Source organism: Oncorhynchus masou, chromosome 28 (assembly GCF_036934945.1).
Source record: "Oncorhynchus masou masou isolate Uvic2021 chromosome 28, UVic_Omas_1.1, whole genome shotgun sequence".
NCBI classification, from domain to species: domain Eukaryota; kingdom Metazoa; phylum Chordata; class Actinopteri; order Salmoniformes; family Salmonidae; genus Oncorhynchus; species Oncorhynchus masou.
This window is the reverse complement of record NC_088239.1, coordinates 65,340,136-65,484,314: the sequence shown is the minus strand read 5'-3', so window position 1 is coordinate 65,484,314 and position 144,179 is coordinate 65,340,136. Positions and strand designations below refer to the sequence as shown.

Below are 144,179 nucleotides of genomic sequence, written 5' to 3'. Positions count from 1 at the left end.
CTCGATGGTGCAGCTGTAGAACTTTTTGAGGATCTGAGGACCCATGCCAAATCTTTTCAGTCTCCTGAGGGAGAAAGGCATTGTCGTGCCCTCTTCACAACTTTCTTGGTGTGTTTGGACTTGGTGTGTTTGGAGGTGACTCCGGGATGCGGCCTTCTAGGCAGAGTTGACAAGAAAAAGCCTCATCTCAGACTGGCCAATAAAAAGAAAAGATTAAGATGGCCAAAAGAACACAGACACTGGACAGAGGAACTCTGCATAGAAGGCCAGCATCCCAGAGTCGCCTCTACACTGTTGACGTTGAGCCAGGTGTTTTGCATGGTACTATTTAATGAAGCTGCCAGTTGAGGACTTGTGAGGCGTCTGTTTCTGAAACTAGACTCTAATGTACTTCAAATCTTGCTCAGTTGTGCACCAGGGCCTGCCACTCTTTCTATTCTGGTTTGAGCCAGTTTGCACTACTCTGTGAAGGGAGTAGTACACAGCATTGTATGAGAAATTCAGTTTCTTGGCAATTTCTCACATGGAATAGCCTTCATTTCTCAGAACAGGAATAGACTGACGAGTTTCAGAAGAAAGTTCTTTGTTTCTGGACATTTTTAGCTTGCAATCAAACCCACAAATGCTGATGCCTCAGATACTCAACTAGTCTAAAGGACAGTTTTATTGCTTCTATAAAATCAGCACAACAGTTTTCAGCTGTGCTAACATAATTGCAAAAGGGTTTTCTAATGATCAGATAAATGATAAGCTTGGATTAGCTAACACAACGTACCATTGGAGCACAGGAGTGATGGTTGCTGATAATGGGCACACCTACCTAATTAGACATTCAAATTTTTTTTTTTTTTTTTAAATCAGTAGTTTCCAGCTACAACAGTCATTTACAACATTAACAGTGTCTACACTGTATTTCTGATCAATTTGATGTTATTTTAATGGACTTTATTTTTGCTTTTCTTTCAAATACAAGGACATTTCTAAGTGACCCCAACCTTTTGAACAGTAAAGTATTTACCATATCATATGGAGACCAAAACATAAACCTTTTACCTTATCATAAGTAGATATAATTGCAAATGGTTAAATCCTTCCAATTGGAATTTAAAAAAGGACTTAGTTACGAATTGAACTTGACATTTTTCAACCCTTGTATTGGTCAGCCTGTTGCGTGCTTTGGTATGTGTCTTCAAGGAGCGAACAAGGAGTACAGGAGGGCATGCACCCCCGAGGGGCCCCCATGTTGAGGATAGGCATGGCATGTGTTTTTACCAGGATCCAGTTGCAGAAGGAGGTGTTTAGTCCCAGGGTCCTTAGCTTAGTGATGAGCTTTGTGGGCACTATTGTGTTGAATGTTGAGCTGGAGCTGATATGAAAGATAAAGGCCTAATGCTTCCAAAACCGTACTGCAAGCGATGTATGTTAATGTTCAGACAGAGCATACAGTAGACGCCTTCATCCAATGGCATGTGTAATTAATGGAACAGAGTCATGATCAAGGGCTAGGGTAGGTCTAGGTACTATGGAAAAGCTAGCCGAGTTATCACCATAATGTCTGGTGGGCTTTATTCAACAGAATGTTGAATAAACTGTCATTTGAATTTACCTGACGCATGCGCGAACACCACGTACGCAATACGCATGCTTCAGGTGTGAACAAACCGCGAGAGCCACGCACAGACCGAATTTTGCTGTAGGTATTATCTCAAATTACCAACGGCATAAGGACAAACTAGGATGAAACCAGTATGTTAAGTTCCAATGAGAGTTTGCTCCTTCATTCATACGGTACGCTAGCGTTAGCTATCTGCTAACGTTAGCTGTGAATGGTCTTACCGATTCGTTTGTTTTCTTCGCTTGGACGAACGCCCTCGTTTCTCTCCGCCAAGAATATCAACCTGAAAGTTGAACATAAACATCTTGTAACCACCATCCATTGCTGACACACCCGACTACATGTTTTGTTGATAATAAAGAAAGTTACAATTGGTACAGTTGATGTGTTTACAATCCACCTCGACCGTGGCCGCCATTTTTTCAACCAACGTCATTCTATCATCCACGGTACAAGATGCCACAGCTGGCTGAGAGCGCCACTCGTGGTTTGGAGTTTGAATAGGTCGAGTGTTTGGAAATAACTCTATCTCTGGTTAAATAAAAAAAATGCATGTATCGCAGAGGTTTGTGTTCTCAAAAATATGTGATGGTATCGATTATCAGTCAAAACATGTTATGCTGTAGAAATGTAAATACTGTAGAAATGTAAATACTACTGCACTCAATTTACTGTCAATAAATACTTCCACATACAGACCAGCAGGGGTCATGACGAGTATGGCTGTAGAGATTGTGAGCAAAATGTTTGCAGTTATTGTGTGTTGTTTGGAAACTCTGCCAAGCATTGCTTTCCAGCTTTTGACTGTTTCGAAATCCAAACATTAGGAAATTCATTTTTTAAGTGTTGTCTCCAAAGTAACAACTTCAACAAATCACACAAATGTACACAATGTGTGTGTATATAAATGAACACCAAGTGGGCCTACAGTTGAGAAACTCCATCAAAAGTGACACACTTATTTTTCTTAACTCATGTGAAGAACATGTTCCCTCCTAATCAAAGTATCAGCAGCAGTAACATCATGCCTGGCCCCTAATGAAGAGTCATAAGCCCTATCCACAGCCTACTTGTGTTACTAGAATGTTGGTTATGTAATTGTTACCCCAGCATGTCTGTTTTTCCAGAGGATGGTCTGTTGGTATTAGTTTTAACAAACTGCCTCCTGTTATATATTTTTCTCATATAAAATGTACCATTATCCCTGGAGGCTGTTCTAAGTGTGAAGATATTTCAACTTGTCTAGGCATAGCCTTATATTGGCTTTCAGTTTGGAGAAAGTCAAAATAATATAAATAATACCCATGAACTAATTAACTGATGTATTTGGTACAATATTATCCTCTTAATGTTTTAAAAGAGAAATAAGCAAGGGGAAAGATAATATGACAAAACATATCATTCATCTGTAGGCCAAGTGCATTAGCACTTTGTTTTAAGCATCAATTTGTTCCCATGTTCTTACCAAACTGTGAGCAGCACCTGTTAAATACTGTTATACCCCTTAAAACACAGGGATGAACATTTGCACAGGATAAGTATTATCAGAGGACCTTGAAGTCAGCAGAAAAACAGTAGGTTATTCTGGCTGGAATTATTACTCTCCCACCATGTGAAAATTACTGACATGGCAGATTCGCACAGAACTAAAATGAAGGATGTGGTGTTTTGTGCTCATGCACCCAACTTCCCCCAGTAAAACTAATCCCACCAGAATAGGGCTTCACACACACACTAATGAATGTGACTTCCTGTTACTCCATGAGAGGAAGAAGTCAGCCGCCTTCTAATTTAATGGAAATACAGGCTTAATTAGTTGACTCATGATACAGGTGGAGATAATGTAGGAAGCATAGAGAGCTGGGGAGAACACACACACACACACACACACACACACACACACACACACACACACACACACACACACACACACACACACACACACACACACACACACACACACACACACACACACACACACACACACACACACACGCACACACACTGGAAGTGTGATGATGAATGATTAATGTCATGCACAAACCTTTAGATTTAATGCACTCCAACTCCCTTAATTGGTATTTTCATTCCAGGCGTAGTGAAGACCTTATTGTATTGCTGCTGAACGTTCAAGGGGCTTCAAGATACGTACAGTCAGGTACCTACCACATGGGCTATCTGTCTCTCTCTATCTCTCTCACACACATAGACACACATGTGCATACTCATCCATCCCTCCCTATCTCCTTCCACCCCTGTGTCCTTTGGCTCTTTCGCTCCCTCCATACTTCCATCTTTCCCTCAATCCCTTCCTGTCCTCCACACTATGGGGTGTTAATCCCTCTGTTTTCTGCCCAGACAGCACAAGTGTGTAGATTATGGGTGTTACTCCGTAAACAGCTTTTAGTTTCCCTAAATCAGGATTCTGCATGCTGTTTCCTAGTCAAATTAATTCACCACACTTCAGTGGTCCAGATACACTTGGCACTGTGTAGAACTGCATCACTGCATCGCCGTGCTTCTACACCTGCATTGCTTGCTGTTTGGGGTTTTTGGCTGGGTTTCTGTACAGCACTTTGAGATATCAGCTGATGTAAGAAGGGCTATATAAATACATTTGATTTGATTGGGATGTTACATGTTGTGCAGTCATTTTTCTGACATTAAAATCATTTTATAATCATTATATATATATACAGTGCCTTCAGAAAGTAGTCATACCCCTTGATTTATTCCACATTTTGTTTCAGTTCAAAATTTATTAAATATATATATATATATATTAATAATATATATTTTTCTCATCTGTCTACACGCAATAGCCCATAATGACAGTGAAAACATGTTTTTAGAAATGTTTCCACATTTATTGAAAATGAAATACAGAAATATCTCATTTACATAAGTATTCATACCCCTGAGTCAATTTTTTTGTCAATGATCTACACAATATACTCTAATGTCAAAGTGGAAGAAAAACTTTTTCCACATTTATGGAAAATAAAACACTGATATCTTGATTAAATAAGTATTCAACCCTTTGAGTCTTCGGGTGAAATACAGCTGTGAGTTTTTCTGTGTAAGTCTCTTAAGAGCTTTGCACACCTGGATTGTACAATATTAGCACATTATTCTTTTAAAAATTCGCCAAGCTCTGTTAAGCTGGTTGTTGATCAGTGCTAGACAACCATTTTCAAAAGTCTTGCCATAGATTTTCATAAAATCTATGGCATAAAATGTATGTTCATAAAATGTACATTCAGGTACATTCAGGAACATTCAATCCCGTCTTGGTATGCAACTCCAGTGTATATTTGGCCTTGTGTTTTAGGTTTTTGTCCTGCTGAAATTTGAAGTTGTCTCCCAGTGTCTGCTGGAAAGCAGACTGAGCCAGGTTTTGCTCTAGGATTTTGCCTGTGCTTAGCTCTATTATGTTTATTTTTATCCTTAAAAACTCCCCAATATTTGCAGATGACAGGCATACCCATAGCATGATGCAGCCAAAATATGTGAAGGCTGGTACTCAGTGATGTGTTGGATTTGCCCCAAACATAACGCTTTGCATTCAGGATATAAAGTACATTTCTTTGCCACATTTTGTGCAGTTGTACTTTAGTGCCTTATTGCAAACAGGATGCATGTTTTGGAATATTGTCAGTCTATCCTTGTTCTGAGAAATGATCTCATATAAAGCTGTGTACTACTCCCTTCACAGAACAGCGCAAACTGATCTAACCAGACTAGAAAGAGGAGTGGGAGGCCCCGGTGCACAACTGAGCAAGAGGACAAGTACAATGGAGTGTCTAGTTTTGAGAAACAGACGCCTCACAAGTCCTCAACTGGCAGCTTCATTAAATAGTACCCGCAAAACACCTGTCTCAACGTCAACAGTGAAAGGCGAACCTGGAATGCTGGCCTTCTAGGCAGAGGTCCTCTGTCCAGTGTCTGTGTTCTTTTACCCATTCTAATCTTTTCTTTTTATTGGCCAGTCTGACATATGGCTTTTCTTTGCAACTCTACTTAGAAGGCCAGCATCCTGGAGTCACCTCTTCACTGTTGACGTTGAGACTGGTGTTTTGCAGGTACTATTTCATGAAGCTGCCAGTTGAGGACTTGCGAGGCGTCTAATGTACTTGTCCTCTTGCTCAGTTGTGCACCGGGGCCTCCCACTCCTCTTTATATTCTGGTTAGAGCCAGATTGCGCTGTTCTGTGAAGGGAGTAGTACAAAGCGTTGTACAAGATCTTCAATTTCTTGGCAATTTGAACAATAAAAAAATCAAAGACAGTCATGGAAAATTGAAAATTCCAAAACAAGGAATTTAGAAGTATTGACTTTGTTATTATTTTTGAGCAAAATAACACAGTATTAAATATGGTAAAAGGCACAGAATTTAAGTTCGTTAGCTTTAAAATGGCAAAAATGTAGCTCAGCTCCATGGCAAAATGTGTAGAATTGCAGGACATTTGCTTTAAAACGGCAAAAATGTATCTTAACTCCATAAGGAAATGTGTAGAATATCACAAAATTGGCTTTAAAAAAATCTCTACAGCCGGGCCAACCACCCTGCCACGTCCACCACCTAAGCCCCTTTTTGATCCAGATAAAACCCTGTTAAGGGATGTGTGTGCATGCATGCGTGTGTGTTTGGTTGTATTTCACATCAACATTTTAGATATTAAGGCCCTGATACCCTGGCCCATAGAGGGAAGTGGAATAAGGGAGAATAGTGGGAGGTAGTGGACGAAAGGAAAGGAGGAGTGCTGACAGACAGGATACAAGGGTACGTCAAAGGGGTGGGGGCTGGGGGGCTGAGGGGCTGGGGGGCTGGGGGGCTGAGGGAGGGCTGGAAGATCCGAGCTGATACTTTTAACTGAATCGCCCAGAATAGCTGTGTTTAGGGGATTAGGGAGGGGAGAAGCAGGTGTCTGCGTGTGGATGACGTCCTCTGTGCGTAGGACAACTTCTCCCGATGAAAACCAGTGCTACACAATGTGAAAATGCTGGATGGTATCATAACGTTTGTATTTCTGTGTAAAATTGGAAACATTCTCCTTTCAAATTTTTGTGAGGGAAAGGAGATAAGCATCATTGATAGAGAAGCGATAGGTAAGGTCCCTGCATATCGACATGGATGGGGAGATTATTGAACTGGTTTTCTGCACAATGGTTTGTGTCTGATAAGCCAGGCTTTTGGCATGTCATTACAGATAGTGTTTGGGATGTATGGTGGGCTTGGAAGTGATAACATCTGAGTGTTATGAAACCTCCAGGTGGTGGAATTGGACACCACCAATGGAAACAAGATGACTGTCCCCCTAACACACCATGTTTTTATCTACATAAACAAGTTTTGTGTGGGCTGCCTATGTGTTTTTTGGGGGCCACCTATGTCCAAACCATAAAATGTAAAAATAATAATAATATTAAGTGTGTGTGTGTGTGTATATATATATATATATATATATATATATATATATATATATATATATATATATATATATATATATATATATATATATACAGTACCAGTCAAAAGTTTGGACACACCTACTCATTCCAGGATTTTTCTTTATTTTGACTATTTTCTGCATTGTAGAATAATAATGAAGACATCAAAACTACTAAATAACATACATGGAATTATGTAGTAACCAAAAAAGTGTTAAACAAATCCAAATACATTTTATATTTGAGATTCTTCAAAGTAGCCACCCTTTGCCTTTATGACAGATTTGCCCAATCTTGGCATTCTTTCAACCAGCTTCATGAGGTAGTCACCTGGAATGCATTTAACTTAACAGGTGTGCCTTGTTAAAGTTAATTTCTGGAATTTTTTTCCTTTTAATGTGTTTGAGCCAATCAGTTGTGTTGTGACAAGGAAGGGGTGATATACAGAAGACAGCCCTATTTGGTAAAATACCAAGTCCATATTATGGCAAGAACAGCTCAAATAAGCAAAGCAAAACAACAGTCCATCATTACTTTAAGACATGAAAGTGAATAAATTCTGAAAATTTCAAGAACTTTGAAAATTTCTTCAAGGGCAGTCGCAACAACCATCAATGAAACTGGCTCTCATGAGGACCGACACAGGAAAGGGAGACTCATAGTTACCTCTGCTGCAGAGGAAATTCTACAAATTAATTTAGCAAAATCTGGACCCCTACAAATCAACTGAGCTAGACAATCTGGACCCTCTCTTTCTAAAATGATCTGCTGAAATTGTTGCAACCCCTATTACTAGCCTGTTCAACCTTTCTTTTGTATCGTCTGAGATTCCCAAAGATTGGAAAGCTGCCGCGGCCATCCCCCTCTTCAAAGGGGGAGACACTCTGGGACCCAAACTTTTATAAACCTATATCCATCCTGCCCTGCCTTTCTAAGCTCTTCGAAGCCAAGTTAACAAACAGATCACCGACCATTTCGAATCCCACCGTACCTTCACCACTATGCAATCTGGTTCCGAGCTGGTCATGGGTGCACCTCAGCCACGCTCAAGGTCCTAAATGATATCATAACCGCCAGCGATAAAAAACAGTACTGTGCAGCCGTCTTCATCGACCTGGCCAAGGCTTTTGACTCTGTCAATCACCACATTCTTATCGGCAGACTCAATAGCCTTGGCTTCTCAAATGACTGCCTTGCCTGGTTCACCAACTACTTCTCAGATAGAGTTCAGTGTGTCAAATCTTGGACCTGTTGTCAGGACCTCTGGCAGTCTCTATGGGGGTGCCACAGGGTTCAATTCCGGATATTTTTTTCTCATTTTGTCTGTCATAGTTGAAGTGATGAAAATTACAGGCCTTTCTCATCTTTTTAAGTGGGAGAACTTGAACAATTGGTGGCTGACTAAATACTTTTTTGCCCCACTGTATATATCAATGATGTCGCTCTTGCTGCTGATCCACCTCTACACAGACCACACCATTTTGTATACATCTGTCCCTTCTTTGGACAGTGCTAACAAACCTCCAAACGAGCTCCACCATGCAACACTCCTTCCGTGTCCTCCAACTGCTTTTAAATGCTTTTAAATGCTCTTCAACCGATTGCTGCCCGCACCCTCCCGCCCGACTAGCATCACTACTCTGGACGGTTCTGACCTAGAATATGTGGACAACTACAAATACCTAGGTGTCTGGTTAGACTGTAAACTCTCCGTCTAGACTCACATTAAGCATCTCCAATGCAAAATTAAATCTAGAATTCCTATTTCACAACAAAGCCCCCTCCTTCACTCATGCTGCCAAACATACCCTCGTAAAACTGACTAACCTACCGATCCTTGACTTCGGCGATGCCATTTACAAAATAGCCCCCAACACTCTACTCAGCAAACTGGATGTAGTCTATCACTGTGCCATCTGTCACCAAAAACCCACCACTGCGACCTGTATGCTCTCCCAAATACAGCTTGTAGGATCATACCAAAGAAGACTCGTGGCTGTAATCTCTACCAAAGGTGCTTCAACAAAGTACTGATCAAATGGTCTGAATACTAATGTAAATATATTTCAGTTTTTTATTTTTAATACATTTGCACAAATTTCTAAAACCCTGTTTTTGCTTTGTCATTATGGGGTATTGTGTGTTGATTGATAAGAGAGAAAAAAATATTGAATCCATTTTAGAATAAGGCTGTAATATAACAAAATGTGGAACAAGTCAAGTGGTCTGAATACTTTCCGAATGCACTGTATACACACACACACACACACACACACACACACACACACACACACACACACACACACACACACACACACACACACACACACACACACACACACACACACACACACACACACTGGTGACAGCAGCTCCCTGATGGGAAGCCATGTTACCAACCGCCCTGGGTGGGGCATCCAGTGGGCTTGGGCTGTATTCTGATGAAGGGCACTGAGCTGGAGTCAAATCAATCTACTCTGTCTGTCAGGAGACTTTGACACACGGCTGTCATCTTTATTGACACTGGGCTGTGGGAGGTGTGTGTTTAGTGTGTGTGTGACCCAATTGGGACATGTGAGACTTGTGTTCCTGTCTAGCACGATGCTCTCCAGAGTCCAAACGCCTGAGGCAGTTCATCTTGGTAGGTGTCAGCTTCTCTGAATAAGCTGTAAGCTGTCAGTTGTATAATGAATATCAACATAATGAATGGGATTGGTTTTTAATACCAGGCGTCATGCATAGTCACTTTAACTTTACCAACATGTACATATTACCTCAATTACCTCAACGAACCTGTGCCCCTGCACATTGACTGTACCGGTACCCCCTCTATATAGCCTCGCTACTTTTATTTTGATTGTTGGGTTAACAGCTTGTAAGTAAGCATTTCACTGTAAGGTCTACACCTGTTGTATTTGGCGCATGTGACAAACAACATTTGATTTGAATCTTCAAACTCAGTACAATTTACTATCCACAGATAAGGCTGAGTAGCAGTTTACTCCGCGCACAAGGTTTTGTTTACGAACATGAAGAAAAGACTGGTCTACTTCTAGCTCATCAACTCAAGTGCCTTACAGCTGATCCCTCAAATTCACAACACCTCTGGTGTCTGAACAGTTAGTCCTACTGAAATCAATAATACCTTAAAAAAATCTGACCTTTACACGTCAGAATCACCTGAAGACAATTAATTACTGAATGATTTTCTTGAAACTCCTACCATTAGTACAGAGAAGAGAGGGGAAATTGATCAACCTTTGCAGTTAGAGGAGATTTATTAATTCAATTACAGCAATGCAAAGTGGGAAATCCCCTGGCCCAGATGGCTACACAATCGAATTCTACAATGAGTTTTCTGCCAAACTGGTGCCCCACCTGCTTGAAATGTTTGAAAATGCCCTGGACCAACCCTGACAGAGGCGTTGATCACAGTTGTGATAAAACCCGGCAAAAATGTATCTGAGTGTGGTTCATACAGACCGATCTAACTTTCAAAAGCAGATGTAAAAATATTAGCGAAATTGCTTGCCTCTCAAATAGAATCCACTATGACAGACATATCAACGGCTCAGACAGCGTTTATTAAGGGTCGCCACTCCTTTTCTAACATTTGACGTCTGCTTAATGTCATACATTCTCCTGCACCTTTGGATGTTCCCGAAGTGGTTTTCTCTTTAGATGCGGAGAAATGATTTTGACATGGTAGAATGGGAATATTTATTCTCTGTACTGGGAAAAATTGGCTTTGGTGCAAACTTAATTTCCTGGGTCCAACTGTTGTACTCATCACCCAAGGAATCAGTACTTACAAACAAACTTTGTTCACAGTATTTCCCATTATCAAGGGCCACATGCCAGAGATGTCCAATGTCCCCTCTGTCATTTGTCCTGGCAATAGAACCCCTTTCTATTAGGCTAAAGGCCACACCCTCAATACATGATATCTACAGATGGGGACTGGAACACAAAGTTTCCTTGTATGCAGATGACTTGCTTTTATATATCTTAGACCCTGAAGTGTGTGTCCCTGAGGTAGTGGACCTACTGTGTAGTTATAAATATAAATATAATTTCTCAAAAAGTGAATATTTTCCAATTAATGAATTAGCATTACAAATCCCACAGGATTTCCATTTCGTATGCCCAAAGTCTAGCTTTAAATTCTTAGGGATCAATATCACCCATACCTTGTCTTCCCTCCATGATGAGATATTTACTCCCCTGATTAGCACACTTAAACTGGACTTTCAGAGATGGAGTATTCTCCATTTTACTTTAGCTGGTAAAGTGAATTGTATTAAGATGAATGTATTGCCCAGATTTCTGTTCTTGTTACCATGTCTCCCTCTTTTTTTACCAAAGTATTTTTTCACTTCAGTGGATAAGCGTAGCTTCTTTTTATTGGGCGGTGGGAATCCAAACATACATAAAGCATTCCTCCCGAGAGATAGAACCCACGGAGGACTAGCCCTTCCTAACTTTATGTATTATTACTGGGCAGAGAATATACACAGTAATATTCGCACCCCGGAAACTGACTAGTGTCAAACAGAAGTTTCTCCTCCTCTTTGTCAGCCTTAGACACCTCCAATCTCCCTCTTTCAGCTTCACACTACACATCCAATCCAATTGTTGTCAATACTCTTAAAATTTGGACTCAATTCCATCAACATTTTAAATCCTGTGATTTCTCTATTCAAGGTCCTATAAGTAATAATCAACTCTTCCTTCCAGACAAACTGGATTCAGCTTTCAGGCTGTGGCAGAGGAATGGCCTTACTAAGTTTATTTACCTATATATTCATGGCACCTTTGACAATTCCGAAGACCTCGCTATCAAATTTAATCTACCCCATTCAAGTTAATTTACAGTAGCTATTTCCAAATCTGCCAGTTTATTCACACTCAAAGCCCATCTTTTCCAATTCTATCACCCGGATCGGGTCTGGTTGCCCTTTTGAAAACACCTTTTTAGCTAAAGGTGTCAGGATTTGGCCAGGGTTGTTCCGGGTTTTGGTCACTAGATGCCCCCATTGTGCTTTTTGACCTTATGTTTTTTCCCTTGTTCCCCATTATTATTTGCACCTGTGCCTCGTTTCCCCTGATTGTATTTAAACCCTTAGTTTCCCTCAGTTCTGTGCTCTGTGTTTGTATGTTAGCACGCAGCCCTAGTGTTCTGTGTGCTCTTGTCGATTCCGGTGGACGCTCTTGTGGAATTCTGTTTTTTGTTTTTGAGTATCTTTTGAGGCTTTTTTGTGCTATACCTACCACCTTGTGGATTTGCCTTTTTGTATTGAAGGACTTCTCTTTTTTACTTAAATACACCGTCTTAAGTACTGCTGTGTCTGCCTCATCTTCTGGGTTCTGCTGACTATTCGTGGCTCAGTTGGTTAAGTGACTGTTTCTCACTCCGGAGACCCAGGTTCGTAACCGGGTCCTGACAAAAGGGACTCATCTCGTATTTTTGAGATAATCATGCCACTTGATAACCTGTCACTCAATAAAATCCGATCTGAGTGGGAAAGGGAACTTGGTGGAGGGATCATTGATGAAGTCTGGAATGTTGCCTACTTAGGGTAAACGGAAGCTCATCTTGTGTCAGGCTCAGCCTTATACAGTTTAAGATACTTCACCATATCCATTTCGGTAAGGCCAGATTGTCAGAAATTCTACCCAAATATTGATGGTACATGTGACAGGTGTAAAGGCCCCTTGGCGGACTTGACCCAGATGTTCTGGTCCACTATAAATTATTGGTCCACTATATTTAAACCAAACCGAACAACAATCGTTCTCTGACCAATACACAGCTGGGTGCCATTGCCTTTGCCTCCCTGTTGTCCTGCAGAAGGATCTTATTTGATTGGAAATCTATCAATCCTCTCTTAGCCTCTCTTTGGCTCAAAGATCTGATGCTGTTCCTAAAATTAGAACAAATGTATTATACCGTTCGAGGGTCAACCAACTACTTTTACTCCACCTGGGACCCGATGATATCCTATTTTGAACAGCTCCAAACACTTCCTCCAGATTAGTACTCTTTGCCCCATTTCCTTCCTTGAGATTACTGCTATAGGCCTATTGGATCAAATCAAATCAAATCAAATTTATTTATATAGCCCTTCGTACATCAGCTGATATCTCAAAGTGCTGTACAGAAACCCAGCCTAAAACCCCAAACAGCAAGCAATGCAGGTGTAGAAGCACGGTGGCTAGGAAAAACTCCCTAGAAAAGCCAAAACCTAGGAAGAAACCTAGAGAGGAACCAGGCTATGTGGGGTGGCCAGTCCTCTTCTGGCTGTGCCGGGTAGAGATTATAACAGAACATGGCCAAGATGTTCAAATGTTCATAAATGACCAGCATGGTCGAATAATAATAAGGCAGAACAGTTGAAACTGGAGCAGCAGCACGGCCAGGTGGACTGGGGACAGCAAGGAGTCATCATGTCAAGTAGTCCTGGGGCATGGTCCTAGGGCTCAGGTCAGTTGAAACTGGAGCAGCAGCACGGCCAGGTGGACTGGGGACAGCAAGGAGTCATCACCTAATCACTTGAAATTGTTAGGCTATTACATTTTTGCTTGTATTGAAGTAACATTGTTGAATACTTTTGATTTGTTTTCTGATATGTAACTCAATTACTTTGCCTTTCTTTTTAAATTAGTATGGAGACATTCTAGGGGGGGGGACAAAAAGGGGAAAAATGTACAATGTCTTTATATTTTATCTTTAATTCATTGTGAAAATAAATATTACATGAAAAAATATATAATAATAATAATAATAATAATAATAATAATAGCTGTAAAAGTAAAGATCAGTGGAGGCCCCTCAGTGAAGGTTTTTAGATTGAACTATACTAAATATATTCATGTCACCAAATCATTGTTTAAAACATACTGTTTCGTAATGAAGTTCTACAGTAGCCTCAACATCACGGAGGACAGCTAGTTTCCGTCCTTCTCTGGGTACATTGACTTCAATACAAAACCTAGGAGGCTTGTGGTTCTCATCTCCTTCCGTAGTCTTACACAGTAATTATGACAATTTTTGGAGGACCAACCTATCAGACCTCTTACAGCAGGAACCAACATGTCCACCCAATCAAAGGATCAGAGTATGAATCTAGTACTGAAAGCATAAGCTACAGCTAGCTAGCATTGCAGTGCATAAAATGTGGTGAGTGGTTGACTCAAAGAGAAAGAAAGACAATAGTTGAACAGTTTTGAACACGTTCATTTCTTCAAAAATGAAGGAGAAGCATGAAAGAGAAAGCTAGCTATATTTTGTTATATTTTATTTTTCACTTTCACTCACTAGTGAATGCAGCTAGCTAGTTTAGCCTACGCAAACACCCAACTCAAACGGAGAGGGATGCTATGTTTGCTAGCTGGTTATGGCTATCCAACACTGGAACTCATCCAAGTCAAGGTAAGCTTTTGGTTTCATTAATTTATTGCCACCCAGGCCGATCGATGTAACTACTAAACTGCTTGCTGCTGACTGTACTGCATGATTGTAGCAGGTTTACTAACACGTTAGTTCTAGTAGCTATGTTGACTATGACGTTAATATGGTTACAAAAATGTAGGTTGTGTGTAGAGGTTAGCGTTTATGATATGAAAGTTTTGCTTGGAAAGGTTTTTTTCGCCTGGTCACAGACAGCTGATATGCTGTGCACTGAAGTCCATAAGCGAAGGGTTAAGGTGAAAGGAGGAGAGCTCGTAGATGCGAGAAGGAATTATACAATGATCAAAGGGATCATGTTGTTTGTATGTTGCTATGAAAGAGAACTGTGTTTGTATGTGATCAGAAGAGTACTCATTCCGTCAATTCTGTTGAAAAACATTTCTTAAACGGATGCACACGGAAACAAAAAGGGGATAAACATACCATGATTTGTCCAATAGAAACTCTCATTTGCAACTCAAATCAAATCAAATTTTATTGGTCGCATACACATGGTTAGCAGATGTTAATGCGAGTGTGGCGAAATGCTTGTGCTTCTAGTTCCGACCATGCAGTTATATCTAACAAGTAATCTAACAATGTCATAACAACTGCCTTACACACAAGTGTAAAGGAATGAATAAGAATATGTACATATAAATATATGGATGAGTGATGGCCGAACGCTATAGGCAGGATGCAGTAGCTGGTATTGAGTACAGTATATACATATGAGATGAGTAATGTAGGGTATGTAAACATTATATAAAGTTGCATTGTTTAAAGTGACTAGTGATACATTTATTACATCCATTTTTTTATTATTAAAGTGGCTAGAGATTTGAGTCAGTATGTTGGCAGCAGCCACTCAATGTTAGTGATGGCTGTTTAACAGTCTGATGGCCTTGAGATAGAAGCTGTTTTTCAGTCTCTCGGCCCCTGCTTTGATGCACCTGTACTGACCTCGCCTTCTGGATGATAGCGGGGTGAACAGGCAGTGGCTCGGGTGGTTGTTGTCCTTGATTATCTTTTTGGCCTTCCTAAATCAAATCAAATCAAATCAAATTGTATTTGTCACATACACATGGTTAGCAGATGTTAATGCGAGTGTAGCGAAATGCTTGTGCTTCTAGTTCCGACAATGCAGTAATAACCAACAAGTAATCTAACTAACAATTCCTAAACTACTGTCTTATACACAGTGTAAGGGGATAAAGAATATGTACATAAGGATATATGAATGAGTAATGGTACAGAGCAGCATAGGCAAGATACAGTAGATGGTATCGAGTACAGTATATACATATGAGATGAGTATGTAAACAAAGTGGCATAGTTAATGTGGCTAGTGATACATGTATTACATAAGGATGCAGTCGATTATATAGAGTACAGTATATACGTATGCATATGAGATGAATAATGTAGGGTAAGTAACATTATATAAGGTAGCATTGTTTAAAGTGGCTAGTGATATATTTACATCATTTCCCATCAATTCCCATTATTAAAGTGGCTGGAGTTGAGTCAGTGTCAGTGTGTTGGCAGCAGCCACTCAATGTTAGTGGTGGCTGTTTAACAGTCTGATGGCCTTGAGATAGAAGCTGTTTTTCAGTCTCTCGGTCCCAGCTTTGATGCAGCTGTACTGACCTCGCCTTCTGGATGATAGCGGGGTGAACAGGCAGTGGCTCGGGTGGTTGATGTCCTTGATGATCTTTATGTCCTTCCTGTAACATTGGGTGGTGTAGGTGTCCTGGAGGGCAGGTAGTTTGCCCCCGGTGATGCGTTGTGCAGACCTCACTACCCTCTGGAGAGCCTTACGGTTGAGGGCGGAGCAGTTGCCGTACCAGGCGGTGATACAGCCCGCCAGGATGCTCTCGATTGTGCATCTGTAGAAGTTTGTGAGTGCTTTTGGTGACAAGCCGAATTTCTTCAGCCTCCTGAGGTTGAAGAGGCGCTGCTGCGCCTTCTTCACGATGCTGTCTGTGTGAGTGGACCAATTCAATTTGTCTGTGATGTGTATGCCGAGGAACTTAAAACTTGCTACTCTCTCCACTACTGTTCCATCGATGTGGATAGGGGTGTTCCCTCTGCTGTTTCCTGAAGTCCACAATCATCTCCTTAGTTTTGTTGACGTTGAGTGTGAGGTTATTTTCCTGACACCACACTCCGAGGGCCCTCACCTCCTCCCTGTAGGCCGTCTCGTCGTTGTTGGTAATCAAGCCTACCACTGTTGTGTCGTCCGCAAACTTGATGATTGAGTTGGAGGCGTGCGTGGCCACGCAGTCGTGGGTGAACAGGGAGTACAGGAGAGGGCTCAGAACCCACCCTTGTGGGGGCCCAGTGTTGAGGATCAGCGGGGAGGAGATGTTGTTACCTACCCTCACCACCTGGGGGCGGCCCGTCAGGAAGTCCAGTACCCAGTTGCACAGGGCAGGGTCGAGACCCAGGGTCTCGAGCTTGATGACGAGCTTGGAGGGTACTATGGTGTTGAATGCCGAGCTGAAGTCGATGAACAGCATTCTCACATAGGTATTCCTCTTGTCCAGATGGGTTAGGGCAGTGTGCAGTGTGGTTGAGATTGCATCGTCTGTGGACCTATTTGGGCGATGTACTGTGACATCGGATAGTGTAGGTGTCTTGGAGGGCAGGTAGTTTGCCCCCGGTGATGCGTTGTGCAGACCTCACTACCCTCTGGAGAGACTTACGGTTGTGGGCGGAGCAGTTGCCGTACCGGGCGGTGATACAGCCCGACAGGATGCTCTCGATTGTGCATCTGTAAAAGTTTGTGAGTGTTTTCGGTGACAAGCCAAATTTCTTCAGCCTCCTGAGGTTGAAGAGGCACTGTTGCGCCTTCTTCACCACGCAGTTTGTGTGGGTGGACCATTTCAGTTTGTCCGTGATGTGTACACCGAGGAACTTAACTTTCCACCTTCTCCACTACTGTCCCATCAATGTGGCTAGGGGGGTGTTCTCTCTGCTGTTTCCTGAAGTCCACGATCATCTCCTTTGTTTAATTTATGTTGAGTGTGAGGTTGTTTTCCTTATGGTGGACTAATGATTACACCCTAGATCAGCTAGATGCAGGCAAGAGAGTGCAAGGTGGTATTGAATGTGTCAATATCTGTCACCTTGATTACTCAAATTTCTCTTGATCTGTGCACCATGTTGTAAACATTCATTCATTGGCTAGGTTGTAGGAACCTCATGATTGGTATAGGGAAAAATGTTGTATAATTTAGTAGCCTAAACCTATCGATGTTACATTGAGCTCGATGAATGGAATATGAATGACAGTCATCCGATATGCTGTAATTGAAATAATGCACTGTAAAAGATATACAGTGCCTTCGGGAATTATTCAGACCCCTTGACTTTTTCCACATTTTGTTACGTTACAGTTTTATTCTAAAATGGATTAAATAAAAAAAATCCTCAGCACATTACCCCATAATGACAAAGCAAAAACAGGTTTTGACATTTTTACAAATGTATTAAAAACAGAAATATCTTTCATTTTTTTATTATATATTTTTTACATTACCCATTTTTCTCCCCAACTGGTCTTGTCCCATCACTGCAACTCCCGTACGGATTTGGGAGAGGCTAAGGTCGAGAGCCCTGCGTCCTCTGAAACACGACCAAGCCAAGCCGCACTACTTCTTCTTCTTGATACAATCCCCGCTTAACCCAGAAGCCAGCCACATCAATGTGTCGGAGGAAACACTGTACACCTGGCGACTGTGTCAGCGTGCATGTGCTTGGCCCGCCACAGGAGTAGCTAGAGCGCGATGGGACAAGGACATCCTGGCCGACCAAGCCCTCCCCTAACCCGGACGACGCTGGGCCAGTTGTACACTGCCTGGTCACAGCTGGCTGCAACAGAGCCTGGACTCAAACCAGTATATCTAGTGGCACAGCTAGCACTGCGATGCAGTGCCTTAGACCACTGTGCCACTCTGGAGGCCCAGAAATACCTTTTTTACATAAGTGTTCAAGACCCTTTGCTATAAGACTCAAAACTGAGCTCAGTGCAACTGTGGTAAATTGAATTGATTGGACATGATTTGGAAAGGCCCCCACGTGTCTATATAAGGTCTCACAGTTGACAATGCATGTCAGTACAAAAACCAAGCCATGAGGTTGAAGGAATTGTCTGTAGAGCCCAGAGACAGGATTGTGTCAAGGCACAGATCTGGGGAAGGGTACCAAAACATTTCTGCAGCACTGTAGGTCATCAAGAACACAGTGGCGTTGACGATTCTTAAATGGAAGAAGTTTGAATCCACCTAGACTCTTCCTAGAGCTGGCCACCCGGCTAAACTGAGCAATTGGGGGAGAAGGGCCTTGGTCTGGGAGGTGACCAAGAACCCAATGGTCACTCTAACAGAGCTCTAGAGTTCCTTTGTGGAGATGGGAGAAACTTCCGAAAGGACAACCATCTCTGCAGCACTCCACCAATCAGGCCAGGCGGAAGCCACTCCTCATGAGAAACAAGTTTCTCTAGTCCGGTGGAACCAAGATTGAACTCTTTGGCCTGAATGCCAAGTGTCACATATGGAAGAAACCTGGCACCATCCCTACGGTGAAGCATGTTGGTGGCAGAATTATGCTGTGGGAATGTCTTGCAGCGGCAGGGACTGGGAGACTAGTCAGGATCGAGGCAAAGATGAACGGACCAAAGTACAGAGAGATCCTTGATGAAAAGCTGCTCCAGAGCTCTCAGGACCTCAGACCGGTGCGAAGGTTCACCTTCCAACAGGACAATGACCCTAACCACACAACCAAGACAACGCAGGAGTGGCTTCGGGACAAGTCTCTGAATGTCCTTGAGTGGCCCAGCCAGAGCCCGTACTTAAACCAGATCATATATTGCTGGAGAGACATGCAAATAACTGAGCAGCAATGCTCCCCATCCAACCTCACAGAGCTTGAGAAGATCTGCAGATAAGAATGGGAGAAATTCCCCAAATACAGGTGTTCCAAGCTTGTAGCGTCATACCCGAGAAGACTTGAGTACTGAATACTTACAGTTGAAGTCAGAAGTTTACATATATTTAGGTTGGAGTCATTAAAACTTGTTTTTCAACCACTCCACCAATTTCTTGTTAACAAACTATAGTTTTGGCAAGTCGGTTAGGACATCTACTTTGTGCATGACACAAGTCATTTTTCCAACAATTGTTTACAGGCAGATTATTTCACTTATAATTCACTGTATCACAATTCCAGTGGGTCAGTAGTTTACATACACTAAGTTGACTGTGCCTTTAAACAGCTTGGATTCATTCCAGAAAATGATGTCATGGCTTTAGAAGCTTCTGATAGGCTAATTGACATCATTTGAGTCAATTGGAGGTATACTTGTGGATGTATTTCAAGGCCTACCTTCAAACTCAGTGCCTCTTTGCTTAACATCATGGGAAAATCAAAAGAAATCAGCCAAGACCTCAGAAAACAAATTGTAGCTCTCCACAAGTCTGGTTCATATTTGGGAGAAATTTCCAAACACCTGAACGTACCACATTCATCTATACAAACTATAGTACGCAAGTGTAAACGCAGCCGTCATACCACTCAGGAAGGAGACGCGTTCTGTCTCCTAGAGATGAACGTATTTTGGTGTGAAAAGTGCAAATCAATCCCAGAACAACAGCAAAGGACCTTGTCAAGATGCTGGAGGAAACAGGTACAAAAGTACTATATCCACAGTAAAACGAGTCATATATCACATTACCTGAAAGGCCGCTCAGCAGGGAAGAAGCCATTGCTCCAAAACCGTCATAAAAAAGCCAGACTACTGTTTGCAACTGCACATGGGGACAAAGATTGTACTTTTTGGAGAAATGTCCTCTGGTTTGATCAAACAAAAATAGAACTGTTTGGCCATAATGACCATCTTTATGTTTGGAGGATAATGGGGTATGCTTGCAAGCCGAAGAACACCATCCCAACCGTGAAGCACGGGGGTGGCAGCATCATGTTGTGGGAGTGGTTTGCTGCAGGAGGGACGACTGCACTTCACAAAATAGATGGCATCATGAGGTAGTAAAATTATGTGGAAATATTGAAGCAACATTTAAAGACATCATTCAGGAAGTTAAAGCTTGGTTGCAAATGGGTCTTCCAAATGGACAATGACCCAAAGCATACTTCCAAAGTTGTAGCAAAATGGCTTAAGGACAACAAAGTCAAGGTATTGGAGAGGTCATCACAAAGCCCTGACCTTAATCACATTGAAAATTTGTGGGCAGAACTGAAAAAGCGTGCAAGCAAGGAGGCCTACAAACCTGACTCAGTTACACCAGCTCTGTCAGGAGGAATGGGCCAAAATTCACCCAACTTATTGTGGGAAGCTTGTGGAAGGCTACATGAAATGCTTGGCCCAAGTTAAACAATTTCAAAGCGATGCTACCAAATACTAATTGAGTGAATGTGAACTTCTGACCCACTGGGAATGTGATGAAAGAAATAAAAGCTGAAATGAATAATTATCTCTGACATTTCACATTCTTAAAATAAAGTGCTGATCCTAACTGACCTCAGACAAGGACTTTTTACTAGGATTAAACGTCGGGAATTGTGAAAACCAAATACATTTAAACTCAGTTTAAGGTGCATGTAAACTTCCGACTTCAACAATGGATGTATGTAAATGTATGTAAATGTAATATTTCAGTTTTTTAAATGTTTAATAAATTAACAAACATTTCGACAACTGTTTTTGCTTTGTCATTATGGTTATTGTGTGTAGAGTGATGAAGAAAAAAAAAAGATTTAATACATTTTAGAATAAGGCTGTAACCTAACCACATGTGGAGTCTGAATACTTTCCGACGGCACTGTACGCTGTTGGATTCTGACTTTTAAACTTGAAAATATGAAATATCCTTATTCATGTCACCAAAGGAGAGAGGGGGATGTAGAATGTTTACATTTGACCAGGATATGTTATTTATTTATTTAACCTTCATTTAACTAGGCAAGTCAGTTAAGAATAAATTCTTATTTTCAATGACGGCCTAGGAACAGTGGGATAACTGCCTGTTCAGATTTGTACTTTGTCAGCTTAGGGGGTTTGAACTTGCAACCTTTTGGTTACTAGTCCATTGTTTAACCACTAGGCTACCCTGCCACCCCATTGTAAGACATCAGAGATCCAATTGGACGAGAAGTTGGGGAGGAGTGAGCAATTTGGAGCAGAGGTCAGGTTCGATGAAGTGAGGAAGAACTAACCTTCTGGTTAGCACCAGAGGTGTATTGCCTGTTCAGATGTGTAAGGCGGAGCTCAGCATAGGAGAAAGGGTTAAATACCAGTATGCAGCTGTATGACCCAATGGGGTGGATAAACTTGGTTTATGCTTTACTAATCGTCCGTGACTTTTACTAGGTTAATTTAGAACCTAACAATGTACTGTAGATGTATTGGATTTCCATCACTTTTATCCTCAGTTACCCACCTTGTTCTGAACCTCGTGTTCTTTTGTTCTCTGTGTCATGCTCTCAAACATAGGAGTTCACAAAACATCACTTATTGTTGGTGCTAATGTTCTGACGAAGGTGGAAAGGATGAAACATCAGCACAGTAAATAAGTGATACTTTGTGTGGACAGTGTGTGGGAGGGAGTTTATTGTCGTTTGAACTATTTTCTTCAACACACCTGCAGAGCGACTACCATACGTGTATTTCACAATGTTGTAATAATGTGAGCCTCTCCTACAGTGTCCTACAGTAACCTAGAAGGAGTCATCCAGAGCCACAGGGACATGAGGGTGTTTGCAACAGATTGCTTATGATCAATTACTAGACCTGTCCATCAGAGCAGGAAGGTCTATACACACATGGACACATGCACACGGACACACATTCAGCCCATCCCCCTGTGTAAGGGACATCTTTCAAGTAACGTCTTCCTGTTTTTGCACTCCATTTAGTTAATTAATAGATATCAAGCCCCGATTATCACTCACTAACACAACTTAAATCTTAAATAACATATAGTTTTTGTTTGTGCTGTGTGTGTGAGGGGCCATGTCCAAAACTCATTTAACACATTCGTGTTGATGTTCATCAATCACATCTTAATAGAGAGCGCTATGATCATAGTTTAACTGTGCATGGTGTGAGTGTGTGTGTGTCTGTTGTCCCCTGCAGTGTTCCAGAACTCTATGACGTCAGAGTATCATCTGTGTTCGGGGAGATTAGGGGCGAGGTGTGAAGTTTTATTGGGCCATCGTGTGCATGTGTGTGTCAGTAGGGGCAAGTGAAAAGTTGAACTGTTCTTGTTTAAATGTGATGTGTCAGATTACAGTGTATCAGTAAGCAGCCATAGGAGTTGATAAAGGGAGAGGTGTGGATGTGTAACGTACCTGACAGTGGACCACATCTTTTATCTGCCCTGCAGGATAAGGCACGAACACTGGCTGGGCATCTTTCAACCACAACGTCCAACATCGACATGGGCGGATGTAAGCTTGAGTTATCTTGTTTTTATGGCCAATATTTTCTTGACATTTTCTTGACATTCAACAGAATACAACAAATACAAAGTAATAGGACCCAACAAATACCAATGAACTCACTACCTGTAAAAGAAAAGGCAAAAAAGCCTCAAATAAAATCACTGGTTAATCAAATTACACTGTCAGAGGGAACAGGATAAATACATCACCAAGATTCTAGAACACAGGAAGAGGGTTAGGTTTAACGTTATGGCTTAAATGTAACACTCTATTTTCACTGAGGTCTCATGAACCATTAGATATTTACCCCAATTCAAATACTATTTCTCCACATCGTTGATAAATGAGAAAGAAATTTTCTCATATGCTGGTACAGTACCTAGTAGGGAGAACCACACATTTTCCACACCCAGTTTGCATCAGAAGCAGGGAGATCATACTATACTGGCCATTTCGTAGACACTTTTATCCAAAGCAACTTAGTTATTTGTACATACAGATGTATGGGTAGCCCCAGCAGGTCTCGAACCCACAACCCTTTGTGTTGCACCATATTCTACTGACTGAGCCACACAGGAGCATCGTACAAGGTCAGGACTCACCCAGATTATACTGTCTGGGAGAAAATTGAATATCGTCACTAATAATAAATGTTATGTTTTCATGACCAGTTGCCCGGAAGTCTTGCACTTTTAAGCACAACCATGAAAGGTGAACCAGAGTGCCATCACTCTCCCTGCATCTCCAAGACTCTGGAATATCCCTCCGCTTAACTCTAAACAACCTTGAATGAGTCCAGTAGAACCTATTAATGAACTGCATCAATCTTGTTTTCAGTTCTCTGGACATTTCCTTTGAGTTCCTCAATATATTCCAAATATATCAAGTAGAGTGAGAGTGTCCAAGCCAGAGGCTTTGGAGGAGTTCACTTTTCTAATGAATTGAACTCTGGGGGTTGTCTTTTCCAGAACCAATACAAGGTAGCTTGGTGATGTGTGTTTGAAATATGCAGAAATGTACATGTAGGGGAAAACAGCAGACTTTGTTTGTGTTGATAATTAAAATTGAGGTGATGAGTAATTATATATCTAACATGATAATGTTAATCACAACTTGTCACTGTAGAGAGATGGCTAAAGGTTATATAATATTGAACTATAGTCATACAGTATGTCCTGATTGCTCCTAAACACACTTCCAGCATGAAATCTATGCTGTTTGTCTCGTAATACTGTGACAAAGGGAACACATTGGTTATACTTATCCTGACCTGAGCTTCGTTCAATGTCACAATACTACAAATTGTCAAAATACCCATCTCTGCTAATTTATCCAGATCTATATGCCCTGATAAGATCTGCTATTGTTACGACGCAAACACGCACTCTGTGTGTGGGTCTCTCTCCATCGAAGACTGAGCAGCTCGCCTCCCCTGCTCTCGCCTCCCCCTGCTCTCGCCTCCCCCTGCTCTCGCCTCCCCCTGCTCTCGCCTCCCCCTGCTCTCGCCTCCCTCTGCTCTCGCCTCTTGTTGAAACCCTATCGTTTCGGTGAGGTGGACAAGGGAAAGAGACACATGAAATAACTGAACTGTGTTTTTGACCTCCATGCTTTCCTCCTACTCCTTCATCGTATGAGACAGGATACAATATCATGAGATAGATAGTATATTATAGGAGAGAGTAGACAGTGAGGGCGGATAGTCTTCTGGATCATGGTGTGTGGACTCATAGTGGATGTGTTGTACTGTCTTGGTAGATTTTGCAGGACGTGATTGTTGCATTTCTCTTCCAATTGCCTTGGTTTGAAGATAACTATATAGTGTTGTTTAGAGCAGGGATGGGCAACTTTGATGGGGGTGGGGGCCACAAATAATCCTAACTCATCATGAGGGGCCACAGTTGCTCGTGGGTCTGTGTACCCACATCCATACACACAGTGCATTCGGGAGGTATTCAGACCCCTTGACTTTTTCCACATTTTGTTACATTATTTGAAAATGTATTAAATAGTTTTTTTTCCCATCAATCTACACACAATACTCAATAATGACAAAGCAAAAACAGGTTTTTAAAAATGTTTGCTAATTTATATATATATAAAAAAATGATATCACATTTACATAACTATAAAGACCCACACAGTACTTTGTTGAAGCACCTTCAGTAGCGGCTACAGCCTCAAGTCTTGGGTATGACGCTACAAGCTTGGCACACCTGTATTTGGGGAGTTTCTCCCATTCTTCTCTGCAGATCCTCTCAAGCTATGTCAGATTGGATCGGAAGCGTTGCTGCACAGCTATTTTTAGGTCTCTCCAGAGATTTTTGATTGGGTTCAGGTCCGGGCTCTGACTGGACATCAAGGACATCCAGAGACTTGTACTGAAGCCATTCCTGCTGCAGAGATGGTTGGGAAAGTTCTCCTATCTCAACAGAGCTCTGTCAGAGTGACCATCGGGATCTTGGTATCCTCCCTGACCAAGGCCCTTCTCCCCCGATTGCTTAGTTTGGCCAGGCGGCCAGCTCTAGGAAGAGTCTTGGTGGTTCTAAACTTCTTCCATTTAAGAATGATGGAGGCCACTGTGTTCTTTGCGACCTTCAATGCTGCAAACATGTTTTGGTACCCTTCCCATATCTGTGCCTCGACAGAATCCTGTCTCGGAGCTCTATGGACAATTCCTTGAACTTCATAGCTTGGTTTTTGCTCTGACATGCACTGTCAACTGTGGGACCTTATATAGATACATGTGTGTCAGGTCCAATCAATTGAATTTACCACAGGTGGACTCCAATCAAGTTGTAGGAACAGCTCAAGGATGATCAATGGAAAAAGGATGCACCTTAGCTCAATTTGTAGTCTCATAGCAAAGGGTCTGAATACTTATGTAAATAAGGTATTTTCAGTTTTTTTTAAAAATGTGGCACCCCTCATGACAGCAGAAATAAAAACAAATAATTTCAGAGTTATTTTCATGCAATTCAACACATTTTGCCACTGGGTGTAGAAAAAATGTTTCAATTTTCCCATGGGAGGAGAGAAGATTTTGCTAATTTATAACTAATTGCATGCAATTCTACTCCTTTTGCCATGGGGGGAAGAGGAAAATTATCTGTTTTACAGCTAATCTCCTGCAATTCTACACATTTTGTCATTAGTTGGAGAGAAATGTTTGTGTTTTTAATATGATATCTGAGTGAGACTGACTAACAAAATCAAGTTTAGATAGCTGGCCGCTAAACTAACTTCAATAAATAAAACAATTACACAAATATAAATATAAACACAACGTGCAATAATTTCAAAGATTGAGTTACAGTTCATATAAGGAAATCAGTCAATTGTTAATTAGGCCTTAATCTATGGATTTCACATAACTGGGAATACAGATATGCATCTGTTGGTCATAGATGCAGTTCCTTAAAAAAGGTAGGAACATGGATCAGCAAAATTGTCTGTATCTGGTGCCCACCATTTGTCATGTAGCGCAGCACATTTCCTTTGCATAGAGTGGATCTGTGGAATGTTGTCTCCTCTGCAATAGATGTGCGAAGTTGCTGAATATTAGCGGGGCCTGGAACACGCTGTCGTACACGTTGATCCAGAGCATGCTCAATGGGTGACATGTCTGGTGAGTTTGCAGGCCATGGAAGGACATTTTCAGCTTCCAGGATTTGTGTACAGATTTATGTACACATGATGCGATGGCGGTGGATGAATGGCACGACAATGGGCCTCAGGATCTCGTCACGGTATCTCTGTGCACCATGGGGCACTCTGTTCATAACATTGAAAGCAGCAAACTGCACACACAACTCCATACACACTGTCTGCCATCTGCCCAGTACTGTTGAAACCCGGGATTCATCCGTGAAGATCACAATTCTCCAGAGTGCCAGTGGCCATCGAAGGTGAGCATTTGCCCGATGAAGTCAGTTACGACGCCAAACTGCAGTCAGGTGAAGACCCTGTTGAGGACTACGAGCATGCAGCTTCCCTGGGACGGTTCCTGACAGTTTGTGCAGAAATTCTTTGGTTGTGCAAACCCACAGTTTCTTCAGCTGTCCGGGTGGCTGGTCTCAGTCGATCCTGAAGGTGAAGAAGCTGGATGTGGAGGTCCTGGGCTGGTGTGGTCTGCAGTTGTGAGGCTGGTTGGATGTACAGCCAAATACTCTAAAACGACATTGGAGGAGGCTTATGGTATAGAAACAAACATAAACATTTCTTGCAACAGCTCTGGTGGACATTCCTGCAGTCAGCATGCCAATTGCACATTCCCTAATTTAGGATTAAACCAATAGTCTCAGGTTGTTCTAATGGAAACTCTGTCTAGGAAAATGAGGACTATTCTGTATTTGTGCAGAGCTACTCAACCAGAGTTTGCCCACTGGACCAAAGTGCAGAGCTGCTATTGCCATTTCATTTCCTGGTGGTGACTGTATTACAGCTGCTCATCCAGATTACATTTGGTCTCTTACTTAATAAAGTGCACATACTGGAATCTGGTCTCACATTTTACCGTAGCCTTGCCTATTTGCCGCTTGCGAAAGTTGGACAAATGTCAAGAATTAAAGTGAGTTTGTGAGATCAGAACTCACCCCACTGCTACCTTCTCAGACGAATAGGGAGACAAAAGAGACTCATCCTCTCTGGAGAAAACAAGTGAATCTCTCCCGTAATAAACCAGTGACATCATAATCACTAAGATAATGGCAGCCATTTTAATATCAGAGCTCCATTCAGGACATCATCGGAAGTTATGTCTGACCTAAGTGGACAATGAAACGCCTACCCACTTCCATGTCTTTAGCCTGGCTCCTCTCAAGAAATGGGACAAATTATCAGCATAGATGAGTGATTTACTCCAAATGCTCCAAATTACTCCAAAGAGGAGGATAGCTGGATCTGAATGTAGCTCATTTGAGAAGGTCAAGAGTGTTCAAATCAGTTCAGTCAGCTTTCAAACACAATAGGCCTAGTACTCAATGGAAGAGGGTCAATTTTCCTTTTGACCCTTAATGCTTCATATTTTAATACAGTAAATATTCGAATGTCTACTGCATAGAATACAGGTTATACAAAATCAGATGTATTTTAAGGAGCTGTGTATGTACCCTATCGAACACATGACCTTGCAAGCAATTACAGTACCTAACCTCTCAGTAAACATGCTCGGCAGACAGAGAGGAAGCATCATCAGCAATTATGGCTAATAGATGCTAACAACATAATTGACCTTGAAATGGCCATTCAGAGTCTATGAAAAACAACTGTTTACTCTACTATCAGCTCCCCTCAGGGCCCTCTTGGCATTTGTCAATGAAAGTCCACCAAGGACCCTTATTTTTATGTTGTGTGGGACACAGCCAGAGTACCATGTTTTTATAAAGACAGAGAGAGGCGGTGGACTCAGTGTTTTTACATGGGGCCAGATTTAATCAACTCGATTTTTATTTCATTTCAACATTGGGATACAAACCCCTCTTGGGATTAATCATTTTGCTTCCAAGTAAGTCCACTTACGCTCATACCAATTCAAAGCCAACCAAACTAAACTGAGCCTGACAAACCCAACAAGACATAACAATCTTTCCACTGTCAAAGCTCCATAAGGAATGCATTTACGTTTGGACCGAGGCTCACCTGGGTTTACAGAGCATCCCAATCCAGTACTCTGCCTGGCACTCCCTCCGTACGGCAGAGGGAGAGGAGATCACAGGGAATGGAGTGATTTATGGTAAGACAACAACGAGGACCCGCCAAGTGCGTCAGCACTCCAGAAAATCAGCTTTAATAACAATGGAGAGAAGGATTAAACAAGCCAAACACCAGTTAGAATGATTTACCACGGCAACGGTGTGTTGGATCCCAGTGAGGCTCCCCAAGCCTCTCTAAATCACTTGTTAAATTTGGGTCACATTCTGCTAGAGCTGGGGAGGATCTCAGGCAGGCACACAACATGTCTTCTGGACTGGGTGTCTATAGGCTGTTGTTAGGGTGTTGAGGCCCCTGGTCCTCTGTAATGTGAGATGTGGTGTAACGCTCAGTGTGATCATCATGACCCTTCCATAAACTCATGGCACAATACATAGCCTCTGACCGTGTTATACAATACATCCCATGTGTAGCATATCCAGCTATAGCATGTAACCATGCCAACCCTACCAGGACTGCACACTTTCTCAGTATTGCTAAACAGCTCAGCTTCAACGGTTCAATGGAAACAGTCACCATGAGTCTCAGAAAAGTACAGTGATGTCACGGTGCAAGGATAAGCTAGCTGACGTTGGCTAGGACTCCAGCCATTGTTTAACCCCCTGGCAGTGTTTTGATTTAGAGAGGAAAAGGACAGAAGGACAGGAGGGACAGGTACAGGAAAGACTAAATGCCACGCTGGGATGGAGCTGACCTTTCTAAATGCCTGGGACGCCAAGTGGCTTGGAGGGATGGGCATGGGAGGGAGTGAGGAGACCGGTAGGGAAAAATGGAAATCTGTTGAGAAGATAACGAGTCAGTGACATGCATGGTGTGATCGGTGGAGGTCAAACTCGGATGGCCTGGCTAAACTGACACAGCTCACGTTACTTGTAGAATGGCTAGACTGGTTAAACTGTGTTAGTTTAACTACAACTAATAATAATATACAATCGCAAGCTGATCTGAGATGTTTCTACAACTTGATTGGAGTCCACCTGTGGCAAATTCAATTGATTGGACATCATTTGGAAAGGCACACGCACATCTATAAAAGGTCTCACAGTTGACAGTGCAAGTCAGAGCAAAAACCAAGCCATGAGGCCGAAGGAATTGTTCGTACTTTGCTCTGGCTGGGCCACTCAAGGACATTCAAGGACTTGTCCCGTAACCACTTCTGCTTTGTCTTGGCTGTGTGCTTAGGGTTGTTGTCCTGTTGGGAGGTGAACCTTCACCACAATCTGAGGTCCTGAGCACTCTGGAGCAGGTTTTCATCAAGGATATCTCTGTACTTTGCTCTGTATACCATCTTTCCCTCAATCCTGACTGGTCTCCCAGTCCCTGCCGTTGAAAAACATCACCACAGCATGATGCTGCCACCACCATGCTTCACCGTAGGGATGGGTGCCAGGTTGCCTCCAGACGTGACGCTTGGCATTCAGGCCAAAGAGTTCAATCTTGGTTTCATCAGATCAGAGAATCTTGTTTCTCATAGTCTGAGAGTCTTTAGGTGCCTTTTGCCTTTCGGCAACTCCAAGTAGGCTGTCATGTTTTTCAACACAGGAGTGGCTTTGGGACAAGTGTCTGAATGTCCTTGAGTTACCCAGCCAGAGCCCAAACTTTAACCAGATTTAACATTTCTGGAGAAACCTGAAAAAAGCTGCGCTGCGATGCTCCCCATCCAACCTGACGGAGCTTGATAGGATCTGCAGAGAAAAACGGGAGAAACTCCCCAAATACAGGTGTGCCAAGCTTGTAGTGTCATACCAAAAAAGACTTGAGGCTGTAATTGCTGCCAAAGGTGCTTCAACAAAGTACTGAATAAAGGTTCTGAATACTTATGTAGATGTGATATTTCAGTTTATTTTTAGTTTTTGCAAAAACAACTGTTTCTGCTTTGTCATTATGGGGTATTGTATGTAGATTGATGAGGGGAAAAAAAATCAATTTTAGAATAAGGCTGCAATGTAATAAAACGTGGAAAAAGTCAAGGGGTCTGAATGCTTTCCGAATGAACTGTATGTGCTTATCACAGTCCTAAGCGCTCAGGCATCTGTCAAAGTTCTCTCTCTCTCTCTCTCTCTCTCTCTCTCTCTGCTCTCTCTGCTCTCTCTCTCTCTCTCTCTCTCTCTCTCTCTCTGCTCTCTCTCTCTCTCTCTGCTCTCTCTCTCTCTCTCTTTCCCTCTCTCTCTCTCTCTCTCTGCTCTCTCTCTCTCTCTCTCTCTCTCTGCTCTCTCTCTGCTCTCTCTCTCTGCTCTCTCTCTGCTCTCTCTCTCTCTCTCTCTCTCTCTCTCTCTCTCTCTGCTCTCTCTCTCTCTCTCTCTCTCTCTCTCTCTCTGCTCTCTCGCTCTCTGCTCTCTCTCTCTCTCTCTGCTCTCTCTCTCTCTCTCTCTCTCTCTCTCTCTCTCTCTCTCTCTCTCTGCTCTCTCTCTCTCTCTGCTCTCTCTCACTCTGCTCTCTCTCTGCTCTCTCTCTCTCTCTCTCTCTCTCTCTCTCTCTCTCTCTCTCTCTCTCTCTCTCTCTCTCTCTCTCTCTCTCTCTGCTCTCTCTCTCTCTGCTCTCTCTCTCTCTCTCTCTTTCTGCTCTCTCTCTGCTCTCTCTCTCTCTCTCTCTGCTCTCTCTCTCTGCTCTCTCTCTCTCTCTGCTCTCTCTCTCTGCTCTCTCTCTCTGCTCTCTCTCTCTGCTCTCTCTCTGCTCTCTCTCTGCTCTCTGCTCTCTCTCTCTCTGCTCTCTCTCTGCTCTCTCTCTCTCTGCTCTCTCTCTCTGCTCTCTCTCTCTGCTCTCTCTCTCTGCTCTCTCTCTCTCTGCTCTCTCTCTGCTCTCTCTCTCTCTCTCTCTCTCTCTCTCTGCTCTCTCTCTGCTCTCTCTCTCTCTCTCTCTCTCTCTGCTCTCTCTCTCTCTCTGCTCTCTCTCTCTCTCTCGCTCTCTCTGTCTCTCTCTCTCTCTCTGCTCTCTCTCTCTCTCTCTCTCTCTCTCTCTCTCTCTCTCTCTCCCTCTCTCTCTCTCTCTCTGCTCTCTCTCTCTCTCGCCCTCTCTCTGCTCTCTCTCTGCTCTCTCTCTCTCTGCTCATCTGACAGTCACAGAGTCACAGGCGCACTGTGATGCCTATTGATTCCTCCTTTGCCCTCGTCACAAACACGCTATCTGGGTCACTGTGTATCAATTGATCTTTACGGAGTGCGTTTTTATTGAGAAGCCTGCGGTGCGTCGGCCTATAAAAAGGAGTGTGGCTTGGAGCACCGGACCAGTCTTTCCCCAGTTCTGTTCTTGAGGTGCGAGGGAGACTCCAGAGACAGATACTGAGCAATATGGGGGGGACTTTCCGAGAGCAGCTGTTCTTTGTTATGTTATGTCTGTCAGTTCTCAAGGGAGACGCCAGGTACATGGAGGTAAGCCTCTGGAGGCACTTGGCACTTTTTACTGACCTGTTTTGTTCCCACGTGTTTAATCTACTAGACTTTGTAATAAAAGCTCAATTAATGCCATGTGTTCTGTGTAAGAAAAGCTGTTGCAACCTTTTGTACTCACTAAAGTAGGCCTAATGTTCACATTGCGCACTTCTATGCATATATACATATTGGCTTGATTTATGCATTTGTAGCTACTAACATTTACTTAATCCCTTGTGATATCTTGATTGATGGTATATTGCTGTCACTTGGCCATATTAGATCTTAACTTTATTTTCTAAATATTATCTAAATGTTTTTCTTTCTTTTTTTTTGCAGGAAAATGAGATCACTCCAGAAGGATTATTTTCACTTCTTAATTCAGAACTCAAAAGAGAAATACCAGAGGAATTAATTTACAGCCGACCTCTCCGTAAGTAACTGACTGAAGTAAATTCCTAAGAAAAGTTATTCACCATAGTCATATTTTACATTTACATTTGCCTTTTCATTTACATGGTTGATTTGTGAAACAATATTTTTCTGTTGACATCTTCTAAAATGCAAATTCTCTGAATTTGTAATTATCAATTGTGTATGGAATTCTGAGAATAACTATTAATCTAAAATAATATGTGGGATTTTAATTTACATAATTATAATCTGTCTATGGCTTTCATGACCAAATGTGCAGATTGATGAATACGACTTGATTATTTAGAAATGCATATTAATTGATTGAATTTTTGTCAGAAATACTTCATAATGTAAAATGTAAACCGCCACTGTGCACAGAATGTAATGTAAACCCTGTCTCCATTTCTCTCTCCCTTGTCATCTCTCTTTCTGTCTCTGTATATCCCACTCTCTTTTCCTCCTCTCTCTGTTACCCCCACACCCATCTCTCTCCTTCTCGCCCTCTTCTCTATCTCTTCCCTCTATCGCTCCTCTTTCCCTCTATCCTTCTCTAACCCCTTCCTTCTCTTCTTCCTACGTTCCTCCTTCTCTCCCTCTCTCAGGGTGTCTGGACATGGTGGCAGCAGAGGGTCAGTTCACCTTCACAGCAGACCGGCCTCATCTCAGCTGTGCTGCTTTCTTCATCGCTGAGCCCAACCAGGTCATCAATGTGGAGTATGACAGCGTTGACATCGACTGCAGAGGTGGAGACTTCATCAAGGTAACCACACACACACACACACACACACACACACACACACACACACACACACACACACACACACACACACACACACACACACACACACACACACACACACACACACACACACACACACACACACACACACACACACACACACCAGCTCTTTCACACCCACATACTGTACGTCCCAAATACTCCACTCCCGCCATCACCTTATCTGACATCAGCACCACCAGGTCCAGGGATAGAGGGGCATTTCTGGAACATTGACAGAATGAAACTTCTGGCAGATTCTGTTGTTGTAATTTGTGCCCAGGTCTGAGTAGTCCTCTTCCCTAGCCGAGAGAACCCAAAGCCAGGCATAATCCCTCTGCCTCACACCCCCAGCCTGGGGACACTCGTTCTTAGTAGTATATGATTACAGACTTGTAAATAGCCTAGCACTAAAATATATAGCCACTTAGCAGATTCCGTCACCAGGGGGAAAATAGAGTATTTTCCTGTGTTATTTTCTTACTTTACTCTGTAAATCCGTGCTATGGTTACAGTTAAATCCCACCCTGGATTTAAACACAGACTGACATAACAGAGAGTCTCTTCCTGATTAAGACACCGGCTTAAACGGAAATCGCCTTTAAAAGTTAATCAGTGCACAGGTCGTTCATCTGCATTTATTGAAATCCTGTCCGTTTTGCTTACAGAGATAACTGGGTTTGATTTGAATGGTTTTGATTAAGTCCACATCTCTCTCCTCTCTCCTCTCTCCCCTCTCTCTTCTCCCCTCTTCTCTCTCCCTCTCCTCTTCCAGGTGTTTGATGGCTGGGTGATGAAGGGAGAGAAGTTCCCTAGTTCCCAGGATCACGCCCTGCCGCTGATGGAACGCTACGTAGACTACTGCGACTCCGGGACTGTCAGGAGAACCGTACGGTCATCTCAGAACGTTGCAATGGTGTTCTTCCGTGTTCACACCGTCGGCAGCTCCTTCACGCTGACTGTCAGGAAACCCATCAACCCTTTCCGTGAGTAGAAACCTGCAGCAGCCTGATGGCCATTCTTACTGTTCATGGCCTTGAGGATATGACTTATATACTTAGTGTCCGAATATAGTGTCCGACAATAGTGACTCGATGTATAGATAAACATGCTGAGTTAAATGTGTGTGCTGGAGTACTTTAACAGCTATCATTGATGATAGAACCTAATGATGATAGAACCTAATGCAGAGTGCCTCGTCCATTAAGTGTGCTAACATTGGGCAGGATGCCAATGTACTGTTTTAATGCTTTATCACACGCTATAATGGGGGTAGTGTGTTAATGCTGTAGTAATACTGTAGGTTGTACAAAAGTCTTATAATGCGAGGTTAGTGATGCATGCCAATAATGTCTGTAATAATATTATTGTCGCTGGATCATGTTAGTGAGAGATTTCAGAGTAAGTTGTGGCTAAGCATGTGTATCTCAACTAAGTATTAAGATCAAAGGTGCACAGCAGGGATGTATTACTACATTTTAGTCATTTAGCAGATGCTCTCATCCAGAGCAACTTACAGGAGTAATAAAGGTTAAGTGCCTTGCTCAAGGACACATCGGCAGAAATTTCACTGAGTCGGCCCAGGGATTCAAACCAGCGACCTTTTGGTTACTGGCTACACACGCTGAATAGATAGGGTACCTGTTATGGTACAGAGAGTGAAGGAATTTCAAGCACCTAGCAGTGTGTGTTCTCTAGCTGGCATACCTACCAAGCACAAAGCTGCCTACTTCTAAGTCGTGTGTGTTTGTGTGTGTGTTTTGCATTTGTTTACTAAGCAAGTACTGTAAATTGATAAATGCTGTGCTATATGAAGATCAACATGAATGAAAAGTCTACAGACACTCATAAACCCCCCCCCCCCCACCCACGTCTCCTGCAGCCTGTAACATCATCTCCCAGACACCAGAGGGCAGCTTCACCATGGTGATACCCCAGCAGCATAGGAACTGCAGCTTCTCCATCATCTACCCCGTGGAGATCAAGATCGCTGAGCTCAGCCTAGGACACCTCAACGACTTCCCCATCAAGGTGAGCCCTGAGCAGGGACATCACCACATAGGACAGAGCTACTCACATCTGAGTCAGGAGGTCTGCAGCACTGTTATTTGGTTGATTAATGCCACTCACTGATTGGCCAGAGATTCCACTCACCATGCATCACAGGTCTCAATCAAACAGTTCCTGATTAGAGGGTAAGAATAAAGAAAAGAGCAGTGCTTCTGGCTTCAAGGTCCAGATTTGAGTAAAGGGGGCTTAGATGTTTAGGCAGTTGTAGGGGATGTGGTTTAGTGAACTACCCTGCCAAAGAACGAAAGACTTGTGTTAGCTCCCAGTGATGATGAGGGGATGCGTTGAGCCATCAGAGAAGAGTGTGGAAAAGAAGGATATGAAGGGAAGTAAAAATGCTTGTTAAACCATTAAGCTGGTCTCTTTCTCTCTAGAAGTCCATGCCAGGCTGTGCTGGAGCAGGGGACTTTGTGGAGCTGCTGGGAGGGAACGGGATGGACCCGTCTAAGATGTTCCCAGTAGCTGACCTCTGCTACAACTTCAATGGCCCCGGTGAGCAGCACCCACATCCACACCATCACTAACACCATTATCCACACCATCAGCATCATCACCACCATCACCATGCTGACTAGAGTAGAGCTTTACTACCCACACCATCACCATGCTGACTAGAGTAGATCTTTACTACCACCACCATCCCCATGCTGACTAGAGTAGAGCTTTACTACCCACACCATCACCATGCTGACTAGAGTAGAGCTTTACTACCCACACCATCACCATGCTGACTAGAGTAGATCTTTACTACCACCACCATCACCATGCTGACTAGAGTAGAGCTTTACTACCACCACCATCACCATGCTGACTAGAGTAGAGCTTTACTACCCACACCATCACCATGCTGACTAGAGTAGATCTTTACTACCACCACCATCACCATGCTGACTAGAGTAGAGCTTTACTACCCACACCATCAGCATCACCACCACCATCACCATGCTGACTAGAGTAGATCTTTACTACCACCACCATCACCATGCTGACTAGAGTAGAGCTTTACTACCCACACCATCACCATGCTGACTAGAGTAGATCTTTACTACCACCACCATCACCATGCTGACTAGAGTAGAGCTTTACTACCCACACCATCACCATGCTGACTAGAGTAGAGCTTTTACTACTCACACCATCACCATGCTGACTAGAGTAGATCTTTACTACCACCACCATCACCATGCTGACTAGAGTAGAGCTTTACTACCACCACCATCACCATGCTGACTAGAGTAGAGCTTTACTACCCACACCATCACCATGCTGACTAGAGTAGATCTTTACTACCCACACCATCACCATGCTGACTAGAGTAGATCTTTACTACCACCACCATCACCATGCTGACTAGAGTAGAGCTTTACTACCCACACCATCACCATGCTGACTAGAGTAGATATTTACTGCCCACACCATCACCATGCTGACTAGATTAGAGCTTTACTACCCACACCATCACCATACTGACTAGAGTAGATCTTTACTACCCACACCATCAGCATCACCACACCATCACCATGCTGACTAGAGTAGAGCTTTACTACCCACACCATCACCATGCTGACTAGAGTAGAGCTTTACTACCCACACCATCACCATGCTGACTAGAGTAGATCTTTACTACCCACACCATCACCATGCTGACTAGAGTAGTGCTTTACTACCCACACCATCACCATGCTGACTGGAGTAGAGCTTTACTACCACCACCATCACCATGCTGACTATAGTAGAGCTTTACTACCACCACCATCACCATGCTGACTAGAGTAGATCTTTACTACCACCACCATCACCATGCTGACTAGAGTAGAGCTTTACTACCACCACCATCACCATGCTGACTAGAGTAGAGCTTTACTACCACCACCATCACCATGCTGACTAGAGTAGAGCTTTACTACCCACACCATCACCATGCTGACTAGAGTAGAGCTTTACTCCCACCACCATCACCATGCTGACTAGAGTAGAGCTTTACTACCCACACCATCACCATGCTGACTAGAGTAGAGCTTTACTACTCACACCATCACCATGCTGACTAGAGTAGAGCTTTACTCCCACCACCATCACCATGCTGACTAGAGTAGAGCTTTACTACCCACACCATCACCATGCTGACTAGAGTAGAGCTTTACTACCCACACCATCACCATGCTGACTAGAGTAGAGCTTTACTACCCACACCATCACCATGCTGACTAGAGTAGAGCTTTACTACCCACACCATCACCATGCTGACTAGAGTAGAGCTTTACTACCCACACCATCAACATCCTAATACTGTATATCTAAGCCTACATAGGCAGCTCAAATCTAATATTTTCTCCCCACTAATTGGTCTTTTGACCAATCACATCAGATCTTTTCACATCAGATCTTTTTCAGAGCTGATCTAATTGGTCAAAAGAAAACTGAAAAACTGAACTGAAAAACTATCAGAATAGGGTTGATGTCTAAACGCAGCCTAAGAGTAAATCTTTATGATCCATTGTTGAATGGAAAGTCTTATTTTTGCTGACCCACTCTCCAACCTGTTATTCATGTCTGCCTTTCTCCTTTCCTTATCCTTCAGCCCAGATGAAGATAGGTTGTGACAACACTGTGGTGAGAATGGTGTCCAGCGGTAGGTTTGTCAACCGGGTGGCGTTCCAATACCGGCTGCTGGACCGGCAGGAGCTGCAGAGGATCAAGGTGAACAGTGTGGAGGATTTCTGCTTCACTGGCTGAGCTCTCCCTATCTATCTCTCCACCTCCTATATATACCACCTAGCTAATGGGGACCACCCATCACTGGCGGCCAAATCTACCATGAGACTGATTACAGAAAACAATCCCGATGATCGCCATAACGTTCTGTTCTGTACTCCTTTTTGAATTTAAAGAGATTGATTTATTTTTTACCTCATTTGTTTTTTTCCTTCACTATATATTAAATGAATTGTGGCTGGCGCTCAAGCTTAATAAAGTGTTATTTTGTGTTTGTGGTCAGTTCTGCTATTGGTTTGATTCCGTATTTATGTTGTCTAAGTTGTGTGGTTATATGAATGCCAGTGAAAACAGACCAGTGAGGGTGTTAGCAGGGTGTTTTGGTTCACGCTCTTTACAAGGAAGGGTGTTGAAAAACGGAATGTTTCTTTCTATTTATTTTGTGAGACGATGTGTGTCGTTTTGGGACTGTGGCCGGAGGCAAGTGTTCAATAGAGTATGTTAAATACATGTTCATTGCTGTTATCTATATTTATTTGTATCAAACTATTTTTTTGTAATAAAACTGAGCTGCATGATTAAGCACTCACTGGAGCTGATAATTCATTTAATTTTCTAATCAGGTCAATTATACAGAACTAAACAGGGTTTGTTTGTCAGGGAGAATGCTAGGAGGACGGTGGGGGGGGGGGGGGGGGGACATAATGAAGAGAAGTGGAAGATATCGGCATCAGTCATGTCTCAACCTAACGAGAAAAGCCACTCCAGTTCACCATTACACTGAAATATCCATACATTGATATTGACGTTAATTTGATTTTAATAAGATTTGAGACTTGAGTTCCAACAAATAGCACAAATAGAAAAATAGTACAAATAGAAAAATACCTCCAGTTCATGCTTACATTTAGATTAGAATGTATTAATACTTTACATTATTCGTACATTGATTTGGAGTATTAAACCACATCGCACATCAAACAAACCAATAACACATTAACTTGATGAGACATTTTTAGAAGCAGGCTACTTTCAAGGGTCCAAGGTTAAAAGCTTTATGGTTAATTTAGGGTCGTGTGTGTGTCTGCATACACATTTATCAGTTAAACTGGGATGTCTGCATACACATTTATCAGTTAAACTGGGATGTCTGCATACACATTTATCAGTTAAACTGGGATGTCTGCATACACATTTATCAGTTAAACTGGGATGTCTGCATACACATTTATCAGTTAAACTGGGATATCTGCATACACATTTATCAGTTAAACTGGGATGTCTGCATACACATTTATCAGTTAAGCTGGGATGTCTGCATACACATTTATCAGTTAAGCTGGGATGTCTGCATACACATTTATCAGTTAAGCTGGGATGTCTGCATACACATGTATCAGTTAAGCTGGGATGTCTGCATACACATTTATCAGTTAAGCTGGAATGTCTGCATACACATTTATCAGTTAAACTGGGATGTCTGCATACACATTTATCAGTTAAACTGGGATGTCTGCATACACATTTATCAGTTAAACTGGGATGTCTGCATACACATTTATCAGTTAAGCTGGGATGTCTGCATACACATTTATCAGTTAAACTGGGATGTCTGCATACACATTTATCAGTTAAACTGGGATGTCTGCATACACATTTATCAGTTAAGCTGGGATGTCTGCATACACATTTATCAGTTAAACTGGGATGTCTGCATACACATTTATCAGTTAAGCTGGGATGTCTGCATACACATTTATCAGTTAAACTGGGATGTCTGCATACACATTTATCAGTTAAACTGGGATGTCTGCATACACATTTATCAGTTAAGCTGGGATGTCTGCATACACATTTATCAGTTAAACTGGGATGTCTGCATACACATTTATCAGTTAAACTGGGATGTCTGCATACACATTTATCAGTTAAGCTGGGATGTCTGCATACACATTTATCAGTTAAGCTGGGATGTCTGCATACACATTTATCAGTTAAACTGGGATGTCTGCATACACATTTATCAGTTAAACTGGGATGTCTGCATACACATTTATCAGTTAAACTGGGATGCCTGCATACACATTTATCAGTTAAGCTGGGATGTCTGCATACACATTTATCAGTTAAACTGGGATGTCTGCATACACATTTATCAGTTAAACTGGGATGTCTGCATACACATTTATCAGTTAAGCTGGGATGTCTGCATACACATTTATCAGTTAAACTGGGATGTCTGCATACACATTTATCAGTTAAACTGGGATGTCTGCATACACATTTATCAGTTAAACTGGGATGTCTGCATACACATTTATCAGTTAAGCTGGGATGTCTGCATACACATTTATCAGTTAAGCTGGGATGTCTGCATACACATTTATCAGTTAAACTGGGATGTCTGCATACACATTTATCAGTTAAACTGGGATACTTTGACTGCTGTTGGACATATAGTTGAGATGAGCTGCAAAACAACCCTATGTTATGGTCTACATATCACTGTCATAACGGTGACTTAACAAACATAATAAACAGTTCTAACCTCTCATACCATTATTATGGAAGAGAAGAAGGACAAGGGAGGTGAAGAGAAGAAGGACAAGGGAGGTGAAGAGAAGGACAAGGGAGGTGAAGAGAAGAAGGACAAGGGAGGTGAGGAGGAGAAGGACAAGGGAGGTGAAGAGAAGAAGGACAAGGGAGGTGAAGAGAAGAAGGCAAAGAGAGCAGAACAGAGGAAAGATGGAGAGCAGGAAGAGAAGAGAGAAGAGGGAAGGAAGTAAAGCAGAGGAGAGAAGGAGGGGAAGTGAGGAGAGGAGGAGGGGAAGTGAGGAGAGGAGAAGGGGAAGTGAGGAGAGGAGGAGGGGAAGTTAGGAGAGGAGAGAAGGAGGGGAAGTGAGGAGAGGAGAGAAGGAGGGGAAGTGAGGAGAGGAGAGGAGGAGGGGAAGTGAGGAGAGGAGGAGGGGAAGTGAGGAGAGGAGGAGGGGAAGTGAGGAGAGAAGGATAAGAGAGAAAGAGGGGAAGTGAGGAGAGGAGGATAAGAGAGAAAGAGGGGAAGTGAGGAGAGGAGGAGGGGAAGTGAGGAGAGGAGGGGAAGTGTGGAGAGGAGGAGGGGAAGTGAGGAGAGGAGGATAAGAGAGAAAGAGGGGAAGTGAGGAGAGGAGGATAAGAGAGAAAGAGGGGAAGTGAGGAGAGGAGGATAAGAGAGAAAGAGAAAAGGAGGAAGGAAGAGGGGATATAGTTACTTTCAGCTGTTCTGGCGGATAAGCTGCAATTACCAGCTTAGTCATACATCACAGTTTAACCTTGTGTGTGTGTGTGTGTGTGTGTGTGCATAAAGGGGGGACAGTGGAACATGGTGTTGCTGACAAGTGCTGGCTTGATTAAAAGTCAGAGTGTGTATTATCACGGTGAGACACCTGCTGCACCCCCACTGCACCGCCCCCACTACACCGCTTCCACCACACCACGGCAAACAGCTCCCACCACAGGGGACCTCTCCCACCACATCGCCCCACACAGCATCGCTTCCACAACACCGCCCCCACTACTCTTCTCCCACCACACCGCCCCCACTACACCTCTCCCACCACACTGCCCCCACGACATCGCTCCCACCACACCCCACCACACTGCCCCCAGTACACCGCTCCCACCACACCCCACCACACCCCACCACACCCCACAACACCGCTCCCACCACACCCCAACACACCGCCCCTACAACATCGCTCCCACCACACCGCCCCCAGTACACCGCTCCCACCACACCCCACCACACCCCACCACACTGCTCCCACTACACCGCCCCCACAACATCGCTCCCACCACACCGCCCCCACTACACCCCTCCCACCACACCCCACCACACCGCCCCCACTACATCGCTCCCACCACACCACACCACACCGCCCCCACTACATCGCTCCCACCACACCGCCCCACACAGCACTGCCCCCACCACACCGCTCCCACCACACTGCTCCCACCACACCGCCCCAACTACACCTCTCCCACCACACCGCCCCAACTACACCTCTCCCACCACACCGCCCCCACTACACCTCTCCCACCACACCGCCCCACCACACCGCCCCACTACACCTCTCCCACCACACCGCCCCCACTACACCTCTCCCACCACACCGCCCCACAAAGCATCGCTTCCACTACACCTCTCCCACCACACCGCCCCACTACACCTCTCCCACCACACCGCCCCACTACACCTCTCCCACCACACCGCCCAACTACACCTCTCCCACCACACCGCCCCCACTACACCTCTCCCACCACACCGCCCCACAAAGCATCGCTTCCACTACACCTCTCCCACCACACCGCCCCCACCACACCTCTCCCACCACACCGCCCCCACCACACCGCCCCCAAAACACCTCTCCCACCACACCGCCCCCACCACACCGCTCCCACCACACCGCCCCCACCACACCTCTCCCACCACACCGCCCCCACCACACCGCCCCCAAAACACCTCTCCCACCACACCGCCCCACCACACCGCTCCCACCACACCGCCCCCACCACACCGCCCCCAAAACACCTCTCCCACCACACCGCCCCCACCACACCGCTCCCACCACACCGCCCCCACCACACCGCCCCCAAAACACCTCTCCCACAACACCGCCCCCACCACACCTCTCCCACCACACCGCACCACACTGCATCGCTCCCACCACACCTCTCCCACAACACCGATCCCACCACACCGCCCCCACACTGCATCGCTCCCACCACACCGCCCCACTACACCTCTCCCACCACACCGCCCCAACTACACCTCTTCCACCACACCGCCCCAACTACACCTCTTCCACCACAACGCCCCCACTACACCCCTCCCACCACACCCCACCACACCGCCCCCACTACATCGCTCCCACCACACCCCACCACACCGCTCCCACCACACCGCTCCCACCACACCGCCCCAACTACACCTCTCCCACCACACCGCCCCAACTACACCTCTCCCACCACACCGCCCCCACTACACCTCTCCCACCACACCGCCCCCACTACACCTCTCCCACCACACCGCCCCACTACACCTCTCCCACCACAGCGCCCCACACAGCATCGCTTCCACAACACCGCCCCCACCACACCTCTCCCACCACACCGCCCCCACTACACCTCTCCCACAACACCGCTCCCACCACACCGCCCCACACAGCATCGCTTAAACAACACCCCCCCACTACACCTCTCCCACAACATCGCTCCCACCACACCGCCCCACACTGCATCGCTCCCACCACACCTCTCCCACCACACCGCCCCACACTGCATCGCTCCCACCACACCTCTCCCACCACACCGCCCCACACTGCATTGCTCCCACCACACCGCCCCACACTGCATCGCTCCCACCACACCTCTCCCACCACACCGCCCCACACTGCATCGCTCCCACCACACCTCTCCCACCACACCGCCCCACACTGCATCGCCCCCACCACACCTCTCCCACCACATCGCCCCACACAGCATCGCTTAAACAACCCCCCCACTACACCTCTCCCACCACACCGCCCCCACTACATCGCTCCCACCACACCGCCCCACACTGCATCGCTCCCACCACACCTCTCCCACCACACCGCCCCACACTGCATCGCTCCCACCACACCTCTCCCACCACACCGCCCCACACTGCATCGCTCCCACCACACCTCTCCCACCACACCGCCCCACACTGCATCGCCCCCACCACACCTCTCCCACCACATCGCCCCACACAGCATCGCTTAAACAACCCCCCCACTACACCTCTCCCACCACACCGCCCCCACTACATCGCTCCCACCACACCGCCCCCACTACACCTCTCCCACCACACCCCACCACACCGCCCCCACTACATCGCTCCCACCACACCCCACCACACCGCCCCCACTACATCGCTCCCACCACACCCCACCACACCGCCCCCACTACATCGCTCCCACCACACCCCACCACACCGCCCCCACTACATCGCTCCCACCACACCCCACCACACCACCCCCACCACACCACACCGCACCCACTACACCCCACCACACCTACACCGCTCCCACCACACCCCACCACACCGCCCCCACTACACCTCTCCCACCACAACGCCCCACACAGCATCGCTTCCACCACACAGCCCCCACTACACCTCTCCCACCATACCGCCCCACACAGCATCGCTTCCACTACACCTCTCCCACCACACCGCCCCCACCACACCTCTCCCACCACACCGCCCCCACCACACCGCCCCCAAAACACCTCTCCCACCACACCGCCCCCACCACACCGCTCCCACCACACCGCCCCCACCACACCTCTCCCACCACACCTACACCGCTCCCACCACACCCCACCACACCGCCCCCACTACACCTCTCCCACCACAACGCCCCACACAGCATCACTTCCACCACACAGCCCCCACTACACCTCTCCCACCATACCGCCCCACAAAGCATCGCTTCCACTACACCTCTCCCACCACACCGCCCCCACCACACCTCTCCCACCACACCGCCCCCACCACACCGCCCCCAAAACACCTCTCCACCACACCGCCCCCACCACACCGCTCCCACCACACCGCCCCCACCACACCTCTCCCACCACACCGCCCCCACCACACCGCCCCCAAAACACCTCTCCCACCACACCGCCCCCACCACACCGCTCCCACCACACCGCCCCCCACACCGCCCCCAAAACACCTCTCCCACCACACCGCCCCCACCACACCGCTCCCACCACACCGCCCCCACCACACCGCCCCCAAAACACCTCTCCCACAACACCGCCCCCACCACACCTCTCCCACCACACCGCACCACACTGCATCGCTCCCACCACACCTCTCCCACAACACCGATCCCACCACACCGCCCCACACTGCATCGCTCCCACCACACCGCCCCACTACACCTCTCCCACCACACCGCCCCAACTACACCTCTTCCACCACACCGCCCCAACTACACCTCTTCCACCACAACGCCCCCACTACACCCCTCCCACCACACCCCACCACACCGCCCCCACTACATCGCTCCTCCCACCACACCCCACCACACCGCTCCCACCACACCGCTCCCACCACACCGCCCCAACTACACCTCTCCCACCACACCGCCCCAACTACACCTCTCCCACCACACCGCCCCACTACACCTCTCCCACCACACCGCCCCCACTACACCTCTCCCACCACACCGCCCCCACTACACCTCTCCCACCACAGCGCCCCACACAGCATCGCTTCCACAACACCGCCCCCACCACACCTCTCCCACCACACCGCCCCCACTACACCTCTCCCACAACACCGCTCCCACCACACCGCCCCCACACAGCATCGCTTAAACAACACCCCCCACTACACCTCTCCCACAACATCGCTCCCACCACACCGCCCCCACACTGCATCGCTCCCACCACACCTCTCCCACCACACCGCCCCACACTGCATCGCTCCCACCACACCTCTCCCACCACACCGCCCCACACTGCATTGCTCCCACCACACCGCCCCACACTGCATCGCTCCCACCACACCTCTCCCACCACACCGCCCCACACTGCATCGCTCCCACCACACCTCTCCCACCACACCGCCCCACACTGCATCGCCCCCACCACACCTCTCCCACCACATCGCCCCACACAGCATCGCTTAAACAACCCCCCCACTACACCTCTCCCACCACACCGCCCCCACTACATCGCTCCCACCACACCGCCCCACACTGCATCGCTCCCACCACACCTCTCCCACCACACCACCCCACACTGCATCGCTCCCACCACACCTCTCCCACCACACCGCCCCCACACTGCATCGCTCCCACCACACCTCTCCCACCACACCGCCCCACACTGCATCGCCCCCACCACACCTCTCCCACCACATCGCCCCACACAGCATCGCTTAAACAACCCCCCCCACTACACCTCTCCCACCACACCGCCCCCACTACATCGCTCCCACCACACCGCCCCCACTACACCTCTCCCTCCACACCCCACCACACCGCCCCCACTACATCGCTCCCACCACACCCCACCACACCGCCCCCACTACATCGCTCCCACCACACCCCACCACACCGCCCCCCACTACATCGCTCCCACCACACCCCACCACACCGCCCCCACTACATCGCTCCCACCACACCCCACCACACCACCCCCACCACACCACACCGCACCCACTACACCCCACCACACCTACACCGCTCCCACCACACCCCACCACACCGCCCCCACTACACCTCTCCCACCACAACGCCCCACACAGCATCGCTTCCACCACACAGCCCCCACTACACCTCTCCCACCATACCGCCCCACACAGCATCGCTTCCACCACACAGCCCCCACTACACCTCTCCAACCATAGCGCCCAACACAGCATCGCTTCCACCACACAGTCCCCACTACACCTCTCCCACCATAGCGCCCCACATAGCATCGCTTCCACCACACCGCCCCCACTACACCCCTCCCACCACACAGCCCCCACGACATTGCTCACACCACAACCCACCACACCGCCCCCACTACACCCCTCCCACCACACCGCTCCCACCACACCTCACCACACAGCCCCCACTACACCGCTCCCACCACACACCACCACACCGCCACCACGACATCGCTCCCACCACACCCCACCACACAGCCCCCACTACACCGCTCCCACCACACACCACCACACCGCCACCACGACATCGCTCCCACAACACCCCACCACACAGCCCCCACTAAACCGCTCCCACCACACGCCAACACAACGCCCCCACAACATCGCTCCCACCACACCACACCACAACGCCCCCACGACATCGCTCCCACCACACCCCACCACACCGCCCCCACTACATCGCTCCCACCACACCCCACCACACCACCCCCACGGCATCGCTCCCACCACACCCCACCACACCGTCCCCACTACACCTCTCCCACCACACCGCCCCCACTACATCGCTCCCACCACACTCCACCACAATGCCCCCACTACATCGCTCCCACCACACCCCACCACACCGCCCCCACTACATCGCTCCCACCCCACCCCACCACACCGCCCCCACCACACCACCCCACTACACCCCACCACACCGCCCCACCACACCGCCCCCACCACACCACCCCACCACACCCCACCACACCGCCCCCACCACACCGCCTCCACTACATCGCTCCCACCACACCCCACCACACCGCCCCCCACACCGCTCCAACCACACCCCACCACACCCCACCACACCGCCCCACCACACCGCCCCACCACACCGCCCCCACTACACCACAGCGCCCCCACTACACCTCTCCCACCACACCGCTTCCACCACACCGCACCACACAGCACCGATCCCACCACACCCCACCACACCGCCCCCACCACACCGATCCCACCACACCCCACCACACCGCCCCCACTACATCGCTCCCACCACACCCCACCACACCACCCCACCACACCACACCGCTCCCACCACACCCCACCACACCGCCCCCACCACACCGCCAACACTACACCACACCACACCGCCCCCACTACACCTCTCCCACCACACCGCCCCACACAGCATCGCTTCCACAACACTGCCCCCCCACTACACCTGTCCCACCACACCGCCCCACACAGCATCGCTTCCACCACACCGCCCCCACTACATCGCTCCCACCACACAGCATCGCTTCCACAAAACCGCCCCCACTACACCTCTCCCACCACACCCCACCACTCAGCCCCCACTACATCGCTCCCACCACACCCCAACACACAGCATCGCTTCCACAAAACCGCCCCCCACTACACCTCTCCCACCACACCCCACCATACAGCCCCCACTACATCACTCCCACCACACCGCCCCACACAGCATCGCTTCCACCACACTGCCCCCACTACACCTCTCCCACCACACTGCCCCCACTACACCGCTCCCACCACACCCCACCACACCGCCCCCACTACACCTCTCCCACCACACTGCCCCCACTACACCGCTCCCACCACACCCCACCACACCGCCCCCACTACACCTCTCCCACCATACCGCCCCACACAGCATCGCTTCCACCACACCCCACCACTACATCGCTCCCACCACACTGCCCCACACCGCCTCCACTACATCGCTCCCACCACACCCAACCACACCGCCCCCACTACATCGCTCCCACCACACCCCACCACACCGCCCCACCACACCGCCCCCACTACACCCCACCACATCGCCCCACTACATCGCTCCCACCACACCCCACCACACCGCCCCCACCACACCTCTCCCACCACCCCCCACCACACCGCCCCCACTACACCCCACCACACCTCCCCCACTCCATCGCTCCCACCACACCACCCCACACAGCATCGCATCCACAACACCGCCCCCACTACACCTCTCCTACCACACCGCCCCACACAGCATCGCTTCCACAACACCGCCCCCACTACATCGCTCCCACCAAACCCCACCACACCGCCCCACTCAGCACTGCCCCCACTACACCTCACCACACCGCCCCCACTACATCGCTCCCACCACACCGCCCCACACAGCACTGCTCCCACCACACCACTCCCACCACACCGCCCCACTACACTGCTCCCACCACACCGCCCCACACAGCACTGCTCCCACCACACTGCCTCACACAGCACCGCTCCCACCACACTGCCCCACACAGCACTGCTCCCACCACACTGCCTCACACAGCACTGCTCCCACCACACTGCCTCACACAGCACCGCTCCCACCACACTGCCTCACACAGCACTGCTCCCACCACACCGCCCCACACAGCACTGCCCCCACTACACTGCGCCCACCACACCCCACCACACAGCACTGCCCCCACTACACTGCCCCACACAGCACTGCCCCCACTACACTGCCCCACACAGCACTGCTCCCACCACACCGCTCCCACCACACCGGCCCACACAGCACTGCTCCCACCACACTGCTCCCACTACACTGCCCCACACAGCACTGCTCCCACCACACTGCTCCCACTACACTGCCCCACACAGCACTGCTCCCACCACACCGCCCCCACACAGCACTGCTCCCACCACACTGCCTCACACAGCACTGCTCCCACCACACTGCCTCACACAGCACTGCTCCCACCACACTGCCTCACACAGCACTGCCCCCACTAAACTGCCTCACACAGCACTGCTCCCACCACACTGCCTCACACAGCACTGCTCCAACCACACTGCCTCACACAGCACTGCTCCCACCACACTGCCCCACACAGCACTGCCCCCACAGCACCGCTTCCACCACACTGCTCCACACAGCACTGCTCCCACCACACTGCCTCACACAGCACCGCCCAACACAGCACCGCTCACAGCACTGCTCCCACCACACTGCCTCACACAGCACTGCTACCACCAAACCGCTCCCACCACACTGCCTCACACAGCACTGCTCCCACCACACTGCCTCACACAGCACTGCCCCCACTAAACTGCCTCACACAGCACTGCTCCCACCACACTGCCTCACACAGCACTGCCCCCACTACACTGCCTCACACAGCACTGCTCCAACCACACTGCCCCACACAGCACTGCCCCCACAGCACCGCTTCCACCACACTGCTCCACACAGCACTGCTCCCACCACACTGCCTCACACAGCACTGCCCCCACAGCACCGCTTCCACCACACTGCTCCACACAGCACTGCTCCCACCACACTGCCTCACACAGCACCGCCCCACACAGCATCGCTCCCACCACCCCACACCGCACTGCCTCACACAGCACTGCCCCCACCACACCACGCCACAACACAGCGCCCCATTTATTTAACTAGGCAAGTCAGTTAAGATCAAATTCTTATTAACAATGACAGCCTACCAAAAGGCCTCCTGTGGGGACGGGGTTCTGGGATTAGAAATAAAAAATAAATACAATATAAATATAGGACAAAACACACATCACAACAAGAGAGACAACACTACATAAAGAGAGACCTAAGATAACAAATCAAATCAAATTTTATTTGTCACATACACATGGTTAGCAGATGTTAATGCGAGTGTAGCGAAATGCTTGTGCTTCTAGTTCCGACAATGCAGTAATAACCAACAAGTAATCTAACTAACAATTCCTAAACTACTACAACAAAGCATGGTAGCAACACAACATGACAGCAACATGGTAGCAACACAACATGGTAGCAGCACAAAACATGGTACAAACGTTATTGGGCATAGACAACAGCACAAAGGGCAAGAAGGTAGAGACAACAATACATCACACAAAGCAGCCACAACTGTCAGTAAGAGTGTCCATGATTGAGTCTTTGAATGAAGAGATTGAGATAAAACTGTCCAGTTTGAGTGTTTGTTGCAGCTCGTTGCAGTTGCTAGCTGCAGCGAACTGAAGAGAAGAGAGACCCAGGGATGTGTGTGCTTTGGGGACCTTTAACAGAATGTGACTGGCAGAACAGGTATTGTATGTGGAGGATGAGGGCTGCAGTAGATATCTCAGCAGATAGGGGAGAGTTTTTTTTTAAATAAGCATCAACCAGTGGGTCTTGCGACGGGTATACAGAGATGACCAGTTTACAGAGGAGTGTAGATGGCCATCTGAATCAGGGTTAGTTTGGCATCTGGGGTGAAAAAGGAGAGATTACGATATAGAAAACCTCTTCACTAGATTTAACTTTAGCCTGCAGCTTTGATATGTTTTGTTGTTGTTGTTGTTTTTTTCCACCTTTATTCAACCAGGTAGGCTAGTTGAGAAAGTTCTCATTTACAACTGCGACCTGGCCAAGATAAAGCAAAGCAGTGTGACACAAACAACAACACAGAGTTACACATGGAATAAACAAGCGTACAGTCAATGACACAATAGGAAAAAAGTCTATACACAGTGTGTGCAAATGGCGTGAGGAGGTAAGGCAATAAATAAGCCATAGTAGCGACGTAATTGCAATTTAGCAGATTAACACTGGAGTGATAGATGTGCAGATGATGCGCAAGTAGAAATACTGGTGTGCAAAAGAGCAGAAAAGTAAATAAATACAATATGGGGATGAGGTAGGTAGATTGGATGGGCTATTTACAGATGGGCCATGTACAGCTGCAGTGATCGGTTAGCTGTTCAGATAGCTGATGTTTAAAGTTAGTGAGAGAAATATAAGTCTCCAGCTTCAGCGATTTTTGCAATTTGTTCCAGTCATTGGCAGCAGAGAACAAAATGGATGGCACTGTGATAGACTGCATCCAGTTTGTTGAGTAGAGTGTTGGAGGCTATTTTGTAAATGACATCGCCGAAGTCGAGGATTGGTAGGATAGTCAGTTTTACGAGGGTATGTTTGGCAGCGTGAGTGAAGGAGGCTTTGTTGCGAAATAGGAAGCCGATTATAGATTTAATTTTGGATTGGAGATGTTTAATATGCGTCTGGAAGGAGAGTTTACAGTCTAACCAGACATCTAGGTATTTGTAGTTGTCCACATATTCTAGGTCGGAACCGCCCAGAGTAGTGATGCTAGTCGGGCGGGCGGGTGCGGGCAGCGAATGATTGAAAAGCATGCACTTAGTTTTACTAGTGTTTAAGAGCAGTTGGAGGCCACGGAAGGAGTGTTGTATGGCATTGAAGCTCGTTTGGAGGTTTGTTAACACAGTGTCCAAAGAAGGGCCAGATGTATACAGAATGGTGTCGTCTGCGTAGAGGTGGATCAGGGAATCACCTGCAGCAAGAGCGACATCGTTGATATATACAGAGAAAAGAGTCGGCCCGAGAATTGAACCCTGTGGTACCCCCATAGAGACTGCCAGAGGTCCGGAAAATAGGCCCTCCGATTTGACACACTGAACTCTGTCTGAGAAGTAGTTGGTGAACCAGGTGAGGCAGTCATTTGAGAAACCAAGGCTGTGGAGTCTGCCGATAAGAATACAGTGATTGACAGAGTCGAAAGCCTTGGCCAGGTCAATGAAGATGGCTGCACAGTACTTTTCTTTTATCGATAGCGGTTATGATGTTGTTTACCACCTTGAGCGTGGCTGAGGTGCACACATGACCAGCTCGGAAATCAGATTGCACAGCGGAGAAGTTACGGTGGGATTCGAAATGGTCAGTGATCTGTTTATTAACTTGACTTTCAAAGACTTTAGAAAGGCAGGGCAGGGTGGATATAGGTCTGTAACAGTTTGAGTCTAGAGTATCACCCCCTTTGAAGAGGGGGATGACCGCGGCAGCTTTCCAATCTTTAGGGATCTCGGACGAAACGAAAGAGAGGTTGAACAGACTGGTAATAGGGGTTGCAACAATGGCGGCGGATGATTTTAGAAAGAGAGGGTCCAGATTGTCTAGGCAAGCTGATTTGTACAGGTTCAGGTTTTGAAACTCTTTCAGAACATCTGCTATCTGGATTTGGGTGAAGGAGAAGCTGGAAAGGCTTAGGCAAGTAACTGCAGGGGTACGGAGCTGTTGGCTGGGGTTGGGGTAGCCAGGAGGAAATCATGGCCAGCCGTAGAGAAATGCTTATCGAAACTCTCGATTATCGTGGTGACAGTGTTTCCTAGCCTCAGTGCAGTGGGCAGCTGGGAGGAGGTGCTCTTATTCTCCATGGACTTTACAGTGTCCCAAAACTTTTTAGCGTTAGAGCTACAGGATGAAAATTTCTGTTATGAAAAAACAAGCCTTTGCTTTCCTGACTGACTGCGTGTATTGGTTCCTGACTTCACTGAAAAGTTGCATATCGTGGGTGTCACGTCCTGACCTTAGTTCCTTTTTTATGTCTCTATTTTAGGTTGGTCAGGGCGTGAGTTTGGGTGGGCATTCTATGTTTTGTTCTATGTTTGTATTTCTATGTGTTTGGCCTGGTATGGTTCCCAATCAGAGGCAGCTGTCAATCGTTGTCTCTGATTGAGAACCATACTTAGGCAGCCTGGTTTCGCCCTTGAGTTGTGGGTAGCTATTTTCTGTCTCTGTACCAGACAGGACTGTTTCGTTTGTTCCGATTTGTTATTTTTGTTCTAGTGTTCAGTGTAATTAAAAGATCATGAACACGTACCACGCTGCACCTTGGTCCTCTCCTTCTTCCACCAACAACAACCGTTACAGTGGGGACTATTCGATGCTGTGAGAAGGACAGTGCACCGTCTAGCCATACTCCCAAGTACTTGTATGAGGTGACTACCTCAAGCTCAAAACCCTCAGAGGTAGTAATAACACCTGTGGGAAGAAGGGCATTATTTTTACCAAACCATATGACCTTTGTTTTGGAGGTGTTCAGAGAAGGGGTCAGCTCAATCCATCAATCAATCACATTTATTTATAAAGCCCTTTTTACATCAGCCGATGTCACAAAGTGCTCTACAGAAACCCAGCTTAATACCCTAAACAGCAAGCAATGCAGATGAAGCACGGTGTCTAGAAAAACTCCCTAGAAAGGCCAGAACCTAGGAAGAAAGCTAGAGAGGAATCAGGCTCTGAGGGGTGGCCAGTTCTTCTGGCTGCCGGGTGGAGATTATAACAGCAAATGGCCAAGATGTTCACACGTTCATAGATGACCAGCAGGGTCAGATAATGATACTCACAGTGGTTGTAGAGGTTGCAACAGGACAGCACCTCAAGGGTAAATTGCAGTTGGCTTTTCATAGCCGATCATTCAGAGTTAGAGACAGCAGGTGCGTTAGAGAGACAGTCCAAAACAGCATGTCCGGGGCAAGGTCGCACGTCCAGTGAACAGGTCAAGGTCCCATTTCCACAGGCAGAACAGTTGAACCTGGAGCAACAGCATGACCAGTTGAACTGGGGACAGCAAGGACTCATAAGGCCAGGTAGTCCTGAGGCATGGTCCTAGGGTTCAGGGCCCCCGGGAGAAGAGAGAGAAAGAGAGAAAAGAGAGAGAGGGACCATACTTAAATTCACACAGGACACGGGATGAGACAGGAGAAATACCCCAGATATAACATACTGACGCTAGCCTCCCGACACATAAACTATTGCAGCATAAATACTGGAGGCTGAGACAGGAACGGTCGGGAGACACTGTGAGTATAAGAATGTATCATCTGCCTATAAATGGATGAGAGAGCTTCCTACTGCCTGAGCTATGTTGTTGATGTAAATTGAGACAAGCGTGGGGCCTAGGATTGAGCCTTGGGGTACTCCCTTGGTGACAGGCAGTGGCTGAGACAGCAGATTTTCTGACTTTATAACCTGCACTCTTTGAGAGAGGTGGTTAGCAAACCAGGCCAAAGACCCCTCGGAGTCAACAATACTCCTTAGCCGGCCCACAAGAATGGAATGGTCTACCGTACCGTAAGTCAATAAAATAGCAGCACGATATTGCTTGGAATCAAGGGTAATGGTGACATCATTGAGGACCTTTAAGGTTGCAGTGACACATCCATAACCTGAGCATACCAGAGAGAATACTATACACATCAAGAAAGCCAGTCAGTTGATTACTGACAAGTTTTTCCAACACTTTTGATAAACAGGGCAAAATAGAAATAGGGTCAGATAGTTTTTTGGGGTGAAGTTAAAGGAGCTCCTTCAGCACCTCGGACTCAGTAACTGCCTGCAGAAAGAAACTTTGTAGTGGGGCAGGGGGAAAAGAGGGAGAAGAGTCGGGGATAGTAACATTAGATGTTGTGGGAGATGAGGAAATGTTGGATGGGCAAGGAGGCATGGCTGAGTCAAATAGGATTCCTGACTTAATGAAGTGGTGATTAAAGAGCTCAGCTATGTGCTTCTTGTCAGTAACAACCACATCATCAACATTAAGGGACATGGGCAGCTGTGAGGAGGAGGGTTTATTCTCCAGGTCTTTAACCGTTTTCCAGAACTTCTTGGGGTTAGACCCACAGAGAGAGGACTGCTCCTGGCCTTCCGGATAGCCTAAGTGCACTTATTTCCCTGAACGAGAGCCAGACAGCTTGAGTATGCGTGTACTGAGCCTTTTGTCAAATGCAATTCTTGAGGTGGAGTAACTCTGTAAAATCACGTTCGAACCAGGGGCTGAACCTGTTTTTAATTCTCATTTTCTTCATGTGGGAGTGTTTGTTAACAATACCATTGAAAATATCAATGAGCAAAAAGAAAATATCAGAGGGGATCAAGCTGATTTTGTACCATTTTACAGAGGCCAGTTCATGAAGGAAGGCTTGCTCATTAAAGTTTTTTAGAAGCGTCTATGACAAATCAGGACAGGTTGTTTCACTGAGCAGCCATTACGAACTCAGGCTGTAAAACAGTGATCACTAAGGTCATTACAGAAAACACCAGACTGATACCTATCAGGATTATTTGTGAGGATAATATTGAGGAGTGTAGCTTTTTCTGGGTGTTTGGAGTAATACCTTGTGGGATTGGTAATAATCTGAGAAAGATTTAGGGAGTTGCTTTAGGATTTGGGATTTAGATTTAGGGATTGCTTTAGGACTTGGTCAGGTGGTGTAATCCATAAAGGCCTGATTGGTGGAGTAATGCAGAGATGGTTGTCCTGGAAGGTTCTCCCATCTCCACAGAGGAAGGCTGAAGCTCTGTCAGAGTGACCATCGGTTTCTTAGTCACATCCCTGACCAAGGCCCTTCTCCACTGACTGCTCAGTTCTGTCGTGCGGTCAGCTTTAGGAAGAGTCTTGGTGGTTCCAAACTTCTTCCATTTAAGAATGATGGAGGCCCCTGTGTTCTTGGGGACCTTCAATGCTGCAGAAATGTTTTGGTACCCTTCACCAGATCTATGCATCGACACAATCCTGTCTCGGAGCTCTACGGACAATTCCTTTGACCTCATGGCTTGGTTTTTGCTCTGACATCCACTGTCAACTGTTAGCCCTTCTCTGTTCCCCACTGTGTTTGGGTTAGTAATAATTTGTAGAGTGCCTCTATTTTCCCTCAGCATGCATTTTTTCACTATTCTGAATGTCTAATCCTGAGTCGAATTCAATACTGTGATTGTAATTTTGTCAAATTACCATCATAATAAGAGTTCGTAATGGATTATGTGCTCTTCTGAAATATGAACACAGAAATACTGGACATCTTGAACTCGTATTTTGATGGTGATTTGGACTTACATTTTGCTGGTCTCGGTCTTGACTCGGTCTCACCCCCCTCTGGTCTTGGTCTTGTATCGGTCTTGCTTTAGGTGTTCTCGAACACAACACATTTGTTATGTGACTTGTTAAACACGTTTTTACTCCTGAACTCATGTAGACTTGCCATAACCAATGGGTTGAATACTTATTGACCAAAGACATTTCTGCTTTTCATTTTTGATGAATTTGTAAATGTATCTAAAAACATAATTCCACTTTGACATTATGGGGTATTGTGTGTTGGCCAGTGACACAAAATCTCAATTTATTCCATTTTAAATGCAGGCTGTAACACAACAAAATGTTGAAAAAGTCAACTGGTGTGAATACTTTTTGAAGGCACTACTTCACACATCGACTCGGTACTGGTACTCCCTGTATATAGCCATGTACTCATAATCATTATTTTTAGTCAATTTTGAGGATTGAAAAATCATCCCAGTCTGCACTTGAACAGTTTGAACTAATCCAATGTCATCAGGATTATCAGCATCCATTTTCTCCCTGACTGTTTAAGAGTGAATGTCCACTATATCACTGGACTTTAATCTCTCTTCCCCCACTGGGTTGTGTCTCTCCCCCTCCTCCTACTCCTCTCTTCTTCTCCAGTTTCACTTGCTATCAGCAGGAGCCATTACAGCTTTTCTCATCTCCTCTCTTCTCTGGTGTATTTTATCCCCTCTCCTCTCCCGTATCTCTAATTCTCCTCCTCCCTGACAGTGGCCCCTCTTGTATCTCCACCCCCCCCCCCCCCCCCCCCATTCCCCCGTCCCACCCTCTGACAGAGTGACTCTGATCAGGCAGGGAGAGCAACATGGCCAGGGCCTCCTGGAGCCTTATCTCCAGATAACAGTGTAACCTTACATGCCCTTAATCTGATCCCTGCTTCCATGGTCCTTTATGCCTCACCGATCCCCTCTTAGGACAGGAATGATTCCTGTTGACATTGTTGAAGGACGATAAACGTTCTTCTAATTCTCACTAATTCTTTCTATTCTATAATTTTTCATTTTGAATAGATATACTCTCTAAACAACAATCAGTTGTTTTCTCTCTATATAGTGCCTTGATTCTCCCATGATGACATGGACCTTTTAGTGCAGGTGGAAAAACTGCAGCAATCCTTCCTATTCAATGTCATCAGTCAATGACCTCTCAATGGAAACTGTCCCATTTCTCCTGCATTAAACAAGTCATAAGAAGTGAAAGTCAGTACAACAGGAATCACAAGGGACCTCATAAGTGTTATTTAGTCTAAATACGTGGCTCTGATAGATTCGAATGGGGATTCTCTTTCTAATAGCCTCGTCTACTTAATTTGATTTCTATTCTATATCCACATCGATGGAACAGTAGTGGAGAGAGTAGCAAGTTTTAAGTTCCTCGGCATACACATCACAGACAAACTGAATTGGTCCACTCACACAGACAACATCGTGAAGAAGGCGCAGCAGCGCCTCTTCAACCTCAGGAGGCTGAAAAAATTTGGCTTGTCACCAAAAGCACTCACAAACTTCTACAGATGCACAATCGAGAGCATCCTGGCGGGCTGTATCACCGCCTGGTACGGCAACTGCTCCACCCTCAACCGTAAGGCTCTCCAGAGGGTAGAGAGGTCTGCACAACGCATCACCGGGGGCAAACTACCTGCCCTCCAGGACACCTACACCACCCGATGTTACAGGAAGGCCATAAAGATCATCAAGGACATCAACCACCCAAGCCACTGCCTGTTCACCCCGCTATCATCCAGAAGGCGAGGTCAGTACAGCTGCATCAAAGCTGGGACCGAGAGACTGAAAAACAGCTTTTATCTCAAGGCCATCAGACTGTTAAACAGCCACCACTAACATTGAGTGGCTGCTGCCAACACACTGACACTGACTCAACTCCAGCCACTTTAATAATGGGAATTGATGGGAAATGATGTAAATATATCACTAGCCACTTTAAACAATGCTACCTTATATAATGTTACTTACCCTGCATTATTCATCTCATATGCATACGTATATACTGTACTCTATATCATCGACTGCATCCTTATGTAATACATGTATCACTAGCCACTTTAACTATGCCACTTTGTTTACATACTCATCTCATATGTATATACTGTACTCGATACCATCTACTGTATCTTGCCTATGCTGCTCTGTACCATCACTCATTCATATATCCTTATGTACATATTCTTTATCCCCTTACACTGTGTATAAGACAGTAGTTTAGGAATTGTTAGTTAGATTACTTGTTGGTTATTACTGCATTGTCGGAACTAGAAGCACAAGCATTTCGCTACACTCGCATTAACATCTGCTAACATGTGTATGTGACAAATGAAATTTGATTTGATTTGATTTGATTATGGCACTATCCATCTCTTTCTCTCTGCCTGTCATTAGGCCCCAGGGGATGACCTTGCTGTTTGGCAGAACATACCGACTTGTCCTGGAAAACTGTCCTGGAGGCTCGGCCTCACGTGTTGTTTGTGAGCATCATCTTCCATCTGTCGCTGAATTAGAGCACTATGGTGTGGAAACGTCTGAACGATCCGTCTCTCTGTCTCTCCGTCTCTCTTTCCATCCAAAACCCCCGGGAGGAAAATCTCACACTTATTCTCTCCCTCTTTCCCTCTGTCCCTCTTTCCTTCTATTGCTTTCTCACTCTCACCCTCTCTTTCTTTCTCTTTCTCTCTCTTTCCCTCATTACATTATTTTAAGGGCATATGGAGAAAAACTGTAAAGGACAACCTTGGATTTTGTGGTTTGTGTTTCTTTTTCTAATGGGCTGATATGTGTCTTTGAACATAAAGTCCTTAGTCCCCCGTGAAGGAAACATTTCCCTGTATCTGCAGCAGCCTACCGATGGCTTTTTATGTAGTTCTGTCTGTCCTTGTGCTGTACTTGTCTATTAATGTTCTGTATTATGTAACGTTTTATGTTTTGTGGAAGAATAGCTGCTGCTTTAGCAGTAAATAATGGGGATCCTAATAAAATACCACAAAATACTAAATGGCTGATCCCTGGTCATTGGGATTTAAATAGACCCTGGTTGCAACTATCGCTGACAGTCAATAAGTACCCTATCAGGCTTTGTCTTCATTTAGGATTCAGGATTAGAAAGAGAAGGATCACATATCTACAACAGATTATAGCCACCACTAAGAGCTGGTCCTCCCATTATGAAGCCCCATTGTGAGGTGAAAGACATGGAGACAAACACAAATACCAAAAACAAGAAACCATCTGAAAGTGTTCCAGTGTGAGTGACGGGCTGTTGGCTGTGAAAAGAAAAATCTACCATCACAACCCTCCATCTCCCCATCCCAAGCATAACATGATGGGAGGGGAGTGATAGATGATTGTAGTTTACGCTTGAATGGCAAAACAAGCCATTTGTAGATGTCACAGACTGAGGGTCCGATCAGGGTTTGGAGAGAAGGACAAGGAGAGGAAGACATAAATGTTGCCACTAAAGAAATAGAGTCTTTCTGACAGTGAGAGAGACATGTGTATGTGATGGGGAGAGACAGCAGTCAAAAGGAAGGGTGCGTGTGTGTGTGTGTGATGGGGAGAGACAGCAGTCAAAATGAAGGGTGCGTGTGTGTGTGTGTGTGTGTGTGTGTGTGTGTGTGTGTGTGTGTGTGTGTGTGTGTGTGTGTGTGTGTGTGTGTGTGTGTGTGTGTGTGTGTGTGTGATGGGGAGAGACAGCAGTCAAAAGGAAGGGTGCGTGTGTGTGTGTGTGTGTGTGTGTGTGTGTGTGTATGTGTGTGTGTGTGTGTGTGTGTGTGTGTATGTGTGTGTATGTGATGGGGAGAGACAGCAGTCAAAAGGAAGGGTGTGTGTGTGTGTGTGATGGGGAGAGACAGCAGTCAAAAGGAAGGGTGCGTGTGTGTGTGTGATGGGGAGAGACAGCAGTCAAAAGGGAGGGTGCGTGTGTGTGTGTGTGTGTGTGTGTGTGTGTGTGTGTGCGTGCGTGCGTGCGTGTTACACAAGGATGGTTCATGTAAACCATGATGTAAAAAATACTATTCTTATAGTCACTTACAGTACACACATATTAAATGAAGAGATTGACAAGCTATGCAATGCATGTACTAGTTTATTATGCTTCCAATGGAAAGATGACACAACCCCACATCAAAGGGGTTGATAATAACAAAAGATAAGAATGGTGTTACACCGACTACAAGTTCTTTAACAGAATCTATGAATCATGGAAAAATAAGTAAAGTTTCCAAGTCTCTATGATTACAGCTGTCACAAAAAAAAGATAATCATCACATCATTTTCCTCCAGGGGGGACAGGCTCATTATCCCGCTCAATTACAACCAATCACACAGAAAATAGAAATTAACTTTCTGTGTGTGTGTGTGTGTGTGTGTGTGTGTGTGTGTGTGTGTGTGTGTGTGTGTGTGTGTGTGCGTGCGTGCGTGCGTGCGTGCGTGCGTGCGTGTGTGTGTGTGTGTGGCGCGTGAATCCGTACGTACGTAGATGGCTCATGAATGTTTTTCCTTCAGGATACTCAATAACAGATCTCTGTGTTGGAGTAGAGAGAGGGGGTTGGGCACCTGAAAAAATAAAGGAAGACTACTAATTCTAAATGTTATGGTTTCAGCTCAGACAACAGGGGATACTTTTAGGACTGTAGAGATCATTAATCAGGTACTGTATACAGTATGTCGTTGTTGTTAACAATACATTGCTCTTCTATGGTGCTTTTCTAAAAGCTAAAGATGCTTTGTTGCTTCTAATGGATCAGGAGTTGGGTGTAAGGTTAGTGTAAAAGCTCAGGTTCAGATTAGGGGTTAAAATGACTTTTGTCAAAATAAAATGTTGTTCTCCTATACATTCTAGCGTGGTTGTACTTTATGAATCCCCAAGGAAAAACTGCCACTGTGACTTCTTCTGAAGTTGGGATGTCATGAGTCACTTTGACTGACAGGTGGTGAAAGGTCCAGGTGGTTAATGGGGATTGCGTCATCATCATCATGCGTCATCGAATGCATCACCAGGCGCTTTATACATAAACCATCCAAAAGCACAGCACAACCTCTCCTTGAGAAATATTCAGAAGACTCCACCAAAGAGGAGTTATGGGGAAGGACACACAGGACAGGCACATACACACACTCGCAATCTAAAACACACACACTCAAGGTCTTGGGGACTAGAACTTTATTATGCCGTGTTACTGTCACAATATAAAACAAATATTGTCAAGCGAATCATTTTCATATGATTATATGCTGTCAATCATTTACATGTGACGGCAAATTAATAATGAATAATAAACATGCTTGTGCAATTGTAATTAGACTTAAATGTCTCATTAAGTGACAGTAAGGGTTCATGAAACAAGCACATTTTAGAATGGAAGGAACATTCTCAAGTATGTCTCTGACATACAGGAAATACCCCCCCCCCCCTCCCTCTTTGCAAGATGTGACACATTGATAGTTACAATACATTGCAAAAATCAATGAAAAGGTGGATGAATGACATAATGAATCAATCATTGAACTAACCAAGCAGACAGTTATTGTGATATCACCTCAGGGTATGTGACAATAGCTTGGGTACCAGTTTGTTTCTGCTCTAGACAGATCTTTGTGGTTATGTTCTCTAGCCAGATCTTTGTGTTTATGTTCTCTAGCCAGATCTTTGTGTTTATGTTCACTAGCCAGATCTCTGTGGTTATGTTCACTAGCCAGATCTCTGTGGTTAAGTTCTCTAGCCAGATCTTTGTGGTTATGTTCTCTAGCCAGATCTTTGTGGTTATGTTCTCTACCCAGATCTTTGTGGTTATGTTCACTAGCCAGATCTTTGTGGTTATGTTCACTAGCCAGATCTCTGTGGTTATGTTCACTAGCCAGATCTTTGTGGTTATGTTCACTAGCCAGATCCTTGTGGTTATGTTCCCTAGCCAGATCTTTGTGGTTATGTTCTCTAGCCAGATCTTTGTGGTTATGTTCACTAGCCAGATCTTTGTGGTTATGTTCACTAGCCAGATCTTTGTGGTTATGTTCACTAGCCAGATCTTTGTGGTTATGTTCACTAGCCAGATCTTTGTGTTTATGTTCACGAGCCAGATCTTTGTGTTTATGTTCACTAGCCAGATCTTTGTGTTTATGTTCACTAGCCAGATCTTTGTGTTTATGTTCACTAGCCAGATCTCTGTGTTTATGTTCACTAGCCAGATCTTTGTGTTTATGTTCACTAGCCAGATCTTTGTGTTTATGTTCACTAGCCAGATCTTTGTGTTTATGTTCTCTAGTCAGATCTCTGTGGTTATGTTCTCTAGCCAGATCTTTGTGGTTATGTTCTCTAGCCAGATCTTTGTGGTTATGTTCACTAGCCAGATCTTTGTGTTTATGTTCACTAGCCAGATCTTTGTGGTTATGTTCTCTAGCCAGATTTTTGTGGTTATGTTCTCTAGCCAGATCTCTGTGGTTATGTTCTCTGGCCAGAAGTGTTGTTAAGAGCTGAAACAGTCTGGCACTCAGGGTAGTGTGACAGCATGTTTGAAATCATCTGTTTTGATGCGTCGGAGGGACAGAAGTATCCTATTTCTAGCAAAAGTATGTTAATTTATGATTTCGACTTTAGTCTAATCTCCTTCTGCTGTTGACAAACATATAGTGCAGTGGTTTTAGTAGCACCGAGACCAAGGGGAATTGAGAAGTGATCACAGTATTCAATGTTCAGCATGATGGGTGTGGTTGTAATTCATTACTTTCTACCTCTGTTGGTTTCTAATTCTATTTCTATCCACGGGCCAGTTTGAAATGGCTCCCTATTCCCTATGCAGTGCACTACTTTTGACCAGAGCCCTATTTAGACCTGTCATAGCCCTATGAGGCTTTGGCCAATAGAAGTGCACTAAATAGGCAAGGGGAAGCCATTTCGGATTTAACTGTTAGTTGGCTTTCTTCTTCTGCTTCTCCTGGAAGAAGTCGTTGCAGGCTACGGTCAGGGCCGCCACCAGAACCACAAACTCATTGAAGTCCACCTCGTTGTCTTTGTTTGAGTCCAGATCATTCATGATCTTCTCCACCAGCATGGGGTCTTTCTGAGACTAGAAATGAAAAGAAACAACAATTAATCAATCACTAAATCAGTCAATCAAAGATCTAACCACCAATCAAATCATTTTGAACGTTGATAATCTGAAGGATGGGGCTAGGGGAATGTAACCACTCTCCAATGAATATACAGATCTATGGATGCAAGGACTGAAAGTCCTTGAGATCAACATCATTTTGAGTCTAAAGATATAGGCATATCTCATAATTAAAACAACAATTGAACAGCAGCAAATATTCTATACTGTAACTCTAATGTATTGTGTTCCACTGAGCTTACTCCAGGCCTCCGACTCACTCTACAACTCTACTCGACAGGAAATAGACCATCCTGAATCATATCTCATGTCGCCCATTGACCGATCTGGATTCAGCTGATTGGCCAATAATCAAGTCCCCTCATGACAGCAGGCTGCAATTAGGCCCTGTGTCAATCTCCCAGCCAGAGATCTGAGATGGAGATGGGGGAGATCTGAGGAGAGACGCCTCAGGCTCTGAGTCATTGGATTCATGGTGCTGGAGCCCATCCCGGATATTAGACCGCCAAAGGCACTGACTGGGCACCGCACAGCACAGCAGGGCACCACACCACACAGCCAATGTCCACTGGAATCCAGAGTGACGCTGGCGATAATCAATGAACCATAAGCTGAGAACCATCAGAGGTGTGTATGTGCACTTGTGTGTGTGTGTGTGTGTGTGTGTGTGTGTGTGTGTGTGTGTGTGTGTGTGTGTGTGTGTGTGTGTGTGTGTGTGTGTGTGTGTGTGTGTGTGTGTGTGTGTGTGTGTGATGGTGACCGTTGGATGATTTCTGACATGGAGCTAATGGAGGTATGTAGCACACACACACACAGCTTGACTGCATATGTACAAATCTCATTGAAATTTACGTGAAAAGTCAGTATTTGGCACTTTGACAAGTAGTGCACTAAATAAGGAATAGGGTGCCATTTGTGGCGTGTCCTGAATGTGTATTAGACTGTTACCAGGACACCGTCTCTATACTTGTCAGAGGCACGTCGGTTGGTGGAGACTAGTGACATCAGAAGAGAGTAGTCCAAGTTTATATTTGGAGGTGATGTGGGTCACTGGTGATGATGCATAGGCACCTGAGGCTTCCTTCCATCAGAGGGAGGGAGAAGATGTAGAGAGAAAAAAAGGAGGGAGGAGAGATTTGTCTCTACAACCCCTCAATCATTCTCTCAGGGTATGAGGCTCATCCATTAGAACACAGACAGGCAGGTTTACTCCCCAAACACACTCGCATACACACAATCTTGTTTAACTAATCTTGTGGGGACACACAATTTATAACCTTTCAAAATCCTATTTTCCCTAACTTTAACCCTAACCTTAACCCCCAAACCTAACCTTAACCCTAACCCTAAATCTAACCCTAATTCTACCTTAACCCTAAACCCCCTAGAAATAGCATTTGACCTTTTGGGACTAACAAAATGTCCCCAGTTGGTCCCCCCCCCCACACACACACACACGCACACACACACGCCCACTCCTCTGCACCATCACGGCCACTGCAGCATGGTAGGTTATCTACAACAACCTACTACAATCAGACAGGGCAGTGAAGAGTAACTACTATCTTGCCTGCTTTCACAAAAGTACAAAAGCAAGAGACTTACACTCAACTTAACCAGAAATCAAAACTTCACAGAGGCTAAACTAATCCAGCGTAATGTAGAACAAGAAATGTCAAATAAGGTGCCTTTGCATTAATGTTTCCTTCTTGCCTTCCTTTTTGGATAACTAGATAACTCTACCATTCTCTTAATCAACTATGTTCTGCTTTGTATGTCCCCATCAGAGAACACGTTGAATAACCCACTTGGTTGCAGGTACAACCCTTTTGGGTTCTACCTGGAACCAAAAAAGGTTCTCCTATGGGGACAGCTATAAAACACTTTTGGAAACCTTTTTTCTAAGAGTGTAATTATATGCTTTCTAGCTACTGAGGCATATTGAAGAACAGATAAACAACATTCCCACGTCTCTAAGAATCATGCAAATGTTGTGTAGTAGGTCTATAATTGGAACAAATTAGCACAACAGACCACATGGATTTGTACAATCCTGACATGAGTGAATCTGATAAATTCAATATGTATTCGGTTGTCTAATTCATCTTTCAATGGGTAAGCAATGGGTAATCAATGGGTAATCAATGGGTAATCAAGTAGCATCAAAAAGCCCCCGAACATATCCATAAGTACAGCAGAAATATCACTAATGTTCATCATGAAATGAATGCTGTTATGATTTCATCTAAATGGCACAAGAAGGTTTGTAATTCAAGACAGCTAGCTTCTTATTTGAGGTTCAACACACAGCTAAAACAGATGAATATAAATATAAATGATACAGTTGTTTTTTTCTATTCATGCTACTGTGTTTTACAGTTTCCTTGGACTGGCTCTATGCACATTCACTAGACAACACACACTACCCTGACACTCCAACACACACAGACATACACACACACACTACATACGCTCACACAAAAATAAACACACACACACACACACACACACACACATGCATATAGACGCCACACATACACACTCACACATAGACACACTTTCACAATTTCACATAACATACGCTGTTGCTACTCTGTTTATTATATCCTGATTGTCTAGTCACTTTTAACCCTTACCTACATGTACCTACTGTATTACCTCAATTACCTCAACTACCTCGTACCCCTGCACATTGACTTGGTACTGGTACTCCTAGTATATCGCCTCGTTAATGTTTTTATTGTTTCACTATTTCCTTTTTATTTAGCAAATATTTGTCTTACTTTTTAAACTCTGCATTGTTGGGAATGGGCCCGTAAGTAAGTAGCATTTCACGGTAAAGTCTACACCTGTTGTATTTGGCGCATGTGACCAATACATTTATTAACAATTAAATAGTGTTTCGGGGCCTTTCAATTGCTAAACACTGTCTGGTGAAGAGAATACCAAAATAATGTCAACATATATTGAGATTGATAAATGATGAATATTAAACAGCTTTTTTACCATGAGAAAGTCAGTGAGTTCACTGTTCAGTAGCTGTTTCAGCTCTCCCTTGTTGAGCTTGTATTTGTCTCCGTCGTTCCCGGAGTATTTGTAGAAAACTGTTATGAGTGCGTCCATGGCACTCTGCAGTTGGCTTGGCATGGTGCTGATAGGAGGACAATGTCTTCACGACCTGCTGGGGAAAAGTGTAAGGGAAAAGCCATTTCAAAACAGTTTAAAGTCTACGTTTATTCAAATCAAGTCAGAGTTAAGTCTAAATCTATGGCCGCAAGTATTCAAAAGCACACAATAGGCGACATGTACAAATTTTAGCTATTACTCTACAGACATACAGTAGCATATGGTTAGACATAACAAAAGCTCTATAGGAGACGTGGTGTTCCTACCTGGTTAGAATCCTGGGCTCGTGTGATCTGAGAGAGGTTGCAGCATGGCTTGTTTATCTAAAAATCATGACGTGTCATCATTCATCGCCATAGCAATAATTAATTAATTCCACAGGTGAGAGACCCATGGTAACATGGTAACTGTGTCTTCTTGCTCTGCTTTTAATCAAAGGCCCAACGGTGGCACCGTGAATAACAAAACATGTTCCCATATAGGCCCTGGTGTCCCCTGTGGGTTCACTTTAGTCACAGGAGGCCCTCAGTGTTACTCCAGTGGAGAGATACTGCACCACACCAGCTGAAAATAGATCTATGTACAATATGTGTCTTAGCTGCATTGAATGGGATTGTACAGGATATGTTCTTTATGAAGAATATGGGAGAACAAGGTGAAGTGGTTTTCAATTGGAATTTTATGGCGCTACTTAATTTCCCTGAGTTCATCAGTCACTGTTCTGAATGTTGGTTCACCTCTCTCTCTGTCTCTCTCTCTCTCTCTCTCTCTCCCAATTCAATTCAATTTGCTTTATTGGCATGACGCAACAGTGTACATATTGCTGAAGCTTATTTTGGATATTTACAATATAAAAATGAGAATCAAAATGGTCAACGGGACAACAGTAACAACAATAACCAAGTGTCAAAATAACCATACATTCAACAATAACAATAAACATACAGTAGAGTACATGTGCAGTTTTATTGGTTAGTCAGACACTGTCCCTCAACTTATGGCAGGCAGAATTGTAGTGTGCTCTCTCTCTGTCTCTCTCTTTCTCTCTCTCTCTGTCTCTCTCTCTGTCTCCCTCAATTCAATTCAATTTGCTTTATTGGCATGATGTAACAATGTACATATTGCCAACAGTAACAACTGTCCAACTGTCCCTCAACTTATGGCAGGCAGCAATGTAGTGCGCTGCCAACCCACAGCTCTCTGCATCCTCCCCCAACAGGATGGGTAGCCTACTCTCATCAGAGAGGACTTTGAAACCTTGAATAAGGGTTTCAAATCTGGGGAAATGACACTCTCTAATTGTTTTATATTTTTGATATCAGGAATGTGTCTCAGGTTCTGCTGTGGTGCAGCGGTTTCACAGCCTTTCCTCTACAGGGAGCCAGGTTTTCCTGTGTCTACCCTTCTCAATGGCTGTGGCTGTGCTCACTGAGGTTTTTCTAAGGTTTTGATCAGTAACCATGGTCAACTATTTAGCCACGGTGTACTGTCGATTTAGGGCCAGATAGCACTGCATTTTGCGTTGTGTCTGTGCTTGTGTTTCCCAATAAGCAATATAGTTTTGTTTGGACTGTGTTGTAATTTAGTTTAATTTGGTTTATCCTGATTGATTGGATGTTCTGGTCCTGAGGCTTCAGTGTGAATTCAGCCCCAGGACCAGCTGGATGAGGGGACTCTTTTCTTTGCTCAGCTCTTGGCATTGCCTGGCTTGGTAATGATATAAGAGGGGGTCACTGTATTAAACACAAAACCTCATCTTCAAGCACTATTTACATAACCTCTGACTCCTCTCGCAAAATGAAACATTCGCCTCAAAACAGTTTTATCTGTGTTCAAAATCAAACACTGCTCTCAAATCAGAAACAAAGTGATCAAAATGATATACACTCTCAAGCAGTCAGTAAACAATACACCGAAAAATAGAAAACACATTGTTCAAAACATACAATTCCCAGGGAGAAGTACATTTTTAATCTAAATTTTTTTAAATATTTTTCTGTCATTGTCTTTTGATGAATGAAAACATGTTCTATCATAGTAGCTTAAAATTGATCAGAAATTACTACTCTGCTTTGCTCTTTGCAATGTTGTTTTTCCTCCTTCTTGTACCCTATTTTTACAGTACTGTAGCCTGCATCTCACAAACTTGTCCTTTGTCTCTGTGATACTGTAATTCTCGTTCTTTGTTTAAATGAACCTGCAACCAGTCAAAATCTATTGAGCAGTCAGTACTGTTAATAAATGGAAAGCACAATGTTCAGGGCCATACCATTTGTCCATTGTACAGTATACAGCCTACAATGCACTGTACTACAGTATACAATAATAAAAGGAACAAAAATCAAAGGAGTAAACATGTGATCAATGTGCTTCTTCTTGTCTTTGGGCTGGGTCAGGCCAGAGTACTTCATCGACATCACAAGCAATATTGTCCCTCCTGAGGCAACGGGGGAAGAAGCTTCTTGTGTGCCGTATCCAGCCCTGACATGATTACTCACCTACAGTGGGACAAAAAAGTATTTAGTCAGCCACCAATTGTGCAAGTTCTCCCACTTAAAAAGATGAGAGAGGCCTGTAATTTTCATCACTTCAACTATGACAGACAAAATGAGAAAAAAAATCCAGAAAATCACTTTGTAGGATTTTTAATGAATTTATTTGCAAATTATGGTGGAAAATAAGTATTTGGTCACCTACAAACGAGCAAGATTTCTGGCTCTCACAGACCTGTAAGAGGCTCGTGAAGAGGCTCCTCTGTCCTCCACTCGTTACCTGTATTAATGGCACCTGTTTGAACTTGTTATCAGTATAAAAGACACCTGTCCACAACCTCAAACAGTCACACTCCAAACTCCATTAAGGCCAAGACCAAAGAGCTGTGAAAGGACACCAGAAACAAAATTGTAGACCTGCACCAGGCTGGGAAGACTGAATCTGCAATAGGTAAGCAGCTTGGTTTGAAGAAATCAACTGTGGGAGCAATTATTACGAAATGGAAGACATACAAGACCACTGATAATCTCCCTCGATCTGGGGCTCCACGCAAGATCTCACCCCGTGGGGTCAAAATGATCATAAGAACGGTCAGCAAAAATCCCAGAACCACACGGGGGGACCTAGTGAATGACCTGCAGAGAGCTGGGACCAAAGTAACAAAGCCTACCATCAGCAAGGGCATTGAAGATGAAACATGGTTGGGTCTTTCAGCATGACAATGACACCAAACACAACGCCTGGGCAACGAAGGAGGGGCTTCGTAAGAAGCATTTCAAGGTCCTGGAGTGGCCTAGCCAGTCTCCAGATCTCAACCCCATAGAAAATCTTTGGAGGGAGTTGAAAGTCCGTGTTGCCCAGCAACAGCCCCAAAACATCACTGCTCTAGCGTGTTAACGGTACAGGTTCCCCAGGGGCACCACCCCCCCCCCCCCCCGCTCATCTGAAAAACGGTGGCGCACAGAATGCAAAATTATTCGTAGAAATATTTAACCTCCACACATTAACAAGTCCAATAGCTCAAATGAAAGATAAACACCTTGTTCATCTACCCAGCGAGTCGGATTTCTAAAATGTTTTACGGCGAAAATATAGCACATATTTATGTCAAACCACCACAAAGACACAGACGATATACAGCCATTTTGTCGAACAAAAGATGCAATCACAAACGCAGGATTAAAAGAAAAATAATTCACTAACCTTTTGAAAATCTTCATCAGATGACAGTAATAGGACATGTTACACAGTACATTTATGTTTTTTTCAATAATATGCCATTTATATCCATAAATCTCCGTTTACATTGACGCCATGTTCAGAAAATCCTCAAAAATGTCCGGAGAAATTATAGATAGCTCCGCCAGATAACAGAAATACACATCATAAACTTTGACTAAATATACATGTTCTACATATAGTTAGAAAGATACACTGCTTCTTAATGCAACCGCTGTGTCACATTTATTTTTAACGTTACAGAAATCGCTCACTATGCAATAATCTGAGGCGGCGCTCAGACGTAAAAAATATTTCTCCGCTATGTTGGAGTCAACAGAAATACAAAATTACAACATAAATATTCCCTTACCTTTGATGGTCTTCGATCAGAATGTAGTGGAAGGAGTCATACTTACCCAATACATTGTTTTGTTTCAAGTCGTGTGTCTTTGTATTAGCATCTGCTAACACTTTCAGCTGAAATGCATCCAAAATGACTTCTGGTCCCGAACAGTTGCGCATCAAAACTTCAAAATTACATATTATATGTCGACTAAACTGGTCAAACTAAGTGCAGAATCAAGCTTTAGGATGTTATAAACGTACAAAACAATTGGCGATTCAACCGGACAAAAGCAATTCTTCTCAGGCAACCTGGAACAGAGGAGGTCTGTGTCCAATTCGCGCCCTAACGCGCATGTATTTTCTCGCGACACCCACTTTTTTGCCTCCCAAAGGGTCAAAGCTTGCGGGATTGCACAATTAAACGCTCTACTGAATGAGGACATCTAGTCGAAGACATAGAAAGTGTTTCCAGATCCATAGCTGGTTGGGAAGGGTGGGGGCGATGACGTCAAAGTTGCCCCAACTTTCATGTTTCCAAAACTAGTTTGGGAGATTGGCTGCCCTGTGAGTTCTGCTATACTTACAGACATAATTCAAATGGTTTTAGAAGGTTTAGAGTGTTTTCTATCCAATAATAATTATTATATGCATATATTAGCAATTTTGGACAGATTTATTTTCAGTTTACTATGGGCACGCAATTCATCCAAAGGGGGCAGTATTGTCCCGAGCCTTAACAGGCTCTAGAGGAGATTTGCATGGAGGAATGGGCTAAAATACCAGCAACAGTGTGTGAAAACCTTGTGAAGAGTTACAGAAAACGTTTGACCTCTGTCATTGCCAACAAAGGGTATATAACAAAGTATTGAAATAAACTTGTTATTGACCAAATACTTATTTTCCACCATAACTTGCAAATAAATTCATTAAAAATCCTACAATGTGATTTTCTGGATTTTTTCCCTCATTTTGTCTGTCATAGTTGAAGTGTACCTATGATGAAAATTACAGGCCTCTCTCATCTTTTTAAGTGGGAGAACTTGCACAATTGGTGGCTGACTAAATACTTTTTTTGCCCCACTGTATATCACCACAGGCTAAATCCATGGCTTGCAGCAGATTTACTCTGGTGTAGGGTTGTCTATCATACACTTTCCATCTCCAAGAGGAGAAAAACTCCTCAATCGGATTCAGGAAAGGCGAGTATGGAGGGAGGTACAAGTTCATAAACTGCCCGTTGATGTTAAACCATTCCCTTACCTGAGCAGCTCGGTGGAAACTGACATTGTCCCACACTATCACATAGGTGGGAATGGGATTCTCATTTAGCTCTTGACCCTGCTGCTCTTGAACCTGCTGCTCAAAGAAAATATCTCTTAGATTGTCAATAAATCTTAGAAGGTGCTGGGTGTTATATGGCCCGAGTGTAACATGGTGATGTAGAACACCATGGTTGCTGATAGCAGCACAGATTGTGACATTGCCACATCGTTGACCAGGGACTTCAACAATGGCCCGCTGTCCAATCATGTTTCGGCCTCTCCTTCTCCTCTTTGTTAGATTGAAGCCTGCTTCATCAACAAAGATGAACTTATGGGGTCTGTCCAAGGATTCCAAGTCAAATATTGTCTGTGTAGAAATACAATATACTGTATGTAGGATTTTGTAAGTCGTACAGAGACAGTACTATACTGTAGAGTACAATTAGGCTTCTGATTCACATACATTGTATGTACTGAAGAGTAATGTCATTCACATAGTATGTGTTAGTACTGTAGACAATCTGGATTTACAGTAGATGTTTCTGAATGCACACTTACTTGCACATACTGAGCTCGCAGTTCTTTCACCCTTGGTGAGCTGTGCTCAAAAGGTACTCTGTCTACTTGTTTCATTCGCATCCTGTTACGATGGAGGACACGGTCAATTGTGGAAATGCTCACACTGTCGATTCCCTGGAAGTGTGTGTTGTCTTGTATCACTCGTTCCTGGATTTCTCTGAGTCGTATTGCATTATCTTGAAGGACCATGCCAATTATAACGGCCTCTTGCTCCAGAGTGAATATAGCTGTCCTTCCACCTGCATGTGGTAGCCTTGCAATTCTACAAAAAGTAGTTGTGTAGTTACATAACATATTCATGCAATACAATACATACAGTGATTAACTTTACAAATGTCTATTGAAACAGCTGCATATAGTGTAGTACAGTAAATTTGCAATTACAAAAATACAGTAGTAAACTGTACCTGTTCTCTTCTCTGAATGTCCTTACTATGGTGGACACAGAAAATCGTCTCAAATTGGGTTGCACTCTAAGTCCTGCTTCCCTCATTGTCAGTCCATGGACAAGAACATGGTCTATAACTGTTGCTCGAATTTCATCAGATAGTTCCACTCTTTGTCTTCCTCTTTGTCTTCCTCTTTCTCTTTCTTGCCCTCCTTCTCGTCACCCACCTCGCATTCGTCCTCGTCCTCTCACATTGTTTATTCTATCCATTTTCATACTTTCTCCTTCCCACCTTCAACAACCTGTTTGCTCTCTGAACTGGCTTATATTGGTTGTGTCGCATCATTTGAAACAGGTTAAATCAATGTTGAATGGTTGATTTCAATCAATGACATATGATCTCTATTTGTATTTGATTTTTGCCACTTGTGTTTACCAGTAGAGATGACATGTGCATTAGAGTGCAGAATGTGTTTTGAGAATGAGAATGTGTTTAAAGTTTTGCTGAAAAGTCTAAGTGAGATCTGCATATTGTGTTTTACCATGTGAAATGGTTTAAGGTATTGACAACAGACTGTGTTTTACCATGTGAAATGGTTTAAGGTATTGACAACAGACTGTATTTTACCATGTGAAATGGTTTAAGGTATTGACAACAGACTGTGTTTTACCATGTGAAATGGTTTAAGGTATTGACAACAGACTGTGTTTTACCATGTGAAATGGTTTAAGGTATTGACAACAGACTGTGTTTTACCATGTGAAATGGTTTAAGGTATTGACAACAGACTGTGTTTTACCATGTGAAATGGTTTAAGGTATTGACAACAGACTGTGTTTTACCATGTGAAATGGTTTAAGGTATTGACAACAGACTGTGTTTTACCATGTGAAATGGTTTAAGGTATTGACAACAGACTGTGTTTTACCATGTGAAATGGTTTAAGGTATTGACAACAGGCTGTGTAATTATCTAAATGAGTCCAGGCAACTGAGAACTTTGTTCAGCCAATGGGTTTTAGTGTTTTAGCAACTGAGAAAAACTGTAAAACGTGTCTTTTACCCATCCACCATGTCCGCATTGTGACCAGGTTTCCTGCTCCCTCCCTGCATAGCACCAGTAGGGAGACTAAGCCTCGGGTGCTTCAGCAATGCAGGCTTGTTCTTTGTTTAGCCTTCATGCCCCTACAGACCTCACCTGAGGGAGGGTGGATCTCAGCTGTGTCTTCAACCCTTTATCCGCCCTCCTCTTCCACAGCTAAAATGTATTTCCGTTAGTTAGGGTGATGAAACTGCTCCCTTCAGAGTTGGCCAAGCTAAATTAAAAAATACTACGCAGAAGAGACATGTTATGTCCCCATGGAGGAGGTGAGAGGGGAAAAGCATAAGAAGTCCTAATGAAATGAATTAATAATTGAATTACTCTCGCATTGCATTAATTGAATTACTCTCGCATTGCATAGAGACCACTGAGTCCCCTTCAAAGTTGAAATGAAAATCTGTAAATTGGAGAATTAGATTACTTTGTTGTTGTGTCATGAGTTTATCTTGTTGTTACATTTTTGTTCCCTAAAATGTATGTGGAACAGCTATGGCCCAGACGACAGTAATAAACAGTAACATACGTTTTCATTGAGTGTCCACAACCCTCAGAAAAGGGTTGTGTGTCCACAAAATGAAATGTTTTGGAATCAAGATTCCAATGATGTCAGTGAAAAACCCCTTCGGAAACAACTATCTACGGTACAGAGCAGAGCCGTCTTTCTTCCAGTGGTACTTGTCTGCCCTCTGGTGGTGACAGACAGCACAACATCTAGTGGTGCCAGACAGCACAAAATCTAGTGGTGCCATTGCACATAAACACAGTGTTTATATGCAATTATCATAGAAACTGAAGCAGAATTTATTGCCCATTTATTAGGTTAATTTAGATATAACATTTATATAAAGCCTTGTTTGAGTTAGAAAGGGATTACTTGAGCTCCACCATAGAAACCATCTCTGTGGTAGACAGACCGACCACTTGCCTCTTTTCACTTCCAACAATCAGACCTTATTCTCAGCAGTATGATGCAAGCTGAAACATACATAAATTCAACATTGTATTTTTGTTGCCAAGTGTAATTTAACATTAATAAGTAGAGCCTTTGAACTCAATATGACTTCTGACATCTTTCTATTATGTATTACTGTTAGCCCTCAAAACAAGTCAATAAGAGAAAGAGAGAAATATACATTTAAAAAACGTCTTTAAAAATGTTGTTTTTAATCAAATTATCAATAGGTTTAACCAATGTGATCAATTTGACAGATTATCACCGTCTTTTGGACGACTTTTCAATAAAAAATATGTATTTTCAACCAAAACAAGATGTCTTTTCTGCATTAAACAGACACTGCACCAAAGTATTGCTTTTTGACAACAGTGTATTGTTGCTCCTCAATGCCAGTAAGGAAAACACACCGCTCTTTTGACAAAGTCAAATTCAAGTTACTTCTGATCGGTGGAAGGCAGCTCTCTAAGATCTGGGTCAGAAATAAGAGCTGCTGTGACTCAGGTCCTGAGTCCTGGCAGCGATCCTCTGGCCAGAGTAAGAGGGGTCTTCACAGACCACCTGCTTTAAAACCCAGAGAGAGGGGGTGTAGGAGGGAACCCTACCCAAGTTGGCACGACGGCATCAAATGATTTGCTTTTTGCAGAAAACAAACATACGTTAGAGCTGTAATGATCTTTGCTATTCTTGTGGACTCTGCTGCAACCAACCCAGTTCTAAATTAATAACCTGTGATTATTAGACTTTATAGAGAACCACCATTTGTAGTCGTCCTTCAGCCAGAGCCGTCCGTCCTTCAGCCAGTGTGGGAAAACCTCCTGAAGTACCACCAGGCTGAGCCTCAGAGCCCTCTGTTCCCCGTGGTCATCTCAGTCTCCACCTACCTCCTCCTGGTGACCCTCTACACCCTGTTGGACATCGTGGCCCCCAGCTGGCCCACCCTCAACCGCTACAAGCTCCACCCAGACAGACCTGTCACATGGGACAACATCTTGACCACGCTCGGCCTCACAGTCCACAACACCTGGTCTAAGTCTTCCCTCCCACTGTGGGCCAGTGGTGTGGAGGCCACCCATCCCGCTCCCTTGCAAAGCCCCCACTCTAACAAGCTTCCTCCTGGGCATCCTGGGGTGCACAGTGGTCTTTGACTTCCAGTACTATCTCTGGCATCTCCTCCACCACAGTCCCCTGGCTGTACTGTACCTTCCACGCCATGCACCACCAGTACCTTCAACCCTTCAGCCTGGTCACCCAGTACCTGTCCGCATGGGAGCGGATCAGTGTGGGATTCTGGACCACCGTGGACCCACTCTTGCTGCAGTGCCACTGCTTGACCACCTGGTGCTTCATGGCGTTCACCATCTGTGTGTCCACTGAGGACCACCATGGCTACAACTTCCCCTGGTCTCTCCACCGCATGGTACCCTTCGGCCTGTGGGGCGGACCCCCCAAACATGACGCTCACCACCAGATGCCTGGGGCAAACTTTGCCCCGTTCTTCTCCCACTGGGACTGGCTGGGGGGGGACCAACATGGTGCCTACCATCCCTTCCAGAGATACACCTGTTACGAAAGGTCTGAAAGGAAGAAAAGATAAAGGGACTGCTTGAGTCTTGCTTTTTTCCTTTCTCCTCTCTCTCTCTCTCTCTCTCACTCTCTCTTTTCTCCCCATTTTGTGTGTACTTCATCCAATATCTCTCCTCTCCTTACTCTCTCTATATTGTCTCTCTCTATGTCCACCTCTCTCTTGTCCCATTTTCCACCCTTTTTTCTGTGTGTTTGTCTTTACTGACTTCATACTAACTGTTGCTGTCTTTCAGATCTCTGGTTTTGTTTGCAGTGATATAGGTCTTTTTGGTGATTACTCAGTGATTTTTGATTGGTTTCCATGGTATTCTCAGGTCAGACGTCTGTGCATTTGAAATGTGTTTGTGTTTGTTTGTGTTTAAGATTTTCCCAAAATAAAAATGACTTGTAAATATTTTTGCTATGTTGTTTGATATTGAAAGGTTCTCATGTTTCTCTGTATTGAACTCTTTTTGAATAAACTTTTATTGTAAATCTTGTGACATACAGTCCTACATGGATAATCAGATATAGCTATAACTGGCTGTTGCTTGATGAGAGGCTGGTAAACATAACAAATGTTATACAGACATTCTAATAACTGATCATAAATAGTTTACTTGTTTTTAAGTATTATTTTTGGAATATTGGGCTTCTGTTAGGATAATTGACACATATGTTTACAGTACCGCAATGCAAGAAGGATAATACAAGGGAGTTGAGCACACACACACACACACACACGAACCAGTGAGCTGAATGAGGGTCTTTTCGTGTGCCTCCAGAGTGATGCTTGGGGCCAATACTAATGTATCATCCTCTCATTCAGACGGTCAATGCTTTTATTGGCTGAGACGTGTACACAGCACCTCCCACCTTTCTGATCCATGATCTTCAGCTGTGATCCAAACACAAACCAAACACAACTATTTCTCTTTTCAAGCATGCCTTTGGCAGATCACTAAGAATACTTGCTGTTCCTAGAAAGTAAGCTTGTTATCTAATAGATGCGTAATATTGGAAACGGCAGCGCATATGTCCTACTGATGATGAGTGGAGCAGAGGGGTCATGGAGGGTTAGAGAGCACCCAACACCCAAAGTCAATTCAACGTCTATTCCACGTTGGTTCTAGAAACAAGGTTGATTCAACCAGTGTTCCCAGTTCGCAGTAACGAATGTGAGCTGTGTTTTAAGCAGATTGTCAAATTACTGTTGGAAAATTTGAAACAATATGAAACAAATATGAATGCTGATTGTCATTTAAACAAGTCCTCATCCACTGTGAGATGAAATCCTTATATTTCAGCACAACACCATCCATTCATAATGTTCATTTGTTCACATGAAGTATCTCGTCACAAATACATGCACTTGCTCAAACTAACATTTGTCCCCCTAACCATAATGTACAATTTTAGACACCATAGGTTTGTTGAGAAATTTACACACACTTACACTCACACCTGGACTGCCATATGTAGGAAAAGGTCAGACAATAGTTTATATATAAATGTACAACTCCCATTACTTGAAGCAGACCACAGTCACAGTGTAACGGCTTTCTTCCTTGGAAAGAGTGGACCGAAAACAGTCCTATCTGGTGCATAGACACAAAGACAGGAAACAATCACCCACAAACCCAAACACAAAACAAGCTACCTAAATATGGTTCCCAATCAGAGACAATGACTAACACTTGCCTCTGATTGAGAACCATATCAGGCCAAACACAGAAACAGATAAACTAGACACACAACATAGAATGCCCACCCAGCTCACGTCCTAACCAACACTAAAACCAGGAAAACACACAAGAACATTGGTCAGAACGTGACACACAGTGACTTCCTTATTTGAACAGCTACCAGTTTGTCATGAAGTACAATATTCAAATAAAATCAAAGTTTATTGGTTGCATACACAGTTTAGCTGATGTTATAGCAGGTGCAGTGAAATGCTTACGTTACTAGCTCCTAAATGTCAGTAAAATGTCAGACAAGTACACAAAAAAAATATGTGTCAGAACTAATCCAATTGACAACCCAAATAGAACTGTAACAGTAATCCAAATTCAATCTATACGTATTTCCACGGATGAATTTAAAAGATATACTACAAATGATACAATATGTACAGCAGTAGATATATTACAATAGTACCCATTACACACTAAGCAAATATTAGTAGGCCTATGGCATTCATGTAAAATCTCTCTCTGTTATTATAGGAAAAGCGCCGTTACTGTGATTGTGGATGATATCCTTGGTACAGCATGTCACAATACACTGTGCCTTTGTTTGTTGTTATACACAAAGTGACAGTACTTGCAGAACTGGTTTGGTGTGTCGCCGCATGAAGATAGTCACCTTGTGTTGCAACGCTTGAGTTTATTTTGGAAATACAGGCCATGAGACACTGGCTGAAACAGAGACTGTGTGTGAGTGCGTTAAACGAACCAAATTCGGTGAGTCATGGGAACTACGGATAGAACGAAGTGGCTGTATCTCCCTGGGCACCTCGGGATTCGGTTGAAGATAATTTGATTCAGGACCTTCCTGCCCTACTGCTTGAGAACTACTGTAAACACTTGTCGTGACGTGATCTGTGATCTGATTGACCCCAAAACATGTCACCACTTTACTCTCTCTCTCCACCACTTTACTCTCTCTCTCCACCACTTTACTCTCTCTCTCCACCACTTTACTCTCTCTCTCCACCCTTCCCTCTGCAAATCATCTGTAAGAAGCCTGCTCTTCTTGTACCCTATGTTCAAATGTATTAGCGCACAACAGTGAGTTGCTTTGGATAAATGCATCTGCCTAATGGCATATGTTTTATTATGATTTTATATTAAATGCAAATGAATCAGCCATTAGGAGAATACTAGTTCCTGTAAACAACCCTCCCTCTCAGGTGATGAAAATCTACTGACGTCTGCCTCTTGACGGGAAGGGCTTCAGCATACTGTGACCTCGGCACTATAAGGTTCTATCTGACATTTTGGTAAAAAATGAGTTATTTATATAGAGTTTCTCTTTAGGTGGTCCTTTATATGTGAGATACAGCATGTCAGATTTGTGAAAAAGTCCATTTCCAATTAAAAAATAATCATAATCAGAAAGTTCAATCTGCGCAAACTCCTTTTACCTTAGTGCTATACGGTTCCATCTGCAATCCAATAACACAACCCACTGGGCACAGACGTCAGCTCAACGTCCAGTTTTTATTTAAATTACTTGAGTTGTCAACGAACAAGAAATCAAAAACAAATGTCACCATGTCATAAAAAAATACAATATTCCCAAATTCAAGAATTTTACCACATTGATTCAACTTCATCACATTAAATGTTTTAGTTCAAATGACATGGAAACAACATTGATTCAACCAGTTTTTGCCAGTGGGATTTCTGGATTGTCAATCAAAAATAATTGTATATAAGGTGATATACTTATTGAGTCATGAAAGAGGATGACATCACAAAACTGAGATCTGGGACTTGAAAAATACGAATTCTCTCAGAACTATACATTTTGCAGACCAGGGTTGGGTAGGTTAATTTCTAAATGTAATCCGTTACAGTTACTAGTTACCTGTCCAAAATTGTAATCAGTAAAGTAACTCATCAACGTAATCTTATTACATTCTGCTACTTTTAGATTACTTTCCCTTAAGAGGCATTAGAAGAAGACAAAAATGTATGTTACCAATTGAACAACATCTATTACAGGATAAATCAATGTTAAAGTTTACATAGCTGGTCATATATGGACGTAACATTTTACTTTATGGGTTGGTTATGTAGGCTTCTTCTAACCCATTGCTTTCTATTACATATAATAACACAATTGAATTATATCTTTACATTAAAAACCCAAGTCTATCAGAATTTTAGTCATTCCAATAAATGTTTAAACCCCTTGATCTTCAAGAATAGGTCTTGGAAATATGGAAGTATAGATTACCCAAATTGTTCTACCTGAGCATGACACCAAAACTAAGGACTTATTAGCCAGCCCTACTCTGTTGTTTCTGATTTTGATGTCATGGACTGATTGGGCTCATTGATTCGAGTTGAAAAATAAATGCTGCTCTCATGGATTGGCATGCTTTGAGTACTACTAAAAAGTGTTATTTACATGTGAAAAATGAATGCCATATGCTGCATTTTCTATTGGCCGATCGTTTTCCTTTTTGTTGGTAACACTTTGATATCTTGATAATATGCAGCTGTTTAAAGGGTAAATCCACAGATGAAACAATAACAAAATGGTTGTCCTGCCTCTGTTTTGGTAAAAAGCTGAGGGATGGGCCTGGAAAATGTAACCACTCTCAGATGAACTCTTAGGGATCAGTCTCTTTTTATACATTTCTGCCTGAAATGACATACCCAAATCTAACTGCCTGTAGCTCAGGCCCTGAAGCAAGGATATTCTTGGTACCATTTGAAAGGAAACACTTTGAAGTTTGTGGAAATGTGAAAGGAATGTAGGAGAATAACACAAAATTGATCTGGTGAAAGATAATACAAAGAAAAAACCAACCGTTCTTTTGTATTTTTTTTACCATCATCTTTGAAATGCAAGAGAAAGGCCATAATGTGTTATTCCAGCCCAGGTGCAATATACATTTTGGCTACTAGATGACAGCAGTGTAGGTGCAAAGTTTTAGACTGATCAAATGAACCATTGCATTTCTGTTCAAAATGTTATATCAAGACTGCCGAAATATGCATCATTTGTTTATTAATAACTTTTTATCTTCAGAAATGTGCACTCTCCTCAAACAATAGCATGGTATTCTTTCACTGTAATAGCTACTGTAAATTGGACAGTGAAGTTAGCTTAAATTCTTGTTAATCTTTCTGCCAATATCAGATATGTCTATGTCTTGGAAAATGTTCTTGTTACTTACAACCTCACGCTAATTGCATTAGCCTACGTTAGCTCAACCATCCTGTGGAAGGGACACCGATCCCGAAGAAGTTAGACAGAGCTATGGATGCAAGGACTCACCATCCATGATATCAACATTATTGTTTTAACCATGTAATGGAGCTACACAGTGTTTGTTTACATTTACAATAATTACAAACACTAGAGAAAAACAAGCTTATATTTTGGGTTCCCGTGGAGTTTGTCAGTTGAACTAATAAGCTCATGAGGTTATATTCTTCAAGAATCAATATATACAGTACCAGTCAAAGGTTTGGACACACCTACTTATTCCAGGGATTTTCTATATTTTTACTATTTTCTACATTGTAGAATAATAGTGAAGACATCAAAACTATGAAATAACACACTTGGAATCATGTAGTAACCAAAAAGTGTTAAACAAATCAAAATTATGTTATATTATTTAAATTAGCCACCCTTTGCCTTGATGACAGCTTTGCACACTCTTGGCATTCTCTCAACCAGCTTCATGAGGTAGTCACCAGGAATGTATTTCAATTAACAGGTGTGCATTGTTAATTTAATTTGTGGAATTTCTTTCCTTCTTAATGTGTTTGAGCCAATCAGTTGTAATGTGACAAGGTAGGGGTGGTATACAGAAGACAGCCCTATTTGGTAAAAGACCAAGTTCGTATTATGGCAAGAACAGCTCAAATAAGCAAAGAGAAATGACAGTCAATCTATCGTTAACTTCTTGGTGACAGGAGGCAGTATTTTCACGTCTGGATGAAATGCATGCCCAAATTCAACTGCCTGCTACTCATCCCCAGAAGATATGCATAGTATATGTGGATAGAAAACACTCTGTAGTTTCTAAAACTGTTTGAATCATGTCTGTGAGTATAACAGAACTTATTTAACAGGCGAAACCCAGAGGACAAACCATTCCAATTCTTTTTTGAGGTCACTCTTTTCAATGAGTTTTCATTGGGAATACCGATTTCTAAGGGACCCTCTTGCAGTTCCTACCGCTTCCACTGGATGTCACCAGTCTTTAGAAATTGGTTGAGGTTTTTCCATTGTGTAATGAAGAAGTACTGCCATCTTGAACGAGGGTAACTTGAAGTGTACTGTTAGATAGAGGCGCTTGACCAGAAGGCATGCTACAGTTTGTTTTCCTCCTGTATTGAACACAGATCATCCCATCTTCAATTTGATTGACTATTTACGTTACAAAATACCCAAAGTTGTATTACAAAAGTAGTTTGAAATGTTTTGGCAAAGTTTACAGGTAACTTTTGAGATATTTTGTAGTCACGTTGCGCAAGTTGGAACCGGTGTTTTCTGGATCAAACGCACCAAATAAATTGACATTTTGGATATATATCGATGGAATTAATCGAACAAAAGGATCATTTGTGATGTTTATGGGACATATTGGAGTGCCAACAAAAGAAGCTCATCAAAGGTAAGGCATGAATTATATTTTTATTTCTGCGTTTTGTGTCGCGCCTGCAGGGTTGAAATATGCATTTCTCTCTTAGTTTACTATGGTGTTATTCTCAGATAATAGCATTGTTTGCTTTCGCCGAAAAGCCTTTTTGAAATCTGACATTTTCGCTGGATTCACAACAAATGTAGCTTTAATTTGCTATCTTGCATGTGTGATTTAACGAAAGTTTGATTTTTATAGTAATTTATTTGAATTTGGCACTCTGCATTTTCCCTGGCTTTTGGCCAGGTGCTATATCCCAGAGAGGTTAAGACATTACTTTACGTTTTTTCAAATGCAGTCGCAAAAACCATCAAGCGCTATGATGAATCTGGCTCTCATGAGGACCACCCCAGGAAATGAAGACCCAGAGTTACCTCTGCTAAAGAGAATAAGTTCATCATAGTTACAAGCCTCAGAAATTGCAGCCCAAATAAATGCTTCACAGAGTTCAAGTAACAGACAGAAACCACTACTAAAGGACACCAATAAGAACAAGAGACTAGCATGGGCCAAAAAACACGAGCAATGGACATTAAACCGGTGGAAATCTGTCCAAATTTGAGATTTATGTTTCCAACTGCTTTTGTCTTTGTGAGACGCAGAGTAGTTGAATGGATGATCTCCACATGTGTGATTCCCACCGTGAAGTGTGGGAATGGTGTTATGGTGTGGGGGTGCTTTGCTGATGACACTGTCAATGATTTATTTAGAATTCAATGCACACTTAACCAGCATGGTTACCAAAGCATTCTGCAGCGATACGCCATTCCATCTGATTTGCACTTAATAGGACTATCATGTGTTTTTCAACAGGACAATGACCAGGCTGCATAAGGGCTATTTGACCAAGAAGGAGAGTGATGGAGTGCTGCATCAGATGACCTGGCGTCCACAATCACCCAACCTCAACCCAATTGAGATGGATTGAGATGAGTTGGACCACAGTGAAGGATAAGCAGCCAACAAGTGCTTAGCATATGTGGGAACTCCTTCAAGACAGTTGGAAAAGCATTCCAGGTGAAGATGGTTGAGAGAATGCCAAGAGTGTGCAAAGCTGGCATCAAGGCAGAGGGTGGCTACTTTAAATAATCTAAAATGTACTTTTTTGGATACTATATGATTCTATTCGTGTTATTTTCTAGTTTTGATGTCTTCACTATTATTCTACAATGTAGAAAATAGTAAAAAATAAAAACCCTAAATGAGTAGGTGTGTCCAAACTGTTGACTGGTACTGTACCTATTAAGGGGAAGAGAGGTGTAAATCACAGCATAGTAATCAGAGGTTGTTCTTGCCTGCCCTCCAGGTGTTCCTACACAGAGACCAGTTATCTGTGGGAATCACTGACACCATGGAAACAGAAACACAGCAGTTCAATATTACTTTAAAACATTTCTCAGCCTAGCCTACCTTAGCTGACTGAAACAGAGAGGGAGAGTCTTCTTAAGAGATGAGAAACTGAAAAATCCAGTCAACTGTTCTGAAACAGAAAACATCAGTCTTCAGATTATAAAACTGAAAGGTATTGTGAAATATTACATGAATTCCTTACCATAATCACAGACCGTGGCTCTTCATAATCCCGGACTCTTGTAATATCATCTCCCACCAGGCATGTGAGATGACTCAGTCCATCCATTGCTATGAGCACCAGGGCATTGGAATATTAATAAGGATTACGCAACAGAAACAAAGTTACACATTAGAGAACAATAACAACTATAGAATCAAACACCATTAGCTTATCATATTGCATACATTTATTTAAGAAACTAAGAAACTTTAAACATAAAAATTTTCATGGCTTCAAAAATTCACGTGAGTTTAAAACATAACGACACTATAGTAAAAAAGGAGCTGTGTTAATGTGTACAGCCGACTGCCCTATATAATCTCACAGAGGTAATTATATAAAGGCATATACCAGTGAAGATATGTCGACCATAGACTTAAAGCCAGTTTACCCCAACACCGCCCTTCTAAAATATGTCACTCATCATCATTGGGGCGGCAGGTAGCCTAGTGGTTAGAGCGTTGGACTAGTAACCAAAAGGTTGCAAGATCAAATCCCTGAGCTGACAAGGTAAACATCTGTTGTTCTGACCCTGAGCAAGGCAGTTAACCCACTGTTCTTAGGCTAGCATTGAAAATAAGATTTTTTTACTTAACTGACTTGCCTAGTTAAATAAAGGTAAGAAAAATAAAATCATGATGCTCAACACTTTTCACCTGAAGGCATGACATTTTAGTTCATTTACACTAGCACTGTAAGGCACAATGTACATCTATATTTTGGGATTTCATAAAACATGTTGACCATATGCTTGGCAACATCTTGTCCAAAATGCACCTCTTTAAATGTAGAATATCTAACTAGATATTTACGCATTAGCCCTTTAACAGCCTGTCAAGAACTGTGATGAAAGCAAAATGTATTCATTTAATCCGTGAGAGATATGTCTATGAAAATCACAAAAGAAGTCCAGGATATAGTCCTCCATTTTCACTGGTCTGGAGATCAACAGTGTCCAGGCCTAACTTAAAACATACTAAAGCTCCCCTTGACACTTTGTTACACAGATGAGAAATATACTTCCTCTTGTGTGGGTTGTTTAGTGTGATGTGACTACATATTTTCTTCAGAATTCGATATCCTTGTGTCCTGGTCCTGTGAGAGGTCAGGTTGTGTGTCTCTGTCTCATAGAGGACACAACACTCACACACAACCGTGTTCCATTTCTTGTCATTGCTGTCTATATTCCAACTGTTACAGGACAGATCACTCTAGTATATTTATTTCATAAGGTACATTCAGTGCATCAGTCCACAAACATACAGAGAAATATTGTATTTTCAATGAGCCTCTCCCAGTGTCTTTGCCTAGTCGTCCGAATGGCTCCCATGCACTATTAGCAGGTACTGCTCTGTGTTCTCTGACTCAGACACATAGGCCTTGCTCTTCTTGGAGTACTTCATGGAGCTGAAGGAGACCCTCATCCTCTCCACCGTCCTGCTGCTTCTACACAGCAGTGTGTTCTTCACATGGTCCCTGAAGTCCTCAGACACAAAGTAGTAGATGAAGGGATCCAGACAGCAGTTGAGGCTGACCAGACACAGGGTGGTGATGTAGAAGCCATAGCCGTTGTTGATCACCCCGTCCTTGAGGAGGGTCTAGTGGATGACTCGCATGATGTTACTGGCGACAAAACACACCAGGAGGTGACCAGCACCGTCACAATCAGCACCATGGCTTTCTGACGGTTCTTCCCAGGGTGATGTTGAGGTCCTTGAGCTTGGCCATGCGGTTGTAGAGGTACAGAGGGGTGTTGGTGGGCCAGATGAAGGCCCAAATAGAGACGGAGACAGCGATGGCCATTTTGTTGTTCTTCTTCTGGTGGGACAGAGGATGGGCCACCACCCAGTAGCGCTGAATACTCAGACAGGGGATGAAGAGGATGGAGCAGTACATGTTCCCATAGAAGAAGCCCACCAGGACTTTACACAGCCTCTCTCCATAGATCCAGTCGTTACCGTTGAAGTGGTAGGCGATCTTCAGAGGCGTCCAGATGACAAAGAGCAGGTCAGACAGAGCCAGGTTGGCCATGTAGATTGTGGCAGGGTGCTTCTTCTTGGTCCTGAACAGGAAGACCCAGATGGCCATGGCGTTGGTGGGCAGCCCCACAGCAAACACCACTATGTAGACGATGAGGAGGAACACCGTGGTCAGACTGCTCCGCAGTGTTTCCGCGGTTGCCTTGTCCACCGTAACGTGGTCGGCATCTTGAGGGTCGACCCCCCCCCCCCCCGATGAATCCACGTCCTATACCTGTGATAAGAAACAGGAGAGAAACATCACTGATAAAGATCTGTAATATTGGATAGTGTGTTGGTGATTCTCAACATACAATAAGCTACTATAAAAAATGTTTGATAACATTCAACATATTCACCTTGAGCAATGCTCTTTTGAGTTTAATCATGTAACACAAAGTGTTGTTAAAAATGACATGAAAAAAATAAATATGATACAAATATAGTTGAATTATGAGGCTATTAACTTTCATTTCCCTCTTATTCATTGGTCTGATTATCACACACAGGGTTATGTTCTATCTAGGGTACTCATTCTAAAAACACACAAAATACATATTCCAGTCAGGTGAAAGTACATTGACACCTACAATAAATAGGTGAAAGTACATTGACACCTACAATAAATAGATGAAAGTACATTGACACCTACAATAAATAGGTGAAAGTACATTGACACCTACAATAAATAGGTGAAAGTACATTGACACCTACAATAAATAGGTGAAAGTACATTGACACCTACAATAAATAGATGAAAGTACATTGACACCTACAATAAATAGGTGAAAGTACATTGACACCTACAATAAATAGGTGAAAGACACCTACAATAAATAGGTGAAAGTACATTGACACCTACAATAAATAGGTGAAAGTACATTGACACCTACAATAAATAGGTGAAAGTACATTGACACCTACAATAAATAGCTGCACAATACTTGTTTTTATGTTAAATAATGAGACAGATTAATTGATGTGAGTCACCGGTTGGTAAATTGATGTGAATTCAATAACTTTTTGACAGCACCCCAAAATATTCAACAGATAAAGGTGCACAATTACACATTTCTTTTTGCATAACCATACCCAGCCATACCCTGAGACATACAATGTCAAATCAATGGAAAAGATAAAGATAACTTGCTCCCAGCCTATAGACAGAAACTAAAACAGGAAACGCCCGTGCTGAGGTCTGTTCAATGCTGGTCCGACCAATCGGATTCCACGCTTCAAGATTGCTTCGATCATGTGGACTGGGATATGTTTCGGATAGCCTCAGACAACAACATTGATGTATACGCTGATTCGGTGAGTGAGTTTATTAGAAAGTGCATCAGTAATGTTGTACCCACGGTGACTATTAAAATCTTCCCCAACCAGAAACTGTGGATTGATGGCAGCATTTGCACAAAACTGAAAGCTTGAACCACTGCTTTTAATCATGGCAAGGCGACCGGAAGCATGACCGAATACAAACAGTGCAGGCTATTCCCTCCGCAAGGCAATCAAACAAGCTAAGCGTCAGTATATATAGACAATGTAGAGTCACAATTAAATGGCTCATACACGAGATGTATGTGGCAGTGTCTACAGTCAATCACGGATTACAAAAAGCAAACCAGCCCCATCGCGGACACCGACGTCTTGCTCCGAGACAAATTAAACAACTTCTTTGCCCGCTTTGAGGACAATACAGTGCCACTGACACGGCCCGCTACCAAAACCTGCGGGCTCTCCTTCACCGTGGTCAACATGAGTAAAACATTTAAGCGTGTTAACCCTCGCAAGGCTGCCGGCCCAGACGGCAGACCAGCTGGCTGGTGTGTTTACAGATATATTCAATCAATCCCTATCCCAGTCTGCTGTTCCCACATGCTTCAAGAGGGCCACCATTGTTCCTGTCCCAAGAAAGCGAAGGTAACTGAGCTAAACGACTATCGCCCTGAAGCACTCACTTCCGTCATCATGAAGTGCTTTGAGAGACTAGTCAAGGATCATATCACCTCCACCCTACCTGACACACTAGACCCACTACAATTTGCTTACTGCTCCAATAGGTCCACAGACAACGCAATTGCAATCACACTGCCCTAACCCATCTGGACAAGTGGAATACCTATGTAAGATTGCTGTTCATCGATTACAGCTCAGCATTTAACACCATAGTACCCATCAAACTCGTCATTAAGCTCGAGACCCTGGATCTCGACCCCGCCCTGTACAACTAGGTCCTGGACTTTCTGACAAGCCGCCCCCAGGTGGTGAGGGTAGGAAACAACATCTTCACCCCACTGGTCCTCAGCACTGGGGCCCTATAAGGGTGCGTTCTCAGCTCTCTCCTGTACTCCCTGTACACCCATGACTGCGTGGCCATGCACGCCTCAAACTCAATCATCAAGTGTGCAGACGATACTACTGTACAGTGGTAGGCTTGATTACCAACAACGACAAGATGGCCTACAGGGAGGAGGTGAGGACCCTCGGAGTGTGGTGTCAGGAAAATAACCTCACACTCAATGTCAAAACAAAGTAGATGATCGTGGACTTCAGGAAACAGCAGAGGGAACACCCCCCTAGCCACATCGATGGAACAGTAGTGGAGAAGGTGAAAGTTTTATGTTCCTCGGCGTACACATCACGGACAAACTGAAATGCTCCACCCACACAGACAGCATCGTGACGAAGGCGCAACTGTGCCTCTTCAACCTCAGGAGGCTGAAGAAATTTGGCTTGTTACCGAAAACACTCACAAACTTGTACAGGTGCACAATCGAGAGCATCCTGTCATGCTGTATCACCGCCTGGTATGGCAACGCCTGGTAACACAACCGTAAGGCTCTCCAGAGGGTAGGGAGGTCTGCACAACACATCACCAGGGACAAACTACCTGCTCTTCAGGACACCTACACCACCCGATGTTACAGGAAGGCCATAAAGATCATCAAGGACAACAACCACCCGAGCCACTGCCTGTTCACCCCGCTATCATCCAGAAGGCGAGGTCCGTACAGGTGCATCAAAGCTGGGACCAAGAGACTGATAAACAGCTTCTATCTCAAGCCATCAGACTGTTAAACAGCCATCACTAACATTGAGTGGCTGCTGCCAACATACAGACTCAAATCTCTAGCCACTTTAATAATAAAAAATTGGATGTCATAAATGTATCACTAGTCACTTTAAACAATGCCACTTTATATATGTTTACATACCCTACATTACTCATCTCATATGTATATACTGTACTCTATACCATCTACTGCATCTTGCCTATGCCGCGCGGCCATTTCTCATCCATATATTTATATGTACATATTATTATTCATTCCTTTACACTTGTGTGTATAAGTTGTTGTTGTGAAATTGTTAGATTACTTGTTAGATAGTACTGCGCTGTCGGAACTAGAAGCACAAGCATTTCGCTGCACTCACATTAACATCTGCTAACCATGTGTATGTGACCAATAAAATTTGATTTGATTTTTAAAAGCTTACAAACAGGGTTGTCAAACCATTTAAACAGTTTTTGGGTTGTGTCCGCCATCGGTTGAGACGCGACATGCTTGAATCCAGGGTGGGTGTTATATTTTGGCTAATAAATGTACTAAAATGGGAATAAAATGTACGTTTCAAATTTCAAAGATTGTTGGAGGTCCACACATCAGAGAATGTTGAATTGAATGGGAATATCTGTTGTTTTAAATTATACTGACAATCCTCCGTAAGAAACCTATTGAATCATAGAAATATAGATAATAGATTAGACATTACCATTTAAGTTGACATTCGACAGTGTGTGGACCGGCAGCCATCTTTGTCATAGTAATTAGAATTTACAATTTCAAATCAATTTAAATTCCATGGCATACCAGCTAAATTGCAGTGGTCTAAAGGTATAGATTCATTCTATTAATGTTATTTCTATGATTGAAATGACACCCACCCTGTATTCAAGAGCATGTTGGTCTCAACTGAGTGCCATCACAACACAAAAACCTCTGATGATGTGAAGTAGGCTTACCTCAGGTCAAAATCCTGCACGTGCACCACATGTGTACAAAAAGGAATAACCTTTATTTTGACATGAAGTAAGCAGAGAACAAGTACATCTACAACAGACCCACGTTTGAAAATCTGTTTAATAATACCATCCTTTAGATATTTTATGTCAAATTCCACCCATCATAATGACCAACCTTCCTGCCTACCAGCACAGTAAGTTGAAATGGAATTGTATTTAACTTTTGGCTTTCCAAGGACTGTTTTTGTGTAACCCAATTGAAAGCAATGCTAGTGTATATAAATACTTTATCTCCTGAATGTTTTGTCATTCAGGTCCAAAAAGTCACTTCCTGACCACTTCTTCCATGAGCAAATATATATGGAAAGTTATGTTTCAATCAAAAGGGATGCTGTCAAAAAGGGATTGAATTCAAATGGATTTACCCCAGTACAAGTATGCTAACTCAAGATAATACAATGTGTCTACAAGTAGGCTACTGACAAAGGCTTGAGATCAACTATAAAAGGTCAATCTTACCCATTGTGTTGGCTGCACACTCGCAACTGAACAATAAGCAGGAAAGTATTTGAAATGAGGCCATTGTCCTTGAACTTTGTACAGTATAAATGATCTGTGTCTATGAATTGACTTCTCCTCCCAAGGTCAAGATGGTAGTTAACTTACCCTGATGCCGATGCCTTCTTTCTCTTTAACATAAACAGAAGAACGCACCTGAAAAACAAGAAATTGATGGAATCAGGTTACCAGTGTAACCTCACTCTCACTCTCTCATGACGACACCACTTATTTTCCAACATAATTTGCAAATAAATTCATTAACAACCCTACAATGTGATTTTCTGGATTTTTTTTCTCATTTTGTCTGTCATAGTTGAAGTGTACCTATGATGAAAATTACAGGCCTCTTTTAAGTGGGAGAACTTGCACAATTGGTGGCTGACAAAATACTTTTTTGCCCCACTGTAGAGGTAGAGCAATTTTGACAAAAACAAACAGATATAATGTTGCCCTAAGAGTTGTGCAGAGTCAGTAGAATCTTACTCCAAATGATTTAAAGATGTAATTGCTGCCAAAGATGCTTCCACCAAGTATTAACTCAGGGCTATCAAGACATAATCATTTTTATTAACTTAAAAATAATTCTATACTTTTTATTTCACTTTGAAAATGTGGAACAGGTTGTGTAGATCTGTACGAAATAATTGAAATTGTCTTTAACCTGTTAAATCTATGGGGGCGCTATTTCATTTTTGGATAAAAAGACGTGCCCGTTTTAAGCTCAATATTTTGTCACAAAAAGATGCTCGACTATGCATATAATTGATAGCTTTGGAAAGAAAACACTGAGGTTTCCAGAACTGCAAAGATATTGTCTGTGAGTGCCCCAGAACAGGAGCTACAGGCAAAACCAAGATGAAATTGCAACCAGGAAATGAGCAGGATTTTTGAGGCTCTGTTTTTCATTGTCTCCTTATATGGCTGTGAATGCGACAGGAATGAGCCTGCCCTATCTATCGTTTCCCCAAGGTGTCTGCAGCATTGTGACGTATTTGTAGGCATATCATTGGAAGATTGACCATAAGAGACTACATTTGCCAGGTGTCCGCCCGGTGTCCTCCGTCTAAATTGTTGCGTCATTTTCAGCTGCTGGTATTTTTCCATGGGATTCTGAGACGAAAGCAGGCTTCCACGAACGGCATATCAATGAAGAGATATGTGAAAAAACACCTTGAGGATTGATTCTAAACAACGTTTGCCATGTTTCGGTCGATATTATGGAGTTAATTTGGAAAAAGTTTGACGTTTTGGTGACTGAATTTTCGGTTCGTTTCGGTAGCCAAATGTGATGTACAAAACGGAGCGATTTCTCCTACACAAAGATTCTTTCAGGAAAAACTGAACATTTGCTATGTAACTGAGAGTCTCCTCATTGAAAACATCCGAAGTTCTTCAAAGGTAATTGATTTTATTTATTTGGTTTTCTGGTTTTTGTGAAAATGTTGCGTGCTAAATGCTACGCTAAATGCTAAGCTAGCTAGCAATACTCTTACACAAATGCTTGATTTGCTATGGTTCAAAAGCATATTTTGAAAACCTGAGATGACAGTGTTGTTAAGAAAAGGCTAAGCTTGAGAGCAGGCATATTAGTTTAATTTCATTTGCGATTTTCAGAAATCGTTAACGTTGCGTTATGGTAATGAGCCTGAGGCTGTATTCACGATCCCGGATACGGGATGGGTAGTATCAAGAAGTTAATCTCTTTTTAGATTTACTTTAATTTCAGAAAAATGTCATAACTGCTGTGTCTTTGGAATCATTAAAAGTGCAGACTTATTTTATCAAATAAATTCTGTAATTATTACATGATTAAACTAATCATGTAAATGTAATTAACTAGGAAGTCAGGGCACCAAGGAAAATATTCAGATTACAAAAAGTTAGAATTTTCCTAATATAACTTCAGATATTTTAATTAGTCTTCTAATTAATTAATTATTATTTACCTCCCGTTAATCTCATTCCAAACGTCGTAAATTGTTGGTTACCTGCACAAACCCAGCCTTTACTATGAATCATCCATACACCAATTGGCTTAATAATTTATTTATTAACAAACTAACTAAATAATCACATAAATGCATAAACAAACAAACAAACTGTAGATATGGTTACAGGGAAATGATAGTCAGAGGTTCCCTAGTGGGCTAAGCCGATATGACAGCTTGGTGGACAAAGGGAAGTGGGTGTGGACTGAGAAAGAAGCGGAAAAGACAAGAGGAATCACTACACAGTTGATAATTATATGAATTGAAAATCCTTTGCACATCAATACTCACTCGTTCGTGAATAATCGCAATCAATATACATTTACTCCCAGTGTCGTGATTTCTGTTGGAATCCGGTCCTTCTGCGGAGTCAGTTCATCAGAGTCTTCCTCTCTCTGCTTCCCTGAAGATCAAAGTCTTTTGTGGTTATAATGGATACTTCAGAGTACCATTCCGAAATGTTCACATAGATAGATGTTTCGGCAGGTATCGGTATTCACAATCCCAGGTTTACATCATTTCTGTCTGCAGACTAGTAATTAGTATCTAAGATTTGCTCTTATTCTGTCGGGATCGATAGTCTCAGAGTTGAACCATTTCCACCCGTGGGCCAACGATCCACCAGGTATGGTTAGGAATTCAACATCCATTGCAACGTGGAACTGACACTGAGGTTTTTGTGGCATGAAGAGGATTTTGTCAGGAGGGGGGTTTATTCGTAACAATAGAAAAGGTGGTTCGATGATGCCAGATCATGTCTGTTGTGCTCACGGGGGCGGGCCAATGACTTACTTCAACTTTAAAGGGAATTCAATTCTCTCACATTAAAGGTTTAACATCACATTACATCATTTCACAACTAGCTTCTGCTTTACTCATTCAGAGATATAGTTATGTGTGTTTCCTATCCTCTCTGAGGTCACCAAAGAAAACACACTTGTCATACCCATCACTTAAGTGTCCACAGACCATTCCCACAAGTGGACATTTTGTTTAAAAATCCCATTTTGTGGATTTAGGTGTTCGCCATGTGAAATCCTTTGTTCTCTCTGTGTCTCTCCTTCTGCATGGCCAGGGGGAGGGAAACTTCTCCAGGAATTTATGGCCTGCGATAACAGAACCTGGATGTAGGAGAGTGTGAAAGAGAGGGGGATGCCACAACCTATACCCAGAAAGGGCCACATCATGACACTATGCAAGTGGTGTATAGACTTTCACTAGGCATTGTATAGTAGGTCATGTATGGCTCACTTGATAAAGAACAATACCTGTTGCCAGAAGTGAAGGGTCAGTGCTGGGCACTAAGAACTAAGTTAACAGTTTCAGAGAGCTCAGTGCTGGAACAAACATAATGGACATCTTTGACTGTCTAAATGTGGAGGATGGATCAGTAACACACTCTTTCTGATTTTGTTTTCTAGATAAAACCAACAAAATCTGCACTAAAACTGTATGAGGGGAGAGGAGGCAATATAACACGCACATAATATGAAGTAGTCTGGGGTTGCATCTCATCTCTCTCTCCATTGATGATGATGAAAACAAAATGTTAGATGAAAGACACCTAGTATTTGAGACCAACCAGGTATTCCCTTTAACCTGTCCAGTTCATTAAAAACATCAGTACAGCAAACTTTGATCTCCACATGAGAACCCCCCTAAACAAAGCTGCTCTGTGTGTTCCCTGAGTCTGAGGTGCAGGTACCAAGGTTGGGGTCAATTCCATTTTAATGCCAGACAATTCAGAAAGTAAACCAAATCAACCAATCCAATTCCACATTTTCCTAATCAGTACTTACTGAATTGACTGGAATTGACCCCAAACCTGGATGGTGTTACTCATCTTGAAGTACTTCAGAGCAGTGAACGAGATCCTGATCATGCACTCTGGCTCCGGCACCTCAGCGTGTTCTTTACTTGCTCCCTGAACTCCTCTGAGATGAAGTAGTAGATGAATGGATCCACACAGCTGTTGAGGCTGGCCAGACACAGGGTGGTGATGTAGAAGCCGTAGTCATTGTGCACTACTTGAGCCAGCAGGAGAGAGTAGTGCACCAGCATCATGATGTTACTGGGGGTGAAACAGACCAGGAAAATGATCAGCACAGTAATTATGAGCACCACAGCCTTGCGCCGATTCTTGGTGATGCTGGCGTCCGTCATTGAGTTCTTCAGGGACTTGAGCATCAGAACATTAACCACCACACACAACACGGTGGGAACTACAAATCCCAGGGTTCCCATGGTCAGGAAGTAGCCAGCAGCCATGCTATTCTGGCTTGGCCGGGTGACATCGTGGCAGGTGATGATGTTGAGGTTGGTCACCTTGACTGTCTGGTCGTAGAGGTAGAGAGGGGTGGTCAGCAGCCAGACCCCCACCCAGACTGTGACCGAGACACCGATGGCTACATGGTTGTTCCTACAATCCTGGGAGAGGGGGTAAACAATGGCCCAGTAGCGCTGGACACTGATACAGGTGATGAAGAGGATGGAGCAGTACATGTTCCCATAGAAGAAGCCCACCAGGACTTTACACAGCCTCTCTCCATAGATCCAGTCGTTACCGTTGAAGTGGTAGGCGATCTTCAGAGGCGTCCAGATGACAAAGAGCAGGTCAGACAGAGCCAGGTTGGCCATGTAGATGGCGGCAGGGTGCTTCTTCTTGGTCCTGAACAGGAAGACCCAGATGGCCATGGCGTTGGTGGGCAGCCCCACAGCAAACACCACTATGTAGACAATGGGGAAGAACACAGTGGTCAGATGACTGTCCAGAACCATGCAGGCCTCCAGGGAGACCTGGACTCCAGCCGCTGTCTCATCCCCCGTGAAGCCTCGGTCTTCAACGCCAGCATTAAACCGCTCTGAGAAACAAGATGAAAATAAACAGGGGTGTTTGAGGAATTCCAAAAATTAGGTTACAATGTATGCCATTTGAATTCAATAGCCATTTGAGTTTTATTGCATACTTAAAATATTACTTTTCTAATTGTTCTAATGCAGTGTTGAAAAAGTACCTTTTGGGGGGGGGGGGGGTATCCGTACTTATCTATTTATATTTTTGACAACTTTTACTTCACTACGTTCCTAAAGACAATATGTACTTTATACTCCCATTAATTTCCCCTGACACCAAAAAGTAGTCGTTACATTATTCTTGCTGAGGCAGGAAAATCTAACCTATCAATCTAATACTTTATTAGGGTTGCAAAGGGTCGGAAACTTTTCGAAAACTTTCCGGAATATTTCCCTGAAATTTTACATTGTAAGTTAAGCCCTGGAATTTGGGGAATTCTGCTTAAAGTTCATGAAAAAAAGTTAGCTTATAACAGTGAACCTTTTTCTGTGGGGTACACATAAGGCAATTCTTGGTCTTGTGGCATATTTTGGTTAAACTATCCCCAATTCAATGGAATTGCAACCCTTTGCACACACAGTACATTCTTCCATCACATGTACAGCTGATTCTCAAGATCTTCCACACTAATGTGATGCTATTGAGCCCACACTACTACACTGTCTGAGCCAAGGACCACATGCTTTCTGGTAAGTTTTGATTACAATACTGGGTGGGGTGAATATATTGTATATGACATAGATGATTTTCTGTTAACTAGTAAATAGTAGCCTACAGCAAAGTGTGTTTAAATCATTTGTAACTTCTTAACAACTTCTGCTAGTTAGTATTTGCTACCATGTGGGTTTTAGCTTGAGCCTGCTAACTGAGAAGGGATAATTCACCTGTTTCCATATATGTTTCATTAAAAAAAAGTCTTACAAATGAGTTGTTTAATCTAACTGCTTAACTATTTATCTGTACATGTTTTTTTTTAACCTAGTCTGTACAGGAAAATGCCATGGGCACTATCTGATGTGTGAAGACAGTTCACTGCAGCTAATGTAGAAGGAAAAGCTGTGTACATTTGCCAACACTGTTCCAAATCATATGTGAAAAAAGTAACAAAGATGAAGAATCATCTTCCCAAGTGCATAAAGATCCCCTAGTGCTCACAACAAGCAACCTCTGACAAAAGTCCCTCTACTTCTATTCAAGGTGAAAATGATGAATCAAACACCTTAACGATAGCAACAGCTCATGGTCCTCCTGGAATTAGAAGGTTTTTTTGACTCAATGGAGGAACGTGGTCAGAGAAAAGCTGATGAATGTCTTGCTCGAGCTGTGTATGCAACTGGTTCACCTCTGATGCTCACAGGCAATGTGTAATGGAAGAGAATTCTGAATGTTCTTCACCCAGCATACACCCCTCCAACCAGACATGCTTTATCTACTCATTTGCTGGATGAAGAGTTCAACAGATTTCAAGTGAAGGTCAAGCAAATCATAGAGAAAGCAGACTGTATTACAATCATCTCTGGTTGGTGGTCGAATGTTTGTGGGCAAGGGATAATTAACTACATCATCTCAACCCGTATTCAAGAGCACAGACACAAGGGACAACAGACACTCCGGTCTCGCCATTGCAGATGAGCTGAAGGCAGTCATCAATGACCTTGGACCACAGAAGGTATTTGCACTGGTGACAGACAATGCTGCGAACATGAAGGCTGCTTGGTATAAAGTGGAGGAGTCCTACCCTCACATCACACTCATTGTCTGTGCTGCTCATGCATTGAATCTGCTCCTCAAGGACATCATGGCACTGAAAACAATGGATACACTCTACAAGAGAGCCAAAGAAATGGCTAGGTATGTGAAAGGTCATCAAGTTATAGCAGCAATCTCACAAAGCAAAGTGAAAAGAATAAGAGCACCACATTGAAATTGTCCAGCAACACCCATTGGGGTGGTGTTGTCATCATGCTTGACAGTCTACTGGAGGGGAAGGTGTCCATCCCAAAAATAGCCATACCACAGTCTGCCAATATGGACAGCCCCATCAAGAGGATCCTACTGGATGATGTATTTTGGGAAGCAGCCTGAAGCTCCTGAAACCTATAGCAGTCGCCATTGCACGGTTTGAGGGAGACAATGCGGAAGGTAGCCTAGTGGTTAGGGCGTTGGACTAGTAACCGGAAGGTTGCTAGATCGAATCCCCGAGCTGACAAGGTAAAAATCTGTTGTCCCTGAACAAGGCAATAAACCCACTGTTCCTAGGCCGGCATTGTAAATAAGAACGTTCTTAACTGACTTGCCTAGTTAAATAAAGATAAAATAAAAATGTCATCCTGTCTGATGTTCAGACTGCTTGTAGATGTAAGAGAAGAAATCCGTACTGCCCTGCCCACTTTACTGTTGCTCCAAGCAGAGGAAACCACAGTTCTGAAATACATCAAATATCGTGAAGACATCTGCCTGAAGCCCATACACGCCGCAGTGTACATGTTGGACCCCAAGTATGCTGGCAAGAGCATGAGATCTCTCTGGTGCAGAGATCAACAAGGCCTACGGTGTCATCACTACTGTGTCTCATCACCTTGGCCTCGATGAGGGCAAGGTTCTTGGCAGTCTGGCGTAGTACACTTCCAAGCAAGGGCTTTGGGATGGAGATGCAATATAGCAGTTGTGCCAACATATCTCATCAGCCACCTGGTGGAAGGGACTTTATGGATCTGAGGCTCTTTCCCCTGTTGCTTCCATCATCCTCCAAATCCCACCAACATCAGCCGCCTCAGAGCGCAACTGGTCCCTGTTTGGGAAGACGCATATCAAAGCATGCAACAGGCTGACCAATCCAAGGGTTGAAAAATTGGTGGTCAACCGGGCAAATTTTTGGCTTTTTGAGCCTGACAATGAGCCACCCTCAACAAGGTTGGAAAGTGACAGTGAAGATGAGGCCTCAGAGTCTGATGTTCAAGAGGTGGACATTGAGGAGGTCCAGGGAGAAGACATGGAAGCCTGAGAGGAAGACAACCAATGCTTTAGTTTCTAGACTATCATTTTACAGATGTATGTTGAAAATGTTTTTGGGAGATGTGATGGATCATTGTTAATCATTCAATATTCCCTTTCTTTTGTTGTTCAGTGAAATCATCCCATTCTAATTCAACTCGTTTAATTTAAAAAAAGTTCAATTCGTAAATATTTTTTTTATAAAAAAAAAAATCTATTGGAAGGATTTAACCATTTGCAATTATGTCTACTTATGATAAGGTAAAAGGTTTATGTTTCTGTCTCCAGATGATATGGTAAATATATCCAATGCAAAAAACATCTACATTTATATAGTATTAATTTGCATATATTTCCATCAATTCCCGTCAATTTCCACTTAAAGTTTCCACCTCTGAATATTCCACAAAATGTGCAACCCTAGTTGTCATCCCTACACTCTTTTATCTGGCAGACTCACTTAACTTAAATACTGTGTTTGTAAATTATTTGTGAGTTCCAGTTGTGTTTTTATTGTGCAGTCTGGTTTGCTTAGTATAAGCAATTATCAATTATGAACATTTTGTAGGTTTTCCATGACTGTACTTAAGTATATTTAGAACCATGTACTTTTATACTTTTACTCTAGTAGCGTTTTACTTTGTGAATATTGGTCTTTTTTTAAGGTATCCTACCTTTTACTCAAGTATGACAATTGAGAACTTTTATCACCACTGTTCTTATGCAAACTACAGTTGAAGTCGGAAGTTTACATACACCTTAGCCAAATACATTTGAACTCAGTTTCACAATTCCTGACATTTAATTCTAGTAAAAAGTCCTTGTCTTAGGTCAGTTACGATCATCACTTTATTTTAAGAATGTGAAATGTCAGAATAATAGTAGAGAGAATTATTTATTTCAGCTTTTATTTCATTCACCACCTTCCCAGTGGATCAGAAGTTTACATAGACTCAATTAGTATTTGGTAGCATTGCCTTTAAATTGTTTAACTTGGATGAAACGTTTCGGGTAGCCTTCCACAAGCTTCCCACAATAAGTTGGTTGAATTTTGGCCTATTCCTTTTGACAGAGCTGGTGAACTGAGCCAGGTTTGTAGGCCTCCTTGTTCGCACATGCTTTTTTCAGTTCTGCCCACAACTGTTCTATAGGATTGAGGTCATGGGCTTTTTCTTTTCTTGGGGTCATTGCCCATTTGGAAGACCCATTTGCAACCAAGCTTTAACTTCCTGACTGATGTCTTGAGATGTTGCTTCAATATATCCACATAATTTTCCTTCCTCATGCCTCATGATGCCATCTATTTTGTGAAGTGCACCAGTCCCTCCTGCAACAAAGCACTCCACAACATGATGCTGCCTCCCCCATGCTTCACGGTTGGGATGGTGTTCTTCGGCTTGCAAACCTCCCCCTTTTCCCTCCAAACATAGCGATGGTCATTATGGCCAAACATACCTATTTTTGTTTCTTCAGACCAGACGACATTTCTCAAAAAAGTATGATCTTTGTCCCCAAACTGTAGTCTGGCTTTTTTATGGCGGTTTTGGAGCAGTGGCTTCTTCCTTGCTGAGCGGCCTTTCAGGTTATGTCAATATAGGATTCGTTAAACTGTGGATATAGATACTTTTATACCCGTTTACTCCAGCATCTTCACAAGGTCCTTTGCTGTTGTTCTGGGATTGATTTGCACTCTTCGCACCAAAGTACGTTCATCTCTAGGAGACAGAACACGTCTCCTTCCTGAGCGGTATGACAGCTGTGTGATCCCATGGTGTTTATACTTGTGTACTATTGTTTGTACAGATGAACGTGGTACCTTTAGGCGTTTGGAAATTGCACCCAAGGATGAACCAGACTTGTGGAGGTCTACAATTTTCTTCCTGAGGTCTTGGCTGATTTCTTTTGATTGTCCCATGATGTCAAGCAAAGAGGCACTGCGTTTCAAGGTATGCCTTGAAATACATCCACAGGTACACCTCCAATTTACTCAAAGAATGTCAATTAGCCTATCAGAAGCTTCTAAAGCCATGACATCATGTTTGGGAATTTTCCAAGCGGTTGAAAGGCACAGTCAACTTGGTGTATGTAAACTTCTGACCCACTGGAATTGCGATACAGTGAATTATAAGTGAAATAATCTGTCTGTAAACAATTGTTGGAAAAATGACTTGTGTCTTGCACAAAGTAGATGTCCTAACAGACTTTCCAAAACTATAGTTTGTTAACAAGACATTTGTGGAGTAGTTGAAAAACGAGTTTTAATGACTCCAACCTAAGTGTATGTAAACTTCCGACTTCAGCTGTATATCAAAAGTAAACACTTTTAAAAATCAACTAATAAGATTCCAGAGGGGTATACTACAAAGCAGGTTCAAGGTGTTACACGGAACCCAAACCGGCTGCGCGCGTGCGCCATCGTTAATAAATTTATTTTGTCCCCCCACACCCAACGAGATCATGACATGCAGGTTAAAATATCAAAACAAACTTAACCAATTATATTCATTTGGGGACAGGTCAAAAAGCATTAAACATTTATGGCAATTTTGCTAGTTAGCTTGTACTTTGTCCTATTTAGCTAGCTTTCTGTTGCTAGCTAATTTGTACTGGGATATAAACATTGAGTTGTTATTTTACCTGAAATGCACAAGGTCCTCTACCCTCTACTCATAGAACTGATTTCTATTTTAGCCCTTGGCACCGCAGATGCTCGTTGGCGCGTGCGAGCAGTGTGGGTGCAATAATTGAATAACATAGATTTCTAAATGTATTTTGCGACGCGAGCGGTGTGGTCAGCCTGTTAGCCTAAACTTTAAGCTTATCCTTCCAAGAAATGTAAAATGGGCATGGTCTATTTAAGGCCATTTATTTTACCCCTCCCCCACACACCTTTATTTAACCAGGTAGGCTAGTTGAGAACAAGTTCTCATTTGCAACTGCGACCTGGCCAAGATCAAGCATAGCAGTGTGAACAGACAACAACACAGAGTTACACATGGAGTAAACAATAAACAAGCCAATAACACAGTAGAAAAATAATCTATATACATTGTGTGCAAAAGGCATGAGGATGTAGGCAATAAATAGGCCATAGGGGCGAATAATTACAATTTATCAGATTAACACTGGAGTGATAAATGATCAGATGAACATGTGCAGGTAGATACTGGTGTGCAAAATAGCAGAAAAGTAAATAAAATAAAAACTGTATGGGGATGAGGTACGTAAATTGGGTGGGCTATATACCGATGGACTATGTACAGCTGCAGCGATCGGTTAGCTGCTCAGATAGCCGATGTTTAAAGTTGGTGAGGGAGATAAAAGTCTCCAACTTCAGAGATTTTTGCAATTCGTTCCAGTCGCAGGCTGCAGAGAACTGGAAGGAAAGGCGGCCAAATGAGGTTTTGGCTTTAGGGATGATCAGTGAGATACACCTGCTGGAGTGCCTGCTATGGGTGGGTATTGCCATCGCCATGCACCACAGACTAAAATAAAATGTTTGCATCTACCGGTTGTTAGTATTTTTGTCCATTAATGTTAGTATTTTCAAATGTAAACATAAATATTTCAAAAACTTCTAAAATGTATATTTATACTACTATCATCAACATTTTAATGAAGTTGAACCACTATAAAATGGACTTACATCAATAATTTCAAAGCTCACTACATTAAATTACACACCATTTAAATTTCAGTGTTACAAATACGACCATATTTAGTAACTTATTTTGAAGAGATGGTGATTGGGTCTAAATAGGTATTTCTTGTTTGGTATTCTAATCTACCTGGCATGATGACTCCAGTTTCAACTGTTCTGCCTGCGGCTATTGAATCCTGACCTGTTCACCGGACGTGCTACCTGTCCCAGACCTGTTATTTGACTATGTTGGTCATTTATGAACATTTGAACATCTTGGCCATGTTCTGTTATAATCTCCACCCGGCACAGCCAGAAGAGGACTGGCCACCCCTCATAGCCTGGTTCCTCTCTAGGTTTCTTCCTAGGTTTTGGCCTTTCTAGGGAGTTTTTCCTAGCCAAAATGCTTCAACACCTGCATTGCTTGCGGTTTGGGGTTTTAGGCTGGGTTTCTGTACAGCACTTTGAGATATCAGCTAATGTAAGAAGGGCTATGTAAATACATTTGATTTGATTTAAATTCAGTGTACTTGTCTGTAGCTTCCATTTCCTGAAAGTCAGACTCTTTCCACACCCAAACAAATTTCTCTGCTTCAGAAGCATTTGCTTTGACCACATTTTGTGTGCTTAACCTTAGATATATTCTCCAGGCTTGCCCAGAGAAAAATGTTGATATGTTGTCCATTTTCTATTCTACATAACATTTTCTTATAAAAAATGCGGCAAAAATGCATTTTATGTACGTCTTTATTAATCTTTCTGTCTGTAAAATACTAAAGTATTCATCCACAATCTGCTCTGCACAAGTCCTGGAGTGTCTTTACAAAATGAAACCAAACTATTTAGGGTGTCTTCATCCAACTGATAAACGTTGATTATTTTATGATTAAGGGGAAACAATTACCTTTTTATGGTGTGGTCCCTGGCCTTAACTAAGCAACCAAAACCGCATATTTAATTTGAGCTTTCTTTATGAATCAGACAAATAGTTATTTCTGGTTGTTTACCAAATTTAGCTGGCTAACTCATTGCTCCTGCTTTTCAATATACCCTTCGGACGGTCATCTCGATTTTGCGAAGTACAGCGTGTCATTCACAAGTGGGATGATGACTTCATCACTCATTGTCGTCTTGAGGTCAGTAACCACACCGACATTGCAAATACCATCACAACATAACAAGCAAGTGTATTTTACAATATCTGTATTAATTCAGGAATCAGAGGGGATCCGACTCAACAAATTTGTCCATCAAGGCATTAAAGAATATCACAATGTCGTTTATCTGATCGAAGAAAAAAAACAGAATGAGAGAAATAGAGGGAAAAGGCCTTCTCTTACCATTTTTCTGAGACAGACATAGTTCGGTGCATGCCAATAAAAACATAAGATTCAACCAATGCCGCTTGAAACTCATGTTCCACAACTTCCACAAAACTTTCCAGCAATAATCTACCTGCGATGTACGAAGAGTGTTGAATGCTGATTCAAGCGTTTGTGTATTCCTTTTGTCTGTGTAACTTTGAAGTCAACTGTAGCCAGCAGATCCGACGCGCTTGCTTATAGCTGCACTAGGGTCAGACAGGCTTCCTATATAGATTAAGACCCAGCAGTGCCAGCGTGAGATATGTCTCAGAAAATCTACCTCAATCCAGGGATGACAAATGCGCTGCACTCTGAATTGTCCCTTTATCCCAGTTTTTCTGTATCTTAATCTACACAGTAAACCTGTCTGACCCTAGTGCAATTGTAAGCAAATTGGTCAATCTGCTGGCTACAGTCAAATGAAAACACTGTGTGTGTATATATATATATATATATATATATATATATATATAATATGACATTTGTAATGTCTTTATTGTTTTGAAACTTCTGTATGTGTGATGTCTACTGTTAAATTTTTATTGTTTATTTCACTTTATATATTATCTACCTTACTTGCTTTGGCAATGTTAACACATGTTTCCCATGCCAATAAGCCCTTGAATTGAATTGAAATTGAAGAGGTAGAATACCACACCCCTCCCTCACACAACAGGTGGGAAGAAAAAACCTGTGTGATGTCATAAATCACGTGACCATACATGCCTGTGTTCAGGCTGACTGGCTTAGTGGATGTTGTAGGCAGTGGCGCCGCCAACGGGTGGACATGGGGGGCCACGGCCACCCTGATACAATTGCTGGCCCCCCCTCGCTAGTTGCAAATGCATAGATGCTTCTGAGTATGCATAATATGCTTCTATCTGATATGTTACATTAGTACTATTCATTTAAATCAATAATGTATATTTTTCATAATAGTTCATGTGAAAGAAAATAAATGTTTCGCCAGCCGTCTGTCACTGCGTCACCCCTCCCCTGGCCTGCTGCTGCACAGTGCACTGCCAGATGACAGTCTGCCTCATGGACAGCAGCAGCTGAGCTCTGCCTCGTGTCTCTGGTGGCATCATCGGAAGCTAGCCTAGCTGGCAGCTGCCTGCAGATCGTAGCTTTCTAGAAAGATTTTCAAACCACCATTTTCAAACCACTTGATGAGCATCTAGCTAGCTGACTTTATGGGCTGATATAGCGTTTGCTTACTAGCTACGATTAGTCGCTGTAGCTATGTCAATTTGCAGACAATGAAGAGAAAGTCCACAGATATCTCTTCTTTCTTTAAGAAGAACAGTAGTACAGGGAAGACGCAGCCGACGGGAGCAGCAGTAGAGGGTTAACGTTTGTGAGGATGCAGTCGAAGATGATGATAACGTCATTGAGCAAGCCAATGAACAAAAAGAGGCAGCGAGAGAGCATGACAGAACAGAGGCAGAAAATAACAGCGACGAACAACCACAGGCAGCATCAGTGACAGAGCACAGTGAAGAACAACATACAGCAGCATGGCACGAACGTGCTGAACGGGCAGCAACAACAGTCACAGAGGTTGACAACCAACCAAGCGAGGCAGGACTCAGCTAGAGCTATTCAACCCATTCCTGGACCAACATGTGAAGTTGACGGTGTGACAATGCCCCTGATAATGAAATCGATGGCTAGAGAGTAACGTTATCTGAATAAATGTATGGTTATAGTGTGTATACATTGAGTTGAGTCATGACATAATCACATAAAGCCTTCTGATTCATGTTTATTGGTAGTTGAGTTTGAATAGTGAATAGAATTGTATATAGGCCGATATTACAAATGTAATTGGTAATTGCTATGGAGATCTTGCCTTTAAAATCTGAATAACTGATCTTGCCTTTAAAATCTGAAAAACTGATTTTGCCTCGTTTCATCCTCGATATACAGTGGGGCAAAAAAGTATTTGGTCAGCCACCAATTGTGCAAGTTCTCCCACTTAAAAAGATGAGAGGCCTGTAATTTTCATCATAGGTACACTTCAACTATGACAGACAAAATGAAAAAAAAATAATCAAGAAAATCACATTATAGGATTTTTAATGAATTTATTTGCAAATTATGGTGGAAAATAATTATTTAGTCACCTACAAACAAACAAGATTTCTGGCTCTCACAGACCTGTAACTTCTTCTTTAAGAGGCTCCTCTGTCCTCCACTCGTTACCTGTATTAATGGCACCTGTTTGAACTTGTTATCAGTATAAAAGACACCTGTCCACAACCTCAAACAGTCACACTCCAAACTCCACTATGGCCAAGACCAAAGAGCTGTGAAAGGACACCAGAAACAAAATTGTAGACCTGCACCAGGCTGGGAAGACTGAATCTGCAATAGGTAAGCAGCTTGGTTTGAAGAAATCAACTGTGGCAGCAATTATTACGAAATGGAAGACATACAAGACCACTGATAATCTCACTCGATCTGGGGCATCACGCAAGAGCTCACCCCGTGGGGTCAAATGATCACAAGAACGGTGAGCAAAAATCACAGAACCACACGGGGGGACCTAGTGAATGACCTGCAAAGAGCTGGGACCAAAGTAACAACGCCTAACATCAGTAACACACTACGCCGCCAGGGACTCAAATCCTGCAGTGCCAGACGTGTCCCCCTGCTTAAGCCAGTACATGTCAAGTTTGCTAGAGAGCATTTGGATGATCCAGAAGAAGATTGGGAGAATGTCATATGGTCAGATGAAACCAAAATAGAACTTTTTGGTAAAAACTCAACTCGTCGTGTTTGGAGGACAAAGAATGCTGAGTTGTATCCAAAGAACACCATACCTACTGTGAAGCACGGGGGTGGAAACATCATGCTTTGGGGCTGTTTTTCTGCAAAGGGACCAGGACGACTGATCCGTGTAAAGGAAAGAATGAATGGGGCCATGTATCGTGAGATGTTGAGTGAAAACCTCCTTCCATCAGCAAGGGCATTGGAGATGAAACGCACTCACCCTGTATTCAAGAGCATGTTGTGTCTCAACCTATTGCGGGCACAACACAAAGGAGGGACTGAGGAGTGTTTCTGTCTACTCTGCTAACGCTGATACAGAAGTAATAATGGCTTAGTTCAATAACTTTGGGGGGGGGGGGGGAATGGCTTCATTATATACAGTACAAGTCAAAAGTATGGACACACCTACTCATTCCAGGGTTTTCTATATTTTTACTATTTTCTACATTGTAGAAAAAGTGAAGACATCAAAATTAGGAAATAAAACATTGAATCATGTTGTAACCAAAAAAGTGTTAAACAAATCAAAATATATTTTATATTTGAGATTCATCAAAAAGTGATTTAATTCAAATGGATTTACCCCAGTACAAGAACGCTAGCTCAATTTTCTTTTGCAAATGTATTAAACATTTAAAAAAAGTAAATATCACATTTACATAAGTATTCAGACCCTTTACTCAGTACTTTGTTGAAGCACCTTTGGCAGCAATTACAACCTCGTCTTCTTGGGTATGACGCTACAAATTTTTGCACACCTGAATTTGGAGAGTTGCTCCCATTATTCTCTGCAGATCCTCTCAAGCTCTGTCAGGTTTGATGGGGAGCATCGCTGCACAGCTATTTTCAGGTCTCTCCAAAGATATTCAATCGGGTTCGGGCTCTGGCTGGACTACTCAAGGACATTCAGAAACTTGTTCCGAAGCCACTCCTGTGTTGTCTTGGCTGTGTGCTTAGGGTCTTTGTCTTGTTGGAAGATAAACCTTTGCCCTGGTCTAAAGTCCTGAGCACTCTGGAGCAGGTTTTCATCAAGGATCTCTCTGTACTTTGCTCTGTTCATCTTTTGCTCGATCCTGACTAGTCTCCCAGTCCCTGCTGCTGAAAATCATCCCCACAGCATGATGCTACTACCACCATGCTTCACCATGGGGATGGTGCCAGGTTTCCTCCAGATTTAATGCTTGGCATTCAGGCCAAATAGTTAAATTTTGGTTTCATCAGACCAGATAATCTTGTTTCACATGGTCTGAGAGTTCTTTAGGTGCCTTTTGGCAAACTCCAAGCGGGCTGTCATATGGTTTTTACTGAGGAGTGGCTTCCCTCTGGCCACCATAAAGGCCTGATTGGTAGAGTGCTGCAGAGATGGGAGAACCTTCCAGAAGAACAATCATCTCCACAGAGGAACTCTGGAGCTCTGTCAGAGTGAGCAATGGGTTCTTAGTCATCTCACTGACCAAGGCTCTTCTCCCCTGATTACTCAGATAGGCCAGGTGTCCAGCTCTATGAAGAATCTTATTCCATTTAAGAATGATGGAGGCCACTGTGTTCTTGAGGGCCTTCAATGCTACAGAAATGTTTTGGTACCCTTCCGCAGATCTGTGCCTTGACACAATCCTGCCTCAGAGTCCTACGGACAATTATTTCGATCTCATGGCTTGGTTTTTGCTCTGATATGCACTGTCAACTGTGGGACCTTTTACAGAGAGGTGTTTGCCTTTCTAAATCATGTCCAATCAATTGCATTTAGCACAGGTGGACTCCAATCAAGTTGTAGAAACATCTCAAGGATGGTCAATGCACTTGAGCTCAATTTCGAGCCTCATAGCAAAGGGTCTGAATACTTAAATAAGGTATTTCTGTTTTTTTATTTGTAATACATTTGCAAATATTTCATATGAGGGCCTCCCGGGTGGCGCAGTGGTTAAGGGCGCTGTACTGCAGCACCAGCTGTGCCACCAGAGACTCTGGGTTCGCGCCCAGACCCTGTCGTAACCGGCCGCGACCGGGAGGTCCATGGGGCGACGCACAATTGGCCTAGCGTCCTCCGGGTTAGGGAGGGTTTGGCCGGTAGGGATATATCCTTGTCTCATCGCACACCAGCGACTCGCAGTGCGCGCTAACCAAGGTTGCCAGGTCAAAAGTAACAGTCAGTATCTGGTGTGGCCACCAGCTGCATTAAATACTGCAGTGCATCAGTAGCTGTGAGATGTTACCAGAAAGTTCTTCTTCCAGAAAGTTCCCAGGGGAATGGCCCTAGCTCTCACCCTCCGATCCAACATGTCCCAATGGTGCCCAATGGGATTGAGATCCGGCTCTTCACTGGCCATGTCATAACACTGACATTCCTGATCCCGCTCCAGAGTACAGGCCCCGGTGTAACTCTCATTCCTTCGACGATAAACGCGAATCCGACCATCACCCCTGGTGAGACAAAAACCGCGACTTGTCAGTGAAGAGCACTTTTTGCCAGTCCAGTCTGGTCCAGCGACGGTAGGTTTGTGCCTATGAGCGACGTTGTTGCCAGTGATGTCTGGTGGCGACCTTACCTTACAACAGGCCTACAAGCCCTCAGTCCAGCCTCTCTCAGTCTATTGCGGACAGTTTGAGCACTGATGGTTTGATTGTGCATTCCTGGTGTAACTCGGGCAGTTGTTGTTGCCATACTGTACCTGTCCCACAGGTGTGATGTTCGGATGTACCGATCCTGTGCAGGTGTTGTTACACGTGGTCTGCCACTGCGAGGACAATCAGCTGTCCGCCCTGTCTCCCTGTAGCACTGTCTTAGGTGTCTCACAGTACAGACATTGCAATTTATTGGCCACATCTGCAGTCCTCATGCCTCCTTGCAGCATACCTAAGGCACGTTCTCGCAGATGAGCAGGGACCCTGGGCATCTTTCTTTTGGTGTCAGTAGAAAGGCCTCTTTAGTGTCCTAAGTTTTCATACTGTGACCTTAATTGCCTACCGTCTGTAAGCTGTTAGTGTCTTAACGACCGTTCCACAGGTGCATGTTCATTAATTGTTTATGGTTCATCGAACAAGCATGGGAAACCTCTTATGGCTGCGATCCCTGTACAGTTATCAACATCCGGGGAAATTTCAGAGTGACTAATTAAAAATACAACGTCGTAACATTAAACATTCTTGAAATACAAGTGTCTTACATCCTTCAAAAAATTAGAATCTTGGTAATCAAACTCTGTTTTCAGATTTAAATTATCTATTACACAGAACAAAGGCCATGCTTTTGTTTGAGAAGAACGATCAACAACAACAAACATTTTCCGCCATGACAGTTTTGATACATTCACATCTGAAGGTAGAATTATGACTTACATTCTGATATCTTGCTCTTATTTCTCTTCCTGAGGGTCCCAATGATCACATGAAGTGCCGTTTTCTTTGATAAAATCCATTTTTATAGCCTAAAACGAAACATTTTGTAAACCGTTTGTGTCGTGAATTCCATCACTATCAACTTTTGACGGAGCATTCGACGTAATTACACACACTAAACAATCGTTTATCTCGTCATGGTTGGTTTCAGTGCAATCCTTTGGATGTTTGCAACACAGCCAAACTTGATTGTTTTTTTTGCGGGGAGTATTGACCGAAGTGAACTGATTTTGAAGACAACGAGCAAAGACCTCATTGTGCACCAATAATATTAGCAAAGCTTCGTTGATTGACTATTTCTGCCCAATGACCACTGATCTCCTTGAAATCTAGCTGGGTAGATAGCCAATGAGCTGAGGTAAACGACTGTATGTGATGGTTATGGGTTGGACCACCATCCCTTGTTTGTAAACGCACGCGTAACGAACTTCATTCTTACTATTGACCATCAGACTTGTTGCCATCACGCTTGTTACGCACAGCAGTGTTTTGGAAAGTAGTATTTTGGAAAGTGTTTTTTCAACGATTTCATTGAAGACATCATGGCGAATAAATCAGGAAAAGCGAAGTCCAAGTCTAAGTATACAGATTTGCACCAGATTATAGAAGAGATTGATCGGGAAAGTGAGACAGATTTTTTGTTTGAAGAATCTTTGAGTGAACACAGTTATGATTCAAGCATTGAGGAGCTGTTTCTGCAAGGACAGGACGTACTTCTGGACTGGTAAGTGCTAATGCCGTTTTATGAAATATAAATATATCGATATTGTTTCTGCAAAAATATATATTATTTTTTTTTGCAATGAAATGTGTGATGAAATGTGTAAAGTACACATTGTCTTCAGTGTGTATGTGTATGTACGACTCATAACCTGTGTGTGTGTGTGTGTGTGTGTGTGTGTGTGTATGTGTGTGTGTGTGTATATATGTATGTGTATACATATATATATTCCATGTCAGATATATATATTTTCCATGTTTTATTCAACTGGAAAGGAGTAGAACAGTAAACACACACATGGTCACTGTGCCTGCTACTCCTCACCATTTCCATATGAAATAGCCATTGGGTGCTGTTGGGTGGAGGGCAGGCCCACAACAATGGCCGGAGTTGAATGGAACAGCACTTCACCTCAGTGACTGTTCCCTCTGCTCTATACAATACATTATGTATTTATTTTAATTTTATGTGATGATAAAAGGCTCATACAATACAAATATTTTTTTAAATATTTTCTTTCACAGTAATAGCGACTCCAACTGGGAGCCCCTGGTGCCAAGGTGCCCATCCCCCACTGAAGCGGGTTCATAAAGCCGGACTCCTGCTGTCTCCAGCTCCACACCTACCCCCGCCCGGCCATCTAGAGGTGTGAAGACCGTAACAAAGAAGAGGAGGAAGGGAAGTGTGGAACCTGCTGGTAGAGAGGTATAGGGGCAATGGCACTCTGTGCTGGAGAAGTATGTGGAGCCACGTCCTCCAATATTCAGACCAAAAAGGCCACCAGGACCTCAGCTCGACATGACATCAAAATACAGCCCCATGCAAATTTTTCCATTTTTTTTTCACCCCGGCAGTCGTTGATTCCCTGGTGTGTAATACTAACAAGTAAGTATGGGGCTAGGAAGCAAGCAGGAAAGAAAGAGGCATGGAAGCCCATTTCCATGTCAGACCTTTTCTGCTACTTTTCACTGGTAATTTACATGGGGCTGGTGAAGTTAAAACTCCTAAAGTCATGTACTCTACAAGGTTTTTAAATATCTCACGGGCGCTTCACATCAGTGATCGAGAAGTTGATGAGGAGAATGACAGGAGGAGAGGCACCGCAAGGTTTGACAGGCTCTGCAAAGTCAAAACAAATTCTGCAAATTAATTACTTAAAAAAACATACAATGTGATTTTCTAGATTTTTGTTTTAGATTCCGTCTCTCACGGTTGAAGTGTACCTATGATAAAAATTACAGACCTCTACATGATTTGTAAGTATGAAAACCTGCAAAATCGGCAGTGTATCAAATACTTGTTCTCCCCACTGTAGCTTGGACTGTAGCCTATAAAAGCCTCTCTCTGCTCTTTTCCCGTGATCCATCAAACACATTTGGTGTGTCGTCATAGTGGTCTCTGACTTTTGGTCAGACTCGTTCAGGTAGCACAAACTTAAACTTGCTTCTTTTTTCAATGCTGATTTGAATGTCATTGATAAAACAGAGAAGTGTCAAAGGTTTTTAATTTTCTTGTAATCCCTTACATGTAACGGAATACATGGAATCCGTTACTCCCCAACCCTGGGTGTTGGTACTCAGCTCTGGTGAGCTCCTGCCCAAATCAAGCACGGCTTCTTATCCCTTGTGCTAATAGCCTACAGCTGTGGCTGTCCCTAACTCATTTGTGCTGAGGGCCCGGAATATTTTATACAATGTTGAAAATTCTCTAGCACAAGCAATGGGCTGGACCCATGTTAGGGAATTACTCCAAATTTCAGTCTCATAAAAAGTTAACAGAAAAGTTATTGCGGTTACTAAAACAGAAAACTTTTTCTCTGAATAATATATTTTTGTTCTGCATACAGATATGTTTTGTCTACATTGTTGCAAAGTGGTCAAAGTAGCTGATTTGTGTCAAAAGTGGCACTGTTGCATTTACAGTAAGTAGAATGCCGGAAGTGATGTCACAATGCGTCCTTTTAGAATCTTAAGGAAATGCAATGAAAGTGAATGAAGATGGAGATAAAGGACAAAGTTGAATAGTTTCAAAAGGTATAAAAGATACAAAAAAGTTGTATACAAACACTATTCCAGACCAATCTATATGTTTTAAGGTTTGAATGACGTTTCTTGCTTAAACAGTGTAGGAGTAGTAGCGTTGAGAACAAGTAGTATGACGAAAATATAGAATTGGACATTTGTTTTTCGTAAGTCCCATTAACAATAAGTCAGAAGTATGTTGAAGATTTAAAGTTGCGACTCTTGCATCGCAAGCCCTTAATTAAACCACAAACAATACAAGATCACACACAAACAATTAGATTTCTTATTTGAAACATTTACCATAATTTTTTTGTAATGTTCTGTAACTTTATGGCACAAATACCGTTTTAAAGATCTTTAAAAACATTTTTTTTAAATGATATCCTCCAGACCAAATATAAGTCCCATTTAGTAAATGCAATACTTGTTTGTACTAAATTGATATGTAGCGCCACCTGCTGTATGTAATGCAACATGCAGGACTGTGACAAAGTGCTGTAAATGTACTTGACTTGAAGTATGTAGAATTCACACCAACACTACTTACTCTCCATTTGCACCCCTAATTTGAGAAATCAAGCAGCTCTTCCATTGCTGAATCCATGGATTATACATTCATGCAAATTGATGTTTCAGTAATAATGGGTATGAGCTAAAAAGTTGTAGTGATAATATATAGTGCATGGTGTTTCTATACAACATTGACAATGTGCATAGGCTATACATTTCACATTGCTGAGTAAATGTCTCTACATATGAACAATGGTGACAAAATAAACAAAACAATAATTCTACACTACAGGCATAGAAGTGAGCTCACTTAGCTTGTGTGGAAAAGCATTTCCTTGTATTTTTCACTGTGAGCGTTTAAGAAATGGTACAATACACAAATTAACAAAGACCATTTGGTTATTAGGTAAATCCATTTGAATTCAATAACTTTTTGACAGCAACCTTTTTGATTTGAATGAAAACTTCCATACATATTTTCCCAGTGCTCAGGAAATAACTTTTTGGAACTGAATGCCAAAACATTCAAGAGATAAAGGTGCTCAAAGTTGACTGTATTGCAAATCCCACCATACAATGATACAATTTAAAAGCTTACAAACAGGGTTGTCAAACAATTTTTTAATACAATGTCATTGTTTACCTTTAAATGTAAATTATAAAAGATTGTGAACTCCATTTTTGCTAAGAACCTAATTTACATCTGAGGTTTTTATGTTGTGCCGGCCATCGGTTGAGACACAAAATGCTCTTGAATACCGGGTGAGTGTCGCGTTTTGGCAATAAATATACTAAAATGGGAATCCAATGGAAATTTTTATTTTCAAATGTTACCACAAAATGGTTGGAGGTCCACACATTTAAGAACGCTGACTTGAATCTGTTGTTTGAAATTGTACTGTCATTCCTCCATAGGAAACTTATTGAAATAATAGAAATATAGATAATAGAATAGACATATGTGGTAGTAATAAGAAGTTCAAATTTCAATGGTGTACCAGTAAAATTGTATTGGTCTGAAGGGATAAAGTAGGTCCATTCTATGAATTCTACTTCAATTATTTAACAATGACACCCACCGTGTATTCAAGAGCACGTTGTGTCTCAACTACAACATGCACGAATATGAAAAATATCAGAGTTTGAGTTTAGATAATTGACATTAAAGGTTAAGATGTTAAGATATTACAATTTTTGTCTTGGCATTCAGGTCCAAAAAGTCCCTTTCTGACTACTTCTTCCATTGGCAAACATGTCTGGAAAGTTTGGTTCAAAAAGGGATTGAATTCAAATGGATTTACCCTTTTCACAGACCATCAAACTTCATAGAAACGGTTTGAGACTTTTAACCTGCTTCAATAAACCAACTTCAACGGAAATATATTTAAGATAAAGATTTAAGATGTAGTAGAAAGAAAAGAAAATGACCCATTACAGTTTCTTTTTATCTTACCTTAAACGTATCTTCTTGGTAGTCGGGTGCAGGTCAGAAACAGCTTTGGTCCATGTCAATCAGACCAGCAGCTTCTTGCATGGTCTGAAACCAGGGAAATGTACAATATACATACACAGTGTACAAAACAGTAGGAACATCTGCTCTTTCCATGTCATAGACTTACCAGGTGAATATAGGTGAAAGCTACAGTATGATCCCTTACTGATGTTACCTGTTAAATCCACTTAAATCAGTGTAGATGAAGGGGAGGAGAAATGATAAAGTAGGATTTTTAAGCCTTGAGACAATTGAGACATGGATTGTGTATGTGTGCCATTCAGAGGGTGAATGGGCAAGACAAAGGATGAGAGTGCCTTTGAATGGGGTATAGTAGTAGGTGCCAGGCACACCGGGTTGTGTGTCAAGAACTGCAATGCTGCTGGGTTTTTCACACTCAACAGTTTCCCGTGTGTATCAATAATGGTCCACCACCCAAAGGACAACCAGCCAACTTGGCACAACTATGGGAAGAATTGGCGTCAACATGGGCCAGCATCCCTGTGGAATGCTTTAGACACCTTCTAGTCCATGCCACGGCAAACTGAGGCTGTTCTGAGGGCAAAAGGGGGCGCAACTCAATATTAGAAAGGTGTTCCTAATGTTTCATAGACTCAGTGTATGTCCATTCTTCATATTTAGAGTTGGGCATAGCTAACCTAGACTGAGGAGTACCATGGTCACTGGCTATGGATGAATGTCTGGTAACGGCCCCTGGAAACTTGCCATAATCAGATCATATTGCCTGAGTGGGCCTCTCTCTCTCACCCGTATTACATGGTTTTGAGTGTCTGTTAATTTCCACACCTCTGGGTAATATGGTTAGTGAGTAAGCCAATAGGAAAAATGCCAATGTATGAAACACCATATTTATATGCTGCTTACAAATCTGTACTCCTTCACTAATAACATCTGCTAAATGTATGCAACCAATAAAATGAGATTTTTGATTTGATAAGCATAAAAGTAGTTCCCCTTGGCTTTCACAACCTCTTGAGTCTGAACAGGGAAGGAAGGTATGCTTGTGGCTGAGAATGCTACTTTACACAGCTCTAATCTCCTTGGTCTTCTCCAAGGATAACCCAGACAAATCTTATAGGATAGAGAAAACCAATTTCTAAATAAATCAGAGCTATGCCAATCTAGTATTGGTTCTCTTTGCCATTTCTCAGGGTGTAGGCGAAAGTTCTCCTATACATTCAAGATAATGATCAGAATTTCCTCTTTTCTTCATGTCACAACAGAAAGGGAACCATTGCTAAATGCCACTCGGCTGACAAAGCCAAGGCCATATAATTTTTGTTTTATGTATTTCTATTGAAAAATAAAACATTACACACTATGTAATATTACAAATGTAATATTTACAATATTTACATTTTATTTATCAGATTAGCTTCAAGAGCATATGCATAGGTGATAGAAATATCATACATTCATGGTTTACAATGATTAGTGAAAATCACACATCCCTTTAACAGCTTCAAAAGGTTCTGCCTTAACATTCTAAAGGGATTACATTCTAGTTTTCTTCTACCAATTTACACAACCTGTTCCACATTTTCAAAGTGAAAGACAACGTAAAAACATTTATTATGAAGATGTCTTGATTGTGCAGGTCTTCACAATTACAGCTGAAAATAATTTGAAATAAGATTCTACCAACCCCTCGTATTTTCAAGTAATGTGGTGGCAACATCATATTATGGGGATGCTTGTCACCGGCAGATACTGGGGAGTCTGTCGGGATCAAAGAGAAATACAGGAGAAATGCCCAGGTAAATACAGTGCATTCAGAGAGTATTTATTAAATATTTTTTAAATCTTCAATCTACACACAATACCCCATAATGACAAAGCAAAAACAGTTTTGTAGAAATGTTTTCCAATTTATATATTTTTAAAAAACAGACATTTTGCTATGAGACTTAAAATTGAGCTCAGGTATATTCTGTTTCCATTAATCATCCTTGAGATGTTTCTACAACCTGTTTAGAGTCCACCTGTGGTAAATTCAATTGATTGGACATGATTTGGAAAGTTACACACCTGTCTATATAAAAAGGTCCTACAGTTGACAGTACATGTCAGAGCAAAAACCAAGCCATGAGGTCGAAGGAATTGTCCATAGAGCTCCGAGACAGGATTGTGTCGAGGCACAGAAATGGGGAAGGGTACCAAAAAAAAAGTCTGCAGCATTGAAGGTCCCCAAGAACACAGTGGCCTTCATCATTCTTAAATGGAACCAACAAGACTTCTTACTAGAGCTGGCTGCCCGGCCAAACTGAGCAGTCGGTGGAGAAAGGCCTTGGTCAGGGAGGTGATCAAGAACCCGATGGTCACTGACAGAGCTCCAGAGTTCCTCTGTGGAGATGGGAGAACCTTCTAGAAGGACAACCATCTCTGCAGCACTTTACCAATCAGGCCTTTATGGTAGAGTGGGCAGACGGAAGTCACACCTCAGTAAAAGGCACATGATAGCACGCTTGGAGTTTGCCAAAAGGTACCTAAAGGACTCACAGACCAAGAGAAACAAGATTCTCTGGTCTGATTAAACCAAGATTAAACTCTTTGGCCTCAATGCCAAGCCTCACGTCTGGAGGAAAACTGGCACCACCCTAAGGTGAAGCATGGTGGTGGCAGCATCATGCTGTGGGAGACTCGTCAGTATCGAGGGAAAGATGAACGGAGCAAAGTACAGAGAGATCCTTGATGAAAACCTGCACCAGACCACTCAGGACCTCAGAGACTGGGGCGATGGTTCACCTTCCAACAGGACAACGACCCTAAGCACACAGCCAAAACAATGTGGGAGTGGCTTCAAGGACAAGTGTCTGAATGTCCTTGAATGGCCCAGCCAGAGCCCGGGCCTGAACCCGATTGAGCATCTCTGGAGAGACCTGAAAATAGCTGTGCAGTGACGCTCCCCATCCAACCTGACAGAGCTTGAGAGGATTTGCAGAGAAGAATGGGAGAAACACCCCAAATACAGGTGTGCCAAGCTTGTAGCATCATACCCAAGAAGATTTCAACAAAGTACTGAGCAAAAATTTCTAAAAACCTGTTTTTGCTTTGTCATTATGGGGTAGTGTGTGTAGATTGACGAGGGGGAAAAACAATTTAATTCATTTTAGAATAAGGCTGTAACATAACAAAATGTGGAAAAAGTCAAGGGGGACAATTACAGAGATTTGAATAACAAGACACACCAGAATGGCATTCCAAAAGGTGTTGAGTGTTTCAGAGGGGTCCAGTTTCCAGCCTGACTTAAATCTGCTTGAAAATCAAAGACTGTTTGCCTTCATCAATGATTCCCAACCAACTGCACTGAGCTTGAGCAATTTTGACAAAAACAATGGTTATAATGTTACACTAAGAGTAGGTAGAATGTTATTCAAAATGACTTTCAGCTGTAATTGCTGCCAAAGGTGCTTCCACTAAGTGTTAACTATGGGGTGTGAATACAAACAAGACATCTTTGTTTATTCTTTTCAAACATTTTCTATACTTTTTCTTTCACTTTGAAAATGTCAAGCAGGTGGTGTAGAAAATGCCATAACTGTGCAAGGGGTGTGTAGACTTTCACTAGGTACTGTATGTGAATGGCTCACTTAAAGAAGTGAAGGGTCAGTGCAGGGCACTGAGAACTCAGTTGAAAGTTTTGGAGAGCTCCGGGTTGGACCAGACTTAATGGACATCTGATTGTCTAAACGTGGAGGATGGACCAGTAACACGGAATAAAAACAATTTGCCTCACTCTTACTAATTTTGCCCTCTATATAAAACCAACAAAATCTCCATGTAAATATCATGTATGAGGGAAGAGAAGCCAATGTAACACTAGCACATAATATGAAGTAGTCTGGGGCTGCAACTCAGTTTAAAATGGCGCCTTTTCCATTAATAATGATGAAAGTCAGGTGAAAGCAACATGGCAGATGGTCAGCAGCTCTTTCCCTTTCACCCGTCCAGTACTTTAAAAACATCAGTACAGCCAACTTCCATCTCCACATGACAACCCCCTTAACAGGAGCTGCTCTGTGTGTTCCCTGAGTCTGACGTGTAGGTGCTTTTTTTCTTGGAGTACTTAAGAGCGCTGAACGAGACCCTCATCCTCGCCACTGTCCTCTCACTTCGGCACCTCAGCGTGTTCTTCACGTGCTCCCTGAACTCCTCTGAGATGAAGTAGTAGATGAATGGATCCACACAGCTGTTGAGGGCGGCCAGACACAGGGTGGTGATGTAGAAGCCGTAGCCATCGTTCACTACTCCGGCCAGCAGGAGGGAGTAGTGCACCAGCAGCATGATGTTACTGGGGGTGAAACAGACCAGGAACATGACCAGCACAGTAATGATGAGCACCACAGCCTTGCGCCGATTCTTGGAGATGCTGTTGTCCGTCATTGAGTTCCTCAGGGACTTGAGCATCAGAACGTAGGCCACCACGCACACCACAGTGGGAACTACAAATCCAAGGGTTCCCATGGTCAGGAAATAGCCGACGGCCATGCTAATCTGGCTGGGCCGGATGACGTCATGGCAGGTGGTGATGTTGAGGTTGGTCACCTTGACTGTCTGGTCGTAGAGGTAGAGAGGGGTGGTCAGCAGCCAGACCCCCACCCAGACTGTGACCGAGACACCGATGGCTACATGGTTGTTCCTACAATCCTGGGAGAGGGGGTAAACAATGGCCCAGTAGCGCTGGACACTGATACAGGTGATGAAGAGGATGGAGCAGTACATGTTCCCATAGAAGAAGCCCACTAGGACTTTACACAGCCTCTCTCCATAGATCCAGTTGTTACCGTTGAAGTGGTAGGCGATCTTCAGAGGCGTCCAGATGACAAAGAGCAGGTCAGACAGAGCCAGGTTGGCCATGTAGATTGTGGCAGGGTGCTTCTTCTTGGTCCTGAACAGGAAGACCCAGATGGCCATGGTGTTGGTGGGCAGCCCCACAGCAAACACCACTATGTAGACGATGGGGAGGAACACCGTGGTCAGATGACTGTCCAGAACCATGAGGCCCGTAAGGGAGACCCCTACCCCCTCCATTGTCTCGTTCCCTGAGAATCCTCTGTCGTCAACGGCAGCATTACGCTCTGAGAAAGAGGCGAGAAACAAGGGGATTATAAACAGGGCTGTTTAAGGACTTCCAACAATGAGGTTAGAATGTATGCCATTTGAATACAATAGACATTTGTGACTTATTTACTTCGCTGTCAGGTAGATGCCTCAATTATAAAAATTGTATTGTACTTATGTAAACTATATCAAAAGTAAACATTTATTTGAAATCAACTAATAAGACGCCAGAGGGGTAAACAAAAAGTAGGAACAAGGAGAATAAGGATAAGCTTAAAATGGGCAATGTCTACTTAACTCAACAACCAAAAACACATACTGTATTTAAGTGTAGCTTTCTTTATGAACCAGAAAAAGTTATTTGTGGTCATCAAAGTTAGTTGGCTAACTCATTGATCCTGCTCTGTAGTATACCCCTTAGTGGTAATTTTCAGTTTAAAAAAATCTCAATAGTGTATATGATGGTGTTCCTTCATGTGGGCATTCCTCCATCTGAGTTTTTCAGGGGGCAAATGGCACAGTCAACCAGTGTTCTAGCTAGCTACCGTATCTAGCTACCGGTGTCACTCCCAGTGACACTGGTACTGTCACTCCCAGTCTGCCAGCTAGCTAGCACACAGTGTCCTTCGCTCCCGCCTGCCGAACATCTACCCTCGCTGTTGTTAACAGAACTGCGGGAAAGCAGTGACCGACAGGCAGGGGCGAAGGTCACTGTCTACCGGTATCCTAGCTATTGCCAGCTAACTATCTATCCCACCTGCTGTGTACCAGAGTCTAGCTAACGAGCTAGCACCCAGTGTCCTAAACACCTGCCGAACACCTACAACACTGACCCTCGCCGTCATTAACAGAACTGCGGGAAAACAATGACTGACAGGCGGGGTCAAAGTACACAGTCTACCGGTGTGCTAGCTAGCTATCTCCCCTGCATGCTGTGTAACAAGTACTAGCTTGCTAACTAGCCTGCTAGCACCCAGGTTCCTAAACACCTGCTCTCACCCTTGTTAACAGAACTGCTGGTAAACAGTGACTGACAGGCTGGGGCAGAGGACAGTATCTACAATTGTCCTAGCTAACTATAAACTGTTGTTGCCTCCGCCTCTTTTTCTGTGGGGTTTATTGGCCGATTACTGCTACCTACTGTACTGGAGCGACCCTGCTGTTGCTGTGTACCAGAGCCCTAGCTTTAAAAAAATGGACCAGTAGAAGTACCCCATATATAAAAAGTTATGGACACCCCTTAAAATTTGTGGATTCGGCCATTTCAGCCACACCAGTTGCTGACAGGTGTATAAAATCGATCACACAGCCATGCAATCTCCATATACAAACATTGGCAGCAGAATGGCCTTACTGCAGAGCTCAGTGACTCTCAACATGGTACTGTCATAGGATGCCACCTTTCCAACAAGTCAATTTGTCAAATTTCTGGCCTGTTAGAGCTGCACCGGTCAACTCTATGTGCTGTTATTGTGAAGTGGAAACATCTAGGACCAACAACGGCTCATCCACGAAGTGGTAGACCACACAAGCTCACAGAATGGGGCTGCCGAGTGCTGAAGCACGTAGCGCAAAAATCATCCGTCCTCGGTTGCAACACTCACTACCGAATTCCAAACTGCCCCTGGAAGCAACGTTAGAAGAAGAACTGTTCGTTGGGAGCTTCATGAAGTGGGTTTCCATGGCCGGGCAGCCGCACACAAACCTAAGATCACCATGCACAATGCCAAGCGTCGGCTGGAGTGGCATAAAGCTCGCCAACATTGGACGGGAGCAGTGGAAACGCGTTCTCTGGCGTGATGAATCACGCTTCACCATCTGGCAGTCCGAAAGACGAATCTGGATTTGGCAGATGCCTGGAGAACGCTACCCTCCCCAATGCATAGTGCCAACTGTAATGTTTGGTGGAGGAGGAATAATGTCTGGGGCTGTTATTCATGGTTCGGGCTAGGCCCCTTGGGTCCAGTGAAGAGAAATCGTAACGCTACAGCATTCAATGACATTCTAGACCATTCTATGCTTCCAACATTACAACAGTTTGTGGAAGGCCCTTTCCTGTTTTGTCGAGATCGGTGTGCAAGAACTTGACTGCCCCGCACGCACAGAGCCCTGACCTCAACCCCATCGAACACTTTTGGGTTGAATTTGAGACGATGACTGCCAGCCAGGCTTAATCATCAGTGCTCGACCTCACTAATGCTTGTGGCTGAATGGAAGCAAATCCCCAGAGCAATGTTCCAACATCGAGTAGAAAGCCTTCCCAGATGAGTTCAGGGGGACCAAATTCATATTAATGCCATAATTTTGGAATAAAATAAATAGAAACAAATGCAAGGTGATTTGTAGATAAGTCAGTAAGCAGTCGCCTGCACTGTCGCAGCAATGTTGAACAAGCCCATTGCCATGTGGGATGATGACATCACTCATTGATGCTTTGAGGTTTGTAACCACACCGATATTGGAAATATCATCACATTTTGTGGTATTTCACAAACTCTGCATTCAAAGCAATCAGATCAAGGGAATCCGACACAAAAAATTGTCCAAAGCAATAAAGAATATCCTAACGTGTATCTGAACGGTGGAAAAAAAACAAATAACGAGAAATAGAGGGGGAAAGCCTTCTCTTACCATTTTTCTGAGATAGACAGAGATCGACGCAAGTAAATAAAAATATAAGTTTTAACCAATGTGACTGAAAACCCATGTTAACTTCCACAAAACTTTCCAATATTGATCTATCTGCGATGTATGAAGAGTGTTGAATGCTGATACACGCGTTTGTGTATTCCTTTTGTCTGTGCGACGTTGAAGTAAACGGAAGAGGTAGGGTACCACACCCCTTCCTTACATAACAGGCGAGAAGAAAAAACCTGCGTAATGTTATAAGACACGTGACCATGCACACCTGTGTTGTTCAGGCTGACTGCCTGAACAGATGTAGTATGTCCAGATGTTGCCCTCAGACACTGATCTAAGGTCAGTTTTATATTTTTCCACCGAGGCTTGAAGTTGAGGAAGGTATAAACTTATCCTAGAGCTGTGCCTTCACTACCAATTGCAGAAAAACGGATGTGCAAATGTGCCTCCTTTACAAGCATAGGCATAAGGAAATGTATAGCTCAGCACTGTGGTAGAGTAGGCCTAAAAGCATGTGTAGTAGGTAGGCTAGTTAATAGTGGGATAGCATTTCAGTGGAAAGGAGGAGTGCATCAAGAATATTTCATCAGTTAAAGGATATGATTCCATGTCTGCTGATGTCTCCTGCCCTCTTCTCTGTCGTTATGTTCCCAGTTGCAACAGAGAGCAAAGGTTTATGAGACTAACGAGAAAGTGGTGTGTCTTGCATCAGGTCCAGTGTACTCAGGGCAGGCTCAGTGGAAGTTACAACAGTTTGATATTTTTGAGTTAGTCACCAGCATCTCTGTTTGGTCCATAAAACAGAGCAGATGGCTATTTGCTTGAGGACTCTTGGGTGCTTTTCTCTTTCTTTGCGCAGGTGAAACAGAGGAATGGAATGGAGAGGAATGGTGGTGATGGGAAGAAAGGACAGGAAGTAACAATGTTATCTGACCTATTGTCTTCAAATCATAATGGAAATGAATTATCTAAATGAACAGGTTTAATGTGGAATTAATTTGGTCAACTACCTTAAATTATGAGACAAAATTGGTGAGTCACTGCCAGTGTGTGTGCATAAACATGTATTACTCAATATTTCAGCTATTCACAATGCCTCTGTGTCCATTATTTATAGTCCTTTAATTCATTTTAAAGAAATTAAACCTCTAACAAAATATACATCATCACACACCAAAAATCAGATAGCTTTATTTGAAACATTTACCATTGTTTTTTGTAATGTTCTGTAACAGTATGGCACAAATACCTTCAAGACCATTTAATATTTTTGTTAATTTAATGTTATCTTCCAGACCAAATATAAATCCCACTGAATACTTGTTTGTACTAAATAGATATGTAGCGCCACCTGCTGTACGTAATGCAACATGCAGGACTGTGACAAAGTGCTGTAAATGTACTTGCCTTGATGTATAATTCACACCAATAGGGGGCATCACAGCACTTCTTAATCTCAAAGTAGTACCGCAAGACGTTATATTTCTATCGTTGCGTGCGCAAGTGTCTGTACGCAGCATAGTACCTGCTCTGACGCGTTTTGCTCGAATTGTCTGGGTATTTGAGTAGTCAAGCAGCTCTTCCAATTCTGAATGCATAGATTATATATTCACACAAATTGAATATTTAGTAATAATGAGTGTGAGCTAAAGTTATTTGAGTGATAATATACACACAGTGGTCAGTTTATTAAGGTACACCACCTCGGCTTCGCTCCTACGCCTGTATCACTGGGTGTATTGATACACCATTCAATGTCTGCTTTTATTATGTTTACCCATCTACCAATCGGTGCCCTTCTTTTTCAAGGTATTGAAAAACCTCCCTGGTCTGTGTGGTTGAATCTGTGTTTGAAATTCACTGCTTGACTGAGGGACCTTACAGATTAGGTACATCCATCTTGTACCAGGTCGGACCCCCCTATGAGGTACTCATTCACAATTCATGTTAAACACTGGCATTGCACACAGTGAGTCCATGCAACTTGTAATGTGACATGTGAAGCACATTTTTAGGCTTGCCATAACAAAATAATTGAATACTTATTGAATTAAAAATGAAAAGATGAAATGTCTTGAGTCATTTGTAAAAGTTTCTAAAAACATTGCAGCAGACGACCATACTGGGTTCCACTCCTTTCAGCTAAAAACATTGCAGCAGACGACCATACTGGGTTCCACTCCTTTCAGCTAAAAGCATTGCATCAGACGACCATACTGGGTTCCACTCCTTTCAGCTAAAAACATTGCAGCAGACGACCATACTGGGTTCCACTCCTTTCAGCTAAAAACATTGCAGGAGACGACCATACTGGGTTCCACTCCTTTCAGCTAAAAACAAGAAGAAGCGACTTCAGTGGGCACGGAATCACCAACTCTGGAATATTGAGGAGTGGAAAAACATTGCCTGGGCCGACGAATCCCGGTTCCTGTTGCATCATGATGATGGCAATGTCCAGATTTGGCGTAAGCAGCATAAGTACATGGCCCCATCCTGCCTGGTGTCAATGGTACAGGGTGGTGGCTGTGGTGTAATGGTATGGGGAATGTTTTCCTGGCACACGTTAGGTTGCACAATTTGTATAAAGGGACCTTTCTATGCCCCAAATATTTCAGGCTGTTCTGCAGGCTTAGGGGGGTCCGATCTGGTACAAGAATGGGTGTACCTAATAAACTGCATGGTATTTCTATACAACATTGACAACATAGTGCATAGGCTATACATTTCACAATGCTGAGTAAATATCTCTATGGCCAGCAGGCATAGCAGTGACCTCACTCAACTTGCGTCGAAAGCATTTCCTTGTATTGTTCAGTGAGCGTTTAAGAAATGGTACAATACAGGATTGAATAAAGACTCCTTTGTTATTCCCTTATCGCAGACCATCAAACTCAAAATAAATCGTTTTGGGGAATTTAAACCTGCTTCAAGATTAACATTTTTATTATCCATTACATTTTCACAAAACTTACATTTTCCTTTTCTCTTACCCCAAATATATATTCTTGGTACTGTAGTGGTGTACAGGTCAGAAACAACAGACCTCTTTAAACAGACCTGCTGGCCCATGACAATCATGACAGCAGCTTCTTGCACTGTCTGAAACAACGTGTACATCTCTTCTTCATATTTACAGTTGGGCATAGCTAACCCAGACCTATGGATTGAATGTCTGACTGAATTCATCATACAAGCCAAATCCATTCTTTCTCCTCAGAAATAGCCTAGTTTTGGTCCATGTCTATCTGTCAGACCAGAAGCCTCTTGCACTGTCTGAAACAGTGGAAATACAGCATATACTAAATATATATTTTTAATTTTTGTCAGTGAAAAAGAAACAGCTCTCTGTCTCCATCCATCCATCAGACCAAGAGTTTCTTGTACTGGCTGCTGAGGCTAGCCTGGAAGGTATCCACCTTAGTAATCCTAGTGCTGGTCCTCGTGCTTATTCTGGTCCTGGTGCTGGTCCTGGAGGAACCAGAGGACGAGGCCAGACTCTTCCTTCCCTCAGCGACCGCCTGGCATCCCAGCACCCCCTCCAGCTGCCTCTGGCACTGGGACGAGCCAAAATAGTAGACCAGGGGGTCCAGGCAGCAGCTGATGCTCCCCAAACATAGTGACAGGAGGTAGGCCACGTGGGTAGCGTCCGGCTCCCCACCCACCTGCCCAGCAATCTGGAGGTAGTGAGCGAGGAGAATGGAGTTGGTGGGTGTGAAACAGACCACGAACACCACAAGCACGGTAACCGCCATCACCACAGCCCGCGCCTTCTGCCTTGAACGGCCTAGATCAGATCAAATTACAATGGAAAATATTATTATCCTCTAATGAGATGTATTTTTTAAACAGACCTGCTGCATCAAGATTAAGAAACAGATTAGCCAAATTAAGTACATTATGTCTGGTTTCCCTGGTTTGTATTTACCTACAACACCGCACGGAGTCTTGTTGAGCACCTGCACCACCCGGGAGTAACAGGTCACCATTACGAACAGCGGCAGGAAGTAGAGGGTGCAGGAGAGTGTAGGAAAGAAGAAGACGTATTGCTCCTCTAACAGCTCCAGGTCCTGGATGTCATGGCAGGTGGTGATATCCAGTGGGTTGTAGTAGACTGTCTGCTGTGAGAGGACAAGAGGCAGCGAGCCACCCACAGCCAGGATCCACATGGCGCTACAGGCCAAGGCTGCGTTGCGGGGGCTCCTCCAGGACAGGGAGTTGATGGGGTAGGCCACTGCCAGCAGGCGGTCCACACTGACACAGGTCATGAGGAGGATGGAGCAGTACATATTGCAGTAGAAGGCCGCAGTGACCAGACGGCACAACCCCTCGCCGAAGCCCCAGTCATTGCCACTGTAGTGGTAGACGATCTTGAAGGGCAGCAGCAGGGCGAACAGCAAGTCGGCGGCTGCCAGGTTCAGCATGTAGATCACTGCTGGCTTCATGGGCCGGATCCGTTGGGCAAAGGTCACCATGGCAACAATGTTAAGAGGCACGCTGATGAGGAATATGAAGGTGTAAAGCGTCGGGATGAAGATGGTAGAGAGGTGGCCTGTGAGGAAGTTGTTGGCCATAACAGAGATGGTGTAAGACCAGACTTCTGTAGCATTCCTGGCAGAGCCCAATTCCAATGGTCTCAGTCTGGACCCATTTATAAACCCAACTCTCTCTCCCGGGCCAGACACATTGTTTAGTCTAACTCCAGTCCCATTACTGTCTATGTCTGGGTAGTAGTCCAGTAGGTCTAGATCTATTGGCTCGTCTGTGACCACGGACCCTTCCGTGACTAACCTCCTGGCAAAGGTCCTCACGATGGAGCTGCCTGTGGAGAAAAACAATACAGAGACAAGTCAGTCACACATGGGAATAGGTGTGGAGCACTGCAGTCTACATTGTAATAGTCATAGAGCTCAGTGTTATGGAGGACCTGAAACAGACTGTTTGAAGTTCCTATAGGATCCCTTTGAAAATGGGATGACTATAATGTGTGTCCTGAAGATGAGAGGTGCTACATGGGTATTGGAACAACTTTCTTTGAAATCTACTTTTCGTTGTTGATAAAATGCTGGTTCTGTCAATAAAGTGGTGTTCAACAAGACCACTTCTAAAATCCTATCGCAATACATTTCAACCTGTTTTCTTGCATCATAAAAAGGAGAGTTATTTCAGACAAGAAAAGTAAAGGATAAAATGTATACTTTGGAATATGTAACTGTCTGTAAATGTTTCATGAATACTACACATAATACTTAATGTTGCTACGGTTATAAGTCACCGTGCCACACCGACCGCTTATATCATAGAATTAAACTTTTCCAAATAATAGTCTATGGCTATAATTCAGGTAGGGCCTAAAAGTGTAGGCTACACATTCGATGTATGTAATACATTCGATCACGGATCAGGCGAATTCTACTCACCGTTAAAAACGCCTGAAACCGCATGCACGCCTGCCAGGAATAGAACGGCTTTGAAAAACATTCTTGCAGAACTGTAATGAAGTCCAATAAAGATGAACAGATTTACTAATGTAGCCTAAAGCGTTTATTCTAGATCTGAACACGTATTATTATCAACCTGTATGTATGTTTGGTCTCCTTCTCTGTTGCTGCATAGAGAACTAACTGTCGCTTTCAGACAGTTTACGCCTCCCCAGTCCATTCGTGACGCAGAATATGGAAATTGTCCAGCGTGGCGCGCGTTCCTATCTTCTGATGTCATCACTTGAGTCAACGACTGGACTAACTTTCACATGGGTCGACAGTTAACGTTTAATGGAATTACTGAATGGAGATCAATGCTGTTTTCTTGTTAGCACAACTGTTAAATAGAAGATGTAACTTTTTTTTTTACACTTGCGGTTCCAGTTTTATTGCCTACTTTTTATTTGTATTATTATCATTAAAATGAATGTTCGATATGAACACAGACAGGTGCAGTACACAGTACACCTATACTCCTAGTTTCTGACAAGAGGAGATAATCATATTTTTCAACAATTTCATTAAACTAAAACGCTTTTGAGATCATATGAATATTGAAGAATGCTGTTTGTCAGTTTGATATGTTTTGTTTAGTGAGGTTGTGCTTGCTGATGATTATATAAAGATGTATTTCCTCAATTTTGTGCAGATCTGACATTGATAATGGTCAGCATCAGGAATTTCCAGGAAATGGCCAATTGTGATGTTCAAGAGCGAAGGGGGGGGGGGGGGGGGGTGTATAACAATGGACAGGAAGTAATTTGGCAAGGAATTACTTTCTGTAAAAGCAGATCACTCATACTAATGGCCTCAAGACAACAGTTGCAGCTGAGTCTCCTATGGTACTGCAGAGCACATTTATAACAATTATTAAATCAGTGGTCCAAAGCTGTGGGACAACACATTATTGTATAATGTACTTGATAATGCAATTTATAAGCCGCTATAATTTATACAAATCAAAATGTCTGGGTTTAGTGTGATTCTTGTAAGAGCCAATTTATGCTTAATCCGAAAATGTGGTCGGAAGCGCCATTGAGTTCCATAGCGCATCACCGTGTGCCTCAAATTTTGTAACAATATGGAGGGCTCTGCATACTGTAGCTCTGCATTGACATGAAGTCCTGTATAATCAGAAACTCATTTCCTTGAAAATTTCCTTCACAACAATTCTGCGCTGCTCCGCAAAGCGCAAGAAGTATGAATGTCCTGACTTCTGCAGAGACCGTAAATGCTGCGCAGACAATGCAGACAGCAGATTGACCATGTAGCCCTTTAAGAGAAATGCATTTGATGTTGACCTCGCTCAAGCTCCTCTGTTTCCTGTCTATTTCCAGAGGCTGGTTTTCCTTGGGAAAGTAAACTGACCTTGCTGTTTAGAATTAGCCCCAACCCAATGTTCTGTCTGCCTGTCAAGGTTCAGAGCAAAGTTTTCAGCTTAAAGAATCCTCCAACAATCATGATGAACATTGTTTCTAGATTATTATATTAGTGTAAAACTAAAACTAAGTTTGGATTCTCTGCAATCACCTTCTGTGATTAATGCTTAGAGTTTTTCCCAATTGTTTACACACTAAAATTGGAACTTGAAACGCAATCACCGAAACCTGAAACTCATGTACCAAATTCCTAAACCAAATCTGCAAAATTGCAAACACAATTCCTGCTTTACACTCAGTTCTCAATTTGCAATTGCGCTGACAAGGTAAAAATCTGTCATTCTTGCCCTGAACAAGGCAGTTAACCCACTCTTTCCCGGTAGGCTGTCATTGTAAATAAGAATTGGTTCTTAATTAACTGACTTGCCTAGTTAAATAAAAAAATATGCAAAAGTTCTCTACATTAGGCACAAATTTAAAATATATTTAGTCCCTTTGGAACGCCAATCACAATGCCAAACTCTATGTATCAATTGGCAACACCCACTCCTCACAGGTGTAAACACTTGTTGCTGAATTGTTCACTTAGAAATCAGAGCTTTAGCACTTTAAAAGGCCACAAATTAGCTCTCCTGTTTTGGAGGAAAATGGAAGTCAATGATGAAGCAAGAGCTAGAGGTGAAGAAGTTAGAGGGCGAGGAAGGACAGTTGTCTCAGATGAGATCAGGGCCACATTGGTTGACCATGTGCTCAACCAGGGATTGCGTATGAGGGAAGCTGGGCAGAGAGTTCAGCCCAACCTGAGCCACTACACAGTTGCATCTATCATCTGTACATTCAGAAATGACAACCAGTAAGTTACTACCTACCATCTACACTATGCTCTTTATGTATGTATACTGCAGTCTGACATATCAGTAGGCCTATGTTACTCAGTGATTGTTGGCCAATGTTATAGTAATGTAATTTCATATTGAAAGAATAGATTTTAGCTTACTGTATCCGAATCATATCATATTTGTGGATCTTCTGCCATGCTGTGAGACGGCCAGGCCATGGTGGAAGACACCGGCTGTTCACACCAGAACTCAGAGACGGCCAGGCCGTGGTGGAAGACACCGGCTGTTCACACCAGAACAGGAGACCGTAAACACATTGTAAACATGGTGGTGGCAAACAATACCATTAGACTAGGAGAAATCCAGAACCACATAATTGCAGACAACACAATATTCAATAACATTCACCAGGTGGGCTTGTCTACATTAGACTGTGTATTACAGAGCAACCGACTCTGGATGGAACAAGTCTACAGGGTGCCATTTGAGCGAAACTCATTGTTAAAGAACAGCGCTATGAATATTTTGCAAGTACTATACTTTGAATTTACTATCATATCAGCACTGTATAGACCCATTACAGTACTGTAATCCAGTGTATTGTGCCTCACCATATTGACTGCTCTAGATATGTCACATATTGTCTTGTCTGTTTCAGAGAGTCTTGGAGCTGGATGCCGTTGCAATTCAGCACGTTTATATTTACATTGATGAGGCTGGCTTCAACCTAGCCAAAAGAAGGGGACGGAACATTCATAATGGCCAATAATGTTCCTGGACAGCGTTGAGGGAATATCACCATGTGATATCGCTAACATTCATTGGTCAAAACTGAAACCACATTGTCAAAACTCTTCACACAGTCAGCGAAACAGAAGTGTATGTGGACCAAACTGTGAATCAAATGTCATGCATTTCTGCAGTAACCAGACTGAAACATATAGAACAGCTTGGCAGAATATTTAATTATTCCAAACACAGCTGATTGCAATTTCAGCTGAAAGCCTACTCAAGTGTCTTGTTTTTAGTCTTGTTACCAAACAGACAAAAGAGGACGGCTTTGGAATTATTTTGTTTGGAAAGATGGATCAAGGAAGACCGGTTGGTGGGGATAGAAGAGTGGCAGGGAGAGGGACAATGCGTGGATGACAAAGGAGAGGAAGACCAAGCGGTGGTCTTTGATGAGACAAGGGCCATGTAAACCATGATCTCTCTCAGAGAGGCCGGTTTAAAGATGCAACCAAACCTGCAGCATTCAACAGTTGCATCAATAGTATGAATTTTCCGTCAAAACAACAGGTGAGATGTGCATCCTTCAGTGATAATTGAAGTACATATTACAGTACAATACAGTATGTTCACATGTACTGACATTTTGAAATATATTGACTGTTTTGTGTTTTTCAGTAGTATCCAAAGGTTGCCTCCCACAGGAGGGAGAGGCAGAATATTATCAGATACGCAGGAAATTGGCATTGTTGACATGGTAATTGGAATCAATGCAAAAAAATTGCAAGAAATTTGGGACAGAGTGCTGGCAGACAATATCACTTTTGGGAGTGTGAATACGGTCAAAAACAACGACAATTACCAGAGTCCTAGTGAAACATAATAAGGATGAAGCAGTTGTACACTGTAACCTTTGAGAGAAACGGTGAACGTGTGAAAGAACTCCGGTATCAATATGTCCAGGTAAGATGCCTGTTCAATAACCAAACAGGGTACATACACAGCTATGCATAATGTTAAGTACTGTAAAACTGTGGATTTACTGTATTTTAGAGAGTAATGGAGATGGAAGCCAGGCAAACTGCATATACAGTCGTGGCCAAAAGTTTTGAGAATGACACAAATATTAATTTCACAAAGTCTGCTGCCTCAGTTTGTATGATGGCAGTTTGCATATACTCCAGAATGTTATGAAGAGTGATCAGATGAATTGCAATTAATTGCAAAGTCCCTCTTTGCCATGCAAATTAACTGAATCCCCCAAAAAACATTTTCCCTGCATTTCAGCCCTGCCACAAATGGACCAGCTGACATCATGTCAGTGATTCTCTCGTTAACACAGGTGTGAGTGTTGACGAGGACAAGGCTGGAGATCACTCGGTCATGCTGATTGAGTTCGAATAACAGACTGGAAGCTTCAAAAAGGGTGGTGCTTGGAATCATTATTCTTCCTCTGTCAACCATGGTTACCTGCATGGTTGACAGAAGACTGGGGTAAAGCAATTTTCTCTGATGAATCCCCTTTCAGATTGTTTGGGGCCTCCGGAAAAAAAGCTTGTCCGGAGAAGACAAGGTGAGCGCTACCATCAGTCATGTGTCATGCCAACAGTAAAGCATCCTGAGACCATTCATGTGTGGGGTTGCTTCTCAGCCAAGGGAGTGGTCTCACAATTTTGCCTAAGAATACAGCCTTGAATAAATAATGGTACCAACACATCCTCCGAGAGCAACTTCTCCCAACCATCCAGGAACAGTTTGGTGACGAACAATGCCTTTTCCAGCATGATGGAGCACCTTGCCATAAAGCAAAAGTGATAACTAAGTGGCTCGGGGAACAAAACATCGATATTTTGGGTCCATGGCCAGGAAACTCCCCAGACCTTAATCCCATTGAGAACTTGTGGTCAATCCTCAAGAAACAGATGGACAAACAAATTCTGACAAACTCCAAGCATTGATTATGGGCTGCCATCAGTCAGGATGTGGCCCAGAAGTTAATTGACAGCATGCCAGGGCAGATTGCAGAGGTCTTGAAAAAGAAGGGTCAACACTGCAAATATTGACTCTTTGCATCAACTTTATGTAATTGTCAATAAAAGCGTTTGACACTTATGAAATGCTTGTAATTATACTTCAGTATTCCATAGTAACACCTGAAAAAAATATCTAAAGACAATGAAGCAGCAAACTTTGTGGAAATTAATATTTGTGTCATTCTCAAAACTTTTGGCCACGACTGTACATTTATATTTGTGGATGAAGCTGGATTCAATTTCGCAAAAACACGCTGCAGGGGAAGAAATGTGGTTGGACAGAGAGCAACCGTGGAAGTCCCAGGCCAGAGATGAGTGAACATCAAAGTGTGCAGCTCTGTCCAATAATGGTTTGCTGTTACACAAACCACTCATTGGCTCCGACAATACAGAGCGGCTCATTTATTTTCTGGATGACCTGCATATGTAACAGTATAACTTTAAACCGTCCCCTCGCCCATACCCGGGCGCGAACCAGGGACCCTCTGCACACAACAACAGTCACCCTCGAAGCATCGTTATCCATCGCTCCACAAAAGCCGTGGCCCTTGCAGAGCAAGGGGAACCACTACTTCAAGATCTCAGAGCAAGTGACGTCACCGATTGAAACGCTATATAGCGCACACCGCTAACTAAGCTAGCCGTTTCACATCCGTTACACATAATTGACTTGTGCCAGCGGAGGAGAAAGGGGCAGGAAACTCCCCTACCTTCGTTGTTGTGTGGGATTGTGTGGCATTCCACCACTCTGTTGCTGTCAGACTGGTTTGCTGCACATCCCAGGATGTCAGTTGTGTCTTTGGCATCATTAAACTCAAGATTCATTTTTATCAAATGACTAATTATTGTTATGCGATTAAACTGATTAAGCATGTAACTGTAATTAACTAGGAAGTCGGGGCACCAAGGAAAATATTCAGATTACAAAGTTATAATTTTCCTAATATAACATTTCAGATATTTTCATATCGAATCAATAGTCTTCGGATTAATGAATTCTACTTTACCTCACGTTAGTCTCATTCCAAACATCGTAAATTGTTGGTTATCTGCATGAGTGGGGGAGTGGGGGTCAGCTCAGAAGTCACTACAGAGTTGATAATTATGACAATTGAAATGCTAATCCTTTGCACATGAACGCTCACTCATTCGGGAACAATTGCAATCAATATATATATTTACGCTCAGTGTGTCGTCGGGATCTGTTGAAAAGTTTGTTTCTGTTGGAGAGTGTCTGTCCTCTCTCTCTCTCGCTCTCTCTCTCTCTCTCTCTCGCTCTCTCTCTCTCTCTCGCTCGCTCTCTCTCTCTCTCTCGCTCTCTCTCTCTCTCTCTCGCTCTCTGTCATGGTTAGAATGGATAGTTCATGTCGTTATAGAATAGATGTTTTGGCGGTTGTCGGTCTTCACATTCAATGATACCAAATTCCTAGCTGCAGACTAGTAATTAATATCAAAGACTTGTTCTTATTCTGTCGGTATCGATAGTCTAAGAGTTTAACCACGTGGGATGCTTAAAAGATTCAGCAGTCTGGTCTCAAACCTTGGCCCTCTCGTTATCGAGGTAAGCAAACTTTGTCCTCTCATAATTGAGAGCAACATGGTCTGCTGAGAAATTCTCAAGATGGGGGTTTTATTCGGAATTGCAGAAAAGGGCCTGTCCCAGGATGACCGACCATAACTGTGCTCATGGGCAGTCCTCTGATTTAGTTAAACTCCAAATTGCTGCATGTTTTATTAATTCTTGTTACATATACTTTAGTACAGTCAATAAAGTGATGTGTTATTCTATACTGATTTTTGTGAAATCTTTCAAACTTTAAAAGAGAAGTTCAGCATTTATGTAATGCTTCCTGTTGTTAGTGTGTTTTAGGTCAGTGTGTTATGAGTGACAACGTATGCTTTCTGAGTGAGAATTGTTGCCTGTGTTATGGTCAAACAAGCTTATTTTGAAGCATGCATCAAGTGTTTTGCTGGTTTGAGTGAGTTTTGGAGGTGAGATCAACTGTTTGGCCAAGATGCATGTTGGTATTGCAAACTGTGTGAAGAGTTTTGACAAAATGGCTTCAGTATTGACTGATGCTTGTAAGCAATTGAAAAAAAACTAATAGCTTCCAGTGTGGAGAGGAATTCACAGAAACACTGAACCATCTCTGTCAACCTCATTCTATAACCCACTGGGCACAGATGTCAATTCAATGTCTATCCCATGTTGGTTCAATGTAATTTCATTTCAACGTAATTCCAACACACTCATTCAACCAGTGTGTGCCCAGTGAGAACATATTGTCTGTAGCTGACTTTAAAAAGCAGGGAAGCCAGTGGAAGCCAGTTCTTGACAAAGAATCAAGCTAGACTGATTGTGCCTGCTGTTCATCAACCTCTATCTAATGACATGACATTGAATGTAGCAGTATCAGAACATAACTGTGAACTTTGACACACCTATTCACCACCTGGAATCAGGTTCACAGTGTCAAGTAACTCATACAGATGGCTTGTAATTGGGTTAGGTGGGATCTGCCTTCCAGTTTAACGATTCCCAAAATCAGACATTTTAATGGTAACGGCCACGAACTGCCGGGAAAGGTTCATAGGAGACAGTTACAAAGACAACACGTAAGAAAGACATGTTTATGGAAGAAACTGGATCATCTAATTTTGACCTAAAGCAGCACCAGAGTCCAGAGAGCTGCAAATCCACCATGTGTTATCTGTTCATGTCTTTCCTGTCTAGAGAGGCACATTAAATATGATGCTATTGTATCCAGCCGGCTGTCTGGGTGTGTGTGCTTGTGTGCCTGCGTGCATGTGTATATAGGAAGGTGTCTTTGAATCCTGTGATTGAGTTAACAGATCTCTGGCCCTGTCTGGCTATGGTCCCCTCTCTTTCCCAGAGATCACATGACATTATTTAGCCAGTGCCAGAGCCAGTGAATGAGGTGGGAAGGCCAGTTCATCAAGGAAAAAAATCATCAAATCATCAAGGAACCCACCAGGTGCAACCCTAAATCCGTTAACATGGTCACCCTCATTGACATTATCCTGACCAACTTGCCCTCCAAATACACCTCAACTGTTTTCAATCAGGATCTCAGCGATCACTGCCTCATTGCCTGTATCTGCTATGGGTCCGCGGTCAAACAAACACCCGTCATCACTGTCAAACACTTCTGCGAGCAGGCCTTTCTAATCGACTTGGCCCGGGTATCCTGGAAGGATATTGACCTCATCCCGTCAGTCGAGGATGCCTGGTCATTCTTTAAAAGTAATTTCCTCACCATCTTAGATAAGCATGTCCCGTTGAAAAAATGCAGAACTAAGAACAGATTGGTTCTTGGTTCACTCCAGACCCTTGGTTCACTCCAGACCTGACTGCCCTTGACCAGCACAAAAACATCATGTGGCGGACTGCAATAGCATCGAATAGTCCCCACGATATGCAACTGTTCAGGGAAGTCTGGAACCAATACACACAGTCAGTCAGGAAAGCAAAGGCTAGCTTTTTCAAACAGAAATACGCATCCTGTAGCTCTAATTCCAAAATGTTTTGGGACACTGTAAAGTCCATGGAGAACAAGAGCACCTCCTCCCAGCTGCCCACTGCACTGAGGCTAGGTAACATGGTCACCACTGATAAATTCATGATAATCGAACATTTCAATAAGCATTTCTCAACAGCTGGCCATGCCTTCCTCCTGGCTACTCCAACCCCGGCCAACAGCTCTGCCCCTCTCGCAGCTACTCGCCAAAGCCTCCCCAGCATCTCCTTCGCCCAAATCCAGATAGCAGATGTTCTGAAAGAGCTGCAAAACCTGGACCCATACAAATCAGCTGGGCTAGACAATCTGGACTCTCTCTTTCTAAAACTATCCACCACCATTGTTGCAACCCCTATTACCAGCCTGTTCAACCTCTCTTTTGTATCGTCCAAGTTCCCTAAAAATTGGAAAGCCGCCGCGGTCATCCCCCTCTTCAAAGGGGGTGACACCCTAGACCCAAACTGTTACAGACCTATATCCATCCTGCCCTGCCTATCTAAAGTCTTCGAAAGCCAAGTTAATAAACAGATCACTGACCATTTAGAATCCCACCGTACCTTCTCCGCTGTGCAATCCGTCTTCCGAGCCGGTCATGGGTGCACCTTAGCCACGCTCAAGGTACTAAACGATATCATAACCGCCATCGATAAAAGACCGTACTGTGCAGCCATCTTCATCGACCTAGCCAAGGCTTTCGACTCTGTCAATCACCGTATTCTTATCGGCAGACTCAATAGCCTTGGTTTTTCTAATGACTGCCTCGCCTGGTTCACCAACTTCTTTGCAGACAGAGTTCAGTGTGTCAAATCAGAGGGCATGTTTCTCAGACCTCTGGCAGTCTCTGGGGGTACCACAGGGTTCAATTCTCGGGCCGACTCTTTTCTCTGTATATATCAATGATGTCGCTCTTGCTGCGGGCGATTCCCTGATCCACCTCTACGCAGACGACACCATTCTGTATAATTCTGGCCCTTCCTTGGACACTGTGCTAACTAACCTCCAAACGAGCTTCAATGCCATACAACACTCCTTCCGTGGCCTCCAACTGCTCTTAAACACTAGTAAAACTAAATGCATGCTTTTCAATCGTTCATCACCACCCTGGACAGTTCCGACCTAGAATATGTGGACAACTATAAATACCTAGGTGTCTGGCTAGACTGTAAACTCTCCTTCCAGACTCATATTAAACATCTCCAATCTAGAATCAGCTTTCTATTTCGCAACAAAGCCTCCTTCACTCACGCCGCCAAACTTACCCTATTAAAACTGACTATCCTACCGATCCTCGATTTCGGCGATGTCATCTACAAAATAGCTTCCAACTCTACTCAGCAAACTGGATGCAGTCGATCACAGTGCCATCCTTTTTGTTACCAAATCACCTTATACCACCCACCACTGTGACCTGTAATCAAATCAAATGTATTTGTCACATACACATGGTTAGCAGATGTTAATGTGAGTGTAGCGAAATGCTTGTGCTTCTAGTTCCGACAATGCAGTAATAACCAACGAGTAATCTAGCTAACAATTCCAAAACTACTACCTTATAGACAAGTGTAAGGGGGTAAAGAATATGTACATAAAGATATGAATGAGTGATGGTACAGAGCGGCATAGGCAAGATACAGTAGATGGTATCGAGTACAGTATATACATATGAGATGAGTATGTAAACAAAGTGGCATAGTTCAAGTGGCTAGTGATACATGTATTACATAAAGATGCAGTAGATGATAGAGTACAGTATATACGTATACATGAGATGAATGATGTAGGGTATGTAAACATTATATTAGGTAGCATTGTTTAAGTGGCTAGTGATATATTTTACATCATTTCCCATCAATTCCCATTATTAAAGTGGCTGGAGTTGAGTCAGTGTGTTGGCAGCAGCCACTCAATGTTAGTGGTGGCTGTTTAACAGTCTGATGGCCTTGATAGAAGCTGTTTTTCAGTCTCTCGGTCTCAGCTTTGATGCACCTGTACTGACCTCACCTTCTGGATGATAGCGGGGTCAACAGGCAGTGGCTCGGGTGGTTGTTGTCCTTGGTCTTTATGGCCTTCCTGTGACATCGGGAGGTGTCGGTGTCCTGGAGGGCAGGTAGTTTGCCCCCGGTGATGCGTTGTGCAGACCTCACTACCCTCTGGAGATCCTTACGGTTGTAGGCGGAGCAGTTGCCGTGCCAGGCGGTGATACAGCCCGCCAGGATACTCTCGATTGTGCATCTGTAGAAGTTTGTGAGTGCTTTTGGTGACAAGCCGAATTTCTTCAGCCTCCTGGGGTTGAAGAGGCGCTGCTGCGCCTTCTTCACGATGCTGTCTGTGTGGGTGGACCAATTCAGTTTGTCTTTGAGGTGTACACCGAGGAACTTAACTTACTACCCTCTCCACTACTGTTCCATCGATGTGGATAGGGGGGTGTTCCCTCTGCTGTTTCCTGAAGTCCACAATCATCTCCTTAGTTTTGTTGACGTTGAGTGTGAGGTTATTTTCCTGACACCACACTCCGAGGGCCCTCACCTCCTCCCTGTAGGCCGTCTCGTCGTTGTCGGTAATCAAGACTACCACTGTTGTGTCGTCCGCAAACTTGATGATTGAGTTGGAGGCGTGCGTGGCCACGCAGTCGTGGGTGAACAGGGAGTACAGGAGAGGGCTCAGAACGCACCCTTGTGGGGCCCCAGTGTTGAGGATCAGCGGGGTGGAGATGTTGTTGCCTACCCTCACCACCTGGGGGCGGCCCGTCAGGAAGTCCAGTACCCAGTTGCACAGGGCGGGGTCGAGACCCAGGGTCTCAAGCTTGATGACGAGCTTGGAGGGTACTATGGTGTTAAATGCCGAGCTGTAGTCGATGAACAGCATTCTCACATAGGTATTCCTCTTGTCCAGATGGGTTAGGGCAGTGTGCAGTGTGGTTGAGATTGCATCGTCTGTGGACCTTTTTGGGCGGTAAGCAAATTGGAGTGGGTCTAGGGTGTCAGGTAGGGTGGAGGTGATATGGTCCTTGACTAGTCTCTCAAAGCACTTCATGATGACGGAAGTGAGTGCTACGGGGCGGTAGTCATATGCCCTAGTCGGATGGCCCTCGCTACATATTCGTAGCCAGACCCACTGGCTCCAGGTCATCGACAAGTCTATGCTAGGTAAAGCTCCGCCTTATCTCAGTTCACTGGTCATGATAACAACACCCACCCGTAACACACGTTCCAGCAGGAATATCTCACTGATCATCCCCAAAGCCAACACCTCATTTGGCCGCCTTTCCTTCCAGTTCTCTGCTGCCAGTGACTGGAACGAATTGCAAAAATCAATGAAGTTGGAGACTTATTTCCCTCACCTCAACTACAGTACCTTGCGAAAGTATTCGGCCCCCTTGAACTTTGCGACCTTTTGCCACATTTCAGGCTTCAAACATAAAGATATAAAACTGTATTTTTTTGTGAAGAATCAACAAGTGGGACACAATCATGAAGTGGAACGACATTTATTGGATATTTCAAACTTTTTTAACAAATCAAAAACTGAAAAATTGGGCGTGCAAAATTATTCAGCCCCTTTACTTTCAGTGCCGCAAACTCTCTCCAGAAGTTCAGTGAGGATCTCTGAATGATCCAATGTTGACCTAAATTACTAATGATGATAAATACAATCCACCTGTGTGTAATCAAGTCTCCGTATAAATGCACCTGCACTGTGATAGTCTCAGAGGTCCGTTAAAAGCGCAGAGAGCATGATGAAGAACAAGGAACACACCAAGCAGGTCCGAGATACTGTTGTGAAGAAGTTTCAAGCCGGATTTGGATACAAAAAGATTTCCCAAGCTTTAAACATCCCAAGGAGCACTGTGCAAGCGATTAATATTGAAATGGAAGGAGTATCAGACCACTGCAAATCTACCAAGACCTGGCCGTCCCTCTAAACTTTCAGCTCATACAAGGAGAAGACTGATCAGAGATGCAGCCAAGAGGCCCATGATCACTCTGGATGAACTGCAGAGATCTACAGCTGAGGTGGGAGACTCTGTCCATAGGACAACAATCAGTCGTATATTGCACAAATCTGGCCTTTATGGAAGAGTGGCAAGAAGAAAGACATTTCTTAAAGATATCCATAAAGTGTTGTTTAAAGTTTGCCACAAGCCACCTGGGAGACACACCAAACATGTGGAAGAAGGTGCTCTGGTCAGATGAAACCAAAATTGAACTTTTTGACAACAATGCAAAACGTTATGTTTGGCGTAAAAGCAACACAGCTCATCACCAGGAACACACCATCCCCACTGTCAAACATGGTGGTGGCAGCATCATGGTTTGGGCCTGCTTTTCTTCAGCAGGGACAGGGAAGATGGTTAAAATTGATGGGAAGATGGATGGAGCCAAATACAGGACCATTCTGGAAGAAAACCTGATGGAGTCTGCAAAAGACCTGAGACTGGGACGGAGATTTGTCTTCCAACAAGACAATGATCCAAAACATAAAGCAAAATCTACAATGGAATGGTTCAAAAATAAACATATCCAGGTGTTAGAATGGCCAAGTCAAAGTCCAGACCTGAATCCAATCGAGAATCTGTGGAAAGAACTGAAAACTGCTGTTCACAAATGCTCTCCATCCAACCTCACTGAGCTCGAGCTGTTTTGCAAGGAGGAATGGGAAAAAATTTCAGTCTCTCGATGTGCAAAACTGATAGAGACATACCCCAAGCGACTTACAGCTGTAATCGCAGCAAAAGGTGGCGCTACAAAGTATTAACTTAAGGGGGCTGAATAATTTTGCACGCCCAATTTTTCAGTTTTTGATTTGTTAAAAAAGTTTGAAATATCCAATAAATGTCGTTCCACTTCATGATTGTGTCCCACTTGTTGTTGATTCTTCACAAAAAATACAGTTTTATATCTTTATGTTTGAAGCCTGAAATGTGGCAAAAGGTTGCAAAGTTCAAGGGGGCCGAATACTTTCGCAAGGCACTGTATCTGAGCAGCTAACCAGTCGCTGCAGCTGTACATAGTCCATCTGTAAATAGCCCACCTAATCTATCTACCTCATCCCCATACTGTTTTTATTTACTTTTCTTCTCTTTTGCACACCAGTAACTCTACTTGCACATCATCATCTGCTCATTTATCACTCCAGTGTTAATCTGTTAAATTGTAACTATTCGCTCCTACGGCCTATTTATTGCCTTCCTCCTCATGCCTTTTGCACACACTGTATATAGACTATTTTTTCTACTGTGTCATTGATTTGTTTGTGTTATTGGCTTGTTTATCGTTTACTCAATGTGTAACTCTGTCTGTGTCACTCTGCTTTGCTTCATCTTGGCCAGGTCGCAGTTGCAAATGAGAACTTGTTCTCAACTAGCCTACCTTGTTAAATAAAGGTGAAATAAATAAAATAAATGAACAAAGTCAGACAGTCACAAATATTGCTATGTAGAATTTAGTTTGAGTGAGAAGCAATGTGTTCAGGAAAGCATTACAACATTGTACAATTTCATCATTTACAGTGAAAATATTGAAATATTAAAACTGTACAAACTCCTCAAAATCACAAATAATACTGCACCTGTACTTTGATTTTACAAGTAAATGGTCAGAGCATTCATCACTGTCATCTATTAGATTATGCTGAGCTGGGCTTGGCTGTATGGGAGACTCAGAGGCCCTCTCAAGACAGAGGGAAATGTTATTGCCGTGTGGGGACAATTGAGTAGGAGTGTGTGTGTGTGGGTGTACGTGTGTTTGTGTGTGGAATTAGTGGGAGGGTTGGAGTGTGTATGTGCGTGTGTGTGTGTGTGTGCGTGCATGCGTATGGAATTAGTGGGAGTGTGTGTGGGTGGGAGGGGAAGCATGACTCAGTGAGAAAACAGAACCAGACTCCCTGGGTTCAAACAACAAACTCTGTCTCTCGCTCTCTCAACTCCCTCATACTTCACTCATTAGGGAAACATTAGGATCTTCAATGTGATGAAACTGTCCCCAATATGCTTTGATCATTGATCATTTATTATGTAAAGTTATGTATTCAGTTCCCATACTCTCCCATATGCAAGTGTGTCTGTTTTTAACGTGTATGTTTGTGTTTCAGTGTGTGTGTGTGTGGGCGTCTTTTAGTGTGCATGTTATGCTTGCATGTGTGTGTTATATATCACAACATATTCTGTCCTCTCCACTGTAGATGCAGCTGGACTTCAAAACAGCCCCATATGTTGGGTCTCGTTGCTCAGAAGACCACTAGCTGTTCCAAAACTAACATCAGCTCATTCCTGCTAAGGGAGGAGGAAGGATACTGACTATTTTACCTTTATTTAACTAGGCAAGTCAGTTAAGAACAAATTCTTATTTTCACTGACAGCCTAGGAACAGTGGGTTAACTGCCTGTTCAGGTGCAGAACGACATTTGTACCTTGTCAGCTCAGGGGTTTGAACTTGCAACCTTCCGGTTACTAGTCCAACGCTCTAACCACTAGGCTACCCTGCCGCTATAATAACCCAGTGCTCAACTATGGCATCGGATCAGGGCTGCGTTCCCTACCTTCTGTTCTGTTCTTGCTCACTACCCTCTACAGATGTGAGAGACTTGGACAGCTGTAAGTGATATAAATAATGCTGCTACATATCCAGCATGCTTAGCTTCCTGGCCTACTTTAGTTGGCTAGGGATGATTCTAGGAGAGAACTTTTCTGGATTAAGATGCATCCCAGATCTAAACAAGTTTATAAAACAGGCACAGGATGTCCAGCCAGACTACCAGGAATGGGGCAGTACTGGGAAAACATCCAAATTGACAAATTAAGTGAGGAACATTACTTATTATCTGTTGGAACCCTGACTGTAGCCCCCCCCCCCCCATGTCAATTACACTGTAGCCCCTCATGTCCATTCACCAACAAAGGTGAGAGTCTGTTACTATAATTGAAATGAAGTTTCAAAAATTAAATGAACAGCTTAATCATTTACATCTTGAATTAAGTATATTTAGCTTTTGTGCCAAAAGTTCAGCGGTGCAAAGTTCATCCTGTAGGCTATAGCCCCACAACCACCAGCGGAAACAACCACAGCCTCAACCCCAAAACCGCACTGATCTAATCTAAACGCCTACTCACACAGTGCTACAGCCCATGGGACTGTATGAGAAAGGACAGTAGACTGCTGTCACATCAAATCATTTTTTATTTTATTCACATGCACCGAATACAACCTTACAGTGAAATGCTTACTTACAAGCCCTTAACCAACAATGCTATAAGAATTTAAGAAAAAAAAGTTCAAGTAAGTGTTCACTTAGGGCTCGGCATCCTGCTAGCGGGAGAACTTCCGGTGAAACTGGAGGGCGGGCAATTCAAATAAATAATCATAAAAATTATGGATATTAAATATTTGGTTGGTGAAAGGACCGATTCCCTCAAACTGTTTGTTGTTGTTTATGCAATGCTTGTACATTTTGATACAACTGTTTATACTTACAGTATGTGTTGTAACAGACTGTCATTTTCGTGACAGTGGGTTCATGCTCATAGGGGCAAAAAGACACCTGCCCCATCAGATTGTCCTGTTGTAAAAGTGTCATGTTTTAATCAGAATTATTTAGAAAATAAATATCTGTCAGCGGTGGTTTACAGAGGGGGCTGGAGCTTTACTGACTGGACATGGCAAAGACATAGAAAAGACAGAGTCTATGTAAAAGAGGAAGTAAATGCACCGCATTGCCATCCTCAGACTGTTTGTGTTTGTTGCTCAGTGAGTGTACCCTCAGAGCGTATGGTCTAACCGTGTACCTAATCTCTGGATGACTCACCAGTAATGGTGT

The 144,179-nt window shown here is 43.5% G+C and overlaps 5 protein-coding genes and 3 pseudogenes across 6 annotated transcripts in view; 2 read left to right on the top strand and 6 right to left on the bottom strand.

The window, feature by feature from the left end:
* The window catches only part of LOC135518090 (angiogenic factor with G patch and FHA domains 1-like), an 8,348-nt gene extending 6,370 nt beyond the window's left edge, over positions 1-1,978 (bottom strand). The window contains exon 1 of the mRNA XM_064942976.1: positions 1,837-1,978. Within this exon, the coding sequence (XP_064799048.1) occupies positions 1,837-1,933 (97 nt within the window). The 5' untranslated portion in view covers positions 1,934-1,978. The remainder of the gene's footprint in view (positions 1-1,836) is intronic.
* A 29,837-nt stretch (positions 1,979-31,815) lies between these two features.
* On the top strand, positions 31,816-38,317 carry crhbp (corticotropin releasing hormone binding protein). Of its 2 annotated transcripts, none has more exons than XM_064942975.1 (7): positions 31,816-32,055; positions 32,395-32,488; positions 33,075-33,232; positions 34,026-34,236; positions 35,133-35,281; positions 35,698-35,812; positions 37,902-38,317. In XM_064942975.1, exons 1-7 carry the CDS (start codon positions 31,975-31,977, stop codon positions 38,054-38,056), a joined length of 963 nt encoding a protein of 320 aa, XP_064799047.1. In that variant the 5' UTR covers positions 31,816-31,974; the 3' UTR covers positions 38,057-38,317. The 2 variants fall into 2 exon arrangements, with proteins under 2 accessions (XP_064799047.1, XP_064799046.1); XM_064942974.1 differs by having other exon boundaries at positions 31,823-32,055; positions 35,695-35,812.
* Positions 38,318-60,241: 21,924 nt separating this feature from the next.
* Positions 60,242-66,440, bottom strand: s100z (S100 calcium binding protein Z). The gene is made up of 2 exons (XM_064940972.1): positions 66,288-66,440; positions 60,242-63,236 (listed from the first exon to the last, which is right to left on the bottom strand). Exons 1-2 carry the CDS (start codon positions 66,426-66,428, stop codon positions 63,078-63,080), a joined length of 300 nt encoding a protein of 99 aa, XP_064797044.1. The 5' UTR covers positions 66,429-66,440; the 3' UTR covers positions 60,242-63,077.
* An 8,698-nt stretch (positions 66,441-75,138) lies between these two features.
* LOC135517041 (cholesterol 25-hydroxylase-like protein 2) lies at positions 75,139-76,346 on the top strand (annotated as a pseudogene).
* An 8,100-nt stretch (positions 76,347-84,446) lies between these two features.
* On the bottom strand, positions 84,447-86,689 carry LOC135517040 (proteinase-activated receptor 2-like; annotated as a pseudogene).
* A 6,229-nt stretch (positions 86,690-92,918) lies between these two features.
* Positions 92,919-103,909, bottom strand: LOC135518088 (proteinase-activated receptor 2-like; annotated as a pseudogene).
* A 12,142-nt stretch (positions 103,910-116,051) lies between these two features.
* Positions 116,052-122,525, bottom strand: LOC135518087 (proteinase-activated receptor 2-like). The gene is made up of 2 exons (XM_064942973.1): positions 122,360-122,525; positions 116,052-119,745 (listed from the first exon to the last, which is right to left on the bottom strand). Exons 1-2 carry the CDS (start codon positions 122,433-122,435, stop codon positions 118,670-118,672), a joined length of 1,152 nt encoding a protein of 383 aa, XP_064799045.1. The 5' UTR covers positions 122,436-122,525; the 3' UTR covers positions 116,052-118,669.
* Positions 122,526-123,471: 946 nt separating this feature from the next.
* Positions 123,472-128,012, bottom strand: LOC135518086 (proteinase-activated receptor 1-like). Its single transcript, XM_064942972.1, has 3 exons — positions 127,786-128,012; positions 126,294-127,187; positions 123,472-126,152 (listed from the first exon to the last, which is right to left on the bottom strand). Exons 1-3 carry the CDS (start codon positions 127,844-127,846, stop codon positions 125,731-125,733), a joined length of 1,377 nt encoding a protein of 458 aa, XP_064799044.1. The 5' UTR covers positions 127,847-128,012; the 3' UTR covers positions 123,472-125,730.
* Between the last annotated feature and the right edge of the window lie 16,167 nt (positions 128,013-144,179).

Coding starts and splice junctions, on each gene's coding strand:
- crhbp (XM_064942974.1), top strand. CDS start 31,975: ATGGGGGGGACTTTCCGAGAGCAGCTGTTCTTTGTTATGTTATGTCTG. Junction 34,237..35,132: donor GAAACCCATCAACCCTTTCC/GTGAGTAGAAAC, acceptor CGTCTCCTGCAG/CCTGTAACATCATCTCCCAG. Junction 35,813..37,901: donor CTACAACTTCAATGGCCCCG/GTGAGCAGCACC, acceptor CTTATCCTTCAG/CCCAGATGAAGATAGGTTGT.
- s100z (XM_064940972.1), bottom strand. CDS start 66,428: ATGCCAAGCCAACTGCAGAGTGCCATGGACGCACTCATAACAGTTTTC. Junction 63,237..66,287: donor AACTCACTGACTTTCTCATG/GTAAAAAAGCTG, acceptor TTTCATTTCTAG/TCTCAGAAAGACCCCATGCT.
- LOC135518086 (XM_064942972.1), bottom strand. CDS start 127,846: ATGTTTTTCAAAGCCGTTCTATTCCTGGCAGGCGTGCATGCGGTTTCA. Junction 127,188..127,785: donor GGTTTCAGGCGTTTTTAACG/GTGAGTAGAATT, acceptor TTTTCTCCACAG/GCAGCTCCATCGTGAGGACC. Junction 126,153..126,293: donor GACTCCGTGCGGTGTTGTAG/GTAAATACAAAC, acceptor GATCTGATCTAG/GCCGTTCAAGGCAGAAGGCG.
- LOC135518087 (XM_064942973.1), bottom strand. CDS start 122,435: ATGGGTTTTCAGTCACATTGGTTAAAACTTATATTTTTATTTACTTGC. Junction 119,746..122,359: donor CTGTCTATCTCAGAAAAATG/GTAAGAGAAGGC, acceptor CCTCTTTCTCAG/AGCGTAATGCTGCCGTTGAC.